General features: G+C 41.3%; 1 protein-coding gene across 7 annotated transcripts; it reads right to left on the bottom strand.

The window, feature by feature from the left end:
- Positions 1 to 28,433: 28,433 nt before the first annotated feature.
- LOC125458205 (prolyl 4-hydroxylase subunit alpha-2-like) lies at positions 28,434 to 118,744 on the bottom strand. 7 transcript variants are annotated; one of them, XM_048543233.2, is made up of 16 exons: positions 118,599 to 118,742; positions 87,373 to 87,473; positions 78,110 to 78,206; positions 77,289 to 77,440; positions 74,582 to 74,719; positions 72,751 to 72,990; positions 69,132 to 69,328; positions 67,421 to 67,597; positions 62,092 to 62,162; positions 55,913 to 56,012; positions 52,105 to 52,158; positions 45,952 to 46,011; positions 45,812 to 45,877; positions 36,728 to 36,796; positions 34,787 to 34,883; positions 28,434 to 31,511 (listed from the first exon to the last, which is right to left on the bottom strand). In XM_048543233.2, exons 2-16 carry the CDS (start codon positions 87,449 to 87,451, stop codon positions 31,441 to 31,443), a joined length of 1,668 nt encoding a protein of 555 aa, XP_048399190.1. In that variant the 5' UTR covers positions 87,452 to 87,473; positions 118,599 to 118,742; the 3' UTR covers positions 28,434 to 31,440. The 7 variants fall into 7 exon arrangements, 6 of the variants coding, with proteins under 6 accessions (XP_048399190.1, XP_048399189.1, XP_048399194.1 ...); XM_048543232.2 differs by lacking the exon at positions 62,092 to 62,162 and adding an exon at positions 61,831 to 61,901 and having other exon boundaries at positions 118,599 to 118,741; XM_048543237.2 differs by lacking the exons at positions 34,787 to 34,883; positions 62,092 to 62,162 and adding an exon at positions 61,831 to 61,901 and having other exon boundaries at positions 118,599 to 118,744.
- Positions 118,745 to 128,937: the final 10,193 nt, after the last annotated feature.

Below are 128,937 nucleotides of genomic sequence, written 5' to 3'. Positions count from 1 at the left end.
TCCCCAGTGAAGCCATGAAGATGATGGCGGACCAAGTTGAACTTCTGACATGTCTGACATGCTTGCTTAAGTTATTTAATCAATTAATGGAGATGTTTGATGTGGATAATTTGACTGGAGCATTGAATGTAGACTAATAAACAGCATTTAATAGCTTACTGCACAATAGACTTATCAGACAAATTTAAGCTCATGAGGTCGAAGGGGCAATGGCTGTATGGGTGCAAAATTGTTTAAGGGACAAGAATAATGGTGAGCAGACAAATGTTTCAGGCAAGAGGGAGATCTGTAGTGCTATCCCATATTGGGTGGTTATTAGAACCAAGGTTACCTTTAAGTGTAATTTGTTTCTAATAGCAAACACAGAAATGTAGTAAACTGTGACCAGTAGACCTAATTCACCAAGGTCCCAGCTGCTCTATTGCTCTCACGCCATGTCACCAACTCTCAGTTACATCAAACATGCGGGCAGAAAGTTTTTTGATGCCCAACCAAGTCTTGACAACGGGGTAAAGCATGAGACGTCCTGCTCAAGCAGAACCTGGGCCTATGTGTACAGTTATATATTATAATCTCTATCAAAAGATTATCTCATTCCCTGATTAGAACCTGTAATGCATAATTTCAACATCTTCATGTCATGGTTAGGTTGTGTATCTCACGACTGCACAATTTTATTGGGCACTGGGCTCAGTCCAGTCCTTGCTGTTGTTGTTCCTCACATGAATCACCTAGCTTAATGGCACCATCCTGCTTTGCTTTCCATATGCCTTAATATACATCTCTTTCAACAACCATATAACTGTCTCCAATTGGGGTCAGCCAGCTCAGTTGGCTGGACAGCTCGTCTGTGATGTAGAATGATACCAACAGCGCAGGTTCAATTCCTCTACCAGCTCAGGCTACCATGAAGGTCCCTCCTTCTCAACCTTACCACATGGTGACCCTCAGGTTAAGCTCATCACTAATTGTCTCTCCATCTAACAAGAGTGCAGATCTCTGGGGCTATGACAACTTTAATTGTTTGCGACACATGAACTCTCTTCAATATGGGGTTTGACAGTCAACTTCATATTTGAACTGTCATGAAGACTTGATATAAATAATCTATTACCATCAATCATAAGTCTTCAGAAACAAAAACCAAAATTGTGGGGAAAGGTCAGCAGTTTTGGCAGCATCCGTGGAGAGAAATCAGAGTTAAAGTTTCAGTTTGAGTGATCCTTCCTCAGAATTGATAGTAGTTAGGAAAATGAAGAAATTTTTATGAAGAAGGCAGGGAGGGGGAGTAGTAGTCAGGAGTAAATTATAGGTGGAGGTAGAGTCCAAAGAGAGAGAAGAACAGTTGGACAGACAAAGGAATGGATAACAATGAAGCTGAAAGGATCAACAGCTATTAATAGGGACTATTAGTACGTAACAATGGGTTATGTGAAATAGTAGACGATGCGATAACAAGGCCTGGAGTGTGTCGGTAAGCGAAAGGATATAGGATAGCTCAAGCCCTAAAATTGTTGAACTTGATATTGAGTCCAGAAGGTTAGAGAGTTCCCAAGTGGAAAATGAGGTGCTGTTCTTCCAGCTTGTGCTGAGCTTCGCTGGAGCACTGCAGCAAACCTGAGACAGATGTTGGCCAGGGAACAGGGTGGTATGTTGAAGTGGCAGTCAACTGGAAACTCGGGGCCATTTTTGTAGCTGGTATGTAGATGTTCTGACCTTCAGCATCTTGAAGACCTCTGTCCAGCTGTTTTTCAGGCACAATGAGAGAAAAGGTCCAATTTTTTTGACAGCTTTAATGCTTGATACTTGATAACATCCTCATGGATTGACCTGAACTTTTTTCACTACTTTCACATCATTCTTTTTATGGAATCTGCATTGCAGAAAATTACTGAATTTTCTTCTTCAGCATCTTCCAAAACCTCTGCCTGTAGGTCAACGAGGACATGAGATGTTAGGGAACATAGTCACATGCGGTTTTCCCTCCAACTTATACACCACCTGGGCTTGGAAATATATCTCCATTATTTCAGTGTCTGTGTTTCAACATAGGCACTCTCTCCCTTGTGGAACTGTGGGTACCTAGACCACATTGTTTGCAACAGTACAAGATAGCGGCTTACTTTCTCTAGTGCAATTTGTTTTGGATAATAATTCTTAGCCTGAGCAGCAATAGCCACATTCAATGAGCAAATACAAAAAATGTCTCAGCTGTAAGCAATAGTTAGTTCATCGTTTCACTGAGGTTTCAACATCGCATCCTTTTATTTGAATGATTCTCACTTAAATTTAAAGTGAAGAATTCTGATTGAATTTTTTTAATGGCTGTATGCTCTTGAACTGCAATCTTTTAATAATATAATGCTGGTAAGCAGAGCTTCCTTTTGAAACTGTGTTGAATTGGCCAAATTCACTCATGTTTCTGTAAGGTTTCAGTAATTTCATCTTACATGTTTTTTCCAATTATTAATGAACAAGAATAACTGCTTGTTTTATGCATGATAGCTGTACCCGTTACAATTCCCATCTTAGTATGTTGTAGTCATGTTCATCTGAACTGTCTGGGATACCTGCTACATTTCTTATTGGTATTAGTCTACACTTCTGAGACCAGGTGGGGAATGATGCTTACATAAAGACTGGTGAAAGAAAGGCCCAATTTTGATATACAGTAAATATTTACCACAGTGTGCTTAATCACTATTTACGTCATATCCAAGATATGTGATTGGCTGTAGTAAGGCAGGAAGATCAATTTAAGTGTAACTGCACATTACTGCCATGGAAACATTCTCGCACTGATTCACCCACAAACCCAAATACGGTAAGGATTGTGTCTTTATATTTTAGTGTTTTTAAAATTGTAGATTGAAATGAGAAAAATAAAACCAGAGTTTCCAAGGATTACTGCACGTTTTGAAAAGCATGTTATCTGACACCCACAGGAAGCCTCATTGTATAGCTAGTAGTCAAGCAGTAATTGGAGTTTAGAATGCAGACTGACTGGGCTAAGGGTTTATATATGGATGGAGTTTTATGGATGGATCTTTGGTTGGCAACAAGAAACTGATTAATTTGTGGATTAGTGAGCTGTTATCAATGATCTGTATGTCTGTCTGCCAATAACTATGTGATTGTTGTTAGGTAGCTGAACAGTTTGAGGCTGTGAACAAGATTGAGAAAGAGGTGGATAGACCAGCACAAGCCCCGAAGTTGACCCTCTGGGCTCTGCAGAATAGCCACTATAAGCATGGCGAATAGCAACTCATTATTTCTTTGATAGCCACTGTAAGGTAACATTTATATGATAAGCCAGATCTTCTCATAAGAGTGAACCAATCACCCTGTGCTTCACACAAACCAGTAAAAGCATCCAGAGAAGGATGGTAGAGAAACAATGTTCTGATCAGCACAAGAACCAACTTAACAGATCATGTGCACAAAGACCATTATACTTCTTTCCCAATTTTCCCGCCATCTATATTCTTTCCCTGTCTACTTCTCTGTGTGAGTGTGTGTTTCCATGAGAGAGAGAGAGAGAGAGAGAGAGAGTGTGTGTTTGAGGGAGAGTGTGAGTGAGTGTGTGTTTCCATGTGTGTCAATGTGTAATGGGAAGCTTATAAAAGAGTTTGAATTAGTTGAGTTATAAGCCAATGGTCAGTCTGGGTATAGATGACAGCTAATTTGGGGAACATTTTGAAAAATCTTTCACTTTTGTGCTGACTCCAGGCATAGCAGCGCTTGATTTCTAGCATGCTGCCCACATGACACATAGCAGTTGGTTAGCTCCTCCCAGGAACAATCCTTTAGAATTATCTCAATCAACCTGCATAGACACACTTACGAGGCAGGTATGATTTGAACCTGTGTCTACTCAGTCTGGAGGTAGGAACACTCCCAACGCACCATAAGAAATGCAAGTGTGCTTTCCTTTATTGGTCAGTGCATTGAGTATAGGAACCAGGAAGTCATGTTGCAGCTGTACAGGACATTGGTTAGGCCACTATTGGAATACTGTGCGTAGTTTTGGTCTCCCTGCTGTAGGAGGGATGTTCTGAAACTTCAAAGGGCTCAAAAAAGATTTACGAAGATGTTACCAGAGTTGGAGGGTTTGAGGTATAGGGAGAGACTGAATAGGCTGGAGCTATTTTCCCTGGAACTTTGGAGGCTGTGGGGTGAAGTTGTAGATGCTTATAAAATCATGAGGGGCATGGATAGGGTAAATAGACAAAGTCTTTTCCCTGGGATGGGGGAGTCCAAAACTAGATGGCATAGGTTAAGAGGGGAAAGATTTAATAGGGACCTAAGGGGCAACTTTTTCATGCAGATTATGGTGCATTAATGGAATGAGTTGCTAGAGGAAGTAGTGGACACTGAAACAATTACAACATTTAAAAAGCATCTGAATGGGCACATGAATAAGAAGGATTTAGAGACAGATGGGCCAAATGCTAGCACATGGGACTAGATTAATTTAGGATAGCTGGTCAGCATGGACAAGTTGGACCGAAGGGTCTGTTTCTGTGTTGTACATCTTTATGGCTCTATGATTCAAAGTCCTCTAGATCTTGACAGATCAAGCTAACTTTGCAATCGTGCTCATGTCTTATCCAATGCTGCCTGGCGTGCCCTGGACTTTCTTTGCCTCCACTTCTGAGGAGTGATACCAAATTTGTCATCTTCCAGTTACCCGGTATACTTCTCCTCTGCAGAGACTTGGAAAACAAAACTGATGGAAAATTTCCATCTGTCACTCTCTATTTTTCTGCTAACAAATGGTTAGCAACCAGAGCAAAATAGAGGTGTGTGCTGAGACTGGCATGGGGAGTGAGTGGTTGGAGAATCATTTACTTTTTGAAGACACATGACCTCCCTGATGTGATGCGTAGTGTTAATCTCCTGGACCTTGTTGACTGCTGTGGCCGCTTTTCAAGTGAGCCATAACTGAGTATCAGAGATTTTTGGGATCGTGGCAATGTGAGGTATAGAACCCAGTCCTGTTCTCACCCAGCACATTGCTCATTTCTACTTGTAACAGAAAATCTCAAATATTATAAACCTGTGGGTGCCACATGCAGTTATTATATCATAATGAGCAATATGAAATGACTGCGTTAACGTTCACGTGTTTGTGTGAATTCACAGTCTCACTACCTCACTTTTCTTTTCTTTGCAAACTTAAATGACCTCCACCTCACACCTCTCGTTCAAGATCATGGTGATGATGATAATTCTGGTCAATCCATGTGTAAGAAAATACAAATATAATGCACATTTCTATATTATGACTTGAGATGTTGTAATCTATTTTGCATTCTGTGGATGAGTCCAGCACCTTTGCATTAAATCTATGCCATTGTCTTTTTTGTTCACTTTAGTCGTGGTTATAATGGTAGATAGCTGCTTTTATGGCACATGACAAGCCTTGAGTACCAGTTGAAAACTTCAAACTGCAGTTCATCAACTTAGCCAGAAATTCGTTTGACTATTTTACCTCCTACTTCTTTGCAAGTTCCTACTTTGAAATAAAGGCTGTACTTCATAAGTACCTCATTGACCATGAAACTGTGGGACATTTTGTAGATCTGTAAGTGGATACACAAATCCTTTTAAACCCCTGAATCCTTCTTTCATAGAATCCCTACTGTGCATTGAATCTGCACCGACCCTCTGATCAGCATCCTACTTAGACCTGCAGCCCATTACGCCTCACTTTATCAGGTTCAAGTTGCATCCTCCACATGCCTCAGTTACAACTTTGATGTGAGGCCACTGGTGCTGATCCAGTCCCACACTCTGGACATCCTTTTACCTCACCCTTTTTGACTTGTGACACCTCAGTCCTCTCAGAAAGCTCTCTTCAAATCAAGACCATCAGCTATGCATTTTGGTTGTCTCTCCCAACTCTCTGTCATTTTTCACTTTTTCTTTCATATCAGCACTGCTACTTCAAATCTTTCACTTCACAAAAGTCACTACACAAGTGCATGTTAACTTGGCACTGTACTTAACACCCCTTCTATATTACCTCAAACGGGCTATTAAACAATAAACATTAAGATAATGGAAGCTTTATTTCTCCCTATTCACCAATTAAAGTATTAGATCCAATTTGGAAATCTTTATGCAGAGAATCACATTAAATAGATCTCTTTTTCCACTGGCATAAATTTGAAAGCAATTTGCAAAGTTAACTTGCAATAGCATGTTTCATTAAAATTTGTTTTCTATTATCTTCCACATGAATCAATTTCCTTCTATATAAGATCTAAAGTAGCCCACTGAGGGAAGGAACATTTTACACAAAGTGATTGAGGCCAATGAAAATCGGGGTGTGTAATTTGTGTGAGTGACAAGGATTGTGAATTTATTTAAGAGGAAGACTTACTGAAACTGCTAATTTTGTTCTAAAGAATGAAATTCAGTTGAAATCTTCCTACAATATTGTTTACTTTTGAGTTTCAAATGTAAAAGTGGATAATGTTTTTAAACCTTAATTAATTCTCTTTCCTACTTGTAAGTGACATGTTGACAGGTTCAAATAATGAGATTCTGAGAAGAGTAGCAAAGAAATAGGCTATTCAGCCCATCAAGCCCATTCTGTCATTCAGGTCAGAAGTAGTTGCTCCTCATTTACGCTCTTTTTTTTTGCCTTTGCTCCATATGCCTTGTAATCATTTGTCAAAAAAATAATCCATTGATCTAAGTCCTGATAGTTCCAATTGCTCCAGCAGCTAAAATGTTTTGCTGGAGAGTTCACAATTTTCCATCATCTTTTGTGTGAAATACTGCTTGCTGATTTCATCCCTGAACAGTTTAGCTCTAGTTTGAAGATCTATTTTGGTTGTTCACCAGAAAAAGCAGTCTTTTAATTATCTATTCTATGAAATCTTTGACTGTCTCAAGTTTAATAGATTACCCCATTATCTCCTAGACTTAAGGTTATTATCTCAACCAGCTGCTTCTGCACTCAAATGAAATTTAGAAGCAAATTTACTGACAAGCACAGTTCAATTGGATTCAATTGCAACACACAATGAATCCTGTATAATTTGTGTGTTTTTTTCCATTTGTTGCCCATCCCTAATTATCTTTGAACAGAATGGCTTACTAGACCATTTTAGAACGTAATTAACAGTCCCACAATGCTATGCTATGGGTTTGGATTCACATGTCAGCCAAAATCAGTAAGGATAGCAGATTTCTTCCCTACAGTAAACCAGATGAGTTTATACAAAAAAATGAAGTCAGAAGTCACACAGCACCAGGTTATAGTCCAAGGGGCTTATTTGAAATCACAAGCTGTCGTTGCACTGCTCCTTCATCAGGTAAAGCCTTCACGTATGCACATATGTAAATATAATGCTGTGTTTGTTAAGAGACCTGTCTCAATGCTGATCAAAAGGAATGTTTATTATTTGAATTTACTCAATACATAAGTAGGTAGGAGGTATTGCAACTTGATCACAATTCTAAGTGTGGATCAATATCAGCAGGGATCATTGATTATGTAAATTGCTCAATAACACAATAGAACTTAACCATTTTCCCATAAGATCTTTGTGTTTTCCCTTTACATTGTTACCATTTGTCCACTAACATTTCCCTTATCCCCACCGCCCTGTCCATGATTTTGATTCTGTTCTCAATCTTCTTGATGAAGGCTGGGATGTTGGTAACTTTATGTTCTGCCCAGGTGGGCAGAATTAATTCCGGCAAGATGGCAACAGGGTAAGTCATTCCATTTGGAGCTCTACTCTGCTCAGCAGTTCTCTTTCTTTCTTTCCTTGTCCTTCCCTTTTTTTCTCCCTTCTTCTCTCTGACTCTGTAGTAATTCTATACCCCACCCCCAACTCCTTTCAACTACCTACCTAAGGAGTCAGGAAGGAGCTGGGTCACCGCCAAGAACGCACAGGCTGTGTCCTCCAGTGATGGTGGATCGAGCATGGGCTGAAGTGACAGCGGTGAACCCAGAGCAGGCCGGCGAGGCAATGGTGCTGAGATCGGGCCAGTGAGGCATCCCAGAACAGGGCGGTGGCAGCGACATGATGTGGGCCGGATAGTCTGAAGTGGGACTCTTTTGAGTTATCTGTGCTTTTTTTCTTATCCTAAGTTATTGTGAATGGCACCATGTATGTATGGCGAAGGCACATACTTTTCACGGTACTTTTACATTGAATACACGTGACAAAAAATGATTCAATTCAATTCAGTTCGATCTTGAGCTGTCTGAGCATCAAAGGAAGTCATGATTGCTAGCAAATGATGAAGAAAATTCATAGAAGGGAAAGTGGCTGTAGTTTGATTCCTATATCCCAGGAGAACCATCAACACCCACAGTGGACAATGATGCAATTGCATCTCACACAGTCCGCCTCATACATGACCATATGTGAGGTAAAGTTGACCATGGGTGTCTAACTGAACTCCACGCCTGAGAACAATGAAGGATGATGATTAGAAAATGGGGGCATGCTATTGGGTTGGCCCATGGGAATCTAAAATGGACACATTGGTTGTTTTATGTAATGGGTTAATTTGTCCACATCCAGAAGCTTGAAAATGGTGTAGAGCAGAGGGTGGACTGTCTGGATCTCTAGAGGTTTCTTCTTGCCTATTTAATGACAAGGTGGTTAGTCATGCATCTTCTGGAGTGAACACGAACAAATCTGTTTTGCTTAGGAAAGAATGACTAATTAGTAGGTGGTGTGAGGACCCAGAATTTGAAGCTGCATCTCGAAAAATTATGAATCTCCCAGAATGTAGGGCACAAGACAAGAGACAATGGAAGATGGCTTCCTATGGGACACAACGATCAAAAGATAAAGAAGGTGAAATTTGCATGGACATATTCAGAAAGATAATGATCCAAGTAGGATACCTATCCCAGGATATAGATTGAGAAGCATATAACAACAGCAATATAAAACACCTTGCAAGTTCTTGAGGCATGGGCTTACTTGAATTCACAGATTGGTTTGTGGTAATTTAGAAAGGAAGACTGTCAGCAGCGATCAAAAAATTTGAAAATCCCAACATGACAATGTGGCAGCAGCTCAGCGCAAAGGGGAACTATCAAAGAATGATCCAATGAAATGCCTAAAGATGAAGAAAGCTTCAACCTTTTAAAAAAAGGCTTATTTGTTGAAGACTTATCACAGCATTATACTGATCTGCAGTTTAGTTGGTGGAATATAGGAACTCAATTATGCTTCCCTCGGAAAAGTATAGTGACTCATAGGTACGATAGGAGACTGGGGGGGGGGGGTGGGGTTTCATGCATCCTTAGACTGGGTTAGTGGAAAGGGCATCAACTGTGAACACCATGATCAAGAAATGTGCTTTCAGGATCTCTTTGGTTAGATCAAAACTATCAGTAATAATGGCATCTTCCTTCCAGCAGACCTCAAAAAAACAAGTGCAGGACTAGCTCAGCAGTCTATGTTAGTGGCCTTCATGCCTAACAAGATTTCATATTGCACCATATAAGGAAATACAGGTGGCTAAATGTTTATTTAATGATTTATTTATTAAAGGCAGAGATAGAAGAGCCAGATTTAGAAAGGAATTCTAGTGCTTAAAGTTTATTATAGCTTTAAATCCTCATACCTGGCTAATGCCTCACCATAAATGCACGATTATTATGAAATCATTCCTATTGAATTTGAGATAATGGGAACTGCAGATGCTGGAGAATCTGAGATAACAAAGTGTGGAGTTGGATGAACACAGCAGGCCAAGCAGCATCTTAGGAGCACAAAAGCTGACGTTTCGGGCCTAGACCCTTCATGGTCTGGGCCCGAAACGTCAGCTTTTGTGCTCCTAAGATGTGGCTTGACCTGCTGTGTTCATCCAGCTCCACACTTTGTTATCTTCTATTGAATTTGAGCTCTATTTCAAGGGATGGTTTAATTTTCTTGCTAAATATCTTCACATGTATTACACCAGTTCAAAGAAAAACCTCGCTGCTGCCTGTTCTCAGGGCAACTCGTGTGACTTGTCATTTTTGATAATGGGAACTGCAGATGCTGGTGAATCCAAGATAACAAAGTGTGAAGCTGAATGAACACAGCAGGCCAAGCAGCATCTCAGGAGCACAAAAGCTGACGTTTTGGGCCTAGACACACTCTCTGATGAATGGTCTAGGCCCGAAACGTCAGCTTTTGTGCTCCTGAGTTGCTGCTTGGCCTGCTGTGTTCAACCAGCTTCACACTTTGTTATCTTGTCATTTTTGCCCAATACTGAAGAATGTACAAAAAGTCAACTTTATCTAGCTTCTCTTTGAAATTAACATTAATGCAAATGCTCAGAGTGCCAACATGAAAAATACACTGTGCTTCTTAAGTTTATTTTATAACCATTATAAAGTTCCAAAAAGGATACCATTAAAAACATATTTCATACCTGAAAATATAATTAACATTTGTTATCAGATTAACATGTAGCATTTGGTGTAAACAGGATGTGTTTGAAGGCTATTTTTTATTCAAAGTGAGACAAGACTTATAAACTCTTTTGGTGTTCATTGTGACTTATAATGTCATACTACTTAATCAACTAGCTCTGATCTACAAAACGTATTTTTTGAATACTTCTTCAATGGAGAAGAGACGTGTGCTCAGTGGAAATGAAACCAAAAGAAAGCTTATCTGATTGATAACTGTTTCTATCTTTTCCAGCCACACTGAGTTGCAGATTTTCTTGTCTCTCTTGTGTTAATATGTGCCACGTGACATTTATAGATTGTTTGCTTTACTGGTCCCATTTCAAGCTCATATTTCCAGTTTTCAATCCAGCAAAAAAGGTAGGAGATAACTGTAAAAGCTCATTGAATCCCACAAATTTCTGATACACCAGTCAAAACATTTCTGTTTGATTTTCATCTACTCATTTTCTTTAACTGTTTGAGCTCAACTTAAGTCATAGAGCCAAACTGCATGGAAACAGGATCTTCAGCCCACCATGTCCATGCTGACCAACAAACACCAAACTACTCTAAACTCATTTACCCGCCTTGGTCCATAGCCTACTGTGCCCTGGCATTTTAAGTATTATCCAGATATATCTTAAATCTTTTGAGAATATTTACCTGCAGCACCCTCTCAAGCAGCACATTCCACCACTCTGACTTTTTTTCTCTCAGATCTCTTCTAAACCACTTGTTCTACACTTCAAACTTCCGACCTGTAGATCTGCTGTGGGAACAATATTTTCACATTCTACTCTGTCTATGCCTCTCATAATTTTATACCACAGTTAGAGACCCCACACCCTCTTCTCTTCCAAGGAAAACAAACCCAGTCTATTCAGTCTCTCATCATAACTGAGAGTTTTCATCCCAGGCAACATCCTATTGAATCTTCTCTGCATCATCTCCAGTGCAATCATGCCCTTCCTATGGTGTGGCAGCCAGAACAGCACGCTGTGTTCCTTCTATATTCTACACCCTAGTTAATGAAGGCAAGCATCCTATTTGCCTTCTTCACCACCTTGTCCACCTGTGCTGACACCCTCAGGAATCTATGAATTTGTACACGAAGGTTCCTTTGTCCCTCAGTACTTCTTAGGGACAGTTGTGTATGTCCTTTCCTTGTTAGGTCTCACACCCATCAGGATTAAATTCCATCTGCCTTTGCTGTGCCCAATTTACCAGTTGATCAATATCAGAATGTAGCCTGACATCATCCTCCTCATTATCAACAACCGCCACCAAATTTCATGTAACCTTTAAATTTACTAAATATACTTTCTATTTTCACATCCAAGTTGTTAACACATATAACAAACTAAAAATGTCCCGGCTGTAGTGATTGTAACAAGGTCACCCAGGTGGACCTTTAAAAATATGAGTTCCTTGATTTGGACCGTTAAGCTGGTCCCATCAGAGAGCCCTGGCTGATAGTTTAAAGCAGGAGTGTCAGACACCTTGACACCCTGGGAATTGACGCTGACCAGGCTGAACTAGAATCAAATATACATGTGTAAACAAAGGGTGATTTGGTGACATGATACTGCCCTCTAGGATTATTTCACTAGCACTGATCCCTGTGGTACACCACCAGTCACAGGCTCCCAATCACAAAAAAAAACACTCCACCATCACTCTTTGCTTCCTACTTGTAAACCAGCTTTGGATCCAGTTTTCCAAATTGTCTTGAATCCCATGGGCTCTAACCTTTTGGACCAGAATTCCAATAAGTGTCCTTGTCAAAGGCCTTATTGAAGACCATGTAAATCAGATCAATTATACTACCCTCGTCAATACACTAAGTCATCTTTTCACAAAACTCAATTAAATCAAAATATTTAAAAGAAGCATATTAACTAAAAATAAAGCAGAGATGAACTTTAACTGAGGTAGCAAGGTGTGGAGCTGGGTGAACACAGCAGGCCAAGCAGCATCAGAGGAGCAGGAAAGCTTACGTTTCGGGCCACGACCCTTCTTCGGAAACGTCAGCATTCCTGCTCCTCTGATGCTGCTTCACCCACTGTGTTCATCCAGCTCTACACCTTGTTATCTCAGACTCTCCTGCATCAGCAGTTCCTACTATCCCCAAGGAACTTTAACTTTCCACTTCTGATTCAAAACGCACATAATTTTTTGACAAAGTCTTTCAGCATATGTAATCTTTGTTCCTAAGGCCAGCATTTAGGTTAATGAGCCTAGAAATTATATTGAAGCATAATATTGCCAAGCCATAAGACATTGCCATCTGAACCATTTGTCTTGCTATCTTAAACTATTTAACTTCCCCATTAAAATTGTAAATTACAATGGCTAGAGGTGGGGGGAGGGGGCAATGAGGGAGGGACAAATTATTCTCCAAGTCAGAACCACCTCAAATTAAATCATACTGGAAGCAGTTTGAGATGTTAAGCTAGAGAATCTGTGGTCTTAATTATTTTTAAGAAGTGAAGAACAAAGTAAAACTGCTCGACAGTACACATTTCAATTATTTTCATCCATTTGTTTTCACTATATTCTCGGTGAGCTATTTATTTTATAACATTAGTCATATCAAAATCAAAACACTGCATCCCTCTCTTCACAGCCGCTACCACACCTGCTGAGTTTCTCTGGCACTTCTCTGATTTTGCTCAAGCTTCCTCAGTCCATTCAATATTATCCACCAATACAATTGTCCTTCTTCTTCTTTGGTATTTAACTTCAATTTGTCCTTCAACTGTTGCCAGGACAAGACTGTTGCATTTTTGTTTGTAATGTGTTTGCCTCAATATGATTCTATCATTGACTCATTCTAGCAATCCGAAATGAACACTTGATCTACCCCACTCATTTGATTTTCTGTCCATCCAGTTTATATTTAGCACCCTCTAGCTTTTATTCAGGGATTTTATGTAAAATGCACTAAGTGTTGGTCTGAAATTTTGTCATGTGTCTAAGAAGCGCTTTTGAAAAGGCAATCATCACCAACAGGCACAAAACACAAGACACTCGATGAGATCATGGCTCACCTGCATTCTAACTTTATATCTCTTAGCTACAGCAAAATCTATTGATCTCCAATTTAATGGAGTTAGAACCCATAGTTTTTTGTGGAATAAGATTTCATTTTTCTACCTTTGCAAGAACTGTGTATTAATACATGTAAAGCTATCACATGGATATTCCATCCCCAAGATTATGTCAGTGTTCAGATTGGTATTAAGTTAAAAAAAAATTCTGATAATAGCAGACTTGAGATCTACTTACTGATCAGAGACTGATCAGCTCCTGATCTGCAAGTATTTCATTCAAAAACCTGAGCAGTGTAAACAGATACTCAAATAAAAATTGCAAATTAAGCCTCCCCAGATTGTATTAAGCAGATTGTGATGTAGTGACTCAATGAGAAAATGTTAATGCTGTATTTTTATTACTGCAGTTTTTGAGATGATTTCAATAGTTGAACATGCTATGGCCCAGTAACATGAACTGAACTTATATCTAATGTAATAGGATATGAAAATCTGCGTTTAAGAATTTAGAAATGCCCCCTTATTGGCATGAAGTGTTTAACAATGTTATAATTATGTAGCCAGTTAGATGAAAAAGCTACTTCTGCATACTTCTGTAAATTGCTTGAGAAGGAGTCGAAAGGGAAGTTACATCCAGCGTGGAGAATGGAAAGGCATATATTGCATTTCTGCTTTCCTTACTTACTCCCCTTTTTTGAATCTTTTGCCATCAACTTGTTAAGTATCAGTGCAGTTTCCACTGACATTAGCAGTGAAAACATCCGGATCGGACATCACAATTTCCTCCCAATCGGACGTGAGCAGCCGGTATGTTTGACACTTAAGCACTTCCTGAAATATTTGAGCGAGCCATTCAGTTTGCTCAAACCAAGTCAACTTCGGACGTGCAATAATTGTTGGGCTTGTCATGGCACCCTCATCCTGTGAATGAATTTTTAAAGAAATAGGCTCTAAGGACAGGATACTGGGAGAAAATGGGATAGAAAGAAAACCACATCCAATATGACATTCATTAGCATTAAGGAGCACTAATCTTCAATCATTTAAAATCAATTACTATAGTCATCATTGTCAATCTAGCCAAGGTCCACAGATTATATTTAACATTCAGAGCCAAGGAACAAATGAAAATCTAGGAGCTAGCTTTTTTAACCCTCACTGTTGAATCCAACCTCACCCCACTACCTAGTTTTTGTTTTCATCAAACAGTAGGGATGTTGACAGTAAACTTGGGAATGAGGAAATGTTTTAGGGAATGTCAAACAAGTACTGATATGACGCTTGAATATGCATATGAGAAGTGTAGATTTTGTGAGGTACACTGGCATTTGATAAGTCAGCTGCTACATTGGGTCCTCAGTCAAATGACGCCTCCTCTAGCCTGACAGAGGTCATCTTTGATTCTGATGGACTGCCCGTGATGGCCAAGCGGTCAATTTAAAAATTGTTACACTGAGGTATATATCTCTCCAGTGTCTTATCCCTCCCTATTTCTGCCACAACTGCCAGCCCTGGAAGTCTGTAAGTTGACAAACTGTGAACTTTTTGTGGAACAAGTTCTGAGGAAGAGTCACTGGACCCAAAACATTAACTCTTTTTTTCTTTCACAGATGCTGCCAAGCCTGCTGAGCTTTTCCAGCAACTTTGTTTTTGTTCCTTAAACTCTGAACTTTGTTGCATTCTCTTTAACTTTCTTTTCTTGTCCATCCATTGAGAATAATAGTGATATTGCAGAGAAATTGTAAATAAATTGGTGAGTGACTAATTGCTGTTAGTGGGTTCGTTAAAGATACTGGAAAATGGTATATTCACAGACCAACACTTTGTGCATTTTACGTAAAACACATGAATAGGGAAGGTTTCTCAATTTAAACTGGATGGGCAAAAAGTCAAATGATTAGGTTAAATCAAGTGTAGATTTGAGGTCACACAGGATTGCTAGGTAGAATGTATGATATTCAGGTGAACACATTGCAAACAAAGATGCACCAGCCTTTGTCTGGCAACAGTTAAAGGAGAAATTGAATGTAAAAACCAAAGAGGAAGAAGGGCAATTGTATGGGCGGATAATATTGAGCAGACTGAGGGAGCCTTGAGCAAAACCAGAGAAACTCAGCAGGTCTGCCAGCATCTCTGAGGAGAAGAACACAGTTACTGTTTTGATTTTGATATGACTCTTCTTCAAAATAAATGGCTCATGAGACTAATTGTAAGCTTTAACTGCCCACAATCATTAGTAATTGTGAGCACCTTATTGGTACAGGTAAGGTTTACTGACAGTACTAAACTGACTGTAAGGAGTAGCATTGCTTAAAATTGTTAATTACTTAACACATAATAAAGATGGCAGGGCAAGTGATATGATGTGAGTGCAGGATATATGGGAGATTCTGGGTGCCAGTGTGATCAAGGACAAACAAGCCTGCAGAAAGAGCCAGCAGCTATAGAAACCTCAACTAAGTGTTGGCAGGGTGGAGGCTGAATTGCACATCAGGGCTGGGAAAGGTTACCTAGACACTTTATACCCAGAGGCAGTGGCACCCATTAGGAAAGGTCATCTAATTTGGCCAGTAGTTAGTATTGTGTAAGGGCTTTAGGATTCTGAGCTGCCTTGCAATTGAGCTGCTCTCCAATGGTTATGAAGAGCACAGTGTGGACAGAATTAGTGAAAACAGCATTCTATCAAATAGAACAGATGAGAACTGATAAGCCCGTTTAGAAGAAAAGGTAGAGAATAATTTTACGAATGTAACAAAGATCAGAGCCTGACATATCATGTAACTGTCACCTAAGTAACTCTTGTATTACTAGGCAACAAATAGATTTCTAAGGAAGCCTAAGGCTGAAGGCAGTTCTTGGCCTAGTGTTGTCCTCAACCAATCTATCTGGAACTCAAATTATTAGATGTGGACGTAAAACATCATGTTAAAATATTCGTGGGCAAGAGGCTGTGACTGTGAGTGAGAGCAGTAAGATGATCCAGAGGAAAGGAATGCAAAAGCCTCATGATGATCGAACTGACCATGGAACACAGATGAGCAAGCTACTCAAGAAGTGGGAATGAAATAAATATTGTGGTTGCAGGAGACAGGATAGTGAGGGGGATTGACACTGTTCTCTGCAGCAAAGAGTGTAAGTCCAGAAGACTGTGATGTTTGCCTGATTTGAGGGTTCAAAATATGGGCTGAAAGGAACTTGGAGTGGGAGGTAGAGAATCCAGTGGTCATGGTCCATGTGGGTACTAATGGCCAAGGTAGAACTGGGAAAGGAATTCAACACAGAGTGCTTAAGAATCTAGGTACTACATTAAAAGGCTGAATCCCAAATGTAATTACTATGTAAGCCATTTGCAAGTTCATACAGGGTGAATAGGATTAGAGAAGTGAATGCTGGGCCCAAAAACTGTTGTGGGAGAAGTTGCTTCTGATTCATATTGTAGTGGCTGGGAAAATTTGGATCTATACACTGGGGTGCTCTCCACCTGAACCATGCTGTAATAGGTTTTTTGAAGATCTGCATAACCAGGAAAGTAGATAAGGCTTTAAACAAAACAAGCAGTTGAGAAATCAAGGTTGGGTAGATATACAAAATCCAGGGGTCAAGGCAGGAGAGAACATAATAATACTAAAAATGAAGGCCAGAGAATAAGGAAGGGACAGGGAGGAAAAAAAGTACTTACAAAGCACCAAAAGTCAAGACTAGATGTTGCAGAGATAATAAAAATATAAAACCCAAGGCTCTGTATCTGAAAGCAGGTAACATTCATAACAGAGCAACAAATTGAATTAAATAAATATGATCTGATTGCCATTACAAAGTCATAACCTCAAAATGACAAGGATTGGTTCTGTATATTGAAGGATTATATGATATTTAAGAAGAATAAGAAGCTAGGTGAATGTAGAGGAGTAACATTATTAACCAAGGATGACATCAGTGTAATAATTCAAGCTGTCCTTAGCTCAGGAGATCAGGATGCAGAATTAGTTTGGATGTAGTAGGGGAAAGTTGTCACTAGTGGGTGTGATCTACATCTCTTTTAACAGTACCTACAATGTTTCAGTGAGTAACTCCCACACTAGTTAATTTGTCAATAAACAACCTACTAGAGCCATATGGATGGAATCACATCTTAAAGACGATGTCCCAGACACCACCATTACCATCCTGGATATGCCCTGCCCCAGCAGAGGTGGTGACACAGTGGTACACAGTCGAGAAGGAGTTAAACTGGGAGTTGTCAACATATAGCCTCATGGCTTCAAGTTAAACATGGGCAAAGAAACCTCACAGGGTGTAGGCATCGCTGGCTGGCTCGCATTTATTGTCCATCCCTAGTTTCCCTTGAGAAGATGGTGATGAATTCCCTTAAACTGCCGCAGTTAACACACTGTAGATAACTCACAATGGCAGGGAATTACAGGATTTTGACCCAGCGGAACTCAAGGAACTTGACATATTTCCAAATCAAAACAGTGAGTGTTTTGGAGGCAAACATGCAGGTGGTGGTGTTCTGATGTATCTGCTGCACCTCGTGCTTCCAGATAGAAGTGGTTATTCGGAAAGTGCTGTTTGAGAATCTTTGGTGAACCTAAGGAATTGTTAAAAATGGGTTAAAAAGAAGTTTGCATATTCAGATTTTAAGCGACAGCTGCGAGATCGACTTCAGTTCCTGTTTGGCATTGTAGCAAAGGACATGTACAACATTATTTTCCACTTGGTTCTTCTGAGATATTTGGCTGCGAATATCACCACTTGAGAAAGAATAAGACGAACAGAAACATATTGTTAAAAGCCACAAATAAAGTGCATTTTGGAATCATATTTGACAATGCTTCTTTGTTTTTATCTCTCACAACTACTTTTTAGCCTGTCCTGAAAGATGGTCAGTTTAAAGAAGTCAATGCAGATTACACACTTGGCTCCAGGAATAGTGTGACTGACTGAGAAAACATACTGAGTGCCAGTTAATGGATACAATAAACTGAAGAAATCACTGCAGGGTCTACCTTAATGGACAATGATACAGTGCATTCTGTAAACCACAGAGGTGACTGGGGCACTCTTTATTTTGTAATTTCAAAAGTTAGCAGATAAGTACACTTGCACTGTTGCATTGCATTCTGATAAAATTCAGCTCTCAGGCTGTTAGCTGGATCCGATATCTCATTTCACTTATAAATTGCATTTATATACCGTCTTTAATGTTACTAAAGTCACAGGAGCAGTATCAAACATAGTGTGACATTGAAACGTACTAGAGGTAGCTGGGTAGTCAGCTTTCAATACAACATGATTGGGAACAGCCTGGGTTCAATTCCCACACTAGGTGACGCTAGCATGTGAGACTCTCCTTCTCAACCTCTCCCCTCACCTGAGGCATGATGGCCCTCAGCTTAACAAGAGAGCAGCCCTATGGTCTGATAGGACTGTGGTGACTTTATCCTTTATAAGGCCATTATCAGGACTGGTGATCAAAGACTTTGTGAAAGAGCCAGGCTAGAAGAAACATCTTAAAGGAAAAGAGGGGTACAGAAGTTGGAGAGGTTTTGGGAAGAAATTTCAGGAAATATCGATGAGATGGGCAATTGATGTGCAGCTGCCAATGGTGGAGTAATTTAATTCGGTACGTGCAAAAAGGTCAGGATCAGAGAAATGCAGAGATCCGTGGGACAGAAGGAGATTGTATATATAAGGGAGCATGAGGGATTACAGGAATGTGTAAACAAGGAAGAGGATTTTAAAATCAAAGCATTTCCAGAATGGGGGAAGGGGTGTGGGAAAAGACATTACAGTCAAAGAAGACCAATGATCCAGAAAGTCATCTCTGGGTTAAGACTAACTCTTTCAATCAATATGTTCCTAATCTATCGGCCTCTGAGTTGCACATCAGGGTTCAACATGATGCACACCTTAAAAGATGGACCCTACAACTAATGGAGCAGTGCTTGAAGGTTACAATCACAGAAAATATTTTGTTCTTCAGCGTAAATGTTTTTTTAAGGATAATAAAATGAGTAGGTTTTCTTTTAGAAACAGTTCATTTGTTTCATTTTTATTTATTCATTGACCATGGATGATGTTGGATGGAGCAGAAGTTCTTGCCCATTCCTAATGCGCCTTGCAAAGATGGTGCTGAGCTGCCTTCTTAAAATGCTGCGGTCCATCTATGGTGCAGATACATCTATGGTGCTCATAGGAATGGAATCCCAGGAGTCATTCTGTGACAATTAAGGAATGGGGATATAGTACCAAATCAGTATAGCAGGTTGTTTAAGTAGAGCTTGTAGGTGATGGTCTTCATTTGTAATATCATCTGATGAACAAGAATCTGTTTGAAGATTTTTACTGATTGGGGGATGCTTTCACTAACTTTTTGTTTCGGTTTCTTATAACGCTTTAATGATTTATAGTCAACATTCAAAATTGAAATAAAAAGATAGTTATCCAATCCATTAAACCCACCTACCTCAGTGCCAGACATAGTAAGAACTGCCGATGCTGGAGTCAGAGATAACGCAGTGTGGAGCTGGAGGAACACAGCAAGCCAGGCAGCATCGGAGGAGCAGGAAAGCTAATGTCCCGACCCAAAAGTCAGCTTCCCTGCTCCACTGATGCTGTCTGGCCTGCTGTGTTCCTCCAGTTCCACACTTAGTGCTGCCTCAGTGCCAGTCTGGGTTCAGGTCTTCCAACTCAGAAGGCGGTGGTTTCAAATCGCTGCAGATTTGGCCTAACTCCAGATTGATACTGATCACGGGGAGGCATTTCAGAGAGGGACAAAGGAAGTGCTATGCTGTCAGTGTTGCTCTAATTCAGATGAGGTATTACGGTAACAGTTCTGCCAACTTATCAATATAATCTCCTCAAGGATTGAGTATAGCACGTTTTCCATGACAGATGCTAAGCTAATTGGCCAATAATTTCCTGTTTTCTGCCCCCTACCCTTCTTGAGGAGAGGGGTTATATTTGATGCTTCCTGTCAAACGGAACATTGGCAAAATCTAGCTAGTTTTGGAAAATTAACATCAACGCATCTATTGCATCATTAGCCATATCTTTCAATGGTTTTGTGCATGGGAAATTGTGTCTCACAAACTTGATTGAGTTTTTTTGAGGATGTAACTAAAAGGGCTGATGAGGCAGAGCCAAAGATGTTGCCTACAAAGACTTCAGTAAAACCTTTGACAAGATTCTATATGGTCGACTGGTTCATAAAGTTATATCATGTGGGATTCAGGAAGATCAAAGAACAAAGAAAATTACAGCAGAGGAACAGGCCTTTCGGCCCTTCAAGTCAGCGCCAACCCAGATCCTCTATCTAAACCCATCACCTATTTTCCAAGGATCTGTATCCCTCTGCTTTCCCTCTGGGAAAAAGCTTCTTGCTTTCCACCCTGTCTATAGCTCTCATGATTTTGTTGACATCAATCAGGTCCCTCCCTCAACCTTTGTCTTTCCAATGTAAATAATCTTAATATACTCAACCTCTTTTCATAGCTAGCACTCTCCATACCAGGCAATATCCTGGTGCACCTCCTCAGCACCCTCTCCAATGCATCCACATCCTTTTGGTAATGTGGCGACCAGAACCGTACACAGTACTCTAAATGTGGTTGAACCAGAACATACCAATTGGATACAAATTTGACTTAATGGTAGGAGATAGAGGGTGATGGTGAAGGGTTATTTTCCAGACTGGAGGCTTGTCATTAGTGGTGTTCCACAGGGAGTGGTGCTGCTTCCCTTAGTATCTGTCATTTATAGAAATAATTTGGATGAGAATTTAGGAGGTATGGTTAGTAAGTTTGCGGATGACACCAAAACTGGTGCTCTAGCCAACAGTGAAGATTACAAAGAGACCTTGATCAATTGGGTCAATGGGCTGATCACTGGCAGATGGAGTTTCATTTGGATAAATGTGAGGTATTGCATTTTGGTAAAATGAACAAAGGCAGGACTTATACAGTTACTAGGTAGTGCTGTCAAACAGAGAGACCTAGGGGTTCAGTTATATAGTTCTCCGCATTTGGCATGCTTGTCTTCAACTTGACCATTGAGTACAGGAGTTGGAACATCATGCTGAGGTTGTACGGGATTGGTTGCCCTGCTATAGGAAGGACATTACTAAATTGGAAAGTGTTCAGAAAAGATTTACCAGGATGTTGCCTGGATTGAAGGAGAGGTTGGATAAGCTGGGACTTTTTCACTGGACTGAAGGAGGTTGAGGGGTGGCCTTGAGAGGTTTATAATATTATGAGGGGCATAGATGAGGTGAATAGCAAAGGCTAGTTCTATTGAGTAGGTGTGGTCAAAACTAGAGGGCCTATTTTTAAGTCAAGAGAAGAAAGATTTAAAAGGGAGCCAAGGGACAACTTTTCAAAAAATGGGGGTGGGGGGGGGGAAGTTATTTAGGAAGTAGGAAGTTGGATACAGGTGCAGTTGCATAATTTAAAAGACATTTGGACAGTTACACAAGTAGGAAAGGTTTTGTGGGATATGAGCCAAACACAGCTTGCTTGGCATGGATGCATCAGGCTGAAGTGTCTGTTTTCATGCTGTATGACTCTATAACTCTAGGATGCTAGGATGAAGTCCATCAGGACCTGGGGGCTTATGTGTACACAATTGGTGGAGTCTTTTGAAGGAATAAAAAAATGCTCGGGATTAAGGCAAACCTATGACTATTCCTTACTTAGATTTCCAGATGGTATTCACAGGATAGGTTATTGTGCAACAAAGCAGCTCATAATGTACGGGATAACATTAACATGTTTAGATTCACTGGCTTGCAGTAAACAGAAACTATGTATTCATGGGTCACTATCTGATTGGCTGAATATGATGAGTGAAATCCCTCAAGTTCAGTGCTGGGGCCTCAGCTTTTTAGAATTTATACCAATGATAGGGAGGGAAATGAAGGTGTAGTAGCTAACTTTACTGATGAATAGGTAGCAAAATATATGGGTATGAAGATGATGCAGACAGATATATCTACAATGAGCGAGTGGGCAAAGGTCTGGCAGGTAGAGTATCATGTGAGAAAATGTAATGTTGTTCACTTTGGCAGGAAGAGTAAAGAAATAGAGCATTACTTAAATGGCGAATGATGCAGAATTCTAAGGTGCAGAGAGATCTAGGCAATATAGTGCATGCATCACAGAAGGGTACTATGCAGGTCTAGCACTTAATAATGAATACTAATGGAATGTTCCCCTTTATTACAAGAAGAATTGAGCATAAAGATGTTATGCTGCAGTTATATGGGTATTGGTGGTATCATATCTTGAGGTTAATATGTCTCTTTGTCACTTCAACTGTACTTACCACTTTTTGTTGGTAGCTGCTCTGCTCTAGCCTAGAGGTCTTGAAAACATTTTGGGAGAGAGGCAAGATAGTGCAGAAGACCTGCATGCTGGCTGGTGGTGGGAAATTCTGAGGCCTGGCCCGATCTCAGTTGGAAGGAAATGATCCCATCCTATTATATGCAGAAGACAATGGGTTCTGCAGTGTCCTAGCCCATAATATTAATCAAAAAACATCACTAAAAACACAATTTTTAAAATCTTGTTGTGGTTTGTGGGAACTGTGTATAAACTGGGTGCTGTGTTTGCCTCAAAAATCTTTTCATTGGCTGTTTTCTGCCACGTTCAGAGGTTGTGAAATGTGCCAAGCAGAAATTCCAGAGAATTACAGCTGTGAATGAAGAAATGTCTTCGTCTTGAGTCAGTGTCTATGGCTGACCCCCTTTACTGACCTGAAGTTCTAGGCTCTCAGGGAAAACTGCCTTCAGGGAGTCATTCATCATTACAGTCATCTTGTGGTGGAACACTCTTCATTAGTCAAGCATGTCAAAACTGTAAACTCTTTCGAGTTGGTCACTCTTACTGACCATCAAGTGGTGTAGCTGGAAGAAACAATTCACTGACAGACAGCATTCACTGCCATAACGACTCCTTTTCTTCAGTTCTGGATAGCAAATTAGATTTCACATCTTAATGCTGACTGCTTCTCGAAACTGTTATGAGAGTGCGGGAAGGCGCTTTGAGATGGGCCCTCCGAATACTTGTAAAACTTCACTTAAAGCATACACTGTGGTTATGTTCCAGTGCTCCACTTTGAGCTTATTTTTCGCAGGTAAGCATCACATATTTCACTTAAACTGCACTTAATTGACATGCTCCTTCTGATCCCAAACAATATATCTGCTTTTGTTTTTGGTGATAAGGTCAATGACTGTGACAGTACCGGATATGCAAAATTTAACTGGACAGCAGTTTGTAAAAAGAACCAGACAAATACACGTATCCCACTGAGAATTTATTGATTTATTTTCAAAACTAAAGCACAGCTCATATTCTTGGCTCCTTGTCAGGTGCAGTCAGATAGAGCAATACATTGGTCACATCTGTTCCTAAAGCATATGTTGCCAAGAATTTCAGGTTAGACTGGAGCCTCGGGGCTTGTGGAAGGGGAGAGAGAGCTGCTCTGTTTACTTTCAATTCATGTATACAACTCTGTTCATGTTGCACTTACATCGTGTTAGATCCTTGTACTCTATTGTCTGTACAATGAAAAGGAGACACAAACCATAGAGAACCAGCAGAAAAGATTTAGATGCTCGGTTCCGGAACTGAGATTACAGATTGAAAGGAAAATTGAAAAGCTTGTGATTATTTTACTTTAAAAAGTCACTTGTGAAGAATTCTTTAAAATGATGAATCTGGTGAACAGGGTAAAGGTGGAACAAACATTTCCACTATTGGGAGAATCTGAGCCTGCAGCCATACAGACAAGATAGTAACAAATACATTCAATGGGAAAGTAAGTGGAAATGTTTTCTTCAGAACTTGTGGGGACTGAGGCAAATCATTTGGATGTTTTACAAAGGAAACGAGAACACGCAGATGAGAAAATAAGAAGTTAAGAATGAAGAAAGCAGATCAAATTGAAATTAATATATGGAAGAGGAGTAGATACATGAAGAATACAAACACCAGCATAATGACTGTTCGGCCAAATGGCCTGTTTCTACTGAATGTTCAATCTAATTCCATAGGATTAAGGAACATCTAATAATGAAGAGATTCCAGTTTTTGCTCCCTACCTTTTGATTAATGTGTGATTTGGATTTGGAATAAATGTTAATTTTTATCCAACATTTTGGACCTCAATCACAACCTGAAACTATTAGTGCTGTAAAGTGAATACCCAGCATAATGTCTTAACTTTTATGGGCAATATCTGTGCGTACTTCAGGTCTCCAGTTCTATCAAAAAATTGTATGTGTACTTTGCCTTTAAGTGAGTCAATGTGCTTTGTGTGAACCTGTCCGCCAGTTAGTTTGCTGTGTGCCTGAAACTATCACACACAGAAATCAGCATGGCTTGAGGCAATGTTTACTTCATAATTTACAATGTATTTTACTATTCTAAATAAACTAACCCACTGGGTTCATCCATTCCTGCTGAGCAATGGATCATTAGATCACTAAAATGATGAGTGCCAGCTAGCAGCCTAGTTCAGACACTAACTGAGCAAAGAGGAAGTAGTGACAACCAATGTCTACGACCAGGATTATCACCCTTAATTTCAAGGGTGGTGCGAACGTGCGAGCTGTGGAATGGACAGTGAACCTCAACCTGGGAAGTGAAATTGAATTAACTTTGTGAGTTTGGCTATGTCCGTTACTTGTGCCAACAGGAAGAGGTTTGGTAGCAAGTGACTATGTCAAGGAAACCACAGTTATGACAACTGCCAGTTGTCAGTCAAAGTGAGATAGGGCTTTGAAGATGATCTGTAACTTATGGCAAGTCATTCTGGTCACAAATCATTAAAGGAAGGAAAAAAAAACACTCTTATACCTCCTGGGAAGTGAAATTTAAAATTTACTATCTCTTTAGGGGCTTCTGACTGAAGATTCACTTCCTGGTAGGTCTGGCCTAACATCAGAGCTAGGGACTGGGAGTATGCAATTCAGCCCCTCAAGCCTGCTCTGCCATTCTGCAAAATCATGCTTGATCCATCTTGGCCTCAACTCTACTTTCCTGCCCGCTCTCCATAACCTTTCAACCCATTACTAATTAAAAATCTATCTCCTCAATCTGTCTCAATGTTTTGGCGTCCATCACACTCTGCAGAAGTGAATTCTATCGATTCATAACCCTTTGAGAGAAATAATTTCTCATTTCTGTTTTAAATCTACAACTCCTTATCCTAAAACTACAATCTCTCTTTCTACATTGCATCATTTGAGGAAACATCGTCTCTATATCTGCCTTCACAATCTCATTTGGCATGTTGTGTATCTCAATTAGATCTCCTTTCATTCTTCTAAACTCCTAAAGAATATAGGCTTCATCTGCTGACTCCCTCTCTTCATAATATAAATCCCTCATTTCTGGAAACAATCTAGTGAACCTCTTCTGAACTGTCTCCAATGCAACTGTTCTAAGGAAGGGTCACCGGACCCAAAATGTTAATTCTAATTTTTTCTTCACAGATGCTGCTAGACCTGCTGAGCTTTTCCAGCAACTTCTGTTTTTGCAGCTTCATTCCTCCTTGAGACTCTGAACTGCCTTCATGGCATCTACATTCCTCCTCAAGAAAGGGACCGGAATTGTACAGAGAAAGTGTCACTGCTTCCAGCTCACATCTTTGATTTATACTGCACCACATTTCAGGAAAGAACCCACTTGCTCAAATTATCAGGTTAATTTTGGTACCCAGCAGGAAGACAGTGAGAACAGAGGTTGTAAGTAGCTGTTTTGTTTTAACTGTCCATCGCTCAGTTAAAATCAAAGCCTCTGATTCAGAAGGTGAGCTCAACATTTTAATTCACTGCTAGGTACACACAGATGGCGGCATTGGCAAGATATTATGTACTAAAATGGTACCCTTATTGGCACAAGAGTGAACATAAAATAATTGGATCAGGAGTAGGCCATTTGACCCTTGATCTCGCTCCAACATTTGATATGCACAATCTGATTGTGGCATCTATTTTCTTGCCTACCCCCTCTGCCCTTGAACTTAGTTGTCAATGGAATCAAGAGATATTTGTTTTAATTTGATTTGATTGAAACAGGTTTATTTACAGATTGACATGGCAAACAAAGACTGGTTTTGGATTCTTCCTTCAACAACTTGTGCAGCATGTAATCGGGAAGGCTGATGGATTGTTGGCCATAGAACATAGAACATAGAACAGTACAGCACAGAACAGGCCCTTCAGCCCACAATGTTGTGCCGACCATTGATCCTCATGTATGCACCCTCAAATTTCTGTGACCATATGCATGTCCAGCAGTCTCTTAAATGACCCCAATGACCTTGCTTCCACAACTGCTGCTGGCAACGCATTCCATGCTCTCACAACTCTCTGCGTAAAGAACCTGCCTCTGACATCCCCTCTATACTTTCCACCAACCAGCTTAAAACTATGACCCCTCGTGCTAGCCATTTCTGCCCTGGGAAATAGTCTCTGGCTATCAACTCTATCTATGCCTCTCATTATCTTGTATACCTCAATTAGGTCCCCTCTCCTCCTCCTTTTCTCCAATGAAAAGAGACCGAGCTCAGTCAACCTCTCTTCATAAGATAAGCCCTCCAGTCCAGGCAGCATCCTGGTAAACCTCCTCTGAACCCTCTCCAAAGCATCCACATCTTTCCTATAATAGGGCGCCCAGAACTGGACGCAGTATTCCAAGTGATCAAGGAGGTTGAAGTGTAAGAGTAGGGGCATCTTACTGTACTGAAAACAACAAATGTTGGAGATCACAGCTGGTCAGATAGCATCCATGGACAGAGAGCAAGCTAACATTTCGAGTCTAGATGACTCTTCATCGCAGCTGAAATGAAGTGTGGATGGGGCAGCATTTGTGCTATATTTGGGGGTGGGGGAAGCGGGCATGGTATAGAGTGCTGGTGCAGAAAAGATGTTGATTGTTCAGATTAAGTGACTGTAATGTGAGAATGGCAGAACAATCTCTCAATCTCTGTCAAGACAAGCCCCTCATTTCTGGAATCAATCTTGTGAACCTCCTCTGAACTGTCTCCAATGCAACTACATCCTTCCTTGAGACTCTGAACTATCACTTATCGAGTCCGGCAGTTAGACACACCATTGTGATTACTCAATCTGAACTATCAACATCTTTTCTCCAACAGCACTCTATATCCCACCACCCCAAAACCATGCGCCCCTCCAACGACAGCATTAATGCTGCCTCATCCACACTTCAATTCTAATAAAGAGTCAACTAGACTCTAAACATTAGCTTGCTCTCTCTCCATGGATGCAGACTGAATCACTGTGATCTCCAGTATTTGCTGTTTTCAGTACAGATTCCAGTATCTGCAATAAATTGCTTCAACATCTTACTGCAACTGTGCAAGGAGCTGTGAAACCGCATCTGGAGTACTATGGACAGTTTTGGCCCCCCTTTTTAAGGAAATATATCTTTTCATTGCAGGTAGTTCAAAGAAGGTTCGCAAGGATGATCCCCAGTAAGAGATTTCCTTGTGAGCGAAGGCTAAACATGTTGGGACTCTACTCACGGGAGTTTAGAAGAATGAGAAGTGATATCATTGAAACAAATTAAGGGGCTTGACAGGGTAAAAGATGTTTTTTCCTGGTGTTTTCCCTAACGGAGAATCATTGTGTATATTTAAGGCTAAGATATATGGATTTTTGATCTATTGGGGTATGAAAGGTTACAGGAAAGGGCAGGTGAGTAGATGTGAGATTTACTGGATCAGACAAGATTTTGTTGAATGGTAGAACAGGGTCAAGGGGACAAATGGTCTACCTGTGTTCCTATTTCTTATTATCTTACGATCTTAACTGGCTACGTGAAGCTCAACATCAAGTAGAAAATGTTTGCTCATTTAATCAGCTAACTGGGTTGAAGTAAATTTTACAGTACAACAAAAAAGTCCAGAGGCAAGTTCCCCATTCATCTGATTTTCTTATTTTATTCATTCATCCTAACAAAGATAACAGTTGGACCACAACTTCCTCCAACAGCTTTGAGCTACTTGTGCTCCATACAAAAAAAACCAAAACAAATTTAATAACATTTAAGATTTTTCTTTAAAAGTTAATAAAACCACTCTGTATTTAAAGAAACTCTACGCAACAAAAACGAAAGTTAAAACAGCAAATTAAATCAAATTCATCAATATTCTGCAATTGCAACAACCCAGAGGAAGGGAAGAACTTTCCCATCCCCGATCTTTGGAGTGAAATTGGTAAAAAGCAACATAGAGAGAATTACACAGGTAATCTTGTGTTTCTTCGGGTTTCCAACAGTCTATTTGATTGACATGACAGATGAGGGAAAGTATTTACAGTCGCATTTCAAGATCTTTCGGGTTTTCAGAGGAGTCAAGGTGAAGTATGCAGTGCTTGAAGGATAGAAATTACAGGCCACAGTCAATCTACTGGTTTCTGCAGATTTAAGTTCAGTTACACTAGGATGACACATTCTGTTTCAAGACTCAATGTCACAAGATGGATAAGTGTCTTGATTTTCAAATAGGTGAAGCCATACAAAAGTGTAGGGAGATAACGGACTTGTTAAAACTTTAAAAAATATTTAAATCTTAAATTGTGTCCTGATAAAGTCCTTCTTTACCAAAGGAATCACCAGATTGCTTCTTGTTGAGAGTCTACAAAGGCAAGATCTATCTTGTTTTCTCTTCTGGGCACAAAATGATCCACGTGGAATGCCAGGCATCACATCAAGAAGCAAGTTACTGCAGGTGTAAGAATCTGTACGTCATCAGAGTCATTAGACTCGAAAAATTAGCTTGCTGTCTCTCAATGGATGCTGTCTGAGCATCTGTTGTTTTCATTGCATCAAGGACCTTCAACACCTTCTTCAGGGATCACAATAAATGCTGACCTTTTGTCAATAAGGGGCTCCACCCAACTGTCATCATCTTAACCTTCAGTGTATTCTACTACCTCCTTCTCCCTCATGTGCTTATTTGACCTAGTTACCTGAACTATTCCTTGTGTGTGGCAGTTTCGCACTCCAATCATTCTGGTCATAGGGATCTGGAAGCCAGGAAATGTGGTTTAATGCAGTGGTTCAAATCAACTTTATCACCAGCATCTCACTTGATGCCCTATTTTTCAATTTTAATCATCCTGTAATGACACATTTCTGGTACAGATGAGACTTGAACCCAGACCTTCTAGCCCAAAGGTCATAAGACCACTGCTTTTCAATTTTACCCCTGAGGATATGAACAGCATTGATTTATTTGCTGTTTATAATTAACTCAATATTATTACTTTCTATATTTGAAATATTTGTAATCAGCTTGTTCAGACAAGTTGTGATAGTGGGATTTGAGCCCACGTCTTCTGGCCCACATTCTATACTTGGATGCCTAGATCCCTTTGCTCATTTCTCTTATTTGGACTTTGTTTTCCCAATAAGTATGAAAGCTTCTTACATTCCCTGCCAAAATGTAAGAGATTCAATGTATTTGTATTTACAGTAAGGAATAGACCGTGACAAGTATCCTGTTGCTTGGGTCAAAAGTGATGTGGGAGTTTCAGGAGCCCAAGTAGATGGGGGGAAAATATGTTTCCAGGTAGGATGGGTCAAGGGGACAAAAGGAACATTTCGAAAATGGGCTGGGCAGCATCAGAAGAGCAGGAAAGTTGACAGTTCAGGTCAAATTTCCTGCTCCTCCAATGCTGCCTGGCCTGCTGTGTTCCTCCAGCTCCATACGGTGTTGTCTCCAACTCCAGCATCTGCAGTTCTCGCTATCTCCGACATTATCAAAATAGATTTTGAAGACATTTGTATAATTTTCTCAGCATGAATCTTTGATGAGCCTTCTCAAAAATATTGATTTTCAAGTTGGAATGGTTCATGGTTTTCTAACAAATTGGTCAGATTCATGTGCACAGCGCAGTCTAACTTTCTTACTTTCATTCTCACTGTGAGAAACACTGACAAAGCTCCATTTGTTGGCTATCCCTCCAAGTTTGCCTTAGAAAGTGGTGACGAGTCTTCCTCTTAAGCTGCCACTTACTAACCCATGAATCAGGACTCATTGACAGTGCAACACATAGGAAAGAATCAAGGTAGTCACTAAACGTGATCTAAATTGGTAGAACATTTTCTGTTTGCACTTCGGTTTTGTTGCAATTTAGGAGAGATTTGCATTAACTAGGTGCTTAAAAGAGATTTCAACATCTGTAATTTTGCAAAAGGTGATTAGAATGTGATGACAAAATTGTATTCATCAACTGAAAAATAGAAGTCCATTGAAGAATTCCTCAAAACAAAAATTAACAGACAAAAAGGTGACAATGAAAATCTCTTCAGTAAATAGGTAGCTTAAGCTAGGATGGCCAAACAATTTTCATGTGAATACTCTTCTTAAGTGGACTGTTTCAAGAAGATTTTGAGCATCTTAAAAAGGTAGGGATGGGTCAAGAGAAGGGTGCCTTTGATGTGTGAAAACAAGAGAAGTATGGAGCCGTATCCAAGTGAAGGAGCCTTGGGTCCAAACCGCACATTTTCTTCTGCTGAAATTCATAAGGTAAGAGGATGGAAGGATGAATGAATGCTCTGACATTTTTCATCCACTTCTTTTCCTAGAGGGAAAGGATTGCTGTCTTCTCCTGGACAGCAAAGCATTCAGATCTAATACTTGTTGCCAAATGGGTTGAATGATTTTCTTGTATGGAGTGGCTGACAAATTGAAGATAACAGTGTTTTTCACCTCTCATTGAGAATCATTGGGTCCAGTTTTTTTGGGCGAGGTGGAGGTGGGGGAGCGAAGAAAAAGAATCAACTGGAATGAAAATTGTGTGATCTGATCGAAGTGGAATGCAGGAGCTGATTGAAGGGGGAGAAACATCAAATCCTGACTGTTTGTCTGTCCTGATAAAATAAGGGAGGAATACAAATCGGGATAATACCATGGCCTGTCAGTTCAATCCACCTCTGTCAATCCGCATGGTCTCCTGAACTCTTGTCCTCTCTCATGGATCCATTTATTGGAAACTATGAATGAAATAATTAACAATCAATAAATAATTAAGTATTAGCAATATCGTGAAGCTTTGTAACACATCGTAATCTGGTATGAGAACAGTAAATTATTCAGATGAATTGTACATACAAAAACATACAAATCTGGATCAGAAGTAGGCTAAGCTGGTAGTATTTCAAATTCCATATTCCTAACTACCCTTGATAACCTGAGATTCATGTAAGGTAAACAAATCAATCTACCTCACCCTTAAATACATTTACTCAGTCAAACAAACCTGAGAATAAAATGCTCTGCATCGCTGTTTGAACAGCAACACCTAATTTTAAAACAGTGTGTCCTATTTACACAGTCATAAAGTCTTAGAGTAATATGGCATGAAAACAGACTCTTCGGTCTGCCTAGTCCATGCCGACCAGATATCCTAAACTAATCAAATCTCATTTCCCAGCATTTATCCCGACAAACCCTTCCTATTTATATACCTATCCACTTGTCTTTTAAACGTTGCAATTATGCCAGCCTCCACCACCTCCATATCTGCACTACCCAATGCATGAAAAAGATGCCCTCACGTCCCCTTTAAATCTCTCCCCTCTCACTTTAAACTTATGCCCTCTAGTTGTGAGCTCCTTTACCCTGGGAAAAAGACCTTGGTTATTCAGTCTATCCATGTCCCTCATGATTTTATAAACCACTATAAAGTCACCCCTCAGCCTCCAATGCTCCAGGAAAAATGGTCCCAGCCTATTCAGCTCCCGGTATAATTCAAACCCTCCAACCCCGGCCACATCCTTGTAAATCTTTTCTGAATGCTTTAAAAGTTTAACAACATCTTTCCTGTGGCAGGGAGACTAGAATTCAATGCAGTATTCTAAAAGTGGCCTCACCAATGTCCTGTGCAGCCATAACATGACCTCACAAATCCTACAGTGAATGGGCCAACCAATAAAGATACAGGTGTCAAATGCCTTCTTCAGCACCTATCTACTTGTGACTTCACTTTCAAGGAACTATGCACTTGCACTCCTTGGTCTTTGTTGGGTAACACTTCCCAGAAACCTACCATTAACTGTCTAAGTCCTAACCTGGTTTGCCTTACCAAAAACACCTCACATTTATCTAAACTAAACTCCATCTGCCACTCATTGGCCCATTGGCTCATCTGATCAAGGCACCACTGTACTGTGAGAAATCTTCTTCACTATCCAGTACACCTCCAAATTTGGTGTCATTTGCAAACCTACTAAATGTACCTTCTAAATTCACATCCAAATCATTTATACAAATGATGAAAAGCAGGGAATCCAGAACCAATCCTTGCAGCACACCGCTGGTCACAGGCACCCAATCCGAAAAAAAAAACAACCTTCTATCACTACCCTCTGTCTCCTACATTCAAGCCAGTTTGCATCCAGTTGGCTAGCTTCCCCTGGATTCCGTGTGATCTAACCTTACTAACTGGTCTACCAGGTGGAATGGTCATTGGATGCCTTGTTGAAGTCCATATAGACAATCTACCACTCTACCTTCATAATTCTGGACTGACCCACAAGAGAAATCAACCTTTCCATATTCAACATGTCAAAAACACTCAGGGTCTTACGCACTTTAATCAAGTCACCCTTCACTTTTCTAAACTCCAACCATCAAACTGGTGATATTCCTCTGAACTACATTTCAACTTTTCCTTAAATAAGGAGACCAAAACTCCATAAATCAACTCCAAAATTAAAAAAAAACAGTAATAAGAACTCATTTTTGTTCTTCCATGCTGAACTTTACAACTTTGGCAATTTTTACTTTTGAGGAGATATGTTCAGATACAACTTACTGAGATTACTAATCAAAGAGAAAGGGCTGTTCCCTGGAATAGAAAGTGAGCTCCAGCAAACCAGGTTTGTTGGCTTTTTAAAATTCCTCATCAACTTGTGAAAGTCAATGGCTTGGTTTTACAATCCAACCGTAACATAGATGATGCTTCATCTATTATGTATCTTATTTCATACCAGAGGATAATGAGATTGATTTTGGAGGCACCCCAATTATCACTGAATACTGTATTCACCCAATGAAGCCACAGATTCATATAAGTCATTAAGCATCCTCCTCACCGAGTTAATTCTAGTTACCTTAGGGATCCTTGAAAAATGAGTGGACATGGATATGATACTGCAGTTTTTATATTACTAGATTAATAATCTATAGAACGTGAGTTCAAATCTCATCAGGAAAATGAAAATATGCATTCATTTAAAATAAGAATAAATCTGGAATTACAAGCCCACATCAGCAAAACTATTTGAAAGATATTGGATTGGTGCAAAAACCTATTTGGTTTAATAATGTTCTTTAGGGAAGGAAATTTGCCAGCCTCACCTTGTCTGGTCAATAAGCTGCCCTCTAAAATGGCCTAGCAAGCCACTCAAACTATTTGGGCAGGTAAGTCAGTGCACACTATTTCAGGACGTGTTGTTCATTTAGTCTTGTGGGTTGCAGTCTGGCTTTTCATCTGTCGGGTTAGGGTGAAAAATGAACAGCCTGACCGTGATTAGGGTTAGGGTTAGGGAAGCAACATGCCTTCATAACAGCATGGTAGATCAACCTACAACAAGAGCAGCAGCAGTACAAGAAGGGGGCTCACCATCAGCTTCTGAAGTGCAATTACAGATGGGCACCAAATGTCAGTCTGCCAGGGACACCTCATGACTGAATAAGAATAGAATACCAGCTTCCAAAGAACAACTGAAGATGAGGCTGAATTGTACATCTGGGTACTTGCTTCTAATAAAAGAGGGTTCAAAATTGGCACAAAAGTGTCAATTGTGTTCAGAGTGTCATATGGGTAATTGGTGTGGGAAATGAAAAAAAATGTCAGAAATGTTTTCTTAAGGCTGGAACTGAGACTCATTGGTGTTGAGAATAAGGCAGTTTATTGTGAGTTTCTCCAGCACTGTTTTTTTCCAGATTTCCATCATCTGCCACATTTTGCTTTTACATGCTTGACTTTGCATTTGGGCTTTCCTGTATCAGGCTTCTTAGCCCACACTGGACAATGCCACTGCAGGAAAAGAAACGATTCTATTAGCAAACACAGCTATGTCTCACCACCAGTACTTAATGGAAAGAAAGTTGAGAGAGTTTATTTGCCGCAAAAGGATGTGCACATTTTGACAGAACCTTATGTATAGATAGCTGCACGTCACTTTCTTCACTCATATTACATGCAAACCAAAGAAATAAACAGTCCTGTGGCTATTAACAGCGACATTAGGTAAGCACCTACCCCATTTACTTCCTACTAATACTGGACAGGCTGCATGCCGCGTTCTATAATCACCTTCTCCACTTCTAAAAAGGTTATACCAAAAGACTGCTGTGCCCTGAAAATAACAAACCAGTTTTTAAATTGTATCCTTAAAATTATAACGTATCATTGACAGATAAAATGCTTTCTAGCAGAAACAGTGAAGCTGTCCTGTGTTTCTTTTGTTAATAATTCAAGTAACAGTTTAGATCAATTGAAAATTTCTACTAATGAAATGGAACAATCCTTTCATGGTGAAGTACGTTCTGCTGGAAAACTCAGCTGTCATTGCTAGGAACTATATCCAAATATACTCCAGGCAACTGGGGAGATAAAGAAATGGTTCCCTAATAAATAAACTGCAGCAGCATCAGTTTAACAACATGAGTTGGGGTTTAGAGTCAAAGGTAGTCTAGGCGATTGCAAAATCCCTACAGTGTGGAAGCAAGCCATTTGGCCCATCAAATACACACCAACCCTCTGACAAGCATCTCACCTAAACACATCCCCCTACCTTATCATTGTAACCCTGCATTTCCATGGCCAATCCACCTAGCCTGCACATCTTTGGACTGTGGGAAGAAACTGAAGAACATCCATACAGCCAGTTGTTCAAGGGCAGAACTGAACCCGGGTCCCTGGCACTGTGAGGCTGAAGTGCTAACCACTGGGGCACTGTGCCACCCCTTGGGAGTGAAACGGAGCAATTTCTATGGAATGAGCAACAGACAGCATCATCTACTAAAAGCCATACTTTACATCCATGAGCTACTTTCAAACATAATCATAAGAACAAGCAAGGGACATTCGTCCCAGCACTGTTTTGCTACACAAGATCTTCTTTCCATTCATCCTCTTTTGTCCTTTATGGAAGAAAACTCTAATCTTTAAAATTCCATTTGATGCAGAATTCACATTCTTTCTTTCTGGGTGCAGGTGGGATACGTGTAACTTGCAGATTTTATTCCCACTCATTAAATCTTGAAGATCAAATTCCATCAACTGAACCAGCAGATACAGTAGATGAGGTTAGGCAAAACGCAAATGAATTTCTGCTGGATTTGGAAGGACTGCTTGGGGCCTTGAACAAAGGTGAGAGGGGAGGTGTAGGGGCAGGTGCAGCACCTCCTGAAGTTGCAGGGAATGGTACAGGGTGTGGTGGAGAGCTTGGTGGGGAGTTTGCAGCTGACAAGGGAATGGTCCCTGTGGAAAGCAGACAGGAGTGGGAAGGGAAATATGTTTTTGGTGGTGGGTCTGATTGTAGCTGGCCGAAATGTCGAAGTTTGATGCATTGTATTCAGAATGTGATGGGGTACAGCGAGAAGGCCAAGGGGACTATATATATCATCGTTGCTGGGGGTGCAGGTGGAAAGTGGTTTGAGGGCAGTAATGCAGGATATGGGGGAGATGCAGTTGAGGGCATCCTTACTAACAGAGGAAGGGAAACGATGGGCTCTACAAGCAGGGACTAGTTATCCAGAGGCTTGTCTTCCAAAATAATTCAATTCAAAAGTTACTGATTGTTAATCACGTTCTGGAGTTAATCTTCAAGCATCAAATACATAACATAAAGGATTTGTAATTCCTTCTGTTTGTTTTCTCCCATATTTGGCAGTGAGTGGATCAGAAATAATATGAATTGCGCAGATTGTGGTCTCTCTCTAACCTTAAAATAAAGGGCTTATCGTAAGATGGACATACTTGAAGAATTAATTTAGTGGCAGGCTTTACCACGTTTTGGGCCCAGTACAGCAGAGGGAAAAAAAAATTAGATTTGTTAGTAAGCTAAGAATGAATGATTATAAACGGGCAGATTCCTCAGAGATTTAACAGAACACCATGAATCTATCCACTTCACACTTGATCATATGCAGAAAGCAAACAATTAATTGGCAATATAAAATTGGTATAAACAGTTACCTTTTTTGGGTATATGGCAGCACCAAAGTCAGGAAATACTGTGGCTCCTCCTGCTGGAACGTCACTCATCTGGTATATAGAATTGCAAACAGATTTGTAAATGCTGTGCCAAATGACTGTACGGAGAGGTTGCTTTCATGTTAAATGAATACAGCTGAAGCTATGGCAATCTTGATTTGAAACAATGACTTATGTTAAATGCATGCAGCTGAAGCACCCAGACCCGGCTGTTCAAGAGATTGAAGCTGCAAACAGTCAATGTCGCCATAAGCAACTTGTATAAAACAAACAATGATAGTACAGTGAATGCTAATGACAGAGAACAGAGCTCGCACTCATGCTGCTTTATCGCATAGCTTAAAAATGTCCCCAGCTTTTGTTCGACCTTCTGATGGAGTCACATGTTGAACTACCCTTTTTCTCTTTCAGATACAATTATCTCTGAACTGAAATACCTTTCCTGCTAAATTTCTACCTGCTTTTAAATGTCAATAAAGATTTTATGGTTTCCACCCGACCCCTCCCCTCACAATCAGTCCAAGCACAAAGAGCTCTGTTTTCTTGGCTTCACCTGCTGCGTCTCAGGGTGAACAAGAACAGCATTGCAGGGTTCTGCCGTGGCCCTCTTGGATACTAGGAAAACAAGTGATTATAGCCCAGCAATGATTCTGTCACACCATACTAGCTCGCTTAGTGGGCAAGTGCGTGGTTTTCACTTAGCACACTACAAAGCAACATAGTTAGCCCTGGGAGGTTTGGTGAGAGACGGCAAAAAATTCCATCATTTACAGCTATGCATTAGTGGTTTCAGACCTGGCACTATTCCAAATTATACTTTTGTCTTCATTAGTTATTTTTTAGTCCTCTATTAACATTGGGTTCTTGCTGGAAATGGTTCCAAAGGCATTGGAAGCCATCTCTCACATCTCTACCGTTAATATTGAATTCTGGGCAGCTGAATGTAACCACAGCAAGCAATAGCTAAAGCCATAGCTGTGAGGAAATAAAATATGTGTGCGTACCAAGTCACTGGATTGTGCTCAAACATGCAGAGCCAAACTAGCTTTTCCCTCCCTTTATCCTATGAAATTTAACCTTAATATAATAATCTTTTAATTACAGACCTACAGAGTTGGAACAAGAACACTAGCTCACTGAGTTCTAAGATCTCACTGAATGAGGTTTTCAATATTGACTCCATAAACATGGTCCTTGTCAATAAATAGCACAATTACCTTTGGCATGTGTTCAGACATAATGAACAGGCACCTTGACGAGCTAGACCCTCTCAAGGAAGAATGGCTGGAATTTGGCCAGTTCTTAGGTCAGCGCAATTCAATGGTCACTACAGCTAAATAGAGAAACCTGTTTGCTATTACCATGTCCGCTTCCAGGGAAGTGACATACTCCACAAATTCCAGCCTTATGTACCCTCCCATTCCCAATCCAAGGCCAACTCTGCAAAGGGAAGTCTTGATCCTATCATCCTTGGTCAATAATGCTGACTGACTCCACTGATATTTGCTACAATCAACACTATATAGATCAAAAAACTGTGTATTCTTAGCTATTACTTATCATATCTCAAGTAACCATGACTGGGTTCAATAAAAAAAAGTCTTTCAAAAATATATTCAATATCTGTTTAGCAAACTGCACTGATGTTTTTAGACATCATGTGATCAGAAACTGTATAGATGACAAAGATTTTTTTAAGTAAAGCATGAAACAATGAAATGAAACCTTTAACAGTTAATATAGTAAATTCTAGCATTCAGCAGGCAACATGGCAGCCAGTGAACATTGATGGCACAACAGACGTCTGGACATTACACAAAGAAACATTACACTTAACATGAAGCATTACATGAAGATATAACTGAGTGCTGAAACAACATTGCAGTAAACAGCCCTTTCCATACAATGAGTAAAAATAAGTCCATTCACCTAAAGTGGTAGACAAGCCAACATAATGATAATTATTATCATTGACTTGGCATTGAAAGACAATCTGATGCTCAGTGCATGATTTCAATGCCTTTAAATAAAGACCCCACTTCAAAGGTAAACCACAACACTGAGTATTTTACACTAGTTGCTGCTGGGAACAATTTAATGAAAGTTTTTGCATTTCACAGATCGTCAAGAACAAATCTGCGGCATTCTATACTGTATATATAAAAGTTACGTGAAAACAGGAGACTCAGCACAACCAGTCCACGGCAGCATTCACTCCTGATACAACCAAAAAATCTGTTCTAATTAAAAATTAATGGTACATAGTATCAACAATGGAAACTCCTATAAAAGCACAGGAAGAAAGCCAGCATCAGAATCTGTTGTGTTACTTGCTTATATCTTCAACAGAATGGGCAGGTCAAATGGATGACAAACTAGGACAATATTTAAGAGAACCCAGATTGTTGAGGAGGAAATGTACAGATTAAAAAGAATGATATTTGATTCGGCATTCAACCAGCAATGAGACAAAATCTCAAAAATAGCCCAATCATGCCTTTATACCCACAAATCTCAAACAAGACAAGCCAATAAGTAAGAAATCTTGATTCCAATAAATTGAAGTTGTTGACAAATTGAAGGCAAAGTTATGGGACTTGCACGGGCTATTTTTTAAGAACCCATTGTTGCAGTGTATGACTTAATAATTTTTTGTTGGTGCTATGCCAATATGCTTTGTGAAGCACATTGGGATGTCTTCTGATTTTAGAGGTGCTACATATATGCAAGTTTTTGTTATGTAATGGCAACTGAATGTACTACTCATGGTGTTACAAAAGGAGGGAAGCTGCATAATTCAATGGACACTATGGACCTGATTTTAACTCCTGAAGCTTTGAGTGAGTTAAAAGCAGGCCCTATGTCTGTAAAAATGTATGTCAACTCTCCACCTTGATCTGTGGTCCTCCTCACACCTCCTTTCTTTATACTTTGAAGTGATTCCTTCAAAGGTGATTCTTTGAATCAGGCAGACACTACCCAGTACATCAACATCTCATTCTCTTTCTGATGCTGGCCTCCCTACTGTGCATTTCCTGGCCCAGTCCATTTAGCAATTGCTGCTTGTTTTTTTTATTTCAATCTCCATTGCTGCATTATCAGTTCAGCACAAAGATAATAAGGTGGAAAATGACATTAAAAATTGATTAAACACGGTGGCTGTGGTACCGATGCACAAACATGCAAAAAGTATAAAAATGATTGAATTAGAGTCAGCTTGTATTCCAGATGGCGAATTACATTGTGAGATGTTATCTTGCACAGTTTCATAAACCCCAGCAAAAATCATGCAAAAATAGAACTGAAGAGTTAAAAACCTTCAAGGAGGGAATATTAAGTATGAGTGCCTGGTCACTTTGGCTAATGTAGTAATTTCATGATGGTTGGGCAGCAACTGTCTTCTGCCCCACTAGCTTCAACAGGTCTGCATTTCTGGCAACTCTCTTCCGGTTTTCTGCAATTGCCTCCTCCTGCTATTGTGACTTGTTCACAATTATCATTAATTCTCCATCATAATTAGTCAATGGGGATGATAAGCATTACAGCATCATTGAATTTCCTAAACCACACTGTCCCCAGCCAACTAGTCCAAACTCCATTGACCAATGCAAACAAGAACATTTTAAGTGGCATGAGTTCATCAAACCTTTAAGTTTCCTTGTTATGTTATGCCACACTGGATATTTTTACTCAGTTGACAGTTTGGCTCGCCTCTCTGGTTAACTTTCAATTTCCGGGATATGTGCTGGACAATGAGCTAAACCACTCAATCCTTATAAAATCTTCCTGCATTCGATGCCTTGAGAAGGAGTCACTGAAATTTGCCTCAAAGAAAAGCACCAGGAGTGGCGGCAGGAAAAGACTAACAGAATCATAGAATACAGAACTGAAGGAGGCCATTCAGCCCATTGAAGCTGCTCCTAAGGAGCAATCCAGTTAATCTTTCAGTAGGGTGCTCATTTCCCATAACTGAACAATTTCTTTTCTGCTTCAATTTTTTTTCAATTTCCTTTAGTAAGTTACTGTTGAAGCTTTTTCTATCACCCTACTGACCAGCATTCCAAAACCTGTCCATTCGTTGCATAAAATGAGCTTTTGCAGGTCGTCTTCAACTGTGAACCTCAAATCTTGTGCAATTAGCAATAACTTGTTTTGTTTATTCAGTCTAAACACCTTGCTCACATCACCTTTTCCTCTGTTTCAAGGAGCTGAACCCAAACTTCTTCACGTCTTCCCAATAACCCAATTTACTCATCTGTAGAGCCTTCACAGTTAATCGCTTTTAGACACTTTTAGCAGTAACTTCATCACCTCAAAAGAGCTAGTAATAGTTCAACGCTGCACTCTACATGACTTGAATCAGCAGCTCAGCGGGATGAGAGGAAAATGTGTCTTCCTCACAGCTAGAAAGCTCTTAGGAGTCAATTACCAGCGATCATCTGCTGCCACATTCTGCTTGTTTCAGTTGGGTGAATGTTCATTCTCAGGAAAAGGCAGTACCTTCAAAGTACTTCCCCTTGAGTTTCACTTTCGAAGGATGTGCCGTAAGGTTGGAGTTGATTCTCAAAAGAGATAAAAAGGGAAACTATTGTTACTATTGGCCACACTGAAAACAGGAAATGAGGTAACAGACTGCATCAGGAGTGCCAACTAGTCTCATTAACTGGGGCAGTCTTATTCCTTGTTTTCAGAGATTTTTTTTGGTGTTGGAAAAATTAAACTGCAGAGATTGCAATCCAATAAGATTAAGGAAATAAGAGCAAAGGGTAGGCTGATGTACAAGACCTCATATCGTAGTCTGATTCTAATCAGCATCTCGGCTAATGGCAGGTTTAGCACAAGTGCTGGAGGCAGTAAGAGTCTTTGTGATAGTTCTCAGAATGTGAACCCAAACAAGGCTTTATCAAGTGGTCACATTCAATTTCTGAGAAAAATGAACTGGTAGCTTTGCAACTGTAAATAAATGCAAACAGTACTGGGGCAAACTTAATCCTTTTACTTTGTAATGTTTTCCACTAACCTTTTTCTTAATGGTGCTAGTTGAGAAAACATGGACGGAGTTAAGAAAATCTAGATAAAAGCATGATGAAATGATAGGAGGATGTGCTAGCAAAGTTTCATGAATTAAAGTGGTATGATATTCACGTAGAGCTTAAGCACAGCTGAATGAACTGCTTCAGTGTCGTAAATTCTATTTAATCATTGCATTTCGTGTAACTACTTTTCTCTCACCTTTCTCCTACAAAAAAAGTTCCGAGTATGAGGCGTAAATGGGTAGTTATTTATTTCATTGAAAAAATAAAAAAATACGGTGCATTGTTCTAGGATACCACATGGACTGAAAGGGAAGGGAAGGTACATCACAAAATAGGTAACAAGAAGATGACTTCAGCGAGAGTGGTACACTGGGTCTTGGCTTGTCAATATCTTGACTTTGACATTCAGATTATGGATTTCAAATCACTACATAGCTTTGACTCTCGCCATCCCCGTTATCTGTTAGGATTCTAGAATCTTCTGAGGTCTCTACATTCATCTGATTCTGATCTTTTGTGTTTCCCCAATTTCCATTGACCCATTATTGGTGTATGTGTCTTCAGCTGCCCAGGTCTTGGGCTGTGGAATTAAAGCTAAGGCAATCCCTGCCTAAACTTCTCCACCAATCTTTCCCCACTTTAAGACAACTTTTAAAACCTGCATCTCTGATCAAGCTTTTGTTCACACATATGGGCGTCTCATTATATGGCATGGCAATAAATTTTGTTTGATGAAGTTTCTATGAAATTCAGTACAACTCCTGTGCATTGCTGTGTTTCATTATGTTAAAGGTGCTACTTAAATGCAAGCTGTTGCTGTTGCTTATATAACATACATCAGTCAACATTCTTTCATCTGAAGGCAATAGGATGCTTATCATCAATTTTTCACCCACTCCAAGGCACCCACCACACTCCCCAACCCTTGCAATTTTCAATGAGATTCAAAGTTACCCCACCTCCAAGCTTTTAAATTGTTGAAGACTGTCGGAGGAAGATAAGACCCAGGATGGTTTGGAGTTCCATAACTTCGAGCTTCTGTGAAAGAATGAGTCAAATGAAACTAATTGCAAGATGGCATAGGTATTGGGTGCTTAAAGAATTGACAAGCTCTGAGGAGCATCAATATTAAAGAAAAAAAAACAAGTTGCAATGATGAAAGACTGAAATGTAAAAGTGAGGGGAAGATCCCATATCAGATAATAAAGAATCACTTGGCTCTCACAATAACCTCTTCCAACAAAGAACTGGTTGCAATGGCTCGAGCTCTTCGGGGGTGAGGCTTAAGATCAGTGGTGAAAAACTCGCTATTGTTGCCAGGTCACAAACTGTGCAGTTGGATCGTACAAAAGAAACCAGATAGCATCACTAAATAAACATGACTATGCCATTTGGCATAGGTTTTCTAGCATGTGTAGCTCCTAGGAAAGTCTGTGTTTGCCAGCATCAATTTCCAGTGCTAGTCCCTGCAGTAGTTTTATCTGGTTCATGTAAGAGGACTAAATTCTTTATTTTTATCTGTTGCAGCATTTTCAATTCTACCTGCTGAAAATTTATGTCAGAACACTGGTAGATGGTGGCATCAAATGCATGCATTAAGTGGGACATGTGTGTAGACTATAATCAAAAGTACGTTGCTTCTCAAAGGTTGAAGATAGGATAAGTGCACTCAGCCTGACTGTGTAGATCTAAGCTCAGTGATTGAACTGTCATAAAGAAATTTTACATTGGTGTTCCTGAAGTTCAGTATATTAGAGCTCCTTGCATATGCCAGAACTTGTTAACAGGCCCACAATTCTGTTGTTCAGAAAAAGACATCTTGTTTAAGCATTGTAATAGAGGAGGGTTAGTTTTCAAAGATCACTTGCCTGTGATCTGCACATCAACTACAAAGAATAAAAGCCCCTCCAGCTTCTGAGGCAATGCCCCTTCCTTCCTCTTTGAGATCTGAGGAGTGGCTTGAAGCAACGCTGAGATTTAGACTGCAAATCTTCCCTTCCACTTTTCCAACTTTGAAAATTCTGGCTCGCCTTTTAATTATCGGCCATGCAACTATTAACAAGGTTTCCTTGATAGATATAATACAGCAGTGCAGCAACAACTTAGTAACTCAATGAAGTAGTGCGATCTTACAGCATCCGTCAGCATTAGCAAAAGAAGTGGAATGCTGTATCGACTGATGAATGTTCCCTGTGATTTAGGTTATTCGCTGCTGCTCAAGCAACTCTGAATGGTGAACTTGATTTAAGCAGACAGGAATGAGTCTCAGCAAACATTAGCACTCTGACGGAGGGTTACTGGAAAATGAAATTTCAGCTCTATTTTTATGCCCAAAGATGCTGCCAGACCTGCTGAGTTTCTTCAGGATGTTCTGAATTTTTTTTTGTCTTAAGCATTAGTTTGGATGTGCATATTTTTATACGCCCAACTAAACAGTCAATATTCCATCATCAGCAAGATACTTTTAAACATGCATACAGAACATTTTCCTCTTATAAGTGCAAACCTGCAGAGGACAGGGAGCCAGGAAAGATTCAAAGTTTATTTATTAAATTATTAACATCCTTTCCACTGATAATGGATGCTTGGAAGACTGCATTCAGGAGGTAACCACTCACATCATTCATTATTTATTCATACCACTATATCCATGCCTTGATGTCAATAGCCACAGTTATTTGATTAACGTTATAACTGCACTGAAACCCCTTTAGGATTCAGATCAAGCAGAAAGGTTCCTTTCTGACAGCTTGTGATAATGTTTAATGATGCTGGATAGAGAGCTGGGGTAAGAAGGAAAGCCCACAAATGGAAAGCAGTAACCCAAATGCTGTTTTTTCCTGTAAATCCCTCCTCCAGCCTTTACCATGTGCATTGCTGGTTCCTGCTGAATTAATTGGCGAGCCTTCAGAAGCAGAGGTCCATGTTTACACTGCCTCCATTGGCAGCAGCTGGAACCCATGAAGACTTTTGAGTCTTGGACACTATCGGAGGCATAACATTTAAATCCATGCACTGCTGTTTATTTGTAAGTGGTGGACCTGTGCATGCCCTGCTTGTGTAAAGTTGTCACAACAACATCAAGAAAGTATCTGATTTAATTTGGAAAGGTTATTGGAAAAGAGCAGGAGATGGAAATCAGCAGATTTCTTCTTCCACAGGCTGGCTTGGGGCTGACGGTTTCCTTCTGTACGGGTGTAGACCATATCATTCTATTATCTCATGATCGTACTAATATTTTAATGCTGTTGTATTCCAGCTCAGAGATTAAACAGATCGATTATGCTCGAACAATTTCACACCAGTCTGTTGGAAAATCTTCTCTTGTGCTCTGTAGTTGCCTCTTCCCTTTGTTCCTTCCTCCGACTCTCATCTTCTTCCATTTCTGCAGCTACCTCTTTACTATCTTCCTCTGAAGCATCAAAAGCTGACTGGAAACCTATTCCTTCAATCATTTCTCCACCCTCAGGCCCCATATTCCTTCAGTCTCAGCATACCTGTGCCATTTTGTAAAACATTTTAGGAGGAGAGGAGTTGTACAAGTCTAAATAATTCAAATGGGCATATCAGAGTTTAAGCTTTGGATAGCTGGCCAGGGGAATGTAACATATAGGCATAGTAAATATTACTCAAAAAGTTCTTGCTGCCATTTCTGGGTCCCATAATATGTTTGCCACTATTGAAATGTCTGTATTAAACTGTCTTGGGCACAGTGCTTAGAGTAACATAGAGTGAAGGAAATCATTTGCTCATATATATGCAGTGTCATCAATTTTCTGTCCTCATAATTAATAGAATGGTCCCTTATAGACATGCCCACTCTCCCTCCTTGCTCTGCATCCAAATGATCTAATATGTCCAGGTGCAATAACAGGATCATCTTCCCTCGTCTGCACCTACTCCCATGTTGAAGAGCACAATAAGCCACAAAGATATACTGGGCACCCCTGAATGATGGGATTAGCTTACCTGCTGATTCATTTGGTTACTAAGCGTATGTCCTACCCAAGTGATCATCACACATACTTACGTAGTTTAAAAAAGTGGCAAGACGATTCCCAGTGCCTAATTCTTTGAAAGCATCATGTTCCTCTTTCTATAAAATGAAATGAGAATGAATACACGCAGAGCAAAGGCACGGACCATGGATGACCACACATGGGTACTTACATAATTTAGAAACGTAGCTAGTCTATTCCCCTGCGTCGCAAGGTTGCTGTCGAAAGGGCGCTGCAACAGATTTTATTTTTAAAGAAAAAAGACAAGTTTATCCTAGATTTCTTTCTGTTGACCCTCTAAACCCTCAATGGCCATAATCACCACACAAATCTCAGTAAAAAATTACACAGCTTGTTAACTTTGAACTGGCCTCTGTTTGTGGAACTGCATCTGAGAAAAAGGCATTGACTGAATGCACACAAATCCCGATGTCCTTCAACTTTTGGACAGGGAGGGTTCAGTCTGGGATTGCTGCAAGAAAACACTAGATTGAAAACAAGGGACAAATTTGCTACTACCTCAAATGGAAATTCAAATATGTTCAATCTGAAATTTCACAAATAAAGCTGCTCTCAAGAGAAGCATTTCAGTCCAACTTTCATGTGGACTTGTGCTGGTGAATCGTTCATCAATGGATTAAGCAACTATTTAGCTAATGTTCGCAGAACTGAAGCGGTTCGGAAAAAGAGCTTTTGGACTTGAAATAGTAATTATGCTTCTACCTCCACCTGCTGAGTTTCTCCCAAAATTTTGTTGGCTTTCTTGATTTATACGATTGATTTGATATGTTAAATACAAATGGAGCCTATTTGGTGTACAAATATCTATTTAAGTAGCCATCATGAAAATCAAGGAAAAACACTTGAGAAAATTCATTTGAAAGTTGAGAGATTGGGAGATTATACATATTTCAATGCCCTGCCCACAAAACTGGAAGGGTCAACAGAAAATGAATTCTCAAATGGTGTATTTCAATTTGGGAAGCACTCAGATTACATTGCCTGCACAAATGAGCAACATAGATATTCTTTCCCTCTTCTTAACCTCCAAACATGAACAAAATTTGGTTTGGCAGTGAAGCAGTTCATGAAGACTAATGAAGAGGGTGCTTTGTAAGGGCATGGCATTGAATGATTCCAACTCAGGTCCAATCAAGGGATTCTCAATTAATTCAGGGAATGGATTGACAGTATACTACACATTATTAGGAGGTGCCAGGACATTTAGATATTTGTGATCCTGCTGGATCAATGAACAAGTGACTTCAATGACGTCGGATCACATGCTGAAGTAACAGGTATAACTTAAAGGCAAAAGCCACCAAATGTTACAAAGGTGTCACCATGTAATTGGGGATAATAATGAGGTGAGGAGGAGGAGTGTGAAATCAGTACACTACATTCAACTATCTAGATGGTTAACATTTAAGTTAGTCCAAAAGAAGACCTGGATAGTACCTGATAAACCCGACGTGGCTCACAATTAACCAATGAGCATCTGATTCAGCAGTTAGTGTTAACACTTGAAGATGCCATGCAGAATCCCACCTGCACCTTACGGCGAGGAGCTAGTTTTACTGAATTGGATTGAATTAACTTCATTGCCACAAATAAGTACAGTGAACAATTTACAAGGTATTAAATGATCAGGGTTTTTCTTTTAATCTGTCACATTTATTACTGTAGATGCAACGAACTGAGCAGTCAGAAAGAAACTTGAAAGATTTCTGTCTATAGGAATTATTAACTGCATTTAAAGATGAAAAGCGACAATATCCTAAACAAAGTGATGGCTCGTTTTGTGTTTTTAAAGGATATTGCGGTTTACCCTCTTTAATTGTTTACAGAATGCAAAAATTCCCTGTCCAGCAGTTGACCTCAGTGAGTAGCACTTTTGTTAAATAGATATACATCTGTGACTTTTTATTTCTTCTCCTATTGCAGAAATTCCAAATGATTAGATTCCAAGGTGCAGTGCTGAAGTTATGAGGTCATCTTTTTTAACAGTTAAGGAGCAATTGTTGGAACTGGCTATCCAATGATGGCAAAATCCATTGAAACTGAACCAACTTACTGAATTAACTAAAACCTTTTGTCCTGTCTCTAGTTGCACTGAACTGACCCATACAGAGCTCTTTTGTCTCACACACAGTCGTCCTGCAGACCCAGTCATTTCCCCCTCTTTCCTCACCCTTTACCCATTTCTCAGAGGGCGGTGGTCTAGTGGAACAGGCTATGAGGTCAAGTGAGTGAACAGCAATTTTACTGAATACTTGAGCGAGAGTTGGTCCTGTGCCTAGCTGGGATAAAACATCACCTCACACAGAAGGTGAGTATTGAACAGCGCTGTCATGGATCAAAGCATCCTTCTAGAATTATAAAAACACAGAAAGAAACCATTCAGCCCATCAAGACCATGCCAGCACTGCAAGAACTGCCACTCCCCCACACCTTTTTTCCTAGCTGCAGGATTATAGGACTAGCAGAAGGCCATTCAGCCCATCTGGTATGCTCCCCCTTTAATATGATCATGGCCGGTGGAACACTTCAATGCCCTTTATCCTTTGTACCTTTGGCAGTCAAAAATCTATCAATCTGTGTTTTAAACATTCTCAATGACTGAGCTTCCTGGGCTAGAGAATTCCAAAGATCTACAACTCACAAGTAAAATAATTTCTCCCCATCCCGGCTCTAAATAGCATTCCCTTATTTTTAACTTCTGTCCCATGTTTCCAGATTCTTCAATGAGGGAAAATATTTACCTGCATCTACCTTGTTATTCCCTTTAATTATGTGATAGGTTTCAAAAGCTCACTTCTCGTTCTTTGAAACTCAAGAGAATATAGGACCAGGTTACCCAATCTCAGAGATTGTGGCTATTTTTTTACTTCTGTAGATTTTTGATTGTGAGCTGCTATGGGTAAAGGACTATTTTAAAAAAAGGATTAATGACCTTTTGCTGCACATTTTGAAAGCAGGTAACCTAACACTCATTGTAAGTACTGTCTACACAGCTGCTTGTTCAAGCAGTAGTGGAAGCCTAGTTTGCAGAACAGCCAGAGGATGAGTATAACTGGAGCATTGGCTGGCATCAAATAACCAATTGGTTCTGCGCACTGGTGATCAATTATTAATTACAAGGGCCTCAGGCTGTCAACAATTCTGTGATTGGCTTGCAAATAACTGAAGAACTTGGGGGTATGCAGTGCAAAATCTTCAGATCGCTGGAGGAGGATGAACTGTTTTCAGTCTATAGTAAAAGGTGTGTCAAGCCTGAAGAAAGTCAGTTTCTTTCCCCCTTAGTCGTTGCTGCACTTTATGGTTCTTAACCAGTGAATCAGAGCTTCTAGATGCGAGCCAGTCAGTCTGTACTTTCTACAAGTGAAAGTCACTGGAGAAAGAGAATCTAGGAACAGCACATCCTGATAGATCAGAAAACCCTGTGGGCAAAGATCATTGAACTGCCTTTCCAGTCTGTCTCTGCCCAGAGTACCTCTTTTTTTGCCTCTTTGAGAATCTTTAAAATGCTGATTGATGGGTTTTGATTGCCAATGGTATAAAGGATAATGTCTCTGCCTGTTCCTATGTGTGTATAGCAGGGGAGATCATATCACAGGGTCAGAGTTTCACTCAGTAAAGTTAAGGGTCAATGGTTCTTAATTGTTTATCTGTCATTGGAATCTATCCACTTGCAATAAACAGGAGTTCATGTCAAGTACAGAAACCCGGCCTGTGCTTTATGTCAAACTGGGTCTAAATGATGGATAAATTGGAGAATTTGGTGTATTTTTAAAAACATTTAACTTTAGTGAAGATTCCAGAACAGCAGGGCTCAATTTCCAGCTCGCTACTCCAGTGAGATGTATCACTCTTTATAAGACAGTCCTGCCATCCCAACAAGAAGTCTGGTTAATCTGCACAATTAGAACAGATTGGTTAAATCAGGCCAAGCTGCCTACGTTGTTTGAGGAACCTTGAACTCGGGCATCGTTTAAAAATACAGCCAGACCTTTAGGAGTGAAGTTAGGAAATATTTCCAACCTTCCCTCCACGGTAAGGTCAGAAGTGGGGACGTTTGCAGCATCGTTCCAAATTCCTCAGATACTGGAAGAGTCCATGTTCAAATGCAGCAAGACCTGGACAATATCCAGGCATCGGCTTACAGTGGCAAGTAGCATTTGGACCATACGAGGGCAAGGCTCCTACTTATTGATTACAGCTCTGCCTTCAACACCATAATTTCCAAACTCACTCATTTCCAAACTCCAAGGCCTAGGTCTCCACTCCCCCCTCTGTAATTGAATCTTCAACTTCCTGACCTATAGACCATTATCAGTAAGAATAGGTGACATCTTCTCTACCAAAATCCTTAACACCATTGCCCCACAAGGCTGGGTACTCAGCCACTACTGAACTCCTTACACACTTACGACTATGTGGTCAAATTCCACCCCAGCTCCATTTCTTAGTTTGCTGATGAGACCACCACTGTAGGTCTTAGCACTTAGCAGCATGGTGTAAAGACAACAACCTTTCTATCAATGTCAGCAAAATGAAGGAGTTGGTCATTGACTTCAGGAAGCAGAATGGAGGGCATGCCCCTGTCTGTACCAATGATGCTGAGGTGGAGATGATCAAGAATATCAAGCTGCTGGGCGTGATGATCACCAACAATTTGTCCTGATTCATCCACACTGTCACAATGGTCATGAAAGCACATCAACGTCTCTACTTCCTCAGGACGTTAAGAAAATTTGGCATGTCTGCAAGGATTCTTATCAATTTTATTGCTGCACCATAGAAAGCATCCTACCAGGTTATATCACAGCTTGGTATGACAATTGCTCTGCCCAAGACTACAAGAAATTACAGAGTTGCAAACACAACCCAGTACATCACACAAACCAGCTGTCCATCCACTGACTCCATCTATACTTCCTGCTGCCTCGGGAAAGAAACCAACATAATCAAAGATCCCTCCCACTCTGGTCATGCTCTCTTTCACCCTTTCTGATCCATCCCTCTACACCTTCTCTGCGGATATAACACTGTATTTTGCACTCCATTCTTCTACCCTGATGCACTTTGTATGGTACAATTTCCCTGTATAGCATGCAAAAAAAAATACTTTTCACTGTATTTTGGTACATGTGACAACAATAAGTCAAACTCAAACTCAACCATCTGGAAGCACAAAGGCAAGAGATACATGGGAACACCACCACCTGCAGGTTCCTCTCCAAGCAACTCACCATCCTGACTTGGAAATATGTTGCTGTTCTTTGTTGCTGGATCAAAGTCTTTTAACTCCCTCCCTAGTGGCATTGGGGGTCTGCACCAAATGAACTGCAGCATTTCAAGATAGCAGCTCACTGGCATCTCAAAGGCAACTAGGGATGGGCAATGCCCACATTTCGTGAATCAATAATAAAACAGATATTGACATTTGAAAGATGGGAATCATTTGCAACTGATGCACAATGTTAGTTTGAAAATTGAATTGAATTGTTTATTTGGTAGCTATTCTTCGGCGTTAAGAGAAATAGAAGAAAGCTGAGCACACAATTGTGAACTCAACTGATCCAAAAATAGGATCAGGGGGCCAAATGGCCTCCTCTTCTTTTTTTTATTTCCAATGGCAGGAATATTTTGAGTGACTTAACAGATAGGGTTATCAACTTGGTTGTTAACACGCATTATATTATATGACCTCTCATCTTCAACGTTCATACCCCAGCTAAACATTGTTTTCTCATCACCTTAAATATTTTTCTTACTAATAAATAAATGTTCAAGAAAAGAATAAAACAAACATTGTTTTTAGTAGCACTTGGTGGTTCTCTTCTCCAGAAGTGTCCCAGAGACTGCAGGGCAAGCTTGGACTGTGGACAACTCCAAGCTGAGCAAACAAGACAAGAATAATAGTGGTTTTTGGTCCTGACGCCCGTAAAATCTGTGAGGTTAGTGCAAAACACATAGATGTTGTATGAATATGTTCAGAGTACGGAATAACTGGTATTAAAGATCCGATACATCAATGTGGTTTCAGCCTAATGGGTTTCACCATTTCACCAATAGCTTCAACCAGTTTCAACAATTGCATTCCATGGTTTACACAAAAGGGCAACGTGTTAGAGCCATCTTTTTATCCTTTGTTCATATTTTAGAAAAGTTTGCAAACTCAGTGATAAATTTTAGGCAGTGTTATAAACTAAATCCATGGCCTGAAATGTTGGAGTCTGGAAAACTGCTCTCCAGAACGAGAATCAGATAGAAGAAAATAAAGTTGAGAGTCAAATGCTGGACAGGTTTCATTGTCACTTACTCTGGAGAAGTCGAAATGTGGCTCGTACTGTCCTCCAACTCCATAATTCGCTACCTGTAACAAAGAAACAGGCTGATGAGAGGCACCTGCTCGTAGGGGCTTCAGCTAGCAGCTTGCAGAGGAACACATTGCCGCTGTGGTGTAAATTTCATAGCACAAAACAGAACTTTTTCTGACCACAAAACACCATCAGGCAGATTCTATGCTAACACTTTTTGAACCTGTGGTCAGCTTCATTTGTAGCAGTTAAATGTGCCTTGCCCCAACATTTATTTAACCCACTGATGATCAAAAAACATTTTGAAAAGATGGTCTATTGATTTTCCACTGCTGTTTTTGCTTGAATGCATTGAATATTGGAAAGATGAAAAGAAAATAAATCTGACCTACATTTAACAAAGGCAAGCTCCTTCGAAGATCCAGTACAGACACAACAGGCTGAATAGCCTCTTTCAGCATAATACTATCTTATGTGGGAACATCTTGATTCAGAATTTCATCAGTAGAAAGATTAGTCAAAGGCTTGTAAAGACATTATTGAGTCTCACTGCCCATCTGTCTGCTTTATCTCTTTCACCCATTCAGAAGATTGTAATCATTAAAACTACCTGATACACTAAATATCTTTCTTTGGTTGTGGAAATGGCAATAGCGTACTCTCAAAGTTTAGGTGATGGTTTGGTTTCATTCTCAATATTAGTGACTTTGAAGGCTTTTTTCCCCTCCACAGTAATCAGTTAGCCTTCCCGTGTGTTCACTACCTGCTGTCCACCGTGTGTCGATTCCAGGCAAAAACTGATTCATCATTGGCTGGGGATACTCCTTCTGAATCAGTATCAGATTGATACAGGAGAGGAGGATGGCTCCATTGGGTTGTTTTGCCTGTTCCTGTTCTCTGAAAGTGATAGTTAATTAATACCATTTCCTCATTTTTTTTCCCTGTAGTCTTAGAAATTTTTATGCCTTCGTGAACTGAGCCAGTTGCCTTTTGAAAGCTCTGGATTAATCTGGTTCCACACTATTGTTTTGCCACGTGTTCTTGGTCATAGAATTCATCTGCATTGATATATTTCTCTTCATATTACATGTTCTTTTGTCATTCATCAGGATAGGAAGCTACAGAAAGTTGGAGGTGTGGCTCTGTGAATTAGTTGTGACATTGACCACAACAGAGAGGGAATTCAGGAATCCTGGATGTGAAAGTGGTTATATAGAGCGAAGAAATTATCAAGGCATGAAGTGACTAATGGGAGTAGTTTACAAGACCCCCCTCCAACAAAACCCACATTATAAATGGAATATAAAGGAATAAATAATGGGACCTAATCAGAAAGGTACAGTGATAATCATAGAGGGTCTTAATCTGCATTTGGAATGAATATCGGATGAGTAAAGGTAGCCTAGATGAGGAGATCTTAGTATATTTGTATATAATTTCGTAGCACAGCACATTTTTGAGGCAACCAGAGAGCAGACTAGACTAGATCAGATCCTGTGGAAGGAGTCACAACTAATCAATTACCTCATTATGAAGGCACATTCTTAGCATCAGTGCTGGGATTTCAACTTTTTATAATTTTATAATAGGACTTGGATGAAGGAGGAAGAGCTTCAGTTGCTAAATTTGCTAATGACACAAAGGTAGGTAGGAAAATGATCTGTGACAGAGGAGGCTACAAATAGATATTGATAAGTTGAGTGAGTTAGCAAAGATCGGGTAAATGCAGTATAATTTTGGAAAATATGAATTTGTCCATTTTGGCAGGAAGAATAAAAAGTAAGCATATTATCCGAATAGTATCAGACTGCAGACCTGCAAGATGCAAAAGGATCTGGGTGTCCTTAAGTATGAATCACAAAAATTTAAGCAGTCATTTCTCTCCATAAGCTAAAACTCTCAAGCACACGTGACATCCTGGTAAATCTCCTCTCCATACTCACCAGTACTATCACATCCCTTCTACAATGTGGATTCCAGAACTGCAACAATTCTCTTGCTTTGGTCTAACCAACATTTATATAGTTCCAGCATACCCTCAATGCTCTTAAAATCTATGCCATACTATCTGCCTTTCTTGCTACCTCTTAAGGTATCTGTGGGCATACACAACAATGTCCCTCTGATCCTTAGTACTTCCTAGGCTCCTGCCGTTCATCATATATTCCCTTGCCTTGTTTTTCTGCTCATGTGCATCACATGACTTGCGTGATTTTATTATTTTCAGGCATTTGTGATGCAAACATATAAAAACCTAATAGTTAAATCCCTTTTGTATTAATGAGTGGCCTAGGTTCAGGACCATCCTTAATTTGGTCAAGTGCAAAATGCGAGCAATCTTGCCTGAATTTCTTACATTTGGGCTAACCTGTGAGCATCCAACAAGCGAGGTACCTTTAGTTTTACATAAACTCTCACACACAATCTGTTTATAGAGTATCTTCAACAGAATGAAATATCTCACATTGAATGATAGGAATTTTATCAAACAGAATTTGACGTCAAACTACATTAAAAAAGGTGGAAGTGAAGAGAAAGTAAAAAGACAACAGCAGCAGAAGCAGGGGACCACAATGACTTGCAAATTCCCCTCGAAGCGACTCACCATCCTGACTAGGAAATATGTCGCTGTTCCTTCACTGTCACTGGGTCAAAATCCCAGACTTCCTCCCTAACAGCACTGTGGGTGTAACTACACCACATGGACTGTGTTGTTCAAAGGCAGCTCACGACTACCTTCCATTGCAATTAGGTGTAGGTAATAAATACAGGCCTGGGCAGTGCTGTCCAACATCCCATACGTGAATAAAAATGGTGTTAGGCCAGATAACTGAGTGAAACCCTGGTCTAAAATGTAGGTATCAAGCAGTGCCTTAAGTACTGGAGTGGGTGGGGGTGTGGGGGGGGGGGGGGGAGACAAAGAGTGAGAGACAGAGGGGAAGAATAACAGAGAGACTAATGGTGGGCGGTTCAGGGATTAGCTTCCAGGTAATTGATGGCATGGCAGCCAATACTGGAACAATTACATACTAGGGATGCTGAAGAGGCCAGAATTGGCACACTGAAGAAATCTCGGGGTATTGTGGGGACTGGCGAGATTAAGAGAAGCAAGGACTTGATAATGCTTAACAGGGAGTCAGTGGAAGTCAGCAAGCACATTGCTGATAGTGTAATAGTGCTTTCTATGATTTGGAATATGAGTAACATAGTTTTGGGAGCCACTCTGGGATACCATTGGAAGAGTCAATTCTTCGAGTAACATAAACAGGGATGAGGGTTAGAGCAGGAGATGAACTGAGATGGGGGCAGAATCAAACAATGTTTTGGAGGTGGCAATGCAAATGTCTTGGTGATAGTGGGTGGAATCAGGAACACTCCTACCACTAAGGTAGGCCGTCTCTATCATCGAAGATTTTTATACCTGTTAATAGGTCTGATCCGTATGTTAGGTTATCACTTGCAAATCCTTGGTCACTTTATACTGCAGATTCAGGAGACAGAACATAGAACATTACAGCACAGTACAGGCCCTTCGGCCCTCGATGTTGTGTCGACCTGTCATACCGATCTCAAGCCCATCTAACCTACACCATTCCATGTACGTCCATATGCTTATCCAATGACGACTAAAAATGTACCTAAAGTTGGCGAATCTACTACCGTTGCAGGCAAAGCGTTCCATTCCCTTACTACTCTCTGAGTAAAGAAACTACCTCTGACATCTGTCCTATATCTTTCACCCCTCATTTTAAAGCAATGCCCCCTCGTGCTCGCCGTCACCATCCTAGGAAAATGATGTGAACCAAATACCTGAAGAAACTCCGCAGTGTCCACTTCCAAGCCTGTAATGTCCTCTATTCGTTGATTGACTCTATTCACAACAGGATCTTCATCATCATCCAACCACGCACTACAGACAGGAAGTAACACACAAAATAGAACACAAATGGCAGGTACATCCAAACTGGGGCAATGTAATTGGACAAAACTGGACAGGCTGAAGGTTCGATAACATGTATTAATAAGATATGCTGATGTCACAACAGTGCATAACTAGCATTCTGTTATCTCCAGAATCTAGACTCCAAAGTAGGACCAGATAGATTGAGGATTTATTTCAAAAAGTTAAAATCGCTGCCAACCTCACAAAAGTGAGACATCATTTAGTATTGTGATTTCCCACAGAAACAATTACTACTTTTTTTTTACTGGTGATGTTGCAATTGAACTGAATAACATGCAAAAGAACTTACAACAGGAAGAGACTGATATAGTGACAAACTAGATCACAGTTACACACAAATAGTGACACACGAAACCTTAGGGGCATAGTGACTAGCAACATATCACACCCATCTTTAATTTGAAACAAGCAATTTATATGGTCCGACATTTGCTTCTTTTATTTCAGGAAGTTCCACCATGGATAGATTTGTATTGCAGATCAGGAAAGAGGAGGCAAGTTGAAAAAGGATTTTGGATTAAATTCAGAATCCACTGTTTCAGTAGCATGCCTAAGAAAAGTTCAAAAGCAAAGCTGCCAATTATTATGTGATGTACCAATGCATATGCTGTTTAATGACTATCCTACCATGTGACTGAAAAAGGTGTACCAAACGTTTTGAATCAGCAGCACATTTTACATCCCACACCTTGATTCTGTCAAGTAAAACAGGTTGCTGATTTATTACTGCGCAGCTTGCACTTGCAGCTTACCTTACAGCAATTCAAATGCCGCTGTGCACCCCCACCACCTCCCCCCCAGCAGTGAGATGTATTGAAAGAGGTTGTGGAAAGCTGCTTTACCGGATACCAGAATCATACAGCCTCCAGTCTACTGGCAAAGCCAAAAGATTGCAAACAGGAACCTGGACGTTATTGTTCATGAAATAGTAAAAGTAACGACAAGCAGGCTCAGCTAGCAATTAGGAATCTCATGGTATGTTAGCGCTTGACTGAAAGGAACATGGCGATAAAAAGACAAGAAATCTTACAACAATTGTATAGGGCATTAGTGAGGGCACCTGTGGTGCAGTGGCAGTATCCCCCCAAATTACACATCAGAGCCAGGAAACCTAGGTTCGTGTCTTACTTACTCCAGAGGTATGTCATAACATCTCTGAACAGATTAGAAAGTATCTGCTGTGCCAAACCTTCTGCCATTTTGGTGTCATTACCTAGAATAGCTATACTTGTCTGAGAGTGAATATAACACACTGAAGTGGTGGCCCCTTGATTAAGAAGGTGCCTTGTGAACAGAGATTGAGTGGAATAGGCTAATATAGAGATTATATGACAGGTGATCTCACAGAAGCAAACCAAATGGCTGAGATTTTGTTAGGCCAATGTAAATCTTGTCTCGCTGTCGGAGAACCAATGGAGTAATCTTTTTCAGTTCTGTGGCCAGCTTAAGGACTGATGAGGCTGGTTACATCAACTGGCTGTGAATGGATTTAGGGCACAGCCAGGTGATCACCCGCTACATCCATTGGAAGGGATGGCCCAGTGGTATTGTTCGTATATTGTCAATTCAGAAACTCAGCTAATGTTCTGGGGGCCCTAGTTTGAATCTCACCACAGCGGAATCGGAATTCAATTTTTTAAAAAATCTGGAGCTAAGAATATAATGATGAACCACCTGGCTCCCTGAAGCCTTTCAGGGAAGGAACTCGGCCATCCTCATGTGAGTCTGCATGTGAGTCCAGGTCCATAGCAGTGTCATTTACTCTTAACCGCCCTCTGAAATTCTTAAATAAATCATACTCATAGAACCTCTACAGTATGGAAGCAGGCCATTTGGCCCACTGAGTTCACCCCAACCCTCTGAAGGGCATCCCAGCCAGACCCAACCCACTAACCTATCCCTGCGACCCCACATTTTTCCATGGCTAATCCACCTAACCTACACATCCCTGGACACAATGGTCAGTTTAGAATGGACAATCCACCTAACCTGCACAACTGTGGACTGTGGGAGGAAACTGGGGCACCCGGAGGAAACCCACGCAGACACAGGGAGATTGGGCAAACTCCACAACAAACCACTTAGTCCGAGAGCAGCTAGAGATGGACAGTAAATAACGGCTAGCCAGTGACGCTCATTTCCCACAAGTGATTGAAAAAAGTTCAATCAATGTCTGTCATCACGAGCAGCACAGTGGTACTGTCCACACTTCAAATATAAAAAGAATGACAACACTCAGTTGCCCAATCACCACCACCTCATTACCCTTTCACCAAACTTAGGATAGTCCACACATCTAAGAATATTTACACTTGCTCTGAACAAGGTTGCAACCACAAAAGACATCCTTCTGAATTCAGCGCCACTTGCTTGTCCCTTCAGGTTTGTTGATGCAGTCCAGTGTGGGTGTCTTGTTCGTGCGGCCTGGTTGGGTCATTCTGGCAAGACAACTGGCATGGTCAGGTTTTAACAACAAGCCAGGGCGGCACAGTGGCTCAGTGGTTAGCACTGCAGCCTCACAGCGCCAAGGACCCGGGTTTGATTCCCGCCTCAGGCAACTGTCTGTGTGGAGTTTGCACATTCTCCCCGTGTCTGTGTGGGTTTCCTCCGGGTGCTCCGGTTTCCTCCCACAGTCCGAAGATGTGCAGGCTAGGTGGATTGGACATGCTAAATTGCCCGTAGTGTTCAGGTTTATGGGGGGATGGGCCTGGACGGGATGCTTCAAAGGGCGGTGTGGACTTGTTGGGCCGAAGGGCCTGTTTCCACACTGTAGGGAATCTAATCTAGGCGCTGCGCATCTGACACTTTCCACGAGCTGATCAACTTGGAGGGAGAGTGGAGTTATCGCTGGACTGTTCATCTAGAAACTCTGCCAATATTCTTGGGGCTTGCCACTGTCTATAGTAGGATTTGAATTCAATAAACAATCTGGATTCAAGGGTCTAATGATGACCACGAAACCATTGTTGATTGTCTGCAAAAAACCTGTCTGGCTCACTAATGTCCTTTAGGCAAGGAAATCATTGCCTGGTCTGGCCGAGATGTGACTCCAGGTCCACAGCAATATGGTTGACTCTTAAATGCCCTCTGGCCAGTAAGAGATGGGCAATAAATGCTGGCCTAGCCAGAGGATGCCCACATTCCATAAGGGAGTAGAAATGGAGAGACTTTGATCATAGGATTGCAAGCATTTGCACAGAAATTTTTTTTTTTCTGAAGTAGCCAAGCTAATGAAGACATTTTCATTCTGCAGAGCTTGGCAAATGATGAAGTCTATCCCATCTGGTACATGCCTCATATTTCTAATGAAGTTTTTGAACGGCTGTGTTTTAGTGAACACGATTGCATCTGTGAATGTAATTACAGCAACCTAGGGTATTAATTAGTATTCACGACATGCAAAACAGATTCCTGCCAGTTATGGTCAGGAAAGTCAACACAACTGAAAGTTACTGGAAACCTACTCACAAACGTCTAACAGGAAACAGAAATTTGCCTCCTGCACATTCAAAATCCCGTGCCTGGCCTCCTGAGAGCTCCCAACAGGGCTAAAAAATCCCACCTGTGATTTCCTTGAAAGAAAATCTTAAATTTCATTCCAGATGGACGCAATTCTAGAACACAGCTTGCATCTATTTGCTAACAAGACAACTTCAGAGAATAGATGCACAGTGACTAGCATGAGAGGAGGCCTATGTTGACAAAATTTGCCCCAGCACAAAATATTGGCCCCAGTGAGCAGGAGGACATTCTCTGTAATTAAGAAGATGTGGAAAAACTGAACTTCCATTCACCGGTAGCAAAGATCCACAAACTAATCAAGTGCTTAACAGCAGCAAGCCACCATACTTCCAAACAAAAAGCAGACAGTTGAACAGCTTCATGGTGCCATCTGCTGTCAATTTTGATAATGGTCAGCTTCTGCTTGTTGTAAATCATAGAGGTTACTTCTCAGAATTTTCCGAGGCATCACAGGATCTACTTGGAATTCAATGATCTAAAAGCTTTTGAATTTTTTTGGCTGAATACATCAAGTATCACTGCAAGGAAAATTGGCACCCTACAGCACAGCATAGAGCTTCTTTCAGTCGTGGTGATGATCGCTATAATTGATTGATTCAAAAATCCACCCAGTTCACCAATGCCCTTTAGAAAAGGCCAGATAAGGTAAGATCACAGACATGTGATCGCAGACCTTCATCCATGTGTTTTTTTCTCAACTGCTCCCAAAAATGGCCTAGCAAACCCCTCGATTCTTGGACAAATATGGACAAGCAACAAAATACAGCCCTTGATAGCGATACCCAGATTCATAAAAGAATTTTAAAAAAGCATAAAATCAACCAGCACTCTAAAACTCTGGAACTCTCTCAGTCTGTTCTCCCATTCAAAGTCTACATGCTAGCTTCAATTACCACTTCTGATTTACCTCATCTTCTGCTCCTGACTCTCTCAGCCTTGATCTGCCAAATAATGTGCCCTGACAGCTTCTCTTTTCCTCTTTTCCAGGAGTTACTGCACTTCTGTCTCTGGGTAGGGGAAAAAAAATCACCAAATCTGGACTTTAGGCTACTCTTTGATCTGCCCAGTATTGTGACTGGAACAGTTCCCATCCTTAGAATCATGTTGCTATAACACTACCAGGCAACACTGGAATGGAAGAAACTCACAAGGGTAACTGTTAAATTTGAATGAATAATACATTCAAGTACAAACCCAGACTTATAGCAGTGTCAGAATGGTTTACATTGTTAAAATATAATAATCTTCCTGAATAGAATGAGAACAATTAATTCAAACTCTCCAACTATATAAATTCTTACAGAATCTCTACAGTGTGGAAGCAGGTGATTTGGCCCACTGAGTTCACACCAACCTTCCAAAGTGCACCTGCCCTGACCCAACCCCCTACCCTATCCCCCCTGTACTTCCTGTGGCTAATTCACCTAACCTACACATCCCTGGAAATAATGGACAATTTAGCACGGCCAATCCACCTAGCCTGCACATCTTTGGACTGTTGGGCGAAACTGGGGCACCTGGAGTAAACTCACACAGACACACGGGAGAATGTGCAAACTCCACACAGACAGTCGCCCAAGGCTGGAATCAAACCCGGGTCCCTGGGGCTGTGAGGCAGCAGTGCTAACCACTGAGCCACCGTGCCGCCCCATCATACTGAATGTCATATTAAATGATAATCCTTAGGAAATAGATAAGTCACAAGGCACAGATTAGAAATATTTTGTTAATTTGAGGAGGTCAAAAGGCAGAATTGATTGTCACATTCCTATTGAAGTTGGGTTTTAAAATAATGCTAAAAAGGGAACTTGCATGTTTGCAGGAGAATGGAATATTAAAATGCACTGGGAATACAGCAGGAGCACATATGGAGAGAAGTCACTGGTGCAAATCACTGTGCAGTGTGGGCCATAGAAGTGGACCATTTTACAGTACAATGCTCAAGAATATGAACAGATATATTGAATTGTGCCCTCCACACCAGATTTTACAAGAAAGAAGTGCATGAGAGTGCGAAGCCCATTATTATAACCTTGAGAAAGGAAATAATTGACCTGAATGCTACTGAAACAGTGACAGATTAAAAGCTTTTGCACTAATATTAAGATATCCAAGTCGACATTCTCACATGCAGTTCCATCAATGCTACAAGCCATTTCTCTCTTTCCTCCTCTGTGATGCCTTTGAGAACAGAACAGGCTGTTGTACCCAGAGAACCCATGGCTTTCTGTTCAAACCTTACCTTTTTGACACTCTGTAATTGGCTACAGTTAGAACACCCGTTTTAGGGTCACGCACTGTTGCTCGAGCCAGCTGTGTTGAAAAAAAGAATGTGATAAATCACAGGACAAGCACAAACAAAGGCAACACCCAAAGCTTCCAGGTTTTAGTTTTGATTGGCTATTTTGTTTGGTGGCAGGCAGTTAACAGGGAGGAGTATAAGGTTAAAACAAAAGCCAATCAAAAACCCTGTCTGCTTTGCTTGCCATGGCAATCATCTTACCTCTTACTGATTCTATAGTTCGCTGTCTCTAGGATCCCAGTGACTGAGTTCCTAACTGTGGCTCTGGCTAACTGTGAGATTGAAAAATCAGAAGGTAAGTTGGCTCTTTGCACAAGAAAAGCAGACTGACAAGTGAATAACTTGACTATTTTAAGGTGAATTCCTAGTCTAACCATTATTTGACCAGTCTGTCCCTTAAACTGCATTCAGTTATAAGACTGACAAACTTACATCAGAGACTCCAATTAGCCATTCAGAGCGAGCAACTCACACCCTAACAGGTGGCAATGAGTTTTGGCATTGGATCATGCCCTTTACAACTGTTGGTGGCCATAATTCTTTACCAGCAAGGTAGGGAATACAGAGATCCAAGCCAATTTGATATGGGCCAAGTGCCGGGAGATGGGGTTAGCACAGATGGACATGTTGATCGGTATGGATCAGTTTGGGCCAAAGGGCCTGTCTCCATGTTGTAGGACTCTATGGCTCTATGGCACCATTGTCAAAAACAGCAGCTAAAGATAATAAACAGTGAACATTGGGAGGGAAGGCAGCAAATGAAGATTCAACCCTCTGCACGCCTCCACGCACTTTGCAGCACCAGCCGATCACTATTTCATCACCACGTTACATTCGTTCAGTAAAAAAAATGAGCAAAACAGTTAAATTATTAAAACTCCACCGGTTCTCTGAAGTCAGTGTTTTTAGGAGAGACAGCCAGACCATATTTCAATGGTAGATCAACTGTTAAACTCACCTGTTTTTTTGTCTAACCTGAATATTTATCAGTGTTCTGTGTTTTTGTTCTAGGTTTCATCAGAGGTTTTATTCATTTGTTTCTTTTTTGATTTACCGATGTTGTTCAGGGAAAGGAACACACCACCCTATCTTACACAACATCATATCCATAATCAGTCATACAATACATAATTGAGTCATAACATCATTGAGGTGGCTGAGTGGGCCACTTACTTGTAAACGGTCCCTACAATGTTCAATAAAAAGGCAAGAGAGAAGAAGAACATATTAGCAATGACCTAAAGCTTTCTTCCTTGTTCAAATTCCTCGAAATACACACGTAAAGTGTCTCTGGGAGCACCATCAGGACAAGGGCAACAGCAATTCAGAAAAAGTTTATATCATAAACATATGAAAAGAATGAAGCAGGGTGATAATTACAACCTTTTTGTGTCACGCATAACAGAGAATTGAAAATGATTATATTCTTGAAAAATCAAATGACACCACCATTCGTTGAATGACTTGAAGCGCAAGTGTAGTAACAGGCCATTCAGTCAAACTAGCCAGTACCAATGTTTATGATCCACACCAGCCTCGTCCCGTCCTCTTTAATTATGTGGAACATAACTAGTGGAAGAGACTTAAATTATCCTCAAAATTATGTCTGTTTTCAGAAACAGTTTCTTTCTACAGCTTCCAGTCAGTCACCTGATTATTGCTGAAGGCAAAATTTGCCATTAACCTGCACAAATCAGGGGGTGTTTTGAGAACACACATTTACACTAAGGCATGCTGGGCTAAGATACTCATCAGTATACAAGTTTGGTTAACACAGACAGAAAATGAGTTTATCTCCCATTTCTCAGTCCGTGCCAATCCACCATCTGCAAATAATTTAAATTATTGAAAATGGCTCTTAAAAAACTATGCAGAAGCATATATTAGTTATCTGGGGATGCAATCATCAGTTTCTTAGTGACTCATATTGAAAAGCTTTCAAAACTTGCTTGTCCTTGTGTCAGTAAAAAAACTGCTTAATGATCTGGAGCCTCCTCAAGTGTGGACAATTAATGGAAAGCCCCATTGTTAATCATTTCAGCCCTCGCGTGTGGACACTTTTGTGGGTGTCTCCTAACTTTTCCTGCACTTGACATAGGTTTATTTTTAACTAGTGCACACATATTACATTTAATATAACTTTGGCTGAAGAGAACGGTGATTGTTTACAGCTTATAGCACAGAAGTGGGACTTTTAGTCTGACTGGTTATGTTAATGTTTATGCTCCACACTAAACTTTCAGTATCACCAACACATCCTTCTACTTCTTTCTGTTACGTTTTTTTTATCTGACTGACACTTTAAATACATCGACTCCAAGTGTTATCAATTCCATTCTTTCACTGGTCTTCGGACAACCCTCATTGGGATTGCCTGCAGGATCGTTGGGAGCAAACTCTTTGGTCAAAGACAATGTGGGAGTCAGCAGTGGGAAAGGGGCCTCACTGACAGCTACCCCCTACCCCAGTTTCCCCTTGCCCCAGCTTCCCCTTAAAATGTCCACCTCCTGCCGGCAATCATTTGTGCCATGGATTCCCCTCAATTTGCAGCCTTGGGTGGTATATTGCCAACAGTGACCTCCACCTGCCCGCTCTCCCAATCCCTTTGGCAGGCCACTAAAGGAAAGAGATACTAGCTTTGATTGGTAAGGAGACTTGACAGGCAACAGTTCTGCCCCCCAGGGGTATTTGATTCCAGAGGAAAGCCCAATTCAGTGCCCATGTGACACTTTGAGTTTTCTTGAAGAGAAGTGACATTGGCGTCTTGTTGCCCCTTGACCACTGGCCAAGAGCACCCCCCAACACCATCGCCTCCACATGTTGCACCCCATACAGGGCACAGTACAGGTTCACTCTGAAAGACAAAATATTGAGAAAAAAAGACATTCTGTGCAATGAAGTGGTGAATTGCACAAAGCATATTGCTGGGTAGATTCTGTCCGATAATGGGAGATTTAACTGTATTGCCAAGAAGGTACATGGTGTTGCGCATTGTATCTTGCAAATGTGCTGCCATTCTCCAGGTCCTTTCATCATGAATCCCATTGTAATATCACATGGATATCAGAAGGCACTGAAATCGGTATTGCTGAGTGATGAAAGTCTGCAACGTGTGAAGAACACAAATTGGAGACTTCAAATTTTAAGTTATCAGGTGAGCTGTTTCGTGGTGAGCAATGATACAGCGACAAAAACACATGTGGTTAACAGTTCAATGTGGTTAATACTGGGAGTCACAGAGAGGAGCACAGTCACCAACCTCCTCTACTGCCTCAGTGGTTAAATGAACCACTGTGTGAGAGACTAAACTACGCTGAAATGAAGGATCTCAGGATTGTGCAGCGTTGTCCGACCTCAGGCATTTAGGATATTTTCACAGTCCCGAGACTATGGAGAGAATCAGGGAAAATGGACGGAGAAGTAATAGCCACATTGGAGATCTCTCTTAGCAACACTGATAGCAAGTTAAAGAAATCACCCCTTTGTGTAAAGAGGGATGTTACCAACGTTACGTTATTTGAGTAAGCTCACAGAAAGCAAATGTAGGACACAAAAGGAAGCAATGTTGCAAGCCTTCTCCCCGCAACCGTGTCCATTGATCCTTTACAAATGAAAAGTCTAATTCTCTTGTGAATACTTCAATTGAGCCTGTCTCCACCACACTCTCAGGCCTCATTCCAGATCCTGGACACTCAAGTGAAATGGAATTACAGCATGGGAAATATTTTAGCTGTTTCAACATAAATTGTTGTTGGTATAAAGATGCACTGGTGTAGTTCAGTCAAATATTCTGTCTTCAACTTCTGTTCTTCAAATATCGCTTACAGTCAAGTAGCAAAAGCCAAAGCAATTTAGGAATCAGACAGTGGGCTGGTTGGAAAACAGCAGTTTCTCTGTTACAGTAGAACTGCCAACCCTCCTGGCTGCCCACTAATGGCCTTTATTGTAGCCTTTCTTTTAGATTACCAGTGTGCATCAATGCCTCAGTTGCAAGATGAATGGGATTTGGAAAATACAGCCGGAGGTCGTGGTGGATGCAGGTTCAATTGCATCATTTAAAAGGCCATTAGGTTTCTACCTGGAAAGAATTAGGCTGCATGGTTACAGAAAGAAGGCAGGAAAATGGCACTAAGTTAATTGTTTATTCGGAAATAGTAGAAACTGCAGATGCTGGAGAATCTGAGATAACCAGGTGTAGACCTGGACGAACACAGCACGAACATCGGCTTTCCTGCTCCTCTGATGCTGCTTGTCCTGCTGTGTTCTCCTCCATCTGGAAAGATCTCAGTGGTCCTCTATCCATCTTCTATCCATCTCCCCCGTCTCCCTATTTATTTCAGAATCCCCTTCCCCTCCCCCATTTCTGAAGAAGGGTCTAGGCCCGAAATGTCAGCTTTCCTGCTCCTCTGCTGCTGCTTGGCCTGCTGTGTTCATCTATCTCGACACCTTGTTATCTCAGAATCTCCAGTATCCCCAATTCCTACCATCTCTGAAACAATTTTAACCCCACTGCAAAGCCTCTTCTAAGGATGCCTACCTTGAAAAAGTTACCCTCCTCCCTCTGGAAAGACCTCAGTGGATCTCAATCCACCTCCCCCTCTCTCCCTATTTATTTCAGAATCCCCTTCCCCTCCCCCATTTCTGAAGAAGGGTCTAGGCCCAAAATGTCAGCTTTCCTGCTCCTCTGATACTGCTTGGCCTGATATATTTATTCGGAAAGCTGTTGCAGAGAAAATGGGCTCAGTGGCCTCTTTTTCCCTGGTAATAATTCTATAATTGCATTCTCACAATGCAACTGGATAGATATGTGCAACATGCCGAAAAAGATACCTATTTATATCGAACAATGCAATTTTTAAGGCCTGCTCTCCCTTCAGCCAAGTGATGAAGAAAGGACCAACGTTTGTGTTCACCCAATAAAAGCTAAACTGTATGTGAAGCCTGAATGTTAGAATCACACAATGATTTGACTGACAGGTGCTGGGTATTGAAGGAAGGCCAGACAATTTGCTGAATTTGGTATTTAGGATATGATCTTTTTTTCATCTCCTCACTCCTGTCCTTGTATTGAACTGAACTGGAATATTTTACACAGATCACTGAAGCAATTGAGTTTATACATGGGTAATTCTCATCTGTGCCAATTCTCTGTGTTTCGCAGCATTCAAATGTTAATAAGACTGGCTGACTGTAATATTTTCCACAGTCAATTGATTCTTCATGCATGTAAAAGAATGCATAAGTGATGAAAGCATTGCTCATAGAAGTCTCCAAGAGGGCAGTAATGTCATGGTAGAATATGCAAACAAGAAATGAGATATGAGATACCACAGTCAGTCTGCTTGCTAGGATCCTTCGTGAGCTCAGGGACAACACTGATGTCTCTTGAACCTGTTTTATTAATGGATTAACAATTTAGTCCCAAAGGTCAAGCAGTCAAACAGCTGTCACAGACGATAAATCACATCAGGATTATACGGAGCAATGTTGCAATGCATAGTAATGAAATCACATTGGGTTCTTTACTCACCCTGGGCTTGGCTAGCTCTTTAATTTTTTCAATTTCTGCATCAGACAGCATCTCATGGTAACGGACAATGTGCGGACTGTCCCACTCGTCCTCTTCTTTCATTGGGGCGATAATTAAGCGTGGGTGATTGTTATTATTATGGTAGCGGCAAAACAGCCTACCTCTTCTGCGATTCGTCTGTAGGAAAGTGAAACGTTAATGAATGAAATACTTTGAAAATGAAATGTGGCTCTGACATGCTTTCCTTCCTCAAATAATAGTCTTGCTGATGGTGACAGATAGGATAAGGATAAATCAGGTTCTATACTGGCAAATTTGACAGCATGAGCTGGTTTTATAGGATTGTGGATTCATACAGTACTGTTCAGTCCATCAGGTTCAATGTCTGCCAGCTCAATAGTTTATCATGGGAACATAAGCCAGGCCTTTAATATTCTATACTTTTGGCAAGGTGTTATAGCACCTCTGAAGTGAGAAACACTGGATTTTTAAAGCTGATAATTGTCAGCATCATTCCTGTGACCCTCTCTAATAGGCCACTCCATCATCCACTCTGCAGACAGAAAACAAGAAGGGCATCTAGGCCCGAAACATCAGCTTTTGTGCTCCTGAGATGCTGCTTGGCCTGCTGTGTTCATCCAGCTTCACACTTTTTTATCTTGGATTCTCCAGCATCTGCAGTTCACGTTATCTCTGATACTGTTCCAAATGCTGTCTACACAAGGTCTTGTGCAAGGACAAAATTATACATGTTGCATCACGCTGAATAACTTAATAAGTTAATAAAAGTAATATCCTATTTGTTTTGGCTATCACTTCTCAGCATAAGCCTTTAAAGAATGATGGCCAACAACATCACAATATTTTTCAATTTAATTGCTTACAAAATGCAACTGTGCTCAACCACGGGCATTCTCAAATATGTAATTTTGTATTTATCAAGGCTCAGCACCATAACCAGAATATGGTCCATTCCGCAGTAAATCTAAGTTCTCCTCCCCGGTCCTAAGGTTTGTACATATTTTTGTACCATTCATAAACATCATTGTTCCAAAATACATTTCATCCATTTATCATGAAGGTACAAAGAGATGATGTTAGCACCAGCCTTTGTGGAACCTCTGGAAAGTAGCTTCCGAGAAGATCTACAGCCATTAACAACAACACTCAGCCCAGGGGAATGTATGTAGTTTTTAATCCAAAACTAACAACTTCGTTCCAAAAGCCACACAGTTTAGCTTTGCAGGATTGTTGATTTCAAGGCAGCTCATCAAAAGCCCTTCTGAAATCTGAAGCAAAAAATTTTCACTCATCCTCCAATCTACTAACTTTATCAAAACATTCTAGTGAATTAGTAAGGCAGGGTGTTCAGTTTCAGAAGCTGCGCAAAATATCTCTGATGATCTGCCTTATCTAGGTGACAAGATAGAAATATCTTTCCCATAGCGGACATCAGATATCAGGCTATGGTTCCCTGGATCTAAATGATTGCCCTTTTTGAAAATCAGCATTAGATCAGCATCCCTCCTATTCAAGAAAAGACCAGACTGCAGTGAGCTGTTATGGGCAAGTGGCTTAGAAACCAGATGTTCCATCTCTTTAAGAGCCTCATCAGATGAATGTGAACTACCAGTGAATTTTTCAACGTCATTCCAAACAGCGTCCTATGGCACACTCTTTGTGCTTTGGCTTTCTGTTTCTGTGTTCTTACCATTTTAATTCCTTCTCCTCTGCACAGAGATTCGTAAGAATCACGTTCAGTTAAATAGTTTTCTGGGCGCATGTAGACTTCCTCCTTTGACTGGGATTGATAGTAATCATCTTTTCTTGCTTGATCACTTTGCCCCTCTTCATGCAAAAAGTTCTTAAAGTAATGGAGGTTACTTTGGGCTCTTAAGTGTGTTGGATCTAAACATGAAAGAAAGTAAGATTTCTTTAATTTAATGACAGTAAACACCTTAACTGCATGATTCAAGAAATTGCTCAGAAAAGCAAATGTTGTTGTGGTCAAACGTCACTGAGTTACTGTATGCAGTATTCATCACCCGCAGTCATCATTAATGTGGTGTCCTTTAGAAGTTAAATACATGAGCAATAAACATGACTGATGATTTAAATTATGAGGAAAAGTTAACAAAACATTTCTTTTCAGGAAGAAGAGCACCTTTTACATCCAAATTGTGGTCGAGTTGTGCTCAGTTCCATTTGCAACTCCTCAGATACTGAAGCAATCCATACAGCAAGACCTGGAGTAGATCCAAGCTTGAGCTGATAAGTGGCAAATAATATTAACTGCACATAAATGACAATGAATAGCCAGCTACAAAAAGAGAGGTTTGAAACACCAAACGTCTCAACATTGACCAGCAGGGGTCAGAGTTCTTGAGGGCTGCTGTGGCACTGGGGAGGACCATTCTTGTTTCTGATGGTGCCAGGTCTTGGTAAATATTTTTATAAAAGAACTACCCTATGGGGGTGCTGCAATGTTCTGTTAAAGTTCCAGGGAAGCTTTGTCTCCTTAAACAGGATACCTCCAGTGCCTGCTGCGTTCAGGGCAACCTAATTTCAACCAAGCATGCCTGAAACATTCTCTAGGCATGCTACTGATATGTGCAAGGTGCTAATGTAGTTCAAGCATGGTCCCTGAATGCCCATGCTTCAGTCTCCACAAGTTTGCTGGGCGCCTGCTACACACGTTCTGACTGGCCATTCAGCCTCTCTTCCACTTTCTAATGTGTAAAATAATATAGCTTTTCCAGCAACTTTCTAGCCCAATATGTTGCAAATAATGAAGTAAATCTCAGAGGGTGGCCTTTACAGAGGAAATGGCAGTCTTGCCAGAATTCTCAGCACGATAACCCCGGGAGCACAGAACATTTATTCAATAGATTATAATATTCAAACAGTACAGTGGCCATTAAAAGCAGAAGAAGAAAGTCAGGAGTATGAGGTGAGAAATCATTTCACTGTTAATGCACAGATCCCTTAAAAATGTTGGATATTATTCCCCCTCACAGCTGCTGGTTGGCAATTAAAAAATGGCTGTCTCCAAAGCACAGTGAATTTAATAGGAAAAATTCTTAGCTTAGATCTAGGGTAGACTGTATATTTAAGCAAAATATCCTGGAATATTTCCAAACTGGATGTGCTTCCTTCACAGATGTTCACCATTAAAATGTTATACAAATACAACCTCAGAAACACATTCAATTAATTAATCCAAAACAGATATCCAGCCGCAGTGATTTAACAACGCAAGATAAAAAAATTGACATTGCCTTGACACAGACATGCCTCTCAAACCTCTGTCAGAAAGTTCCTACCGTGCAGCAAATGTATGGCTAAACCTTGCAAACACAACACAGAAAGGCAAGGGATCTGTTAAGCGGTGATATTTAACACTAAGGTAGGTGGCAATAAAGAAGACCTTCATTTATTTCACTTTGTCCTTTCAGAATACAAATTATTACTGAGTTGGTATGAACTCGAAATATAATTTCAGGGAAGTGGTCAACCTTGCTTTCAAGAAATTCCCAATATCACCCGAAACCTGTTCTTTGCAAATCTAAATCTATTCCCTTGGGGTTGTAATTGCTGTTGCCTTGGCAGATCTGATTGTATTGTTTCAGGTTTATATAGCCAGTGGTGGTGTGCAGCTGCTGGGCATGTGCATCCAGAGTTTCACTTGAACTGCCTATAAATAAGAACATTAGAAATTGTGCAGAAAGGAAAAGGCTGTTGCTGACCCATTTTTAACTCGTGGCACTTGGTATTTGTTCTGTTGTCTGTAACATGAAAGCAGGTGTATACCTCGTTATTTCAGGACATTCTTCTTCCTGTGAAAACATGAGACCAGGTTATAGTATGACATGTTTATTTGAAATCACAAGCTTTCAGAGCAGAGGTGAAGTCTCTTCACTTGACAAAGCAGCAGAGCTCCGAAAGCTTGTGATTTCAAGTTAACCTGCTGGACTATAACCTGGTGTCACGTGACTTCTGACTTTGTCCACCACAGTTCAACACTGGCACTTCCACATCCTGCAAAAACATGAGCAATTAATGAACCCCTCAAACACGTGCCACCATTCACTTAGACTATATGCGATCTGACCTCAATTCCATTTATCAGCCTTAGTTCCATATCATAGAGTCACAGAGATGTAGAGCGTGGAAACATACCCTTTGGTCAAATTCATCCATGCTGACCAAATATCCTAGGCAATTCTAGTCCCATTTGCCAGCATTTGGCCCATATCCCTCTAACCCCTTCCTACTGATATACCCATCAAAACGTCTTTTAAATTTTGTAATTGTACTAGCCTCCACCACTTCCTATCACAGCTCATTCTAAACGTGTACCACCCTCTGTGTGAAAAAGTTGCTCCTTAGGTCCCTTTTAAATCTTTTCCCCTCTCAACTTAAACCAATGTCCTCTAGTTTTTGACTCCACCACCCTGCAGAAAACACCTTGTCTATTTACTGCATCCATGACTCTTGTGATTTTATAACCCTCTATATGGTCGTTTCTCAGCCTTCGATACTCCAGGGGAAATAACCCCAGCCTATTCAGCCTATCTCAAGCTTAAACCCTCCACACCTCGCAACATCCTTGCAAATCTTTTCAGAACCCTTTCAAGTTTCACAACATCCTTTCTATAGCAGGGTGACCAGAATTGAACACAGTATTCCAAAAGTGGCCCAACCAATGTTCTGCACAGCTGCAACATGACCTCCCAATTCCTGTACTCACGTACTGACCAATAAAGGCAATTAGGATGGGGCAATAAATGCTGGCCTAGCCAATGACTCCCATATACTATGACGTATTAAAATAAACACAAAATCTCTGTGTAGGTTCATTAGAAGATATGTTAGAGTCCAGTTCATTCGTGTATGGGGTGAGGGACAGAGAAAGGTCACACCAGGTAAAGATAAAAGGATTACTTCCCCTGAAAATCACTAATATTAGATTTTTACATGGAATTCAATAGCTAACACAGCTATTTATTCATATTAAAAATATAAAATGCTGGAGATACTCAGCAGGCCAGGTAGCATCTGTAGCAATAGAAAATTTTCAATTAACATTTATAAGACCTTTCATCAGAATTGGGAAAAGTCAGAGATGCAACAGGTCTTTAGTCAGAGAATGGAGAGAGGATGGGTCAAAAATAAACAAACAGGAACATTAGTGATAGCACAGAGGACAGGGGAAATTGATTTCCCAGATCTTAAACTTAATTCTGATCTTCAAATTACCAAGGTGAGGTTTGAACTCATATTTTCAGCATTCTCAGTGCACCACTGTGTTAATTATTATGTATTCTTACCAACTGCGATGAGACGCTTTGTCAGATCAATAGCACGCTGGATATCGCCCATCTGGTACACGGAGTAGCTGAGATAATCCAAAGCTTCGGCCTGGGTTAAGACACTGGGCTCCCCTTCTTCCAGCTGTTTGAGGGCTTGCTGCATCCACAGTACAGTGTGGTAGTAATCTGCATCATTGTATGCTATCTTCCCCAGCTCAAAGCAATCGTCAACCGTCAGAGGGACAATATGCTGTGCACCTGCAGGCAAATGTTGGTGACTGTGCAACTTATCATCGACAGACTGCAGTGTGATTTAGGTCATGAACTTCAGAAGTCATGGCCTATACAGTACATCAATGTTGGAGTGATTAGAAATGTGAAGGTGTGAAACAAGGGAATTGAGGAATGGAGGTATTTTAGGGAGTTGTGGGGCTGTAAGTAGTTACAGATATATATATAGATAGATCAGCACCAAGCAGGTCAATAAAACACTCCAATCCTAAGGAACTGCCTTTTCTGACAAATCATCAAAGCCAATGAGAAATTAAAGAAGACGTTAAAACATTTCGGTAAGTGTTAAAAGCTTGCATCATCTTAACGTATGAAAATAATCATAATAAATTAATAATAAATATTAATGAAAAATTTCACTGATGGACAGACCTCTGTACATTGAAAGGTGACAGGCTGCAGCAGGGAGAAATGTAACATCTGCTAAGTACATAAACTGCTCAACTCAAGTCACCGAGTTTGCAATATTTTTAGATGCCACATGACCCACGTAAAACATGGGTATAATAAAGCTGTTGGATTTGAACGTGGACAGGCCTAATAGACAACTTGCCTGGAGCAACTGCATTTGTACCCAATCTCTTTTCTCTGAAAATCATCTCACCGAAGTTTGACAGTTCTAAACCCACTGGAAAATGCTATCACCTTAAGTACATGGTACTAAAGAGAGAATTTGGAATCTACCACCTCTGTTTCCAGAAAAGAATGACAGCAGCCAGCCATATCTGTATAAGACCTCTGGCTGGGTCTTCCACGTTGTGACTCCTTCTTCTATCCTTCTCTGTCCAGCAAATACGCGGGTGACCTGTTAGTTGGCCACTTCCTGTTCTAATTGCACCAAGATGCAAGAAGTGTCAGGACTCGATGAGGATCCCAACGATGGGTTCCCAATGCTTGTGGGAACATTCAACTCACAGAGACCACTAAAACGCTAAAAATCACTACATTTATTTTTCCCCTTTCTCTCAAGATGCCCCATAGTTTGCTGTCATTTTCTTTTCTACAATTTTCACTGCAGCATAGGAGGTTGAGGGGTGACCTTATCGAGTTTTAGAAAATCATGGGGGGGTAGATGTAAGATGAATGGCAGGTGTCTTTTCCCTAGATGAGGGGCTTCAAGACGAAGGGGCATATTTCTAAGGTGATAGGAGAAAGATTTATAAAAGACGTGAGGGATAAATTTTTTACACAAGCGTGCGGAGCAAACTTTCATGGTGAGTGGTGGATGCAGGTTCAGTTACAACAAGTCAGACTAGTATACAAATAAGAAATGTTTGGAGGGATATGGGCCAAACGCAGGCAGGTGGAACTTGTTTAGTATGGGATTATAGTTGGAACGGGCTGTTTCTGAGCTGTATGACTCTACCGCTGAGGTAAGGAACTCCTCATTTTCTGGTTGTTCCGCCAATGCATTGTTGTCTCAGGCTACCTAAGGTGGACATTTCCTTAGCAGCTTACTGATGCAAGTTTCAAAATCAGATCAAAAGCCATTGCAAAGCTACAGCTGAAAATGAATTGCACTTTCCACATTTTATTTACATCCTGTTGTTGCATGTACCTGGCAGCCTGCCCTTGGAAATACTTTCGGAATCCAGTCTGTAGGTGTCCTGCAAACGCATGATGGCTTTCCCAGCTCCACTCTCATCTTCATCAGTGGGAAAGTTCTCCCTCTGGATCGACAGATTAGCAATAAACGCTGTTCAGCAATGGAAAAGAAACAACGCTAAGAGAAACTTCTCAACTAAAAGTCAAAAAAATGTGCAGTACACTTCACAGACGTCTCCTTTAACATAATGCTGCTCATTTGCTTGCAAAACAGGAAAACAGAAAGTACATCAGTCCAGCTGTTACAAAGCAGCGTCAGCCACTTGATCAATCATATAAACCAAAGTACCAAAGATTCAAACAACAGTTACATTGACTGATGACAGCTGGTATTATCAGTTTCCCTGTGCCAGAAAACAAAAGGAGAAAATAAACCTAACATTCAACTAGGCTTCTTGCGTCTCACTGGCGCACAGGGCATCAACGGATACCAGAATTCTCAAACACCGCAACTGTAAACGTAGTCAGCAGGACCTGGGAAATGTTTGAAGGCAACTACAAGGTCTGCAGGTTGTGGTTGTGGTCTGTTTAAAAGGCCTGCCTGGGTGCTGTGGGACTTCTTCCCAGGTGGAATAAAACCAGATCAGACTGTCCAGCCCTCACAAAATCCACATGTTCATCCATGCCTCCCCGATCCCTGATGATACTGCCCCCATCAGTCAAAATGTTTCTCCTCAAACTATCCTAAGACAGACTGTGCCTCTGTACATAACTCCTGTGCCTCCTTCATGCCAGTCTATGCTAAATTAGTGTCTATTCACCTACCCCAACATACACTCTATGGAAGCAATGAACAGTTGTGCAAGTAAACAAAACAAAAAGCTTTGAAAAAAAAACCTAATCATTCATTAATAACTTGTTTGCCATGTTAAAAATATCCTCTTCCTGGACCCCAATAATGATATCAACCATTCAGTCCTTGAAGTTTCAATTGCTGAAGCTGTCCGAACTTGGAATCTCTTAACCTTTTTTAAAATGCATTGTGAAATTTACAGCAGAAATCAGGAAGCCAAAAGCTGTCAATCAAGCAGGGGTTTAGCTGTTTCAAGAGGCTAATGGATGGTTGGGTCTCAGCCAAGAGAGTTTCCGCAAAGGAGCTGACCAGGTTGTGAGAACTGGGTATGGATACTTAACGCAAAAAAGCCCACACCTGTAAAAGGCCAAGGAGAAGTGGATTAGAAATCCTGGAACCAATAATTATTAAAGGATTGCTGAATCATTCCGACTCAATAAAAATGTAGGTTGTTATTTCTTTTCATGTCCCCTTCCTTCTCTCTATCACTGTTTCTTCCTTATTTTTCACCTCGCATTGAAACTCCAATCTTAACTGATTGGATCTTCCTCTGTTCTCTGCAAAGCACCTGGGGATATTTTCAGTATTAAAGCTGCTGCTAAATACATGTTGTTTTAAACTGACTACCTGGATCCTGAGAATGTTTGTTAAGTGTCATGGACATTGTGAAATGCCTCAGTGTATTCACTAAATGCCTGAAGCAAAGTTATAAAATATCCACTTTCAGCAGCAATTTTAACTGGAGGTGCCAGTACAGCAGGAAGCAGGGGGAAACCATTCCGCCTATGGTAGTAGGGGAAGTCAGTGATGTAGTGGCAAAGTCACTGGACCAGAAAGCTAGAACCCTAGGCTAATGTTCTAAGGGCATGGGCTTGTATTTGACCGTGGCAGATTTGAACTTTTGAAAAAAGTGAAATAAGAAGTTAGCCTCGTGGAGACCATGTAAAAGGCTATCTGGCTCAATTGAGAAGGAATTCCACCATCTTTTTGCTTTTCTGATGAAGGGTCTAGGCCCGAAATGTCAGCTTTTGTGCTCCTAAGATGCTGTTTGGCCTGCTGTGTTCATCCAGTTCTACACTTTGTTATCTTGAATTCTCCAGCATTTGCAGTTCCCATTATCTCTCTCTCCACCACCTTTACCTGGTCTAGCTGATAATGTGACGCAGATCCACAGCAATGTGGTTGACTATTAACCCAGGTCACCTGTAAAAAGTGAGGCTTGGAAAATTTTCTCAAGTAAACAAGCTGAACCCAAACCTAAATGGGAATAACAGGGGGGTTGGTTTCAGGGACCTAAACCATAATGGTTCTATGATTCTATTCTATGTTTCTATGATACATCTGTCAGTCAGTCAAGGAGGGTTTGTTTTAGGGGGATCGTGGTGAGGGAGGGTGCTGGAAATCAGGGGCAGGGAAGATTCAAACCTTTCTCCTATTCAGGCCTGAAGGTGCTCAAACTGGCCAACAACAAAACTTTCAAAATCAACTTAAAACCATGTTACGTGGACTTCTCTTATCCACTATCCTACCTATCACCAGGTTTTACTCAAACCTCTGATACTGGCTAGAATAAAGGCTCCATCTGTGGTCACATGATGTAATTGGACCTAAATGCTTACACAGAGTGATGCCAACAATGAAATAGGCCACCGGCTCCCCACCACATGTTTGGCATGATTGTTAGGGATCAAGGTCTATCCTAGTGTTTAACATTACATTGACCACAAAGGAATTCTTAATTCCATAGTCTTAACAGAAATTATAGCTATTATGCTCCACACAGTTGAGCATGTTCCTAAAATAATGTACCCACTGTCTTCTTTTCAAACAAGCGAAACTCCCAACGGATAACATTTCCATTACTTACCATCAGAAGTTTGCTGCAGAACCAAGCTCTCTAGTTTTAGCCATTCTGTGTTCAACCGCTTCATGAGTTTGTATGCATTCACTGGATGACCCAGATATCCTTCTGGGTCAGAAGTTGATATGTGTGTCAGTTGATTCAGCTTTTCAGCCCAACTGTTTATGTAACAGAAGTTATGATTAAGGATTGGAAACTGTAATTCCATTGTAATTGTATCCCACAGAAAGACTATTTTCTCTTTCTTGTAACCTGTTACGGACTGGGCGGTGTGCTAGAATGGCCATTGATCATTGCAACTTTGAAAAGATGAAGGGATGTTTAAAGACCCCGCCACGCCCGTCATCCATTGCACTGTGATACTGATTGCATAATTTATAAGTGGTCTGGAACAGTGAGACTGTTATAAGGCAGTAGACTTATTTCTATAGTCTACTTCATACTGGACAGGACGGAAATTAGCAATGAAGTGTAAAAGAATTTAAATTTATGTACCTTTGGTTAGTGTCTAATACACTGAATGAAATGACATGCATCCAGATGCAGATAGAAAAACTCCCTTTTCTCTGCTTGAAGCTTCAACTTCAAGTAACTTACCTCAGGCAGCCTTTTAATTATGAATTTTATGAACTTTAAAAAATTCGGCCCTATAAGGTCATTCCTGTAGATAACAGTGAACACTGGTCCTATCATCAACACACACTGAAGGACCATCCTCATACAACTAATTGCTAATAAGGGACACTTCCATCAGGTTATGATGATGGAAAACAGTAGCGTAATAATCATTTTACTGACAGAGGATTCAAAAATATTGTAATCAGTACCTTTTAATTTCTGTTAATTTACTCTCTTCTGCCTTTATATATTCTTTCAGCGATTTCACCAGGTCTTTTTCGATATAAATCAAGTCCGTCATCTGACCTGAAAGGGGAGAAATATTTTGAATAGAGTTAATTGCAGAATGTTTATCATTATAAAGTGAAATTTCATTATTAAAACATGTAACTGGGCTCCAAGCAACTGGTTGAATTTTACAAGAATGTGAAACAGCCTTCGTTTTAAAAGTGAATCAGAACCGCAGCTGATAAGATGACTGAACATTTGCATACTTGTGTTTTAGAAATTCCGAAACCATTAAAATGGAGTTAGTTGGTCCAGAAAACTTCAAAGGCAATACTCATGGAGGTGTATAAAAGACCTAATCTCCTGAACTATCCATAAAATATCCAGACAATCACCCATGTCTTCAACTAGGTTCGGGGCAAGTTATCAAACAAAATCATGATGAACTTTGGGATTGTGGTTGAGAAAAATAAATTGTTCAGCTATATTCTAATCACAGCAGAGACCTGGAATCGACTTTCCATGAACATATTTAAACCATTCAGCTTATGGCAGTGAAGACAGGCAGTGCTGTAGTGGCAATATCACTGGACCGGGATGCAAGAACCCCAGGCTAATGTTCTGGAGACGTGAGCTTATATCCCACTATGGCAGATTCAAATTTTGGGATAAAAACTGAAATAAGAGGAGACAGTGTAAAAGGCCAACTGGTTAGTCGGTGAGAGGGATTGTGAGATGAGCCAACTAACTCTTTCTTTTGTGTTGAAGGAACTGCTTACTGGGGAATCAAACAGCACAATACAAAGGCAGGACCCAGACTGTCACACACTCTCTCTCTCCCCGCTGCTCCCCATTTGATTGAATGTTTGAGCCTTGTTTGTTGTTTGACCATCCATGTGCCTCAAATTTTTAATTATTCGCCCAGCAGCTACTGTTTCCAGAAAAGATAAACTGTTTCAGCACAAAACTGAGAGATCACCATGCCCACTGTGAAATCAGTCCTGCCACCAGTTTACAAGACCTGTACAACATTAAATTTTATTGACGACACAGGGTGGAGCCGGAGGAATGCAGCGGGCCAAACAGCATCAGAGTAGTAGGAAAACTGGCGTTTTGGGTTGGGACCCTTCTCCAGCTCCACACTGTGTTATCTCTGACTCCAGCAGCTGCAGTTCTTGCTATCTTTGACGAAATTTCATTGAAGTTCTCTTAGACTACAGGTTGATTTTGTGTGTGCATGAACACTCAAATGCATGTGTGCTGGAGATTTGAAATGTTGAGTCACTTACTCCGTCCAATCCTAGTGTAGCCATAACCTTTCCTTCTCCATTGCACACCTTCAATTCCCAGCACCATAGAAGGCCACACTGAGCTTTCATCAGCTAGTGATTTCCAGCCTCTACCTCAATATGCCAGCAAGCCCTCAATCTTCAGATTCTGTTCCTGGTAGCCCTTCCTGCAGCTCCATACGCTTTGTACTTTCCTAGGACCCTGCCAACCTATCCACATGTGCCTACACCTGCCCGCATTTCCTTCACAGTCCCTGGTATATGTAGTGACTGTGCCAGGTGCAGTCATACACTCCTGGATGCAAGCTCCTCCCACATGACCCCCTTTCTATCCATGCTTTATTATATCCTCCCATGCAAATACTATTGCCCCATTCACAATTCTCATTACTCTTAATCCCAGCCTGTCGTTCCTATCCTGAAGGCCAATGCACAGAGCCTCATTCTCATGGCCTGTTCTTGCTTCCTGTCCCCTACACTTTGCCCTTAGTTTCAGCAAACAGAGCTGAAGGGCTGACCGTGGCCCACCCTCTTGAGCGGGCTGACAGGACAGTCCCATCAGGTTCCAGCACGATGGCTGCATATTTCCCTGGCCACATCATTCCTATGCCACTTGGACCCCAACTCTGAATTTACTGTCAGAGCGTCCCACTCCCCAGACTGCACAGGTATGAACCTCTGATTATGGTTACCTTGACCGGATGTCTGACTGTAGCCAATCCTCTGACCTGGTACTGGAGACTGCCCTTGACTAACTCTGTTGGGTGCCTCCATAAACATCAGACGGATGTGCCCCCAAGGCTTGGAGATATGACCGCTTGGTCGCTGCACATGCAGGCAGCTCGCACTTGGTGCAGAATTAATATTGACATAGCAATATGCTGTAGAGCAAGGTGTCCACCCCTTGACTGGAGTCTGCTGACCAGCAATGCTAGCTGACCAGTTGTGTGTGACTGAGCTAACTGGCACGGCAAATCAAGGCACAGGTGTTGTGACCATATAGCTAGCAGCAATGTGAATAAGTGCTAAGAGACAAAGTAAGCAGCCTTGAGATGCAGCCTGGTCCAATCCCTGGGCTAGCTTTGTGTCATTACGTGCAAAGTGTCCCCTCTGGTAGATGCTGGTGCACCTGCAATCTACGTTTGTGTTTCCAGCCTACTGGAAAGGTAACACGACAGCTGTGGTGTGTTTGCACATGCAGGATGCCAATGTATGTGGACAACAGATGTAAGCCCACTGACTCCCACAGCTACCTAGAATACACCTCCTCCCACCCACCCTCCTGCAAAAATTCCATCCCCTATTCCCAATTCCTCCGCCTCCGCCGCATCTGCTCCCACGATAAGGCATTCCACTCCCACACATCCCAGATGTTCAAGTTCTTCAAGGACCGCAACTTTCCCCCCACAGTGATCGAGAACGCCCTTGACCGCGTCTCCCGCATTTCCCGCAACACATCCCTCACACCCCGCCCACGCCACAACCGCCCAAAGAGGATCCCCCTCGTTCTCACACACCACCCCACCAACCTCCGGATACAACGCATCATCCTCTGACACTTCCGCCATCTACAATCCGACCCCACCACCCAAGACATTTTTCCATCCCCACCCTTGTCTGCTTTCCGGAGAGACCACTCTCTCCGTGACTCCCTTGTTCGCTCCACACTGCCCTCCAACACCACCACACCCGGCACCTTCCCCTGCAACCGCAGGAAATGCTACACTTGCCCCACACCTCCTCCCTCACCCCTATCCCAGGCCCCAAGATGACATTCCACATTAAGCAGAGGTTCACCTGCACATCTGCCAATGTGGTATACTGCATCCACTGTACCCGGTGTGGCTTCCTCTACATTGGGGAAACCAAGCGGAGGCTTGGGGACCGCTTTGCAGAACACCTCCGCTCGGTTCGCAACAAACAACTGCACCTCCCAGTCGCCAACCATTTCCACTCCCCCTCCCATTCTTTAGATGACATGTCCATCATGGGCCTCCCGCAGTGCCACCATGATGCCACCCGAAGGTTGCAGGAACAGCAACTCATATTCCGCTTGGGAACACTGCAGCCTAATGGTATCAACGTGGACTTCACCAGCTTCAAAACCTCCCCTTCCCCCACCGCATCCCTAAACCAGCCCAGTTCGTCCCCACCCCCCACTGCACCACACAACCAGCCCAGCTCTTCCCCTCCACCCACTGCATCCCAAAACCAGTCCAACCTGTCTCTGCCTCCCTAACCTGTTCTTCCTCTCATCCAACCCTTCCTCCCACCCCAAGCCGCACCTCCATCTCCTACCTACTAACCTCATCCCACCTCCTTGACCTGCCCGTCTTCCCTGGACTGACCTATCCCCTCCCTACCTCCCCACCTATACTCTCTCCACCTATCTTCTTTTCTCTCCATCTTCGGTCCGCCTCCCCCTCTCTCCCTATTTATTCCAGAACCCTCACCCCATCCCCCTCTCTGGTGAAGGGTCTAGGCCCGAAACGTCAGCTTTTGTGCTCCTGAGATGCTGCTGGGCCTGCTGTGTTCATCCAGCCTCACATTTTATTATCTTGGATTCTCCAGCATCTGCAGTTCCCATTATCACTAAGCAACTGGTGTTGACTGAACATGCCCTGTGCTGCAGTTTGTTCTAATATAACACAGCAGCCATTCACAGCACATGGTGAGCTGAATCTGCCAAGTTAATAAAATGTGAGGCTGGATGAACACAGCAGGCCCAGCAGCATCTCAGGAGCACAAAAGCTGACATTTCGGGCCTAGACCCTTCATCAGAGACTTTGTGCTCCTGAGATGCTGCTGGGCCTGCTGTGTTCATCCAGCCTCACATTTTATTATCTTGGATTATCCAGCATCTGCAGTTCCCATTATCACTGAATCTGCCAAGTACCTGTTTTTGTTGCCCTGTCAGGTTTTCCTGACCTCTAGCCAGTTTGGCAAGGTTTGGTGAGATAGAAAGCTGAGTGTTAATGAGGTGTAGTAGGAACTGCAGATGCTAAAGAATCTGAGATAGCAAGGTGTAGAGCTGGATGAATACAGCAGGCCAAGCAGCATCAGAGGAGCAGGAAAGCTGACGTTTTGGGGGTCTAGGTCCGAAATGTCAGCCTTCCTGCTCCTCTGTTGCTGCTTGGCCTGCAGTGTCCATCCAGCTCTAAACCTTGTTATCTCTGTTAATGAGGCGTGTTAGGCTGTAAACAAAAAGAATAATTAAGCATATTACCCTAAGGGAGGACGATTGCAGACCTTTGAGGTGCACAGGGATCTGGATATCCTCATGTATAAATCACATAATGTGAGTGTTACAGGTACAGCAAATAATTAGGAAAGCTAAGTGAATGTTATCACTGATTGTACAAGAATTGAATACAAAATTAGGTAGGTTGTTTCTCAGTTACCCAGGGCACTGCTGAGAACACTTCTAGAGTATGGTATGTGGTCTTTATTCTGGAACTTATTCCAGGAAGAATGTAATGTGTTGGGGGTCATTTTCAGTAAAGATTTACTGAATTAGTCAGTGGAATGGAGGGGATGGGCAGTTATCAGGAAAGGTTGGATAGGCGTATATCTGCCAGAATACAGAAAAATTCGAGGCAACTTGGATCAATGCGTAAGATCCTAACGGTTTTGACTTTGTAGATGTGGAGAGGATGTGTTTTCTTCTTGGAGAGAATTTTAAACAGAGGTTACATGCATTTCTTTTCTCTGAGAGGGCTTTTGGAGATTTCTTCCTAAAATGACAGTGGAAGCAGAGTCATACAGTCATACAGCACAGAAACAGACTGGTTGATCCAGCTCATCTGCGCTGACCAGGCACCCCAATCTGACAGAGTACCATTTGACAGAGTTTGGCCCATATCATTCCAAACTCTTCCTGTTCATATACCTATTCAAATGCCTTTTAAATACTGTAATTGTACCAGCCATTAGTGAACCAGATGGGTTTTTCGAAACAATCCAGCATAGTAGTGCGGGCTTGAGTAGGTTCTTAATTACAGGTATCTTTTATTGAATACAAATCCCATCATCTGCTGTGTTGGGACTTGAATCTGGGTTCTAGGGGATTAGCTGAGCTTCTGGAGTAATAATCCAGCAATAACACCTTTAAGCCATTGCCGGCCTATGGACACACAGACTAAGAAGTTGGCCTTATGTAGATATTCTAGACTTTGCTTTGAAAGAGATCCCCATAAGGCAAACTTGATGTACAATCTCCCTGCCTTTACATTGCTTTCTTCTCCCATAGCAAATGAAGTGCCAGTATCTTACGGCAGCCACAGCGTTATTATTAAAACCCATCAATCTGTGGACCGTGAAGGAGCTTCCTCATTGAATGCAAACAGCAAGCAATATGCAATGCACCCCCCAAATTGTGCACATTTTAAGAGGTGATTTTGTTTTGCTTTAACAAGTTCCCACACCAGGCACTTTTACATTACTCAACACAAAATCTGCCTTGGATCAGAGAGCATTCTCAGATCAGCCATGACCTCATTAAATTGCAGAATGGACTCAATGGGCTGAACGGCCTACTCTGCTCCTACACCTTATGGCCTGTCAGGAGGTGTTTGTTTTTAAAAAGAATCTGCAGAACCTTGATCAATTTAAGACAGATAAATTCGTAAAGTTTGATTAATTGAAAGTAAGTCACAAACATGTCCTTTTTGTCACAGTATCACTTTGTCACTTCTCTCCTTTGTGATATCATTTACTGAAATCACACTTTGGAAAAAACTTGGAGCTATTTGCTCATCATTTTGATGTATTGTAGTCAGCTTCTCAGTGGATTAACAAGTATGCATGCAAAAGCTTTTAGCAAAAGCTATTATTGTCCTTGCATCCAGAAATTCCACCTCATTTATTACAGTCTCCGGCAAACATGTGTAATTAGTAAAAAGTTTGAGTGGTGAATATTTCATCGTGGGAGTGTGGGTAGATCTGTGTGTGGAAGGTAGTGGTAAGGCTGGGAGGAGGATGCTGATACCATTGTAATGTCTTTGAAGCTGCACTAATGAATACAGAGACTTACTGAAGTGACTCCACAAAGGCCAATATCCATTCACCAAGTCATCCTTTATTTACATATGGAATGTCCCTATCACTTGTCCAGCTCTTTCAGAGCCAGCTGTCATTTGTCAGAATGTCTGAACTTCTTCTTTTTGTCTATCAGCCAGGTCTTCCTGATTGGAACTGTTAATCTGGTCTAATCAGGGAACTCATATTCTATAAGGTCCACCTGGCTGACCTTGTTTACTTACCTTGTGATTCGATATTCCACACCCATTTGTAAAGGTTTTAACAAATTCAGGTGAACTGGATGTAAAAAAAAATCTGTTGGACAATAAAACAGAAACTTGTGTCTTGCAGAGACAGCTGTGATCCTATGCTGAAAAGGCACCTTTTCTTGTCACAAAAATGCCTGTTCATCTGGAAACAGCTTTGCTGAGACGGTGGCCTGGACAATGGAGCAAGATATTCTTACCTCTTGGAGCTCTCTCAATATTAGTCATACGTTTCAATACAAAGCTCTCAAAATTGGTTGAAAGAAGCTGGATTCAGACTCCTTTTAAATGTGAAACACATGAGTTTTTATTTAATTTCGCTGTTGGATGTACTGAAAGGCTGCCAGCCAGACAAGTTCCAAGATTGCTTTCTTCGAACATGGTTTGGAGCGACTTGTGTTACTCTATACAATGCTGAGCTTTGAAACAGCACCATAAAGATCCAGGAGAGAAACTTCAACATCCCTTCAGTAGCGTGACTGGTCAGTGTCTCCTGCTCATCTGAAACTTTCATGTACTGGGACCTTAATTAAATAAGTCTGGAATAAGGTCGGGTATCAGCCATAAAACTACAAGGTCGTTACGCAAAGGCCAACTGGTTCTCTAATGTTGTTCAGGAAACAAAACTAGCCACTTTAGCCACACCAACATTTGTTGTGGATTGTGAGTCATATGACATGATTGCCTCTGAACTAGCCAAGCAAGTTATTCTGTCATTTAATTGCTATGATGACTGCAGTCATAGAATCATAAAGATGGACAGCAGGAAACAGACTTTTCATTCTGGCTCATCCATGCTGACTGTATATCCAAATTTAATCCAGTTCCATCTGCGAGCATTTGGCCCACGTCCCTCTAAACTCTTCTTATTCATATACCCATCCAGATGCCTTTTAAATGTTGTAATTGTGCCAGCCTCCACAACCTCCTCTGGCAGTTTTTTCCATGTACACACCATCCTCTGCATGAAAAAGTTGCCCCTTGGTCCCTTTTAAATCTTTCCCCTCACACCTTAAACCTATGCCCTATAGTTTTGGATTCCCCTACCCTGTGAAAAAGACCTTAGCTATTCACCCTATCTAGGCTCCTCGTGATTTTATAAACTTCTATATGGTAACCACCACTGCAACCCCCCATCCCTCCAGCCCCCTATGCTCCAGTGAAAAATGTCCCAGCCTATTCTCGTATCTCAGACTCTCCACTGTCAGCAACATCCTGGTAAACCTTTTCTGAACCCTCTCCCATTTAATAATATCCTTTCTATAGCGGGGCGACTAAAACTGCACACAGTACTCCAGAAGGGGAGTCCTGTAAGTTTTTGCCTGTAACATAATACACAACAAACAAAATTTGCTTCTGTTGGTACTCTTTCCTGAAACAGAAAAAGGAATTGCTGCCCAAAGGATGAAAATTTATGATGACAACCCCAACTCTGTGAACGAAATAAGATGTCTTCAAAAGGATTATTCCTCACACTCTGGAGGCCATTTCAAAAATGGTGTTTGTATCTTCACATTTTATACTTTTGTTCCTTTGACCTTCTTGACAAACAGGTTCGGAAATTCATTCCCGAATGGCTGTTGTAAACATTAATTGAGGTTAACGATGGGCCTTGGACAGGGGTGATAGAGGAGCACACGAAGAAAAGGAATTCTCAGAAATGTAAATGGCAAGGTTCCAATATCTGTGCAAGGTCAAAAATCTTATCTCGAAATGTTATTTTGAACCTTGCAAGAGCAGTTATTCATTGCAGCGCAGTCAGAAAATATCATATTACTCATAACACAGCCCTTTGCAGACCTGAACATTACCAGCAGACCAGAGAAAAGCAGAGGCAGATGGAAGTAGAGAAAAATTAGAGCCTGTTTTTGGGAAATAAGATATTCATAACAATTATTGATTTGACATGAACATAACCCACATAACAAAAGATGCTTCATATATATATATACTGGGGGCAGTACTGATGCAGATGACAGTCAGGCATTCCCATGTCCACAGAAAGCAAACACGAGGAGGCCTACTTTCTGCTAAAGGACCCCACTTTGAGATTTGCCAAAAACGAGGGAGAGTTTGTGGTGTGCAAGCTCCAACTAGTTCTCAGGCTTTAAAGTAGCCTGACCAGCTATGTGTTGAAGACAAGATAAAAGCACATTTTTCACGAAACACAACATGGGCCCACAAGGAATTGTTGTGCTTGGTTTGCGTGCACAGCACTGTCATGGGTCACTCACAATGCAGGTTCAATCCCTGTCCCACACATCTCTTCTTGCACTCCCATGATTTAATGCCAGCCACTGTTTATGTCTGACCCAGTGTTCTTGCTCTGGATCAAATGCTTCAGCAATCATTGGGATAGAGTGGGGTGTACTCATGGTCCAATTTAAAATGATGGCCTTGAGGACATCAGATAGGATTTCCAAAACCCTAACACCGCTCTTTGAATCAATGGGGATGAAGGCAATGTGGAAAAATCTACAACTATATGGAAGTAAAAGTGAATTTTAGTTATGACTGTGAGGGATTCAGCTTATCAATATCTTTCTGCTCATGCTTATCATCATCATCAGCTCTGGTGTGAGCTAACAAAAAAGAAGACCCAAACATAACCGACAACATCAATGGGTTGCAGTATTTCAACCAAAACAGGAACATTCTATTAGGTCTTACCTATTGATGTGAAGAATTCAGCCTGTGTTTGCCATATATAGCACCAGAACGCCAACAGATATACAGCCAAATGTTTCATCTTCAAAAATTGTAGAACAGATCTAAACAATTAAAACATGGCATCATTTGAAAATCGACAATAAATATTGAGGTATCTCCATATAGATCAGAGTCACATCTTTGTAGAACAAATTATGAGGCAAGCCTGTTTGCTCAGACATTAAAATGATTTATTTTCAATGGAACAGGTTCAAAATGGTTCCAGGTCCTGAGGTAATTATATTTTTTTCTTAAGAAATATCTGGCTGTTCCAATGAATCGACAATGCCTTGGTAAATATTGGTCCCTCAACTAATATAAATACAATAAATCACCTGTTTATTTCTCAAAATGCTATTTATCAGATTTTGCTTTGTACAAATTCAGTGTTGCATTTCCTATATTACAACAGTAAGTGCACTTTGTTGATTAGAAATCAATTTGGGATGTCCTGTTGTCGTAGAATATATACTGTAAAAATTCCTTCTTATCTGTACTAGGAAAGAAAGCTGGTTAATAAATCTCAAAATTACACATGCACCCTTCTCTTTCAGTAAAACTAAGTGTTTTAGTTGCAGCTCTGAGTTGGCTTACACACATTTCCATCACACGCACTCCAGAAAAAGTGCGTGTTACCATTGTCCAGCATCTGTTTTGAAACCTGTACACTCTCACTATTGATAAACAAACTTCAGTACTCATAGCGAATGCCAAACATCTCAGCTACTCATTCATTCAGGTGCACAGTAAGCAGAAGACAATGTATTACGTACTGAATTGATTCAGGATTGGTAAATTTTATATGTGGCATGCACCTTTCTCTCTATATGACACTACTTTCCTGTTTCACTTGATCACACTTCAGGTTATCCTGTAATGCACTTTGTGAATAAATCCATTGGAGATCAACTGGGTGCCTTAAGCTATTGACTAAAGCTCACCAATAAATAAAGAATCATGGGACAATTCAGAAATTTCAATGCTTTCTTTTTATATAAACAGAATTTTCTCATCACAAGTGTAATGTCAGATTTGTGAATCCTTTAATCTTAAAATTAATCTTGAAGGCAGACATCTGGTCAATATAGAAACACAGAATCATTATGAGGCTGATCAGCACATCACGACTGCAGCAGCTCTACTAGCTCATGCCAATCTCCTGCTTTTACCTGTATCCCTGCATTCTATTTTAATCCGAATAATCAGCCAATTCCCTCTTGAATGCCTCGAGTGAACCTGCCTCTATCACATTGGCAAGCAATACACTTTGTGAAAAAGTTTTCGCTCGTATCACCCTTGCTTCTTTTGTACATCATTTTAAATCTATGTCTCATTCTTGCTATCTTTACCAGCAGAAACAGCTTCATTCCATTTACTCCGTACAGCCTGATCATGATTTTCAAAACATCAATCAGATCTCTGCTCAGCCTTCTCCTCTTCAGGGAGAACTTCGTCAATCCTCCCTCATGGCTGAAGGCTCTCATATCTGGAATCATTCTAGGAAATTGAAGGAAGCAGAGTATGCTATTCTTGAGTCTGTTCCATCATGCAAATAGATACAGCTGATCTATTTCTTAACTTACTATTTATTTGTCTTGGCTTTATACTCTGTCACAACCACACATACTGAGAACAAATCAACTTCAGTTTTGAAATCTTTCTTTATGATTTGGTCTCAACAGCTTTTTGAGAGAAGATAACTGCATATTTAGACCATACTTTGTATAAAGAATTGCTTTCTGGTAGTAGTGACAGTGGGAACTGCAGATGCTGGAGAATCCAAGATAATAAAATGTGAGGCTGGATGAACACAGCAGGCCCAGCAGCATCTCAGGAGCACAAAAGCTGACGTTTCGGGCCTAGACCCTTCATCAGAGAGGGGGATGGGGTGGGGGTTCTGGAATAAATAGGGAGAGAGGGGGAGGCGGACCGAAGATGGAGAGAAAAGAAGATAGGTGGAGAGGAGAGTATAGGTGGGGAGGTGGGGAGGGGATAGGTCAGTCCAGGGAAGACGGACAGGTCAAGGAGGTGGGATAAGGTTAGTAGGTAGGAGATGGAGGTGCAGCTTGGGGTGGGAGGAAGGGTTGGGTGAGAGGAAGAACAGGTTAGGGAGGCAGAGACAGGTTGGACTGGTTTTGAGATGCAGTGAGTGGAGGGGAAGAGCTGGGCTGGTTGTGTGGTGCAGTGGGGGGAGGGGGAAGAACTGGGCTGGTTTTGGGATGCGGTGGGGGAAGGAGAGATTTTGAAGCTGGTGAAGTCCACATTGATACCATTGGGCTGCAGGGTTCCCAAGCGGAATATGAGTTGCTGTTCCTGCAACTTTCGGGTGGCATCATTGTGGCACTGCAGGAGGCCCATGATGGACATGTCATCTAAAGAATGGGAGGGGGAGTGGAAATGGTTTGCGACTGGGAGGTGCAGTTGTTTATTGTGAACCGAGCGGATGTGTTCTGCAAAGCGGTCCCCAAGTCTCCGCTTGGTATCCCCAATGTAGAGGTTGCCACACCGGGTACAGTGGATGCAGTATACCACATTGGCAGACGTGCAGGTGAACCTCTGCTTCCCCTGCAACCGCAGGAAATGCTACACTTGCCCCCACACCTCCTCCCTCACCCCTATCCCAGGCCCCAAGATGACTTTCCATATTAAGCAGAGGTTCACCTGCACATCTTCAAAATCTCTCCTTCCCCCACCGCATCCCAAAACCAGCCCAGTTCATCCCCTCCCCCCGCTGCACCACACAACCAGCCCAGCTCTTTCCCTCCACCCACTGCATCCCAAAACCAGTCAAACCTGTCTCTGCCTCCCTAACCTGTTCTTCCTCTCACCCATTCCTTCCTCCCACCCCAAGCCGCACCTCCATCTCCTACCTACTAACCTCATCCCACCTCCTTGACCTGTCCGTCTTCCCTGGACTGACCTATCCCCTCCCTACCTCCCCACCTATACTCTCCTCTCCACCTATCTTCTTTTCTCTCCATCTTCGGTCCGCCTCCCCCTCTCTCCCTATTTATTCCAGAACCTTCACCCCATCCCCCTGTCTGATGAAGGGTCTAGGCCCAAAACGTCAGCTTTTGTGCTCCTGAGATGCTGCTGGGCCTGCTGTGTTCATCCAGCCTCACATTTCATTATCTTGCTTTCTGCTAGTACCCTGCTTGGTGTGTTTCATCACCTTGTTATGGATTTTCCTAGTAGGGGAAAGAAGTTTCTGTCTATCTACCTGTCAAGTCCTCTCATCATCCTAAACATCCCACACTGCTTTTGACATGAGAGAAAAATTAACACCAATTGTCCTCATATTTTTAACCTTTTTATAAAATCGCTGGTATCGCTGAACACAGAACAGAGAGTGTAGAAAGAGGCTATTCAACACACTGCATTTGCCTCTGCTTCACAGCAAGTCAGCTCGTCACCCTCTGCAGCCATTCCCCCTCAGCTCTACAGATTTTCTCGAAGACAAATATCCAATTGTCTCTTGAAAACTATCACTGAATGAGCTTCCAGCACACTGCCAGCCTGTGTATTCCAGAACCTAACCACACCTTCGAATAGTTCCAATAAATTGGTCAAACATCGTATCCCTTTCAAAAACCTTGCTGCCTTTTCCTGATTACCATGAGTTTTGCTAAACTCATTGCAAAATCTAACCGGTTATCATAAATATCACCTCTACACCTCAGAATTACAAGTTGAAACTAATCATCGCTAAGAAGCTTGGTTATTAAGTGAATGAACTCAGCAACTACAGCTTACACCAATGTGACAAATAATTATCACAGCAATCTCTTGGCAGGAAAGATGGGTTATACCACTGGGGCTCTAACCAAAGTAGCACACTAGCAACGATCAGCTGTTATAGATAGTGGAGGAAAGCCCAACTTTGCAAATAGCTTTAATGGGGTTGACATTGAAGGGAGTATGACCAATAATGGACACAGAAGATGGTAACTTCTCCGAAGATGCTAGATCAGGTTCGTACGGTACACTGAGAGTGTCCATCTACTGATTCCAGGAGGTCTGGGTTCAAGTCCCACCTGCTCCAGAGTCGATTGAAAAAGTAGATTAAACGAAACCTGGATTGGAAGTATCACAGATATTGTTTTACATGCAGGCCTGGATTGTAAAATTTAGCCTTAAAAATCAATCACTTCCAATAAGTCGACAAAGTCAATTCAACCATTTTAAAGTCTAACATCCGGCTTCCTGCAGCCCTTTCCCATTCTGCAACTCTTCTTTATTAACTATATATTGATTTTGTTATTTAAAGCCTGTCATGAGTCAGACAATTGTTAAGTGATGGACCTCGATTAAATTATAATTAATGAATTGATGCAATTGAAAGGACTAATTTAATACTTTATAAAGCTTATGCTTCTAAAAACTGCAGAACAGTATAATTGTTATTCTTCAAACTTGCAAGTTCCAGAAAACGATATCTGCCAAAACCTCGCCAAAATAAGATTCATTGTTTCGTCCCTTCAAGATTAATGAGTAAAGAAAGCTAATGTCTTGTACTGATTAAATATTTGAAAGATTATTGCACTAATTAGCAAATAGGTAGCAGAAGGTTAAATACCGAACTGTGTTTAATGCATTAAAAAAAAATCAGTCATTACATTAGAAAGATTGAGGGCAGCACAGTGGCTCAGTGATTACCACTGCTACCTCACAGCACCAGGGATCCAGGTTCTATCCCACCTCAGGCAACTACCTGTGTGAAGTTTGCACATTTTCCCTGTGTCTGCATGGGTTTCTTCCTCTGCACCAGTTTCCTCCCAAAATCCAAAGATGTATAGGTTTGGTGGATTGGCCATACCGAATTGCCCACTGTTTCCAGGGATGTGAAGGCTAAGAGGGTTAGCTATGGAAAATGTGGGGTTATGGGACAGGGTGGGAGGGTGGGTCTGAGTGGGATGCCCTTCAGAGGATCAGTGTGGACTTGACGGGCCAAATGGCCTGTTTCCACAAAGCAGCCATTCTAAGGTTTATTTCAAAGCCGTGAAGCCATATTTGCTGCATGAAGTATGAGCACTTAGAATAAGTGGGAGAGATCTTCAAACTCCAATTAGCCTTTAAAGTTTATTATGACCTTAGGAAGAGCCAAAGTCTGAAGATACTCTATGAAGAGTAGACTGTACAATCATGTAAGTGTTAGAGGAAAAGAATTCTATTGAACTTCTGCTTAAGACTAGGGTCGATTAAATTAGTCCCTCATTATAAATTGACCGATTTTCATGTTACATCAGGCCTAACTCTGACATAAAGTAATTTCCAATTTGGGGATTAGAGTTCCTTGCTAGTCACAAAATGAAGATCTCTCAGGGCAGAATTCCTAGAGAAAATCTGTGTAAGATAACATTGAAGACTCCTAAGACAGCATTCCTATGGGACAATTAGCAAAGAAAGAGTTCACACATGTTACACTTTTGCTGACAGGTTACCTGCAAGGAATTGTGAAAAAGTTTTCAAGTTGACATAGTCTATCTTTGCTCTCATTAAATACCTGTAAAGATATACCATTCAAGAGTCATGCCTTCTATGTCATTTGATTAAGTCTTGTACAAACCAAAATAGTTTTAAGTTATAGTGACCTGACATAACCGAAGTGAGTTAAATAAGTTGGATAATAATTTTTTAAAAAATCCCTAATTCAATATGTTCTGTATTCACAATCTCATATCGAGAATCTCCTGAAGTGTTGTCACCAGCATGAGGAGTATGAAGAGAGATCTGTGAGCACATTCATGTTCTACATTAGAAGCAGTAACAGCAAGTGTCCTAAGTAGAACAGGCACTTGCAGTCACTTGTGCAACAACAATTTGATCCATCGAAAACAGTAATGTATGTCTGGTAACTGATCTTGATGATGTCTTCACAACAAACTATCCACTGTAATGGTAACTACCTTAATCTTCTATTTCCAACCAACACTCCATTACCTCTCATTCACACAATATAATGCTCCTACTGCCACATGTTGTATTGTTTACAAATGAATGACCCAACATCATGAAATTTTATTTGCAAATGATATTTCCAAGTAATGTTTAAAATACCATATAGTTACATTTCCCATCCCCAGAATGTGAATAACTCAGCATATCAATAAATATATTCCAGAGATAGTAGGGATGCATTTCTGAAGAAGGGTCTAGGCCTGAAATGTCAGCTTTCCTGCTCCTCAGACGCTGCTTGGCCTGTTGTGTTCATCCAGCTCTACACCTTGTTATCTCAGATTCTCTTGCATCTGGAGTTCCTAGCATCTCTGAAACAATTGTAACCCCCGCTGCGAAGCCCATTTCTGAAGAATGGTCTAGGCCTGAAACGTCAGCTTTCCTGCTCCTAAGATGCTGCTTGGCCTGCTGTGTTCATCCAGCTCCACACTTTGTTATATCAATAAAAATGACGTGTGGCGCAAGTGTTCCAAAAAATACAATTAATTCCTTGTGCATGATGCCAGAAACTTGTGCCATCTTTACAGGTGGCATTTTAATTCTTTCAAGTTTCTCATTTGACCAGTTATTTTGAAGTACAGAAGTAATTTCAGTGACTAAGCCTGGGAAAGTTCTGGGAGATGGCAAGAACTGCAGATGCTAGAGTCAGAGTCAACACAGTGTGGAGATGGAGGAAAACAGCAGGTCAGACAGCATCAGAGGAGCAGAAGACTCAACGTTTCAGGTTTACATCCTTCATCAGGATTCTGGAGGGGGAAGGGAGTTGAGAAATAAATAGAGGAAAGGGGGTGGGGTTGGAGGAAGGTGGGTGAAATGGCAATAGGTGAAGGTAGGAGTAGTGGGGATTGGTCAGTGGGAAGGGTGGGGTGGATAGGTGTTTACACTGCTGTTAAAAATGTCCTTCTTATATAATCTGGAAAATCAGTCTGGAAGATGCTTGTTTTTACAGCGCCTATGACATTGTTAACCAATTCCCCTCACTATGAAGTTGTTGGACTCTATAAATGATATTTCCTGGCAAGTTTTTTCTATCCTGGCAATTCTCTATCCAAAGTGCTATTTCGAGAGCTCTAGCACATACAAGTCTGGCTTTATCAACAGCTCCCTCTGTGTTAGCATTTCCTTCCAACCACAGAGCACTTCTATTGCATCATCTAGGTGCCCACCAAAGTCACATGTTTTGATTCATTTCCTCAGTTTTCACAAAGTGCAAAACATTTATATTATGCCTTTGCCTCTTCTCATTAAACGTAACACCCTTCCACAATAGTGAGTAGTTTAGGGCCAAGATATTCTTGGATACCCTGAATCAGGAGCAATTAGACTCCTAGACAGTATTTGTCCTGCAAATAGTGAGAAAAATCTGCTCTCAGTTCAACACTGTTGTGAGTAAGTTCGTATCAAAATAACAAGTCGTCCTAAATCTCCACTCCAGCTCAATCCCACTCAGTATTGCTCAATGTTCCCAAGGAATGCCAACATGACAAAAATAAATTTAAAGACTATTTTAGATACTTACAAAGTATCAAAGATGTCTTATAGTTAATCTTTAGAACAACACAGTGTCAACTGTAAAGTAAAAACAGAAATTGCTGCTGGAACACAGCAGATGTGATAGGGCAGCATGGTGCCTCTGTGATTAGATTAGGTTCCCTACAGTGTAGAAACAGGTCCTTTGGCCCAACAAGTCCACACTGCCCCTTGGAGCATCCCACACAGACCCATCCCCTATGACACACACACCCCTGAACACTACAGGCAATTTAGCATGGCCAATCCACCAAGCTGGCACATCTTTTGGGCTGTGGGAGGAAACCCACGCAGAAACAGGGAGAATGTGTAAACTCTGCACAGACAGTCATCTGGGGCTAGAATCGAACCCGGGTCCCTGGTGCTGTGAGGCTGCAGTGCTAATCACTGAGCCACCGTGCTACCCCAAAAGCACTGGTGCCTCACAGCACAAGGAACCTGGGTTCGATTCCAGCCTCAGGCAGATGTCTGTGTGGAGTTTGCACATTCTTCTCATGTCTGTGGGGTTTCTTCTGGTCCTCCAGTTTCCTCCCACAGTCCAAAGGTGTGCAGGTTAGGTAGAGTGGCCGTGCTAAATAGCCCATAGTGTCCAGGGAAGTGTAGGTTGGGTGGATTAGCTATGGGAAATGCAAGGTTAAATGGATGGGGTGGGTCTGAATGGGATGTTCTCCAGAGGATCAGCATGGACTTGATGGGGCAAATAGCCTGCTTCCCACTGTAGGGTTTCTGTGGTCTGCAGGAAGAAAGCAGAGTTAACATTTTGAATCCAGTGACTCTTAATCAGAATTGCCAGCAATCTCTGATTTTGTTTCAAATTTCCAACATCCACAATTGTTTGTTTCATTGCACTGTCAATTATTCTTGTTGCCAGTGTTGAGCACAAATAAACAACTCAGATTAAAGACTATGACAATTTCTCTTTGTTTGCAGACCCACTAGAACAGCTGATAAATGAAGGGATACAAGAGGAATTGAGATTAAACACCAAAAGTAATTGCACTGAGCACCAAAAATATGTTGCAAAAGGCAGGACAAAAATCAAAAACTATCAATAAGGCTAACCAGGCTTCAGATTGAATTGTGGCTGAGGGAAGAGAGAAATTCAATGGTTTTGAATATGATCTGGAATAGGCACTATAGATGCACTACATTTAGCTGAATGCAGGCAATGAGTACTTACTGGGGATACACTTCTGCCCAATACATCCATAGAAGGGCAGTGGAACCAGATTGAGTGTTAACTTTCAAAAGAGAGTTGAATTAACACTTGAAAAGGGAAGAAAATGTAGGCCTACCAGGAATAATGGAATCTCTAAAGTGTGGAAGTAGGCCATTTGGCCCATCAAGATCACACTAGCTCTTAGGCGCCCCCTCCACCGAGACCCACTCCCTTCCCTAACTCCATAACCCTGCATTCCCCATGGCTAATCCACCTAGCCAACACATCCTTGGACACTATGGGTATTTTAGCATGGCCAATCCAGCTAACCTATGTAAGAGGGGGAAAGAAAGGCGAGTGACACACGCTGGATTTCTTTGTCAAAGAGCTAACACAACCATCATGGGCTGAATAGTTTGCTTCTGTGCTGCTAGATTCTCAAATATGTGGGGGCAACTCCAAAGGACTTTAAAAATGTCAAGCAAAGCCTCATTCCAGGATTGCTACTCCCTTTCTCAGCAATAGTAACTTTCACCGGCATGCCATAGGGGTGTGGATAATAAGCACACACCCTGTAATCTTCGCCTCGTCAGCTTCATTACCATAGTAGGCATCTCGTCACCTCCCAACTCAATTTTCACAGAGCCAGTCTAGTTCCTTGTAAACATATGGTTTGTGGTCTTTCAGAGGGCTAATGGACCGTAGTCTGGATTTGGAAATCTTTTGAAAGGTATGTTAAACACTTCTTTTCCATGTCCCATCTATGTTTGTCTTCCAACTCCACATCCATTCACCCAGTGTGTGCTGCAAAACCAAATCAGCCATTAAAAACGAAGGCAAGTCCTGAAATGCTCTTGACAAAAAAAACACCTATTCCAATAAAAGTGTCAGTCACTACAGCATGAATATCTGAAGTTATACCCCACTTCACACCACTTAATTCTGACAAGATAAACAAATTAAGTGAAAGGAAAATGTTCAAGGCAAGATGATAAGTGTGTGAAGTATCAAGCACAGCAAACACTCTCCTCTTTCTGAACACACTCTTTTGAGCTAATCCATGAGTGAGCTTTGAATCTCAGTCAAACATTCATAATAAGAAGGCCCAGCAGAAAAACAGAAGCCTGGCCATCTGTTTATGTTGGTACAGTTCACAAATGGTCTCATTATGAGTGCTGGACTGAAACCAATAGAGGCTTATCACTGAGCATAGTCAAGGCTGATTTAGACATGATTATTGATTGACACAGGTCATGGGGACAGGCAGCAAAGTGGACTTGAGGTCACAAGCAGATCATCTGTGAACTTATCCAATAGTGCAGCATGCCCAATGGGTCTCAATCCTGAGTCTAATACTTAAAGTCTTCTGAACTTCTGGAAGCAGTGAGGCAAATCATAAAATTTCTGAATTTTTACTCCCTTGCTTTGTGGAGCACAAAACGGACCCTATTTTTGGAATAATAAATGGCTCTGAAGTTCACACCATTTCAAATTTATCTAAAAGGCAGACAAGTACTGAGCTGCAGGGCTAAATTTATACCAGAAGTCTGTAATTTTACACAGCTCAGAATTATAGACTGTTGCACTTTCAAGCATGTGGTAAGTTCCCTTCAAGATTTTCTTTACACACAAGCAAACACAATTGCTTGTTAATATACAGATAACTCAGCGCATCTATCTCCCAAAAGAACATATATTAAAATCATCAATAAACAAACAAACAATTGGATAGCAGCTGAAAAAACTGTTTGCCAGACTGTAACTTGGGATCTGTGCAGTCAAGTGTTTATTCTGGGACTTTCAAAGTGTCGGAAGATTATACATAGGACATGATTAATGTGATATTTCTAGGCTCTAAGACTAAGTAATGAGAACACAAGAAATGGGAGCTGCAGTATGTCTTACAGCCTTAGAATCTGTTGCACTATTGAAGACTGATTGTCTGCTTCAATTCTAAACTGCCATCCCATATACCCAATATCTCTTGATTCCCTTTGATTCCAAAGGTTTTTGTTGGAAAATGGATCTCGAAGGTATCTGTAAGGCTGATGGGAGTCAGCCATTGCTCCATTAATAGCACTTCTGTCTCTGAGCCATAAAGTGCAGATTTCATGACTCACTCCAGGGACTGGGCATAGATTAAAAAAAATCACGGTTGATACTCTAATGCAGTGCTAAGTCACAAAATTTTGGTCTTTTACAACCTACTCACATTGTCCAGAACACAAGTCAATTTTTTTTCTCTTACTTGGGAGGTCCATGAGCAAATTTCAGATATGAAAAACATTCCAAAACAATTAGCTGGTCATTTAAATGATTAAGTGATAAAAATGGCCGCTAAAAAAGTGCCAACCAACAAAGATAACCAATAAAACCAAGTTCTCACCTTTCGGTTAAGAAGCAGCGCTTGAAAGAGAAAAGGACTATGCCTGTTGTCCTGATCATCAGGATGGGATTGAGTAGGGAATGCCATTTAACTAACACAAGCTTTGGCTCAAGCCAGGTTCAGCACATTCAGAGTTGTCTTTAGAGGAATCTACATGAAAGTAGGCCTCAGAAAGGTTGCCTTTCAGCCTGTGGTTTCCTTCTCTCACAGCCTGCCTTATGGATAGGTTTATGCAGTGTCTGGATGAGAAGGGAGAGGAAGAGGAGGAGGGGGGGGGGGTTCAGATGTCTGCATATCCTGTTTAGACCCACTCACCCACCTTTTGGTTGCTCAGTCACCCATGCATCAACACCCCGGTCACTCAACGTACCCATCTCGCATCATTTATTCATCAAATCATCATCGGCCACTCACTCACATCCACAGTACCCTATTCATTCACTCACCCATCTCCCCTGTCCTCCCAAGCCCACCTCAGCTTGTTGCTCATCTGGTCACAGACTGCCTCTTTCCATCAATTGCTGCTGACAGGCTGTTCAGAAATGGTATCAAAATGACTGTTTGGAGAAGCAGCTCTTCACAAAATCTTTCAGTTGCACTTTCTTTTGCATTTTGAACCACAGCTCAATGGGCCACATAGGACCCCTGGGTGGGTCATACTGTAGCCTGCATTGCACAAGTTGGGTTTCAAAGAATCCATGGTATGATTTTGAAGAACAGCGAGGAAAGTTATCCTCATGTGTCCTGCCCAGCATCTGCTCATTAATCAACATCACAGAAACAGAATGTCAAGTCACATTGACCACGTTCATAATCTTGGCAGAACACAGATGTTAAATCTGTCGTGGCATAAGACCTAAAGAAATAGGAACAGGTGTCAATCATTCCAGCCTGCTCTGCTATTCACTAAGATCACGGCTGATCCAACCTTCCTCATGTCATCCTGTCTTATCCCTATAACCCTTGATACCCCAATTGATCAAGAACCCATCTCAGCTTTAAAGGTACAAAATAAGTGTGCACCCACTGTTCTCTAGCAATGAGTTCCAAAGACTTTCAACCCACTGAGAGGAGAAATTCTTCCTCATCTCAGTCTTAAATTGGTGCCCCTTAATTCTGAGATTATGTCCCCAGTCCAAGATTCTGACATGAAGGGAAACATCCTCTCAGCATTTGAGAATCCTGTACATTTGGGTACAGCACAGGAACAGGCCCTTCAGCCCAGCATGTCTACGTGATCATTAATCCCATGTCTGTACTTGATCTGTCTCCTTCTATTCCTTGTCTATTCGCCTGTCTGCCTGAATGCCCATCAAATGTTATGATTGCATCTGCTTCTAGCCAACTCCCATGGCAATCCAGGCATCAATCAATCTTTGAGTAAAAAGCCTTTCCTCATACATCTCCTTTAAACACCTCCCCTCTCATTTTAAATCTATGCCTCCTAGTATTTGGCTTTTCCACCCTGGGGAAAAGAAAAGACTCTGAATATCTATGCCTCTCGTAATTTTATATACTTCCATCAGGTCGCCCATGAGCCTCTGACACCAGGAAAAACAATCCAAGTTTGCCCAAGCTCTCCTTATAGCTTATACACTCTAATCCTGGTAATCTTGGTAAACCTTTTTCGCACACTCTCCAAACCCTACAGTGTGGCAGTTTCAATGAGATGACCTCTCATGCTCCTAAACACCAGTAACATCATCCTAGTGAACTTGACCTGAACTGTGTCCGATGTAATGTTATCTTTTCTTAAATAAAGGGACTAAACTGCTAAAGGTACTCCAGATGTAGTTCCACTGGCATCTTATACAGTTGTAGTAAGATTTCCCTACCCTTGGACTCTAACCCTCTTGAATTCCGGCTAACATTAGAGAAAGATTTTGCCCACCAATCGGTAAACATCGGCACGTCAGTTTGGGCTTGGAGTTTGGGTCCCCTGCTCTGTTATAATTTGACTGAGGGAACGGGCCTAGGGATGTGCTAGATGGAGGGTTATGACCTCTGAGACCCAAATCTCTTGCTCAGCATCAAATCCCTGCCTTTCTCAATAATCAGAACAGCTCAACATCACTCCAACAACTCAAAATAATAGTTAACTTTTGCATCTCAGATCTTCCTTCTGAGGGAGGGGATAGCAGAGCCTGCCAATATCTTAGGGTCTTATGATCCTTCGTTTTGATGACTGGTTGAGATTCTGCAGATCCGGAGCCTTTCAACCATGTCTGAATTCCAGCATTCAGAGTGAGAGAGAAACCTTTAGTCGTCTTTTATTTAACCAATTGGAATCAGAGAGGGTCTCTACCTCTCACCACAATTTTAATGAGGTGATAGGAGCAAATTACGGCAGATGCTGGAATCTGCACTGAAAAGAATCATCTACACTCGAAACGTTAGCTTGCTCTCGCTCCATGAGTGCTGCCTAGCTTGCTGTGATCTCCAGCTTGTGCTGTTTTCAGTTTTAACTAAGTGTAAGATCTTTGACTGTGACCTTCACAGCATGCAAATTCACAAACAAAGACTAGCACACAGGTCAGTGTCCAGTCCTTCCTGTCCATTCGAAATTTGAAACTGTCCTTGTATATTCCTGGAACATAAAATAGACCTATCTGCAAGTCATGGCTTTCTGCCAAGTGTAAAGAAACAAATTGACAGCTCCTTCATTATCTCTTCTTGTAACGTCTCCTCTGTTTGAGGTTTCCCTGATAATTTACATGTGCAACATTCCACTGAGTTCAACCAGAATTTCCAGTGAATTTAATACCATGGTTTTTCTGTGGCAGTCCCTCTTTTAAAAATAACAAGTTTCTGAGGCATTTTTGGAATTTAAAGTAAAAAAACCTACTGTATTTCAGTATTCCTGTAATTTTGTAACAATTGCAAAATTAACAACATTTGAGAAGATCCCCAAGTAATCCTAAAGTTGTGAAGACACTTTCTTAAACTAAAAATGGCTTTTTGACTGTAAACCAAGCAATCCAGACTGTTCAGAGGATCTCCATTTTGTAGCCTTACGATGTCAACACTATGCTGCAATAATCATGTATAATGGGCTGCAGGCTTGCAGTACTGCCAAAATAGGTAGGTTTTCATTACTTAGAGTCATACAGTCATAGAGATATAAAGCACAGAAACAGGTCCTTTGGTCCAACTCGTCCATGCCGACTCGATATCCTAAATAAATCTACTCCCATATGCCAGCATTTGGCCCATATCACTCCAAACCCTTCCTATTCATATATCCATCCAAATGACTTTTAAATGTTGTAATCGTAGCAGCCTCCACCATTTCCTCTGGCAGCTCATTCCATACATGCACCACCCTCTGCATGAAAAAGTTGCCCCTTAGGTCCCTGTTAAATCTTTCTGCTCTCATCTTAAACCTATGCCCTCTAGTTTTACATTCCCCCACCCTGGGGAAAGGACCTTGTCTATTTACCCTAACTACACCCCTCATGATTTTATAAACTTTTTAACGTGACTGATCAGCCTCTGACGCTCCAGGGAAAATAACCTCAAGTCAATTCAGCCTATCCCTATAGCTCAAACCCTCCAACCCTGGCAACATCCTTGGAAATCTTTTCTGAACGTTTTCAAGCGTCACATCATCCTTCCTATAGCAGGGAGATGAGAATTGCATGAAATATTCCAAAAGTGGCCTAACCAATCTCCTATATAGCCATAGCATGACTTCCTAACTCCTATACTAATGCAATGACCAATAAAGGCAAGCATACCAAATGCCTTCTTTGCTATCCTATCTACCTGTGACCCCACTTTCAAGGAACTATGAACATGCGCTCCAATATCTCTTTGTTCAGCCACATTCTCCAGGACCTTACCATTAAGTGTTAAAGTCCTGCTCTGATTTGCCTTTCCAAAATGCAGCATCTCACATTTATCCAAATTAAACTCCATCTGCCACTCCTCAGCTCATTGGCCCATCGAATCAAGATCCCGTTTTACTCTGAGATAACGTTCTTCGTTGTCCAGTACACCTCCAATTTTGGTGTCATCTGCAAACTAACTAACCATACCTCCTATGCTCACATCCAAACGATTTATATAAATGACGAAAAGAAGTGGACCCAGTACTGATCCTTGAGACATGCTTCTGGTCACAAGTCTCCAGACTGAAAAGCAACCCACCATCACCACACTCTGTCTCTTACCTTCAAGCCAGTTCTGTATCCAACTGGCTAGTTCTCCCTGTATTCCAAGTGATCTAAGCTTGCTAACCAGTCTACCTTGAGGAGCCTTGTCAAACGCCTTACTGAAGTCCATACAAATCACATCCATTGCTCTCCCTTATCAATCCTCTTTGTCACTTCTTCAAAAAACTTAAATCAAGTTTATAAGACACAAGCCATATTGACTATCCCTAATCATTCCTTCTCAAATACATCTAAATCCTGTCCCTCAGGATTCTCCCCAACAACGTGCCCACCACCAACGTCAGGCTCACCGGTCTATAGTTCCCTGCATTTTCCTTACCACCCTTTTTAAATAATTGCACATGTTAGCCAACCTCCAGTCTTTACTTGCTGCATCTATAAATTTGACATTTAAGGGTCATCAATTATAACCTGACCTGATCAGGGGGTGGCAATGGCCGAGTTGTATTATCACCAGATTATTAATCCAGAATCGCCTCATGTTCTGGGGACTAGGGCTCGAATCCTGCCGTCGTAGATGATTTAATTTGAGCTCAATTAAAACAAAAATGTTATCTGAAATTAAAATCATGAAACCATTGTCAATTCTCCAAAATACGCATCTGGCTCACTAATGTCCTTCAAGGAAGGAAATCTGCTGGCCATTTGGCCTACATTTGACTCCAGACCACACTGCAATGTTGCGTGTTACGTGTTACGTAACCACACAGGTTACGTGGAATAGTCCCTCTTCCGCACCTACACAGGCCCCAAACTCCACCTCTTCCTCCGTTACATTGATGACTGTATCGGCGCCGCCTCTTGCTCCCCAGAGGAGCTCAAACAGTTCATCCACTTCACCAAAACGTTCCACCCCAACCTTCAGTTCACCTGAACTATCTCCAGCACATCCCTCACCTTCCTGGACCTCTCAGTCTCCATCTCGTAAATGATGTCCATTTCAAGCCCACCGACTCCCACAGCTATCGAAAATACACTTCCTCCCACCCACCCTCCTGCAAAAATTCCATCCCCTATTGCCAATTCCTCTGCCTCCGCCGCATCTGCTCCCACGATGAGGCATTCCACCTCCGCACATCCCAGATGTCCAAGTTCTTCAAGGACCGCAACTTCCCCCCCCAGTCGTCGAGAACGCCCATGACCGCGTCTCCCGCATTTCCCGCAACACATCCCTCACACCCCGCCCCCGCCTCAACTGCCCAAAGAGGATCCCCCTCGTTCTCACACACCACCCCACCAACCTCCGGATACAACGCATCATCCTCTGACACTTCCGCCATCTACAATCCGAACCCACCACCCAAGACATTTTTCCATCCCCACCCTTGTCTGCTTTCCGGAGAGACCACTCTCTCCGTGACTCCCTTGTTCGCTACACACTGCCCTCCAACCCCACCACACCCGGCACCTTCCCCTGCAACCACAGGAAATGCTACACTTGCCCCCACACCTCCTCCCTCACCCCTATCCCAGGCCCCAAGATGACTTTCCATATTAAGCAGAGGTTCACCTGCACATCTGCCAATGTGGTATCCTGCATCCATTGTACCCGGTGTGGCTTCCTCTACATTGGGGAAAACAAGCGGAGGCTTGCGGACAGCTTTGCAGAACACCTCTGCTCGTTTTGCAATAAACAACTGCACCTCCCAGTCGCAAACCATTTCCACTCCCCCTCCCATTCTTTAGATGACATGTGCATCATGGGCCTCCTGCAGTGCCACAATGATGCCACCCGAAGGTTGCAGGAACAGCAACTCATATTCCGCTTGGGAACCCTGCAGCCCAATGGTATCAATGTGGACTTCACCAGCTTCAAACTCTCCCCTTCCCCCACCGCATCCCTAAACCAGCCCAGTTCGTCCCCTCCCCCCACTGCACCACACAACCAGCCCAGCTCTTCCCGTCCACCCACTGCATCCCAAAACCAGTCCAACCTGTCTCTGCTTCCCTAACCTGTTCTTCCTCTCATCCATCCCTTCCTCCCACCCCAAGCCTCACCTCCATCTCCTACCTACTAACCTCATCCCACCTCCTTGACCTGTCCGTCTTCCCTGGACTGACCTATCCCCTCCCCACCTCCCCACCTATACTCTCCTCTCCACCTATCTTCTTTTCTCTCCATCTTCGGTCCGCCTCCCCCTCTCTCCCTATTTATTCCAGAACCCTCACCCCATCCCCCTCTCTGATGAAGGGTCTAGGCCCGAAACATCAGCTTTTGTGCACCTGAGATGCTGCTGGGCCTGCTGTGTTCATCCAGCCTCACATTTTATTGTCTCACACTGCAATGTTGCTGACTCTCAACTGTCCTCTGCAATGGCCTAGCCAGCCATCCAGTTGCATCAAGTGCAATGAAATTAAGTGCAACCAAAGATAGGAAATAAATGCGAGCCCGCCGATGGAGCCCACATTTCAAAAAAGAATAATAAAAGTTAGCTCCAGGGTCTGTTGCTGTTAAGTTCAATGTCAATACTTTGTTACAAGTGATTCTTAAACAATTAGTGAAGTTTCAGCTACAGGAACTACTCAGCTTTTCGCTGAAATCCTGGAGCTGAACACAAGCTGATGACCTTCTGACTTTGAGGCAGGAGTGCTGGTGAAATTTGTGAACTGACACCGCACCTAATATAAAGATCCGTATTGCTCTGTTATCTCCTGTCCATCCACTCACTGCACATAAGCTGCCAAATCACTTTTGGATGGACCTGTACATTAGAGAACTACAACTGCTAATTTTTACACACAGTCACACATTTTTAACACTGAGCTGGTTGATCAAACAGGAAAGAAATTGAATTTGGTCTTGCAAGCCTACCTGTAACTTGTGCATGTTGGAAGAGGTATAGTGGAATACTCCCCATCGACCCTGCTTCCCAGACATCGTGCCATGTGAAACAAATGCAATCTTAATGGAACTTTTAGTTCTGTTGACTAGGAGATAAGGCAGGTTGAGCAAGGTACAAGTGATGTAGGCAGATTTATTCTAACATCTCCCTGGACAGGAAGGTGCAAGATAGGGATCTTGGCAGACTAGGAATATTTGTGCTTTGGGGACTTAGCTTGATTACTGCCTGCAATGTAGGTGCTTATGTTTAAGTTCCAACATAGGAGGAGTGCGATGGATGAGGTGTATATCAGCAACTCACCATTAGATCATTGCTCTAACAAAGCATAACATCCTGAGAGTCTGCTCCACTGTTATTAAACAATGCTTGTATGTGAGCTACAATTTATTAAGTTACATCTTTGGAAATCAATTCCCTCCTTGTATAATACAAAGCATATCTTTTAAAATAAATATTCTCAAAAACAGAGGCAGTTATAAACTTATGCTACTTTTTTTTAAGAACAGCTTAACTTTAGATTCTTCAGCTCATTCGTGTGTGGTGCAAAGTCATGACCTAACTAAAGCAGAACCATAGCCTGTTGGAACAAGTTTAGCTTTAAGACAGCATTCCAGTTCAGTCTAAGGTTACCGTTGGAAATGTTGCACACTGATTTAGCTTGATGTAATGGTGAGGTTATTCCAAGTGCTCCAATTCACCAGGGACCAGCAAAGATTGACAGGGAACAACTTGTTTTTAATAGATTTGCTCCGAGGTACTTGGAATAGAAACCAGGGGCCACTCACAACACAACAAATCTCTAACTGTGATCCTGGCAAATCAGCTATTCCCATAGGTTCATCTCAGTATGAATTCACAGCCCACCAATTCAAATCTGGCACTAAAGACAGGGAATTCTTTTTTAAAGACCGTGGTTGTAAGACCATGGTGTTGTTTTATGGCACAGTTACAAGAATGCTCTTGACAACAAATCACTGCCCAGGGCCAAATAATTTTGTGGCCCTTGTTTGAAAATTTGGGAGTCTTCCTGATCACTATCTGTTCCAAGGTCAGTGATGTTACCCATTCCACTGCAGTCAAAGCCCACAAAACCTGCCTGCCTGTCAAAACAGCAAATACTCCATGGTAAGCCTTGCAAATTAATTCATGTTCAATGGCGTTAAGTGTTGTCTGGCTTTAATTATGTTCTATTCAAGAGCTTTAGAATATTACAGGCTCAAGCAGGCCCCATTTCATCTTGTTCTGAGGTAGAGAAGAATGGAGCTGTACACATCATGGATCACCAAGTCACCACACAGCAATGCAATGAGACACACCATGTCAATAAAACAGTGAATCATCCAATTCCTCAAGCATTCATTTCATGTCACTGAACATCTTATGCATTTTTCTTGGGTTAAAAAGCAATTGTGCAATAAAGCTTGATTTTTTTTTCTCGTCAGATTATTTCCCTTTTTCGAGTGGCCTACTTTTGCGCCAAAGCAAAGATATGGATTCTAATTGGCTGACTGGCAAATTCTAATGATTCCACTGTCATCTGTCCAGTCATTGATGACATGTTATTGAAGGGCACATTAACTACAAAGGACAGCAGCAGAGACCCTTTACCAGCACAGTAAACATTTGTTGATTTCACCCAAGGGTGAGAAACCTGATGATCTTTTAATTTCACAACCAGAAAGAAACCATTAAATCTGGAGGTTTTAAAGAACTCAAAAAAGTCAACTTTGCTTCGAAACGACTGGAAGTGTTTACAGACACGAATTGACAGGTGAAGCAAGTGAGCAAAACATTGGCAGACAGAGTATAATGTAGGAAAACATTACGATGTTAATTTTGGAAGGCAGAACAAAACAACAGAATATTACTTAAATTGAGAAAAAAACTGCAGAAAGTTGCAACACAAAGGGACTGGGGGTACTTATACACAAAACATAGAAAGATAGAACACCGTTTCAGCAGTAATCAGGAAGGCTAGGGTAGTTTTCGGGGCCTTTACCCCAAGGTGGAAATGACAAATACTAGGAGACAGGTTTAAAGTGATGGGGGAAAAAAATTAAAGTAGTTTATTTTTCCCAAAGATTATCAAGCCTTGCCATAGTTATCATATAGTTCCTTGGTTCAGCGCATTGTGTATACTGGGTGAATGGCATAATGTAATGGAAGGCATACTGTAGTAACTCGGGAGATAGAAGAAGGCATGGAAGATGCACAGAGCTTGGAACATATAAGACGGCACAGATCAAACCATAATTCTCAAACAGGATTCCTGAATCCACGTCAAGGGGCACATCTTCTCTGAAGGATAGTAAACCATGAGCTTGAGAAGCTGACTAGACTTTTCACAAATGCTGAGGGTGCACAATATGCCAACTCCACGATGGAACTGGTAGGGTTATGATTGCAAAGTGTGGCACCTGTATATCAACCACAAATTGTTGGTATATGATGTCCTTGAACTGGATCCTCCATGCCATATTTAAGTGAATACTGATTCAGCCCAACTCCATAAAAATCAGTGCCCAAATCTATTGCCTAGGCATTGAACTCAGTCTCTTAAAGTAGAAACAAGAGTTCAACCAACTGAGTCACATGAGATACTGGCCTTAAAGACTTTCCAAATCAAGTCTTAATTCAAAAATATTTTCTTTATTCAATAAAATAGGTATAAACCAATTACATCATAATATGGGTCAAAATCCTGGAATTCCCTCCCTAAGGATCTACCTCTCCAGCGCACAGACTGCAGCAGTTCAGGAAGACAGTTCACCATCGCTTTCTCAAGGGCAACTATGGACAGGCAATAAATACTAGCCCAGCCAGCAACTCCCACATTCTGTGAATAAAAAAATGTGCAATTTATGCCTCAAGGTCCTAAAATTAGAATCCTTTTTTAATATCCAAACTTTATATTCCCATTCATTAAGAATTTAAAGTTCAGATGTTTTTCTTTAAGTAGCAAAGCAAACACTTTATACTTTGGGCAACATTTCAATTAGGAGATCCAAGTTGTGGTGGTTGGATAAACAAGCAATGTCAATTGGACAGTTGAATCTACCTCATTATGTGAGTAGCTAAAGTCAACCTTAATTTATGCAACCGATACATAGGCAATTTCTCATTCAAATTAGCTCTCAAAGTGACGGACTGACACAGAAATAACCCAGACTCCTTAATTACCATATCATCAAAGAGTAGCTACAACATCTGAGGAATTCAGCTGTTAGTCCACAGAAAACAGCAAGTAGTACCAAGCCCAAAGAATTCACTCCACCAGTGCTTTGTAAATGTGGGATAGATCATTGTACAGTATCAGACTTTAATGCAGGATTATACCTCAAAGCATGGAACAAAGTTCCTTTAAATAGCCTCTCCTCCACTCAGTAAACAAGTCCTCTCAGCATTAAAAATAGTAATCTGTTTCTCCAACCACGCTGGTTCATTTTGCTTGGCTTATTTTGTGAAGCTTTTGCAAAATGAAGACTTGTATAATTTAGTCCATCCAGTTCAGACAAGCTACCGCATTCTTTTACATCAGAAATATCCAGCATTCCAAAACCAACAGGCCACTCATGAACAAAGTACACAGTCACACCCACTGCAGTAGGATTTACTAAGGTCATCTACGTGTGAATAGATCAAAGTGCACTGCTTGCTGTGCCTGCTGTAACTTGAATGGGTATACTGAGACAATGCCATTAGCTACATCCAACAATATAATTACTACAGAAAAAGGCAAGGCTGCATCCTAAATGAGGATTCAAGTTCCATGTTATTGTGTATATTATTTTCAATTGCCTCTAATATGTAGAACACCACTTCATAAATATATTTTTAATGCTATATCTTATTGCACTGGCCATCAATCTCTAGCAGCTGAGAGATAATGGGAACTGCAGATGCTGGAGATTCCAAGATAATAAAATGTGAGGCTGGATGAACACAGCAGGCCAAGCAGCATCTCAGGAGCACAAAAGCTGACGTTTCGGGCCTAGACCCTTCATCAGAAGGGTCTAGGCCCGAAACGTCAGCTTTTGTGCTCCTGAGATGCTGCTTGGCCTGCTGTGTTCATCCAGCCTCACATTTTATTATCTTGGAATCTCTAGCAGCTGGTGTTTGGAATAATTTGTTGCTAACAATTGTGTTTTTGCAGTAATTTTAACCAACCTGTTCAGACATGTTATAACACATATCCAGGGCAGGTGGGACTTGAAACAGGTCCTCCTAACTCAGAGGGAGGGACAATGTCACTGCACCACAAAAACCCTCTCTACTTAATTCTTCTTCTGGCGAGTTTAAGGACTTGCAAGAGGATAGCCCCCAAGACGCTTAACAAGAAAAGGTACTTGTTTTAAATAAAGGATATAGTTTATCAAATGACTGAATAGACACAATTAACATTTACTAGTTAGGTACAATTGCAACATAGATATAATTATAGACATGAGTCATCTATATTGGGACCTCATTCAAGACAAAATAATTGACACAATACTTGTGGGATATCATCAGTTTAGGTGGGGCTAATGTGACTTTAACCTCAACTCTTTCAGAACCATTACCCTATACAACTGAGCTGGTTTTATTTTCAGTGCAAAAGGTGCCTATTTCTGTAAAGGGGCCTTTGTTGTACTTCAGCAGGGAGTCAGGCTTATTGCTTTTGATCAAAACATTAAAAAATCAATGTAATCTTTATGTAGTAAGTCTGTTGTCAGTTAGCACCTTTACACAGGAAACAAAATATCAGGATGCTTCACAGAAGCATAAACATCTTAAAATGGTTATTAAGTCAACAGGTATTATTTGAACTGAATTATTGAGGATTGGCATCAGAATACTTCAGACTTTGACACTCCCTGGTATTGCCATCCAAACATATAAATATGACTGGATTCTAACCCCTGGATAACAGAGCTTTCTTAAAAAGATACTGCAAAACCAGTGAATACTCAGCTATAAAGCTCTTGGAATGAATTTGTTCTTCCTTCCTGTTGTTCACGGTTCATAAAAAGACAAACAGCAATTAAATCCAAACTTGAACAAATGAATTAACCATGAGGGGAAATACGTTCCACACCTCAGTTACTGCTGAATCTTAGTCCAGTTGGTTTCCAATTGGAAAATTTTCAAGAAGTTCATTTTTGTTAATGTGACCCGTCAACTTTTTAAAATTGTGATGGAGGATGTGATATAAACTTAATTCTTTCATGGGGTGTGGGCATCACTGGCCCATCCCTATTTGCCCTTCAACTGAGCGGCTTAACAGGGCATTTTAGAAAACAGTTAAGAGGCAGCACATTGCTGTGTGCTCGAGTCACATACAGTCAGATCAACTAAAGATAACAAATTTTCTTCCCTAAAGAACATTAATGAACCCGCTGGACTTTTCCAACAATGGATGATAGTTATCACACTCGCCATTTTAGACACAGATTCATTTACAGATTTTATTGACTGAATTTAAAATTCTACCAGCAGCTGAGGTGGAGTTTGAACACGTGCAGTCAAAGATATAGTGGTCCAATGACATTACTACCAATGTCACCATCTTTCCCCAGTTTAAAAACACAAGCACTAGGATTGACCTTGACCTTCTGAGCAGTTAGTATAACTTTGACAGAAACCTTGGTTCGTTATCAATGAAATTTGGAGCTTCTGGTGATGAATGAAAAGAGCCATTCTGAGCAGCCTGCTTCCACTAAGGAAATTTCTGGCAGAAAGTTGCAGTTGGTACATAAACAGACTTAGTCCAGTTATCCCACACAGGAGATTGCCAGAAGCTGCTAGTTTCTATGGGCCATGAATACCTGATTGTTACTACAGAATGCCAGGAAGAATTCAAGAGGAATATCTTTATCTTGAGGGTTGATAAAATGTGGAACTTAATTTATCTTATCCCATGAATTGTGGACTTAACTGGTAAGGCCAGCAATTTTTTGCCCATCTTTAATTGTCCCAGGCCATTTCAGAGACCATTTCAGTTAAGGGTCATAGAGTTATACAGCATAGAAACAGATCCTTCAATCCAACTGGTCTGTGCCAATCAGATATCCCAAACTGATCTAGTCCCATTTGCCAGCATTTGACCCCATATCCCTTTAAACCTTTCTGATTCATGTACCCATCCAGAGGACGAGAAACAGAGGGCAATCCTTTCAGTTTTGCAAGCACTAGTTTATTGGTTACAGTCTGTATCTTGCCTGTTGTGAACAGATGAAGGAACATGCTGTTTAATTTAAACACAGATAATACTGGAAAAACTCAGCAGGTCTGGCAGATGCTTTAGAGGGAAGGATTCAGTAAAAGTTCCCTATGTTTATTTTCAAGTTCCCTTGCAAGAAACTCCAATATTTAATTTGCATTCCTAATCACCTACCCTACCTCTACACTAGCTCTTCATGATTCATGGACCATGATGCCCAGATAACTCTGTAGCAGAGTTCTGCTAGTTCCAGTTAAATAATGTACTAAGTTTTTATTCTTCAAGCCAGAGTGGCAAAAATTGACATTTTTCCACATTGTACTCCATCTTTCAAATTTTTGTGCACTTACTTCATGCTTTTAAAACATGTGGAGATGATTTGTTTCTTCCTGCCAATTTTCTTTGCAATCTATCTTAACCTCATCAGCAAATTTTCAACCAGACATTTGATCCCTTCATCTATGTCACTATAAATAGTTGAGGCCCCAGCACTGATCACAGTGGTACTCCATTGTCGATAGCTTGCTAACCCAAAACAGATAATTTATCTCTATCCTCTGCTTCTTGTTAGTTAATCAACAAAGCTGATAGGTTGTCTCTTACATTATGAGTTCTTGCGTAGATACCTTTAGCATGACATCTTATCAAAAGCCTTTTGAACATTCAAGCACACTATACCTATAGGCTCTTCTTTATCAACCTCAACTGTAATTTCGTCAGAACATGCTAAATTGGTTAAACTTAGTTTCCCTTTCAGTAAACTATGTTGAGACTGCCTCATCCCAATATGGTTTGCTAAGTATCCTGCTATAACAGCCTTAATAATAGATTTCAGCAATTTCACTGAGAGGTGTACACTATAGTTGGATTCTTACAGCAATTGACAATACCGAATACGGACAGCTTTTTATTCCAGGTGTTTATTGAATTTGATTTGCCATGTTGAGAGTTGAATCCCTGACCCTAGATCATTAACCAAGGATTCTGAATTACTACTCCAGTGCTATAACCAGTGGGTACTGCCTGCTCTAATTGTTGGACAATGTCAAAAATCAGTCAACAGCAAGTTATAATCCAACTGGTTTATTTAAAAACACAAGCTTTTGGAGCACAATCTCTTTGTCAAGTGAAGGCAAGTTGTGGGCTAAAATGGGAGAAAAACTGTTCCATAAATCAAGGATTGCTGATGAATGACAGCAGTATTTAAAAATCAAGAAACCTGACACCGACTGTAAGCAGTGTTTACACAGCTACTTGTTCAAGAAGTGGCTGAAGTGTTCTTGCACAGTGACCTGGAGCTGAGGGATATGTGCAAATGGAGGCTCAGCTGGCAACAAGTAGCTGATTGGTCCATGGACAAGTGAGCAGTTACTGATGACAAAGGTCTTCTGTCTGCTAACAACTATGTGATTCAATATCTATGTGCCTTCAAATCTACAACAACTCAGTCTTTGTTCTCTGCAGAAGAATACTTAAGCCTGAAGAAAAACAATTTATTTTTCCTTTAGTTGTTGCTGTAAGCTGTGACTTTTAACAATTAAGTCAGAGACCTTTAATAAGTGTGAACCAGCCACCTTGTATCTTTTACAAACCAGTGAAAGCATCTGGTGAAAAAAGATTGAGAAGTAACATGCTAATCAGTATAAGAAACAGCAGAGCCTGTGAACAGAGATTACTGAATTATTACCCAATTTTCCCTCCATCCATAATTGCCATGTTTTTTCCCTGTATGTCTGTTTGTGTATATATGTGTATAAGGGGAGGTTTACAAGGGGATCAGAGTTTCAATTATTTGATGATGTGGAGGTGTTGACGCTGGACTGGGGTGGAAAAATAAATCACACAACACCAGGTTATAGTCCAACAGGTTTAATTGAAAACACAATCTTTCAGAGTCTTATTCCTTCTTCAGGTGTTAGTGAGAGAGGTGATATCAGACGCAGAATTTATAAGTAAAACATCAAAGGGTCACACCACTGACGGGATGTACTAAACGAACCCAAGATACTGTTAAACCTTTAATCAATTACAAGGTTTCAATTGATTAATATGTATATATAAATCCCCAAATTCCTTTGAAGTCACTGTCCTGAGAGAGTTAAAGGTTTTATCAATGTAAAGAAGAGGTGAGATTTTAGGTCAGACAATGCATGTTAGGTGTGAGGCCTTCTTTAGAATCTGTTTATGTTTTGGTTTGGAGTCAGACTGGTTTATTTCTACAGTAGGAACTTATAAAACGCCACATTGACTGACTGTCTATAAATTGTGAGCATTTTGAACAAAATAGGATGTATCTGCAAATTCAAATTCACTTCATAGATTCGTGTGTGTGTGTGTGTGTGTGTGTGTGTCGGGGTCAACTGTACTGCAACATGAACCCAAAATCCTGGTTGATGCCGTCCTCATGGGGACCGAACTTGGCTATCAGCCTCTGCTCGGCAACTCTGTGTTTTTGTGTATCCTGAACTCCACCTTGAAAGACATTTACCTGAAGATCCAAGGCCAAATGTCATTGACCGCTGAAGTGTTCCCTGACTGGGAAGGAACAGTCCTGTCTGGCGATTGCTGTGCGGTGTCCATTCATTCGCTGTCATAGTTTCTGCATGGTTTCACCAATATACTGTGCCTCGGGTCATCCTCGCCTGCAGCATATGAGATCAGGCAACGTTGGCCGAGTCGCTTGAGTATCTGCCGTGCACGTGGTGGGTGGTGTTCCCATGTGCAATGGTAGTATACATGCCAATGCTCTGATGTCTTACAGGGGTTACCATGACAGGATTGTGTGGTGTTGTGGTCAATGTTGTCTTGAAGGCTGGGTAGTTTGCTGAGAACAATGGTCTGTTTAAGGTTTGGTGGTTGTTTGAAGGCGAGAAGTGGAGGCGTGGGAAAGATCTTGGTGAGGTGTTTATTCTCATTGATGATGTGTTGAAGGCTGAGAAGAATAGTACAGTTTCTTGGCTCCCAGGGAGTACTGGACGACCAACGGTACCCTATCAGACATATTCTGAGTCTGTTTTCTGTGGAAGTCATTATGGTTTTTCACAGTGGCACATTGGAACTGTCGATCAATGAGTTGAGCATCATATCCTGCTCTTATGGGGGCGTCCTTCAACACCTTCAGGTGATTGTCTCGTTTCTCCTCATCCGAACAGAGCCTGTGTGTCCGGAGGGAGTGGCTGTTTTAATATGTTTAGGGTGGAAGGTACAGAAATGCAGTGTTGTGAGATTATCTGTGGGTTTGCATCAGAGTGAAGTACAGAGATGCCCAATGTGGGAGTATGTGGGATAATAGTGCGTAGAGTACTCTGGAGTACTGGATCAAAAGCCTTGACCGGTTTGTTCAATTGACAGGTGTGTTCTTTGGTCAGATTGGCAGCTAGTTGCCTGTAGTATTCCTGGTTGTTCAGCTGTCAGTACAATTTCTTGCAGTTCCGTTCTATTCTGTATGATGATGGCTCCTCCTTTGTCTACTGGTTTGATGACAATGTTGTAATTGGTCTTACCAGCATGAACGGTGTGGAGTTGTGCCTAGGTAATGTTTCGCACTGCATTGTGAGTGCAGCTGATGAATTTGACGTTTATGCATCCTCTGATGGCTTGACTGTACCAGTCAAACCCTGGAGAGCAGCCCTCCAGATGGGTCCAATTCGATTCCTTCTTTGCCGTTCCCCCCATGAATCTCTCTGTCGACTGATCCATTTCGTTGGTTGTTTTGTCGAGCTCACTACTGGCATCTTGAAAGAATTCCCAGAGTCTCATTCATCTGATGAATTCCTCTGTGTCTGCCGTGGGACCAATAGGGTCCAATATGGTGATGAGGCAGAAATTGAGTCCTCGGCAATTAGTTGAGTGATATGCCAACAGTTCATAATTGTTTGTTGTAATTAGAGTCTATTTACTTGTAATACATAGTCAAGTATAGGGATATGGTCCATGCTTTCTATCAACCTCAATCTGAAAACCAGGTAAATGGAAGAATTGCTTCATTTGCTTCACATCTTAAATCTGTGCCCTGTGTTCTCGATCACTGCACCCATTGGAATGGTATTTCCCCTTCCTACTCTGTCCAGACCCCTCATGATTTTGGGTGCCTCTAACAAATCACTTCTCGACCTTCTCTTCTCCAAGAAGAACAGTTCTAGCTTCTCCAATCCAGCAATGAAAGTGAAGCTCCTCAACCCCAGAATTATTATTGTAAATGTTTTCTAGGCTCTTGCAAATGCCCTCACATCCTTCCTAAGGTGTGGCACCCAGAATTGGACTGTAGTTAATACTTCAACAACACTCCAATTGAGGCCAAACCAGGGTTTCATACAGATTTAACATAATTTTCTCAGTCTGCACACTCTGCGCATATCTATAAAGCCCAAGATAACTTTGTTAACTATGTTCCTGTCACCTTCAATTCACCTATTCATACACATCCTCTACTCCTGTGCTCCCTTTAAAACTGCACTATAAAAATATACTCCTATGTTCTGAGGAAGGGTCACTTGATGTGAAACGTTAACTCTCATTTCTCTCCATAGATACCGCCACACCTGCTGAGCTTGTCCACCTATTTCTACATTTCTCCACTTTTTGGTTTATATTGTGTTTCTGCATTTCTCTGACTAAAATGAACCAGTCCAACTTCTTTCTCTCATTTCTTCCTTTAAATACTGTCTGCCTGGCAACAGCAAAAACCCGTCTTAAAATTCTCCCTGATTTGGGAGAAGATTATTAAATATGTTACAGAGGGTCGTGGCATATTCCAGAATGGGGAGATGAAACAACTCAGAAGAGAAAGAGGCCAGAACACAAACCAAGACATGGATCAAAACAAAAACCATTCTCACAGTCAGGTCCCCTTCCTTCACACTCACCAACCCATCTGCAGGAATCTGTGTGCAAACACTTGGACTTCCATTAATGCAAGCAGTTCTATAACTTTTGCTGATTTAGGCTGTATACAAAAAAGACAGCAGCTTCTAAGGAGAATAGGGGGATGCGGGGATAGGGCAGGTAGTTCAATATGCATTGTCCTTTTGGAGAGAGCACAGACCCAAGTGACCGAACGGCCTCTCTCTGAGCTGCATGATCTTACTTTTCTGATTCCCTGCATGTGATACAATTCAGTGATAATGGGAACTGCAGATGCTGGAGAATCCAAGATAACAAAGTGTGAAGCTGGATGAACACAGCAGGCCAAGCAGCATCTCAGGAGCACAAAAGCTGATGAACAGGTTAGGCAGGCGGGGACGAGCTGGGCTGGTTTTGATGCAGTGGGGGAAGGGTTGCGGAGAGACCCACCCCACCCTTGTCTGCCTTCCGGAGAGACCACTCTCTCCATGACTCCCTTGTCTGCTCCACACTCCCCTCCAACCCCACCACACCCAGCACCTTCCCCTGCAACTGCAGGAAGTGCTACACCTGCCCCCACACCTCCTCCCTCACCCCCATCCCAGGCCCCAAGAAGACTTTCCACATCAAGCAGATGTTCACCTGCACATCCACCAATGTGGTATACTGCATCCGCTGTACCCGTGGTGGCTTCCTCTACATTGGGGTAACCAAGCGGAGGCTTGGGGTCCGCTTTGCAGATCACCTCTGCTCAGTTCGCAGTAAACAACTGCACCTCCCAGTCGCAAACCATTTCAACTCCCCCTCCCATTCCTTAGACAACATGTCCATCATGGGCCTCCTGCAGTGCCACAATGATGCCAGCCGAAGGTTGCAGGAACAGCAACTCATATTCCCCTTGGGAACCCTGCAGCCCAATGGTATCAATGTGGATTTCACCAGCTTCAAAATCTCCCCTAACCCCAATGCATCCCAAAACAATCCCAGTTCGTCCCGCCTGCCTAACCTGTTCTTCCTCTCACCTATCCCCTCCCCCCACCTAAAGCCGCACCTCCAGTTCCTACTTACTAATCTCATCCCACCCCCTTGACCTGTTCATCCTCCCCACCCATACTCTCCTCTCCACCTTTCTTCTCTTCTATCCATCTCCAGTCCGCCTCCCCCTCTCTCCCTATTTATTCCAGAACCCCCTCCCCATCCCCCTCTCTGATGAAGGGTCTACGCCCGAAACGTCAGCATTTGTGCTCCTGAGAAGCTGCTTGGCCTGCTGTGTTCATCCAGCTCCACACTTTGTTATGTGATACAATTCACACGGCTAGGGGGGGAAGCAAGCAGCACTGTTATCTTAGTAAGAGTTGTTTTCATTCACAGCTAAATAAAAACAGCTTGAACAAGTGTTGGAATGAAACCAAATCTGTTTCTATGCGCACCCCATTGTGGACTGAAAGTAAACTGTCTGTGTTAGCAAAGAAGACAATCGCGAAAGTAGTAACAAGATCTGAAACACGACCAAACTGATATACGAAACAGTTACACTTTGTTTATAAAGGACTCAAGATGGGTTACCTAATGTTTTGTACACTAAACACTTTTTTAAAAAAGTACTCATTACTGCACTCAGTGGGAGGAACAATTAAACTTGTCATTCCAGCGCCAGGAGTGTTGATAAAGTTATTATTTTGTGACTGAACATGGCAGAGTGATGTTGTGGGATAAATAGGAAGCCCCGGCATCCTCTTAACAAAACAGGGCTTGCCTAAGAGTGGCGGGCACTCTTGTATTAAGTTCAAACAACTCCTCCAGCAACTGTGAACAGTGTTTGTGGACGAACGGGACTAAGGTTTCTAGAAGCTACAGATCTCCTGAAATCACGCTGAACATGAAACAGGGGCCAGGGAACGAGAGAGAGAGAGAGAGGAGATGGCTGAGCTGTTAGCTAGATCCATTCGCCGCGATCGCTGTGTCTGCCTGATTTCTGATCGCTGCAAAGATATCAGGCTGATTCCTCAATCATTAGCTCTCGCTCTCTCTCCCCTTCCCTCTCCACTTGACACCCAGACATCTCAGTCACCCTTAATCCCAGTGGGTCTCTTACCTTCAACAGGGTGGTGTATTTAGCGTGTGGATCCGCACCAGTTCCCTTGTTTCCCTCTCTCGCTCGCTCTCCCTTTGCTTTCCTGCTCCTGATTTCCAGATCTGAAATCTCTCTCTCTGCTGCCACGTAGTGATCGAACCCGAATGCCTTACCTCTCCTACAAACACCGCCTCTCAATTCAGCTAGAAATTTCGAGAGCAATCCACTTTCCAACCAGTCTGAAACAACCACGGGGTTTCGACATAAATACAACCAGGTTAGAGTTTCGACCTGGTAGTTTTCAGGACTAAATGTGAACTTTCCAATTTTTTTGCATTTGCAACATGGTTAATAGAAGACTGCCCTGCAAACAGATTGAACACAAATATATTTAACTACCCTTGGAATTAAATAAAGGGAGAATTTGTTGGGCTGTCAGTGGTCTCAGATTGGGCATGTTTCCATTCAATTTGCCTTAACCTGTTTAGAATTCAGAAAGAAAGATCAGAGTTGTTTTGTGTTGAAAAAGCTTTTGTAGAGATCCATGTTCCGTAATCTGACTTTCTGTTGTAATTTGAGGGCAGAAATCAGTGTGATTCTTGAATTGGGCTATTTGTTTTGGTGAATTACGGCACCAGAGCGCCGTTCCATGTGTTATCCTGATGCTGAATCGTGCCTGAGTGCACGGTCGCACTGTTACATGCTGGTTAGCAGTGGAAGAGGGAACATGCGGTTAACACCCCTCCTTAATCTCACTTCGAGCTTTACTCCCACTTGAAAAGGTGGCAGATACAGTCCTTGCCCCTGACGTACAAGCTTCTCGGAGTCTGGAGCAGTGAGAAACAGGCTGTGCTCCCTTGAAATGGAAATCCTCAGTCAGGGTTTTAGCAGTTTGAGCATACCAGTAAGTGATAGGAGTAGGTCATTCTGTCCTCCCAGCGTGCTCTGCCGTTCAGTAACAAAAACAGAAATTTCTGGAAAAGCTCAGCAGGTCTGGCAGCCTCTGTGAAAATAAATTAGAGTTAATGTATTGGGTTGAGTGACCCTTCCTTTTGATCTATCCTGAGGAGTTCTGAAGAAGTCACTGACTCAAGAAGTCAACTCTGATTTCTGTCCACAGATGCTGCCAGACTTGCTGAGCTTTTACAGCAATTTCTGTTTTTGTTCCAGACATACAGCATCCACACTTCCTTCAGTTTTTATTTACTATTCAATAAGGTCATGGCTGTTCTGATTGTAACTGCAGCTCAACATTCCTGCTTATCCCTTTCATCCAGTTGGTAATCAAGAATCTATCGATGATAAGACAAAGAACTGCAGATGCTGGTGGTCTTAAAAACAGAAATTGCTGGTGGAACTCAGCAGGTGTGGCAGCATCTGTGGGAGATTTGCAGGGTTAACATTTTGAAACATCAATTCTACTTTCTTCTCAGAGATGCTGCCATGCCTGCTGAGTTTTGCCAACAATTTCCGTTTAAGAATCTATCTGCCACAGCCTTAAAAAAAATTAAAGATTCTGCATCCACTGTCTTTTGAAGAAGGGAATTCCAAAGACTGACAACCCCTGGAGAGAAAGTATGTTCCTCAACTCTGTTGGAAAAGGGGAACCCCTTATTTTTAACCTATGATCCTTAGATCTAGATCCTCAAGAGAAATCATCTTTCAATATTCATCTGGCCATGTCCTCTCTGGATATTATATGTTTCGATTAAGTTACCCGACACTGCCTCTAGATACCACAGCATATGGGCCTAAGCCTGTCTAGCCAACCACCTGTTTTGAAATAAACAGCAAGCCCCCTGCAATGAAAAAGCAAAATACAGCTAGTGCTGGTGGTAACCTGAAACAAAAAGCAGAATATGCTGGATATAACCCACAGATCACTTGGATATGGAGAAGGAAACAGAGTGAGCCTCAGACGTAGTAAGAGCTGTCAATGCTGGACTCAGAGATAACACAGCGTGGTGCTGGAGGAACACAGCAGGCCAGGCAGCATCAGAGGAGCAGGAAAGCTGACGTTTCTGAAGAAGTGTCCTGACCCAAAACATCAGTCAGCTTTCCTGCTCCTCTGATGCTGCCCGGCCTGCTATGTAGCTCCAGCTCTATACAATGTTACAACAGAATGAACCTGAAGTGCTTCCCTCCAAACATGCTACCAGACCTGCTGACCTTTCTACCATTTATTATAAACCTTCTCCTATATTGTGGGCATGAAATATTACAGGCGTAATGCCCCTACCTCTGGGCCAGAAGCTGCAGATTCAACTCCCACTGTTGGATCTTATGAACAGAGAGGGTGTTCATAACATGGCCAATGGATTGATTCTCAGCCTGTAAATCCTCTGAATGCAACTGATGGCAGGCAGCAAGAGAAGCAATATTTTCTCATTTGTTACTAATCAAAAGCAATCCATGAATGTGGAGAAATCCATGGCCCGGTGCTTGGAAACCCAAATCAGAAGGAGGCCATTTGGTCATTCGCTCTGCAAGAGTCTTACCAGAATGTTTATTCATGAGGAGGGGATATGATACCAGAGTTCAGCATTATTAACTTACTGCAGATCTAACCTTGGCTGCCCTGGGTATGTATTGTGACTTTTAAATGTGCAACAGTTGAGATTTATCGATAGGCTGTTCCTTGGCAGTTCCTCTTCTAACGTTCCTTAGATGTTGATGACATCTCTTTAACATGCTCAGGATGACTTCATGTGAATTGTATACTCAGTGAGGGGAAAACACCTTCACTTGCTAAAATGCTGGACTCTACTATGGTACCTGTGATGGCTCAATTACCTAATGCCCAAGTGCCAGTTTGTTCCCTGTATTCCTGAACACCATTACAATCTAACAACACATCCAATGAATGCCTGAAGTGAGCCTGCCTCCATTTCCTGCCAATTCATTCCATACCCTCACTACTCACTCTTTGAAAAGGTTTCTTTTCTCCCATCTCCCTTGCTCCATTTGCACGTCACTTTAGATCTGTTGTCTCTTGTTGTTTCTCCCATCCTGTCTACTCTGTCCCAGCCTGCTCGTGATTTTGAAAACCTCAATCGAATCTTTCAGGCTTCTCCTCTCCAGACAGAACAGTCCCATCTTCCTCAATCTATCCCTGTAGCTGAGTGTTCACATGAGATGGGAGAAAGACAAGAAATGAAATGCTAGAATTAAAGCAGGAGCCCATTCATTTTTTCTTACCTTTTATTCTTTCATTGATAATGGGTATAGCTGGCAAAACCAGTATTTGTTGCCAATTTTTTGTTGCCTTGAACTGATTGGCACTGTGAGGTATTTCAGTGAACAGTAAAGAAGCAAGACATTTTGGATTTAGGGTCAAATGTAGGCCAGACTAGGCAAGGATGACAGATTTCCTTCTCAAAAGGATACCAGTAAACCAGATGGAGTTTTGTTTTATGACAACTAACAATGTTTACATGTACATGTTTACAATTAGGCTAGCTTTTAATTCCTGATGTTATTGAATTCCAATTTCACCACTAGCCTTGTTTCCAGATCAGTAGCCTAGGGCTTAGGATTGCTAATGCACTGGCATTTCCACTAACTCTACAGGAGAGGTGCTGGCCTCGTGGTATTATTGTTGGACAGTTGATCGAGGTAGTGTTTTGAGGACATGGATGCAAATCCTGTCTTGGCAGATGGTGCAAGTTGAATTCAATAAAAAATCTTGAATTACGAATCTAGTGATGACCATGAAACTCTTGGTAGAACAACACGTTTGGTTCATTAATGACCTTTCAGCAAAGAAACTGTCTTCCTTACCTGATCAGGCCTACATGTGACTCCCCAGATCCACAGCAGCATGGTTAACTCTCAACTCTGGACATTTAGGGATGAGTAATAATTGCTGGCCCAGCCAGCCATGCTCTCATCCCGTGAATGAATAGAATAACATTAGTTTTACTTTTGTTTGGGTCCTGTCATTAGACCCTTGAGTGCAGTTTAAGGATTCCAGTCTAAATGTAAGCCTTCCTTGCTCTTTTCCATGAAATTCAATCTGTTTTATCTTTCTAATTTCTATTTCCATTTTACAACTTTAATAATTTTCCTTCATTAATTCAAACTTCCCTATCTTTCTTCTTCTGTTGAGGTTTCACAGCTGACATTCAACCTTTATGCATTGCCCAGGTAGGTCTAGACACCAGTTAATTATGAGGATATTTCATGAGTGACTAGTAGTTGGAGCTTGGCTGAAATTCATTTGCTTAGCTCAAAGAGCAGGGACCATATGTTCCTCTTGAAATATCGCCAACTAATAGCAGTGAAACAAGGTCAGGATTGAGCTAGGCCTCTTCCCAGCCTGTGTTAAGAAGCTGAGTCTTGACTGTAAGAGCAGCTCGAGCATGATTGTCTTAATGAACTCTGCCAAAGATTTTTAGAGCATGGACTAACATCTTCAATTATAAGTGAGCTGTCTGATGCAGCGAAAAAAATCAGCTTCAGTCATTCCCGTTCCTACGATATTCCTAATATATTCCTACTATACCAAATGACAGTTCAAGAAAGTTGCTCACCACACCTTCTCAAGGGCAACTAGGAACAGGCAATAAATACTGGCCAGCCAGCAACACTTACATCCCATGTATCATTAAAAAATGATAAGTCTATTTGTTCACTGTCCTAACTAGTGGGAGAGCCAAACTATGAACAGAGAACAACAATGAACTTTTATTTACTTTGATTTGGATTTTTGGATTCTCTTTGGATACTCTTTGGATTTTTTTGTAGGTTCCAGTTAAGATGTCAATAGGGTGACATTGTTTTGACTCATATTTCTATTTTTCTTCATTTTTTAAAATTGCCTTATTAAACATGGCAAACATTTCTTACAGAGATGCCATTTGAAATAACACTGAAAAAAATTCAATCCAGCCAGAGACTTACCAGAATGTTTATTAATGAGTAGGGGATATGATGCCAGAGTTCAGCATTATTAACCTATTGCAGATCTAACTTTGGCTGCACTGAGAATGTACTGTGACTTTCAATGTGCCACAGCTGAGATTTACCAATAGACTGTTCCTTGGCAGTTCCTCTTTTAATGTCCTTAGATGGTGATAACATCTCTTTAATATAATCAGTATGACTTCACATGAATTGTATACTCAGTGAGGGAAAAACACCTGCACTTACTAAAATGCTGATCTCCAATCTGATCCTATGTTAGGATGCAACAGAGATTAACAGAATGGTGAGTGCAGTGGGAGTAAAATAACTTTGATGCAGTTATGCAGAATGTTATAGGACAATGATTGCACACTATTGAAAAAGTGCAGCAGGGCTAACTAATCTGGATGTACTCAAAATGACCCCTGAATATTTATATCTGATGCCAACATCACTTACGTTAGTGAGTGCAATATGCCTAACTTTATTTGTAAAAATTATACATCAGACATTATACATTAAAAATATACATCAGAATAGGATAGTTCAAAATTAACTTTCTTATTGCAAAAAATATTTCAAAGTGGACTTCTGCCTGGATTAATGTTTATACACCTCAAGGATAAGCTGCTTTGAAGAACTGTGTTCACTGATAGAACCGCTAAGCAAATGTATCTTTTGAAGAAATTGTGCTTGATCGAGAAATAAACAGGCTGTGTCAAGCAGTGAAGAAAATTGCTTCTAACCTTGACATTCTGTTCAAATGAGCTTCTAACAACACAGCAATTTTAATTCAATCTCCTTAACATCAGCTGCCTATCCCTGACCTCAGTCCATGTCCTGCTATAGATTTCACCCATTCCTTCTTCACTTTTAGCCTAGACTATTTCAACATCCATCCTCAATCTCAGACCACTCCAACTCATCAAAGGAGGAGGAGAAAAGGAAGTGGTTGACCAGCTGAACACGGATTCTGGATGGAAACTGGATATACTGCAGCGAAAGCACTTCCGTTACCACTAAAAGAAGCTGTTCAATTGATTTTGAAAGGGTTTATAATGTTTGGATTGGTTGCATAGATAATTTCAAACATTTCTTTGATATTTGTGTAAAATGTAAATGACACCTGGGGCGCTTCCAAAATCAGAACAAATGATAATCTCTGATCCTACTTCTTTTCTATTGTTTTCCTTTGTGACTTCCTTTCAGATGGTAGCAGTGGTGATGATTTTATTTCCCTTTTGCAACATATCTGTCTTATGTTGCTCTTCTAGTCCAATTACAAGCCCTGTTTACTAGGTATGGTCAATTTTTAAAAAATTTAATCTCTTCTGCTGTCTGCCCTTTCAAATATGTTTTTCACTGTTGCTGTCCTATTCCTTCCTTCAGTTGTACCAAGTAATTTGCACTATTGTTCACCTTTGGACAGGCTTGCTGCAGCCATCATCTTTCTGCATAAGGATCTTCTGGGCTTGCTTGGTTCAGTGTGCTAAAGGAAACCCCAACAAAAACAGATTTCCCAACAAAGAAATAATTCTTAACTTAAACAACATTTTGTTGCTTGCATGTTACCAACTAGGTATATGTTTTGTTTCTGTTCATTCATCGGGCTTGATATTGGTGGCTGGGCATGGATAATGCCACTATAAAGCTACTATTGTTAAAAGTATCTTTGTTTTGGATTTGCTCACGCAGTGGGGGAATAGATATGTGAGAGATATGTGGGATGCCAGAGCAGAGAGAGTGTGTGTGTGTGTGTGTGTGTGTGTGTGTGTGTGTGTGTGTGTGTGTGTGTGAGTCCTGGACAGGTGGACAGCATGAATGTGAACAATACAGAAGCAGAACCCTCCAGAATATATATGTATATATATATATAAAATTATATGTATATCTACATATACATGAAGTTTCTGTCTCTCTCTCCCTCTGTCTATTTCTCTGTGCAACAAAGAAATCAAGAACTGAAAGGTTGTTATTGTCTTCCACCATTTGCTGTAAGTTGATTCCTCTAACCAAAAACTGAAAACTGAAACAATGAATGTGTTAACTTGCCCAGTGTCTTCAGCAAAGAACTGAAATAAGAACTGGAAATGAGGATAACAGAAGGACTTTGAGAAACAAAACATATATCTCATTAAATCTTGTGGACTGGTGCTATTGAACTGAATTTCCCCAGTAGTTCTCCTCCACCAATAACACCTGTGGTTCTTTGTTTGTTTGTGTGGGTCAGTCCATCTATGTGTACAGGAGTTGAGGCAGGAAAGTTCGAGTTTTAATAGTTTAGACATAAATGTTCTGGATGTGAGTTTGCTCGCTGAGCTGGAAGGTTGGTTTTGAGACGTTTCGTCACCATTCTAGGTAACATCATCAGTGAGCCTCCGACAAAGCGCTAGTGTTATGTCCGGCTTTCTATTTATCTGGTTAGGTTTCCTTGGGTTTCCCAAGGAAACCTAACAAGATAAATATAAAGCGGGACATAACACCAGCACTTCGTCGGAGGCTCACTGATGATGTTAGCTAGAATGGTGACAAATCGTCTGAAAATTAACCTTCCAGCTCAGCGAGCAGACTCACATCCAGAACCTCAACCTGAGCTACAAATCTTCTCAAAACTCGCTAAGACATAAATGTGTTGCTAATTCATATTTTTGTTTGTTTGTGGTTAGAATTGATGTGTTTGCATAAAATATTTTTTAAAAGTACAGAATGCTCGCTAGTGTTCTCTGTTAACTGGAGTCTATCACACAGGTAATTCATGATTTTAAATTCTTTGATAAAATCTTTAACCTCTGTGACAACCTGGATGGGGGGGGGGGTGGTAGCGGGGCTCAAGTATCAGCAAAAATGGGGCATGAGACTATCAGAGGGTGGAGCATTGCAGTGCATGAGTACAAAAGGTGGAAGAGTTGCTCCTGACACTGATAAAAATGACAATGTCATTGTGCTTAAATTTATTCCAAGCAGTAGCCTAATAACCAGACTGCAACGGTTTCGTACATTAAATGTTAAACTTTTTATATGACCCAGGAAAATACAGCAACAGTTTGTCAGTTTCTTTGCAAGCTGGTGTTTCTGGTGACTGTTGATGCCTGGCCTCTAACCCAGTGCAGTATATGCACACTTAGTTATGAATCTTCTGTCTTTGCTGCAACCTTAATGAAGTCTCCTGACTTCCTTATTCCATTAGATTTTGTCCGCAATCCTACTGTGAATCACTCTTCTGGACCCCAATTTCCATTCGTGCAGTCATGCTTCATTGTTCCTGCTAACTGTGGCACTCATGTTTGATCTCAGCTGCAAGCATTTCTCTTTAGTTTTTCATTTTCCCTTGGAGCCTCCCCTTACCCATTCGGGATTTTGTCTTTACTCATGGAGTCTCCATTGTCTGTTCCATCCTCAGCTAAGCCCCCACTTCAGCTGCTCCTACAGGCTATTAGAACTGGATAACTTCCTTGGCGTGACTAAAACTACAGCTCCAGGGAGTTCCCAGCTCTCCTACTGCAGTGCACCATTTACCAAGTTTTGAATGCTCTTACCATTGAATGTCCGGCTCTTCCCAGTTCCTCCTGTCCACACAAGCAGCCTTGTCTCCTGCATGAGCAAGCCTTTTTAAAGCTTTCTGTGAAGACATCTTCAGATTTCCACTGCTGCTGGCATGTTGTATGAGGCAGCTAAATTAAATCAGACAGTGCCTACTGCTGCTCACCATTTTGTATGAAGAATCAAATCAGACCCACACTGTTGCTTATCATGTCTGTATTGAGTTTGCACATTCTCCCCGGGTCTGTGTGGGTTTCCTCTGGGTGCTCTGGTTTCCTCCCTCAGTCCAAAGTTGTGCAGGTTAGGTGCATTGGCTATGCTAAATTGCCATAGTGCCCAAGGATGTTTAGGTTAGGTGGGTTAGGCATGGGGAACTGCAGGGGTTGGGGAATGGATCTGGATGGGATGCTGGTTAGAGGGACAAGTGTGGACTAGTTGGGCCAAATGGCTTGTTTACACACTGTGGGGATTCTATGATTCTATGTTGTACGAGGCATTTTGCACAATTATACACCATGGGGTAGAATTGCTACCACCGTTCTATTCCGAAGCAGAGATCCACAGGGAGACTTAGGATCTACTTAGTTAAGGTTGAGGAAAATCATTTTGTAGTTTAACAGGAAAAGGTTCTTGCCTTAAACAAGATCAAATACATTACAAATTGGAAGTTGTAAAAATACAGCAATAAAGAATCACAGGTCTCAGCTAGCCCTGTGTTCACTTCAGTATTTCATTCCAAATGCAAAATCGGAAGATTTGCTAAATAAAACAAGAACCGTACAGATTCCAATACACGCTTTGGAGAGTCCTGTAAGTCACCAGTCCTTGCTACATTTTGGCAGAAAACTCTTTTAAAGAGACTCTGATCATGATCACCCTGATAAGAGATGAAATGTTGAGGTGAAATATTACTTGTTTCACCATCCCAGATGCTGCCTGATGAGCTGAAAACTTCTCGTAATGTCTGTTTCAATTTAAGATCGCCACCTTCTTCAGTGTTCATATTTGTTCCCTTAATTTGAAGCTACTTTGACATTGGTGCATTTTTTTTATGTTTGGAGGGTTTCTAAATATTAGCTGAATTTCCAATATCTTCGAAGAATGATTAGTTGGTTTGCTTTGGCTGTGGGCAATAAGGCCACGTGAGTGATATTTGTCCTGCTAATATGAGTGCTCACTGCATCCATTATGATATTGTATTACACTATTGTCGCTAGGCTGAACTGTCCAATGGAATATTAAATGTAACGATTCACATTGAATAGCTCAACAATCATAAAGAGACCTTTGTTCAAGACTGTGATTATTGTTCTGCTGGCAATCAGTGATTAAAAAAGAACTTAATAAACCACACTAAAACACATGAGTTTCATTTTTCAATAAAGTACTTTATATTGCTCATTGGAGTTATTCACTCACTGACAGTTATTGTTGATCAATCCAAGTGGATGTAGAAATTTGAGATTAATATCACAATGACTGCTTGTTTTTCTTAATTAGTCCAGCAATTGTTGCCTGTCCCTTGCTTGCCTTGAGATGATGAGCTATTATCTTGATAGCTGCAGAGTCTGTGTTGTGACTCCCATGAGAGTGGTGAGGGGGAGAGTTTCAGGTTTTTGAACCAGTGACAGTGAAGCAATGCCAATATACTTCAGAGTCATGATGATGCATTTCAAGCTATTAATGAGATCTCCTCAACAGAAAGCATCAGGAGGTCTGAAAGAAAAAAAACCTAGAAACAGTAACTCTGCCACAGTGTTCAAATGGCAAGGGCAAAGATTAGTGGTATTAGAAAGGTGTTTTGCAGGTTTGCAGAGTAGAATATACTCATCAAATCCTAAATCTGTGTCAGAAATAATGACTAAATGAAATCCTTTTGCAAATTTACTTCTGAAGGTTGTCAAAAAATAACAAG

The sequence above is a fragment of the Stegostoma tigrinum genome, chromosome 13 (genome assembly GCF_030684315.1).
Source record: "Stegostoma tigrinum isolate sSteTig4 chromosome 13, sSteTig4.hap1, whole genome shotgun sequence".
NCBI classification, from domain to species: Eukaryota; Metazoa; Chordata; class Chondrichthyes; order Orectolobiformes; family Stegostomatidae; genus Stegostoma; species Stegostoma tigrinum.
This window is presented reverse-complemented; position numbering and strand designations above follow the sequence as displayed.

What these genes read in the sequence shown, in the direction of transcription:
- LOC125458205 (XM_048543233.2), bottom strand. Translation starts at nt 87,451, where the DNA reads ATGAAACATTTGGCTGTATATCTGTTGGCGTTCTGGTGCTATATATGG. An exon ending in AAATTAACAGAAATTAAAAG is followed by an intron (nt 77,441 to 78,109) that starts GTACTGATTACA and finishes TTACATAAACAG; the next exon opens with TTGGGCTGAAAAGCTGAATC. An exon ending in TTCCAAGGGCAGGCTGCCAG is followed by an intron (nt 72,991 to 74,581) that starts GTACATGCAACA and finishes ATTTGCCTGCAG; the next exon opens with GTGCACAGCATATTGTCCCT.